At 46.0% G+C, this 144,179-nt stretch overlaps 1 protein-coding gene across 1 annotated transcript; it reads right to left on the bottom strand.

The window, feature by feature from the left end:
* Window positions 1-94,519: 94,519 nt before the first annotated feature.
* KCNJ3 (potassium inwardly rectifying channel subfamily J member 3) lies at window positions 94,520-143,863 on the bottom strand. The gene is made up of 3 exons (XM_065637725.1): window positions 143,186-143,863; window positions 137,203-137,419; window positions 94,520-95,103 (listed from the first exon to the last, which is right to left on the bottom strand). Exons 1-3 carry the CDS (start codon window positions 143,861-143,863, stop codon window positions 94,520-94,522), a joined length of 1,479 nt encoding a protein of 492 aa, XP_065493797.1.
* Between the last annotated feature and the right edge of the window lie 316 nt (window positions 143,864-144,179).

The following is a 144,179-nucleotide window of genomic DNA, read 5'->3' as shown; positions in this document are numbered from 1 at the left end:
TTGAGGAAATTCCCAAATACGTTCCTTACAGCTGCATGCGATGGGACAAACTACCAGGGGGCGAAGCTGTGCTGGGGAGACCTGGGAGCATGTGTGTGACAGGGAGGCTGAGACACTTGCATTTTCCCCTTACCCTGGAAAAAAAACTACATTAAATCTGTCTTGTAATATGTGTGGTGTGGATGCTATTACACTCGAAGATACTGGGGGAAAAAAAAAAAAGAAAAAAAAAAATAAAAAAGAAAAAAAAAATAAAAAACCCACCAAACCCTCTTGCACACACGGCTGTGAGAATGTGCATGAGCATTAATAAATCCCGCGGTGGCCTCGGGGCTGCAAGTCGCTCAGCAGAAAGCTCGTGTCAGCTGTGAGAGCTGGTCGGAAGGAGAGGAGTTACAAAGTGGGAGTGAAAGCAAATACCATGCGTTAGAATTACAGCGAGCACAGAAATAGGTACCTGTTATGCACTTTATGAAGATGCAACATGGTTTATTCTTCAGGGAATGGCATAATAATTAGAATTAATAAGATTTTAATGGTGATAGCCTAAGTGCCAAATCTTCACAGTAGGAGGTTTTAGTGCTATATGCCACAGGAACATTTTCTACTGTGAACAAGCACTATAGTTAAAATTACCCTATTACTACAAAATGGAAACAGATACAAGGGTTGACTACCTTCAACTAGTTGAGACCGAGCACATCAGACTGAGCCAGCCAGTGAATTCTGCAAGAATTCGTGGAGTTTATGGCAAAGAGAATTAGTTCCTAGAAGCACGCTTCTAATAAATATTTTGTAGGTACCCAACTTCCACGGATTTTTTTTTTCCTGAGATGTGCTTTAATAGAAACTGCATTCAATTTGTGGCACTGCAAGGGACTGAAATAATTCAGGATTTTCAATTTATTTCACTATAAACACTCTTAGTATGGCTAAGCCCTTCCATAATGCTTTTATTAAAAAGTACTTCACAAAAGAGAGCAAGTAGCATTATTCCCACTTTCTTTTCTATGTCCACGTTCATTGTAGGTGGCTTGTACCTCATGGGCTTTTGAAAAGTCAAATTTACATGGCATAAGCTTTCCTTGTGTGTTATGTATTTCTTCTCATGTGTCCAAACAAAAATTTTCCTTGAAGCAGCTGATAGTTTTAGCTTTCAAAATAGCTAAAATATTTTGAAATATTTTGATGTTTGAATTAGAAATCACAAGAATAGCAGAACTTGATTTAAAATCTTATTTCTTTTGGGGGGTGAATTCTAATGATGATCATCCAGGTCAGAAAGTGCGTGTAGTTTTTTTAATCCATCCAGTGGGAAAATGAACCTAAACTTGGACATGCAGAAAAGTCCTAGAGTATCAGGAATCCTCTCTGGTGCTTTGCAGCTCTGGATCTGGGTATAGTGGAGTCAAAACCCTCTGAGGCTACAGAAAATATCATTTAGTGGAAAGAGAGCTGAAATTAGTGATGTATATACCTGTGTAACCCCTACCCTGCTGCTCGGTGGTATCTCGGGTACCAGCAGGTGGATGCTTGGGTACCTCGGGTCGGCACACTCAGCATCCCTTCTTGGCCAACCCAGAGCAGCATCTTTTCAATGAACCTCTTAAGTCTTGAGAAGGCTGGCCAATGCAAACATACCCGGTTGTGTTAGTAGATGAAACCAGTACAAAAAAACTTTGCCTTTTCACTAATTTAGAGGAAAACTACTCTGGAACATCACCTAGTGCTGCCGGGATGCACGGCCAGGCCAGCCCTGCCCCACACAGCGGCCTGGGCTGGAGAGCCATGGTACGTGGACATGGACATGGGTGGGTTGTCACCTGCTCCAACAGCCAGCAGGCCCGGGTTTGGGGTTTCTGGAGACAATAATGCCGTTAGAAATTCCTTCGAAAACCCCAGGAGCTAGTGAGCTGGCAAAATGCAGAAGAATAGTGGGAAGGTGTAATAGTCTCCCAAGCTGCTTCATGCGTCATCTGGTTTAGGAAAAAAAGATCTTTTCTATACCTGGAGCAACTGGAGGAGTAATTCATATTCCTTGAAGTGTTATGTCCATAAAATGCCTATATAGCCTCTATAGAGTCCTTGTGTAACTGACATCATTCCTGTTCTGGAAACCTGGATAGGGTGATGGATTGATTTTTATTACGTTTCCATTTGAAAATCTTCAAAAATTTGAGATAGTTGCATGCAAGTACCTCACTGAAAGGCAATAGTGCAGGAGGTGATTCTATAGGTGACTATTTCTATAGCTGCCAGCTATGGAAGCAGCAGGTGCCAGTCCCACTGCTGAGAGGCAAAAAACCCCGACCCAGTCCCTCCAGCCCACAGCGCTGAGCATCGCACACGTGGTAACGCAACCGAGATCCTACACAAACTCAGATGTGTTTTGTCTTCCCAACACAGTGAATTACTGAGAGGTACGTGGAGCCATCATTTTTCAGAGAGCAAAACTTAAGTGTATATGTATTTGTAAATAATCAAACAAGAAAGAGATTTTTGTAAAGTCCAACAGGCGCAGTTCTGCCTCTGCACTTTGTGGTGGCCTTTGTGGTGGCCTGTGATGGGATTCTCAACCTTCAGTTCAAGCAGCAGGTGGCCACCACAGTGATGGTGGCTGCTGCCTGCCTGTGCTCAGGTCACACCAAGCTTCGTGCTGCAAAAGGCCAGACCTCAGTGTGGAGAATGAGCTGGAGGAGAAACACGGCTCCTTCTCCTGCGTTGCTGCCACTCGGGTAATTAAAATATTTCACTGGGTATAAAGTGTCTGGTCACGAGCAAGAAACTTTGACACTGAGAGCCTGGCCCAGGTTGGCCAGAGAGGTGGTGGCTGAACCATCCCTGGAGACATCCCAGGCCAGGCTGGACGGGGCTCTGAGCAACCTGAGCTGGTGCAGATGTCCCTGCCCATGGCAGGGGTTGGATTAGATGAGCTTTGACGGGCCCTCCAACCCAAACTATGCTATTGTTCTATGATGATCCTGGTAGTCCTGATCCAGGTCAGGGAGGGTGGGATGTTGTCCCGGTCCCCAGGCATGCTCAAACCGCAGTGGAGAAAGGTCTTGGACATCAGTACACAGGCACTTACCTTGTTGCCGCATGGTCTTTTTAAGAACTAATGGGAAAAGGTAAATTGATGATGAAACAAAAGAAGGCTTAAAATCCAAAGATTTGGCATTTCAGGCTGAAGAAAGAATGAAATCTTATTATTGTAAAAATGCTTATGTTTTCAACAAAATCATTCCAATAGTGAAAAAACCTACCACCCTTCATGATTTTGCAACCCACTCATCTCTTGAGAAATTGTTGGTTGCTTTTGTGTAATGTTGCCCTTCTCCCTTTAAGCCTTTCTTCTCATTAGGAAAATTTAAAGGATATCCATTTCCCATAGAAAGAAAAGGTATTTATGTGGCAGGAAAGAGCTTGGACCCCTACAAAGAAAATGTCCAGCACTGACCAGTTGTCTTAGTTTCTTAAACTGATCACACGCATCACTGGTGATTGATGGTGGAGAGGCTGGACGGCGGTAGCGATACAAACAGCTTGCAAGGACGAGGAGGTCGCTGCGAACATAATTCTATGGAGTTAGGAATTCCTTTTTGGAGGGGCAGGAGGGAACCAGCCTCCGTGCTCCTTCCTGAGCAGCAGCTGGAACCCGGAGAAAACATCTGCCAAGAAGCTTTTGCGTAATTAATCTTGTTATATTTTTGGTGCAATGATTATTAAGAATTTCTCACCACTGAGATATGTAAAGTTGACATTAATGTCAATGCCAATAATATCAATATCATTAGAACAATCCTGCAGGTACAGTGTCTAAATGTTTTCCCAGTGGAGCAATAGAAATTAGATTGCAAAGCAATAATATTGAGTGTTGCACTGAGGTACTAGAAGGATGTGTCATTGTGCTTTTCCAAAAAATATGGTACTCTCTATACTATTTTTCTTTTTACTAGTTCTTTATATTTGAAAAGCAGCAATGAATCCTGCCATTCAACAGGATTTAAATGCTATCTTCCTGGTATTTCTTTCCCATGTATCTTATCTGCAATATCTGTGATGAAGATAAGGCCCAATTGCAATAAGTCATTGCAAAGAAGAAAAGCGGGACCTCACCTGCAGGAGCTGTTTGCAGCCTGGAGTGAGCTGGGGCGGCAGTGGGGCGGCTGCCTTCATCCCCATCATCCCCATCATCCCCATCATCTCCATCATCTCCATCATCCCCATCATCTCCATCATCTCCATCATCTCCATCATCCCCATCTTCTCCATCATCTCCATCATCCCCATCATCTCCATCATCCCCATCATCTCCATCATCTCCATCATCCCCATTATCTCCATCATCCCCATCAGCATCACCTCTCCGTGCAAACCTGCTCTGAGAATCAGCCAAGGACCCCTGGCCACATCACTGCTTGAACAACAGGTTGAAGTCTCCTTGAACCCCTCAAAAAAGGTGATGGGAGAACTAGACATGGAGTTGGGGAGTTTTCCACCTGGTGGGAAGACTTGCCGGTGTCTGGGTTAACATGTGCTGCCAAGTTGCTTAATTAGAAAGCCGGGCTGGGCCTGGGGGAACAGGATGTCTACGGGAGCATTGTCTGGTGAGGACTTGAAGGAGATTGCCTCTAATGGGAGTATGACATAAACTGCAGAGAAATAACAGAGGCTTTTGGAAAAGCAGGTCCCAGAGACAAGTGGGGAATTGCAGGAGCAGAAGAAAAGCCTCGTGCTGAAGGAGGAGCATGATGGGGTACCCTGCGGAAGTCTGTGCTGAAAGGTAAATAAGCTCCTGTCCAGACCACAGGCACAAAGAAAATGGAAAGTTGCATATCGAAGATGCTCAAAATTCGTATTTTATGGAAAGGCAGGAAACCTCTGTGAAGTGCACGTTTGCTCCTTAGGGTGGATGTTGTGCTGGACGCTACAGCTCAGGTTGAAAAGTGGAGCAATTCAGAGCTGACATAATTAAACTGATGAGTATAATTAATCCCTCCCTATGATTACCCTGAAGGAGAAGCATTAGTAGATGTAAATACGATGAATTCCAAATGCAAGCGGATCAAGCGAGAGGCCGGGCCCGTTGCAGGAGGATTTCTGTGGTGCGATGAAGAGGCGCAGGAGCAGTCGGACTGCGCTGGCCCCGCACAGCTGTCGGGCGAGAGCTCAGCTTTGCACCACTCTGCATGCTTTAGGGTAAGTCTGGGTTTTTGGGGTAAGTGTATTTTTGCAGTAAGTGTATCTAGGTTTGAAAACAGCTTTAAAGTTCCAGCATCTTGCATTTGAATTTAAGACTATTTACCCAGGAAAAACTCTTCCTTGGGTCTGTTAAGTGATGCCACGTAGTAATGTTCTGCTTCCAGCTATACTGTAAGAAGAGTTAGGTGACATTAGCATCTCCTACGTTTCAAATTCTAGCCCAGAAAAAAGCAATTTAAAAAAGTATATTAAGTTCTTACACATGAGTATTGTTATGAGAGAGCACCCATTGTACTCAGTGGTTTTTCTTCCGGCATGAGTAGCTGTTCAGATTCAAATTATATCCTCAGTGTTCGCGATACTCTGCTCAGCGCTCTCTCATTCATGCGATGTCGTTTGCGGTTTCTAAAGCCGGTCTGTTCTATCGTGTGGACGCATCCCACCAGCACGAACCGGAGCAGCAGCCCAGCTGCTGGAGGAACATCCCCCAAATCGTCACCCACTTCCAAGGAATTCTGCTGGTTACGGTCGCTGTGGGCAGCCTGCTCGGAAACGGAGGGAGGGAGAAAACACCTATTCATAATGAAAACATGTCAATATTAATAAGGTGTGCACGTGTCTCTGTGTGATTTTAACACATGATGTCTGGAGGAATGCCAGCTGCTTATACATCAAGTTGTGTGGCGTGCGCAGAACAGGCCTCCTTGTCCCTAAATGTAAGATTTGCGAATATCAGATGGCAAAAACCGTAAACAAAGGAGCACAAAATATACTGATAGCTAATTCGGCTAGTTATATTCTTTATTATGCTGTCTTTCTTAATGTAATGTGTCTCAGCTGCCATCGGGCAGGAATCCATTGTGAATAAGCTGTCAAGTTTAATTGGGCTATACTGTGAAAATACATAAATAAATCTCTTCGAGGCAAAAGCCAGTGGAACGTGCACACTCGGAAACCAAGTCCACTAAAAAAAAAAAAAAAAGTTAAAAAAAAATCTGCCAGGAAGTATTTTGGAGGAAAATGCAAGAAATGTAGTGGTTTATGTAATTTATGATACCGGCTTTGGGATGCAGCCTTGTATGAGGTTTCTGGGTCTCCTGTTGCAGACATGGTTATTATTACCGGTGCTCTGGGACGTTTCTGCAGCGCGTCCACGCCTGCACCGCCGCTCGGTGCGGGGGGCTGGAGGCTGATTTCATTGATATCGCTATGAAATCATGAGAAGATCTAGACTTTAAAAATGAGGGGGTGTTTTTTTGAAAGCTATTACTATTATTTCATCAATTAGAAACGTTATCCCTGCAAAACATGACCCTTCTGCCGCATTTCAGCTCAGCGGTGGATAAATGATGGTTTGTATGCCCTGGTCTGTGCTCCAAGAGCTGTGTTGGCTCTGCGCAGCCAGGGCCAGCCCAGGAGAAATGCCCTGTGGGTTCTGCAAAACCACCGGCTACTTATTGCTCTTTTCTGTGTCTTACCCACAGAGTCAACGAGAAGTTGCACCTTCTACAAGGCCATCTCCATGTGACACGACGTCTTCCTCATGGAAAACCTCAAACTTACCTGCATCGCTCTTCTCAATCACGTAATTTTCAGGAGGCAGAAGCCCTGCAGCGAAACTTTCAATGCATTATTGAAAAGTGCTGAGAAGTAATTTGTGCAGGTAAAAAGCAAAATGAGGACCATGTAAGTCTGAGCTACTAACATAAGTGCAAAATAAAGTCCATGCAGAGGTATTTTGTACAAATAATTGTTTCCTTGCTTTAACAAAGTCAGATAAAATAGAGAGAGAGAAACTTTCTGATGTGCTTCAGTTCACGTCGTGCATTCGCGAACATGATGCACTTGTCAATAGGTCTGTAAATAAACTTTTAATAGCACACTGAGGGGATCAGGAAGAAATCTGTGGTGACCATAATCACCATAAACAAGATTTGATGAAGATAGAGGAGAGATCGAAACAAAAAATTATGGGCTGGTTGGGGTGAAATGGGACTGAGTTGTGTTTGAGCTAAAGGTGGAAGAAAGGCAAAGAAAGTGAGACTGTGACTAGTTTGGGAAAAAGGAAAGAGAAATAAAGGCTGATTTTCCTGGGTAATATTGAAATCTGCTGGTGAAACCAGCTCCAGGGATGGTGACTACACCAGCTCATGGTAACTGGTAGCAATAATGTCTGCATGAACTAGGAAATTAAGATGAACTCTTTAACTATGTGTTTACAGTCTTTCATAAATTGGAGCAATGACAAAGTTGTAAGTGAGCAAATTCCAAGATGTGGTGGGAAGAGAAACGAAGAAAACTGTTTCTGAATTTAAGGATTTGGGCACAGGGATTGCTGGGAAATGAGTAAGTGCTGCAGCGGGGAGATATCCTTTGACATCTTTTTTTCTCCCTTGACCTACTGCATTATCCCTGAGCATGTACTGTATCTACAGTTCGAAGACGTTAGACACCCTTTTTACTACATTATTATGTAGAGGACTTTTTTTCTTACTTCATTTCTTGCTTTGGAGCCTGTGCATTTTTCCGTACGGAAATCTAACTTTTTGCTATTACTTATTAGTGGTTTTGTTTGTTTTTCTAATGATCAGCACCACCAACCTGGTATTTCTGGGCTGCCTCAGTGCACTTGGGCAATGTGATCTGGTTTACCTTGAAAACCAGTCGGCTTTGCACATCTACCTCCTCAGTGTTTGCCATTTCACCTTTAAACTAACCTGGATTTTTTTTTTTTGACTGTGGAAATTGCATGCATATGTGCATCTTTATCTAATGTGTCATTGAAACACGATTCATTTAAGCTTTAACTCTGTTCGCTGACGTTTTAACCCCTTTTTGCAGAACTGAAACGGCCGTCATGGTTTCTACAAGGACACTGAATTTGTGCTTTGTCACTGTTTGCTTTTTCTAAGTGAATGTGGCTTTGGGTACCCGTGAGAAAGTCGCTGCCTAGACCAGTGCAACCAGTGCTCTTGCTGCTGGAGTCAGAACTCGCCTTCCCCTTGGCGGCGCTGGGTTAATCACCGGTCACCCAGCCCACACGGGAACACAAACACTCACCCAGCATCTGAAACCTTCCCTCTCCTCCTCCTCTCAAATAGCCCTGTGTTCTCTTTGAATTCTCTGTGGGGGGGAAATCAAAGCGCAGAACAAACACCGTTTTGATATGGCTTTGAAGATGATAACAGCATCTAACAGAGGAAGAGAAGGCTTTGGGTCTGCAAAAAAAAGCGGTGGTTCACGTGACACACAGCCCAAGAGAAGTTTACCTCCTAACGAGCAGCAGAAACCTCCCTGAGACCGTTTTGCAGGACCGAAACTTGCCCGTCCTCTCGTGCATTCCCCCCTCTTCAAAGCAAAACCATCTTTTGAGGCAAATGAGCACCTGTTTGGATCAAGATCCCGACATGAGGGATCTCTGTTTCCTGAAGGCTTGGATTTTGTTCGCCCTTGCACGGAGCTTTCCAGGAAGCTGCTGTGATGCTCAGCTCAAGGGGCAGAGCCTGTCTGGGTGCCCAGGGAAGTGGTCCAGGAGGGATGGAGTCAGGAACAGCCCTCTGCTTCGGCAGGGGCTGCCGTCCAGGTAAAAGCTCAGGAAGAGCTTTCGGATGCACAGGAGATGTTGTGTTGATGGGGTAATGGACTGACTTTAAATGTAGGACCAGGCAGGGAGATGAGATCATCAGGGGCTGGAACAGCTCTGCTGTGGGACAGGCTGAGGGAGCTGGGGTGTTCAGCTGGAGAAGAGAAGCTCCGGGGAGACCTGACTGTGGCCTTTCTGTGCTTAGAAGGGGCTGATAAGAAAGATGGGGACAGACTTTTGAGCAGGGCCCGTTGCAACAGGACAAGGGGTGATGGTTTTAAAATAAAGAAGGGGAGACTGAGGCTGGACATGAGGAAGGAATTGTTGCCCTGAGGGTGGTGAGAGCCTGGCCCAGGTTGGCCAGAGAGGTGGTGGCTGAACCATCCCTGGAGACATCCCAGGCCAGGCTGGACGGGGCTCTGAGCAACCTGAGCTGGTGCAGATGTCCCTGCCCATGGCAGGGGGGCACTGGGGAGCTGGGGAGGGCCCTCCAACACAAACCATCCTGTGATTCAACGATTCTATCTCCTTTATCTCTCTACTAACTCTGCACCATCTCTACTCCTCAGCTACTCATACTTTCCTCCTGATGGCTCATGTGAGGATTGATCCGTGTTTGTGAAGTAAGCATGAAAAATGGGCACGCCACAGTATTCAAATTTTCAATGGTAGAGACAACACACTGGAAAAAAAAAAAAAGATCCCTGGTCTGAAATACATGGTCCATCTTGCTGCTATCGGGCTGCCCTTGTCCGAAATGTTTTTCTAGACCCTTCGACTGAAAATGCATCATCCTTACATGCTGCGACGTGGTTTGTTCACGTGTAAGGGCACCCCAGCTCTTTGTAGACTGTTAGGCCACCCGTGGAATCCCAGCAGGTCTCGGTGGGATGGGCAGGGGGCTGTGTCTCCTGGGGTCACCCACCGCCAGCCCTGCTGCTGCCCGACAGCACCGCGGAGCAGCAAGTCCATTTGCTATTGCAGCAAAACACACAGGTAGGTTTATAATGATGTTTTGAAACCGAAGCCTTCGTTAAACATCTCTCCTGCTGTCTGCAGCAGCTTCTCGCGCCTCTGATGAGGTGTCAGAGATGCTGCAAATTTCCTCTCCAGTGTTCCTCACACCGACAACAGCTGAGGATGAGCAAATATTTGTAAGTACCAGCTCAGTTGTGTCTTTTTTTCTCCATTTATATCCTGGAAATGAAAGTAGCAGCACTGGGGGTTTGCTGCCGAGTGCTGCTTCCAGTGTGCAAGTCAATTTTGCACTCCCAGTATTTCCTTCTATTGCCCCAGTCCCCTCAGCTCGCGGACCGAGGGGGGTCAATGTGCATCTACATTTGGCACCGAGCGGGGAGCACAATGGGAACAGGCACAACCGGATAATTTTTTGGTTGCCTATCACAGGCTTCTGTCTTTCTTCAGCCATCTTCTTCCCTACAAATTTATCTGGTTGTGCTATGGGAAAATCTAACCTCACTTTTTCAGCCCCAATCATGTTGGACAAATTTCAGGAAAAATAAATCCAGGTTCAGTTTTCTGAACATACAGCAGTTTTACCAAACATCTTCCATTACATATTATGAATTTTACCTTCTAAATTTATTGAAATAGCCACTTTTGAGAGTTTCAAAGAAATAGTTCTGACTTTTAAATTGCATTTTAAACTATAACTCATACCATCCTTATTAAAGTACTTAAAATAGCAACACACTATTTAAACTTTGTGAAACAACCCAAAATTTCCTTCTCTGGTCTATAGGCTTCATGCTTTGGTTCTTCACATCATGATGAAGCCCTGCCAGATCCAGGATGGCTTTTTAATGTGTGGATACAGTTAGAAATCTGAAATTGTTTCCTCTCGCTGTTCGTTTGTTTGCTTGTTTGTAAAATAAGACAGCAATACACAGAGTCTGAGATAAGAAACTTCTTTTTTAGTTCTTTCGAAAGAAAAAAATCAACAACATTTAAAATACTTTTGGCTGTTCTAAAATCTAATAAAAACATTTTTCTTTTTTTTTTTTTCTTTCATTTATACACTGAACTATCCACCCCTAGTGATTTGTCAGATTTGGCTCTTTCGTCTGTTCACAAACTATCAATAAAATTGATCATTCTTGATAATTGTTTGAGTGCTTTGCATGGCCGTACCTGAAGCAACAGAGGCTGTGCAATCCCGTTTAATGAACATGGCAATGCACGTGTGGTGTTCCAAACTATTAATATACAGTTTTGATTGGTGTGAATGGTCACCCAAGTGACAATGCACCAACTGTCTTTAATTTTAGAGCTGAGACACTGGTCCAAGCAGGTGGGGGAGCATTTGTACATCCTGGGGAGAGAGGAAGGAAGGACCATGTGTGCAGCACAAACTCGAATTTTGGTCACAAAATGAGCACTGGATATTACTGGGTATCAACAAAGGTATGGTATTCCTTCAAGGAGAGGGTATCGTAGCAGTAAAAGTCAAAGATTCTAAAAGTATCAGTGTCATTCCTATATGCATTTCACTTGCTGGTTTTAATGATAACCAGCCCCGTTTAGTGTGAAGCAGAGGAAATATGTGTTTTCATGCACTATGGAAAAAAAGAATTATATGATGCAATGAGAAAGGGCAAGGAACCTGGGAAAATGAAAGAAAAGAAGGAAAAAAGTAGAATGGGAGAGAGGAACAAACCTTGAGTAAAATGGAGAGCTGTGAATATCTTACTAAAGGGAAAAAGAAAAGGAGATAAAACTGAAGGGCCCGGGAAACAACAAAACCCCAGAGAACATCAGAAATAGCTCCAGCTCTATCTATTCACCATGTTCTTGGTTGGAGGCAGTGATCTGTGGACCAGAAAAAGAGCTTTTGCAAATATTAATATTTGACATTTCTTTTGCCGTGGTACCCAAACTCCAGTGAGACAAAATAAATGAGAAAAATCCAGGTTCTCTCTACAGATCTTCATCTGTTCAGCTCTTCTCCACGTGTAGGACTGGATGTTGTCACCTTTGCCCCCAGAATTCTGCTCTCTAATCTGCATCATAATTGCTCCTCCATAACGGACTTTTCCTGGATCCTTGCAGGTGTGCACAGGTTGGCGAGAGAAGGATCAAGTAATGTGGCAAAGCCGTTACTACTAAGAAGAGGTGCTAACTCGTAATGTTCCCTATGCCTGGAGAAGTTGTCCAAAGGCAACCAAAAGTGTCCAGATGAGAAATGAAAGGCTTCTGGCATGGTTGGACATCTTTGTGGACATCTTACCACGGCCAAGTTTCCATCCTCCTTTGGAGGAGCAGAAAATCTCCCACATATGGACGTTCTTGCAGGAAATTACCTTCTCAAAGGGGTTCTCTCTCCCCCGGGCAATGCTCTGCGGCCGCAGTTTCTGAGGGCTTCAGCTCTTTTCCCTCCTGTGTTGGACACTCCAGCACACACGCGGTTTAATTTTGCTTTCTCTCTTTTCCTTGTGCAATCCTCCTCCCCACAGTCTGGGCATGGCATCTATGTCAGGAGGTGAAAGACAGGAGCCATAATTTAAACTGATGTCTTCTGTTTGATAGTGTAAGCCACTAAAGCAGATGCTGATAATCAAGATAATCAAATCAAGATACTAAGATCTGAGGGTTTCAGACATGCAGACACACTGAACTAGATGAGCAACCCTGGCATTTACTTTGCTAACTTACAACCTTTTCCAGACAATTTCTTTTGGGGCTGGGGAAAAAATTGCTGTGAATAGTAAGGCTGATCCTTAACAGGGGTCTATGCTACTCCTGAGCTGGTGAATCTTCTCTGGTCTGGCTCAGTGGGGGTGAAGATTCATTTCAGCATCTTCCTCATAAGTGCTGGGGAAGAACAGGGAAGAAAAAAAAAAAAAAAAAAAAAAGATGCTCATCACAGAGGCTGAAAGTACAAGGTCCAGTGGTGTCCCCGGAGTGTCCTGCCCAGGATGCTGCCATCTAAAAGACTTTGCATTATGAACTGGCAACTTCGGGGAACTTTTTTCTTTTTTTAATTTTTTTTTTCCTTTTTTTCTTTTTGGTCTGTTTTCGTTTTTCCTTTTTCCTCTTTTCCTCTTTCTCTTTTTAATTTTTTTTTCCCTTTTTCTTTTCCTTTCTCTTTTTCACACCCAGAACACTGTAGCTGCTGAGCAGGACACGCAGAGTCTGCTGTCTCAAGGTGAATGCAAAATCGCTCAAGTCCCCAGTGACCCCCAGCCAGGAGCTGAGCAGGTCTCGGGGTGGTCATGGCCATCACTCCCAGCCCTGGGATGCAGAGATGCTGCCTTTGGGAAGCTCAGCGGCACAACCAGTGCTTGTACCTATCAGAAATATTTCTTTGTGATGATGAAGTTCACTGCCATGGACCTGCTGAAGTACAGGGTGGTGTGTCTCTGCATCCAAAGCAACACTGCACACTACATTTTGAGACCAAGATTTCAGCCAAAAAAAGTTAATATCGTGAGTCCAGCAACCTTTATTCCTTGGCTCCCTTCTTGTACGTGTGCACACACAACAAGGTTTGGGATGAAATGAAATCTCGAGTCAGGCCAAAGTCTTGAGTCACATTTTCCTTCAGGTGAATCTCCAAGACTTTTTCATCAGTAGTATAATCTCATAATTTCATGGTTTGTAAATTATATGTTGGAAATAACGAGTAAGTGAGCAAAGTCTGCCTTGTTCACTTGTTTGTGGCACAGGTATCCCGGAGAGTCTGTCCAACTGGGGAAGAATGTGTAGCACATGGGAAACGTCCAGGAACACGGCAAACGGCAGGAAGGACAGATGCTCTGCTCACACAGGTTCAAGTCTTTCCACGGCCTGCAGCAATTCAGCTGAAACCAGCCCAAAAACTGACTACAGGTCTGGTTTACGCTTTACCTCTTTTACATTTTATGTGCAAATTCAGAGAGCTTTCAGGCTCTACTGGGTGGAGTCCCTTCTCCTGACAGGGATTGACAGTGTTGTCATCTTAGTTGCATGACATGTCAAATGGAGAGGAAGTCATTAACTTGGGATCCTAAAGCTTGAAAAAGACCAAACCAAAACAACAGAGGAAAAAAAAAAAAAAAAGGCATTGCCTATATCCTTCTTAGAGCTGTTTTTGTTTGGTTGGGTTTTGTTTGTCGGTTTGGTTTTGTTTATTTGGTTTTTTAAAGTATAAGACACGTTTAGGAAAGTCTGTCATACATGAACTTCATGCCTGGACCTATAAAACAAGACATTCTGTGTCTATAAAGAATCACAACCAATGAGAAATAAAATAAAAGCAATCAACAGTCTTCAGCTGCTGGTTTCCCCCCCCAGGTTTCCCGGGAGGGTGAGCAGACGGGCAACGAGATGCACCTGCCCATTGCTGATCTGGGGAAAGACCGATGGAGGGGAACCACCCAGCTCCCTGCTTTGCCATCTGATGGGCTGCCGGCTGCACCGTCAATGTGAGAGACCCAATATCCTGGGTAGTTTGAGCAAGATTTGTTTTTCTGGCATCTGTCCTAGCGCTGGATGCAAGGTACTGCCTTGGGTTTTTTTCCTGTGGTGGTTGTGGGTGGCCAGGAATGACCTGACCTCTACCATATGAGCTTTTTAATATTTCCAGATTGGAAATTTTATGTAAATCCTGCCTTTGCTGTTTAATAGCACTTTTCTGTGCTGGTTCAAAAGCAGAAAACAGAATGACTGGGATGACTTGAAAGCTGTGGTTTCTGAGCCTCGATCTTACTTTGGCAAGATGTTGGGTTTTAGTGGTAGTTGTGTCTTGAGACTTTCCACTCAAGAGGGAGTTGAAATGGTCTCAGAGGTGTTACCGCTGAAGCCTGCAGAGATTCAGGAGCTTGTTTCTCCCAGGTGGGCCCATAATTTTGGTGTGGCTTGTGGGTTTTTCTTCCCACAGACACACTCCCAGATGATGAGCAATGAAAGCTCTGCACAGGAGTAACCTCAAGCAGCCCATCACTCTTCTATTGAATGTAGAAAAGTGGGACATATAAGATATTTGACAATTTTCTAGTCTTGGCTGTAACCCAAGATAAACATGTGTAATGGTTTTCAAGAGGAATATCTGACATGCTAGGCCAAATCAAAGCATGATACTTCATTTCTTTTAAGTAACATGCTGCTTTTTTTGTATCTCTGATATTATGTACTGTCTGAAGGTAACCAGGACATTTAACTCTTTAAACTTGAGTGAAGTTTATGATGGTTTGTCTCAAAAGCACCAAACAAGTGTACCTGTACGGTTGTACCCTGGGGACAGACGTTCTGTGTACTGATGTCTGCCTGGAGCCCCCCTTTGGTGCTCTAGGCTTGGTGTTCCAAGAGGCTAGATCATATTTTGTGATATTAGTTTAATATTGCTTAAAGTAAATCAACAGAATCAAGGTAACCAAGTAGCGAAAAATCCCACTTTTTTACAAAGGTAGATAAATAGGGGTTTCTTTTTTTTAATTATTTTTAAAATTTTTTTAATTTGATCTTTATAATCTTTCCTTGAATTGTGGTTGAACTTGAAGTGACGAGCATAAACCAGCAGTAGCTTTCACCAGGCTGCAGGTCACTTCTCTTCAGCTGCGACACTGAAGTCAAACTGTGGCTGTTTCTTTTATCTTCAGTACTTCTGAAACAAGGCTCACAAACTTGGCATAAGTTGGCAGGCGTGGCTTATTTAAAATAAATAAATCATCCTCTTACCTGTGGAGAGGGTGGACCTTGACCTGAAGTTTGCTGGGAAGCAGCGAATGGGAGATGATGAGATTTTACTTTACTTTTTTACTGTTCTTTAGACAAGAGGCTGAAATTTAACGGGAACAAATCTTATACGGTGGCTTGGAAATTCTATAAATGCCTTTAAATTAGTATTCGTTGGTCAGAGCACTGAAGTGCGTGAGCTGGATGTTGACCTTCTGTCCATGCAGCTGGGGTGGTGTTGGTAGTGATGAGAAAAATGAGCTTGAAGCACCTTTGGCTGGTGGGATCTGCCGGGAGAGGTGCAGGGGGAGCATGGGGATGTCCCCCGTGGCATTTATGTGTCGGGGACAATGGGCTCCCACGGCATTTATCGTCATGTGCCTTCCACCCCTTTCTGAAAACAAGTTGAACCTGTTGTGCTAAAGCTGGTGTGAAAACCTGTCCTGACTTCCCAGACTCGAATTGGGACATTCTCATGCTCTGAAGTGAATCGGTAAGCCAAGAAGATCTATAACCGCGCAGACTGACAACCTTAAAGGTTGTATATTCAGAACTTGCGAGTTCATAAATATTTACACATTTGCATGATCATTGCTGGCAGCAGTTTGCCTTTGCTGGCTTGGGAGAGGCCGAGACAGCTCCATGGCTGGGGCTGAGCAGATCAGCAGGGCTGCGAGCGATGAGATTGCTCCCGCTCCTCACCTACTCCTTGTCTCGTTAGCCTGGGGATGCTTTAGTGTGTTTTACGGAGAGTCGCGTTGCCTGAGGCAGGTGGGCACGTTCAAGGGTGATGCCCATGGCTATGCTGAGCCTCTGGCAGGGAGGTGGTTACTCTATTAATTGGATAAAGGCATTTAGGTTTTGGTTTTTTTTAACCAAAGAATAAAGAACTAGCTTGCTAACAATCACAGCTCTTTGAGTGTCTAGGACCACCCTTCTGTGTAGCTACACATCTGTAGGCTTTGAAAATGGGCGTTCCGCCTGCAGTGCCTGTTTCCAGATGTGCAGATCTGCTGATCCATACCTGCATGGCTCATGGCCTTAGCCAGGCTGGGTGTCTGGGACCGGATAAAGACAAGACAGGCTGGATGATATACCTAAAGGAAAGGGAGAAGCTAATGTTTTTAATAAAAGCACCTTCCGAGTGATCCAGCCAAGCAAGGTGGAGGCTTCGCTGTGCATTGCTCCCCCCGGGTCCTCGGTCGCCATCCAGAGTGCCGGCCACGTGCAGGTTCTGGGAAGCGTTTCAGTGCGTAGGAGGAAACCCACATCTTGTCAAAATTTGCATTATGTCATTTTACATGTGGTTATGTCTTGTGCCTAGTGATGCAACGTAACCCAGCGTAACCCCACTTGACTTTTCGCAACAGGAGAGTCTCTTGTACCGCTCGCTGTGGAAGGAGGCGGTTGGAGCTCAGACATGGTTCCTTAATGGGGGATTTTGGAGTAGGTACCTGCTATGCTTACTCTAATTTTTTTAAAGGCATTTTGACTTATGGCATGATTTTTTTTAATTTATATACAGGGTTCTTAAATCGTGGGGTTTTTTTAAATTAAGATATTCACTGTGTAGAATAAACTAGATTTTGTGCCTTATCTCCGTATTTTATTTGTGTCTGGTGACAGAAAATGTGGTCATTCTCTAATGTAAGTGTGCTGGTACCATTAACAAATATTACAGAAAAAAATATCTAATAATAAGACAGTCCTTTCATAATTTTTTGTCTTGTAATTTTTGAGTGTCTGGTGTCATTAGTGACCGATGCCATTAGAGTACCTGATGATAACAGCAAACACAGGCAGTGGGGAAGGAAAGCTCACGCTAGCCTTGCGTTTCCCCCACCATATGCACCCTTCAGATGTAAGGGAAAATGCTGTCACGAACTCACGTGTCACCCTGCTGCAGCCCCCAGTGTGTAATTGATAGTGTGTAATTTTTTTGTTTGTTTTTTTTTAAAAAGCGTTACTGGCTTCAGAGCATCCCCGTCCCCCACCAAGCATCACCCCGTGCTTGCATCACAGGCTCCTTCTCCCTCTCCTGGGAATAACGCCCATGGGGTGCGTGGTTGGGTGGGCACCCCGAGTCGGGGCTGCCTTTGGCCCGGGGTGTGGGTGCTCCTCTTCCTCCTCCTCCTCCTCCTCGCTGTGGGCTTTCCCCACCACCTTTCCCTGCGAAAGGTCGCGGTGCCGCGGTGGGAACCGCGGCCGCGCTGCACCCAGCACCAGAGACACGTACAAATAAATAAATAAAAAAATAGAATCGCTTCTGATTATAAGGGACAACTCCATGTGAATCTTAATTACTGTAATTGGTTCTCAGTTACTATGGTGATTGGTGGGCGCTCCAGAGATGCCTTTGATGGGTGATAGATGTTTACTCGCACGTGAGTCGTCACTGTTCGAGTGCAGCAGCCCCATCAGAAAATCAACATCTACCCGTAACTTGTACCTGGTGCTGAAAGATACACCGCATGTTGACAACTGCTGTAAATAAGCAAATATTCCAGCTGCTCTTTATTGTTCCAGGTAAACCTCTCTGGCTCGGTGGGTGCAGCATCCCCTCGCTGAGGGTGGCCGGTGCTCGAGCAGGTGGATGCCGGGGTGATGCTGCTGTTAACCGGCATCAGCAGGAGCAATTAACCAGCTGACTGAGAGGAGAGATTTTATTTTGTTTTGCCTGAGGAGCGAGCCCTGATCCCTGCTCGTGACGTGGGGAAGGCCGGGTGGCCGCGGGCTCGGCTGGGACGGGAGCTGCAGCCCTCGGGGCGGGTTTCAGAGGAACCAGCTCAGGTCCTCTTGCTGGGGGGCCGGGGTGGCCTTTCGGCACCTCAGGCTCTCTGGTATACGTTCAGACGAGTATTCTGGGCTGCGTGGGGAAGTTCTCAAGCCACAGAAACTAGAAATGTTAGTTTGCATAAGGGTTCTTGTGCATAATCTCTCATTCCCTCGCTTCTTTCTTCTAAGGCAGAGGACGAACTCACGATATTACTTTTAAGCACAAATTTCCTAATGAAAAGCAAATAGAAAGCTAGAGTGGTACTTCTACAGTTAAAATAATTCCCTACGTGGTTCAACAGCAGATAAGTCCATATGTGGCTTCTATTTCTCTGCAGCCCATGATAAACCTTTAAGTAAAAATAAACATCTTTGGCATGCCTGAACCAAACTTGGGTTATCCTGAGCTAAACTGCAATTAATAAAGTGACACAAAATGATGTTGCGCCTCCGAATGCTGCGACGCAAACTTTGATTTGCAGCATTTAACAGAGGAAGTGCCCCCAGCCTCCAGGAGCTGCGGCTGGTTTCACTTGCAGTGTCGGAGCTGATTAATCTGTGCTGTGGCCATGAGAAGCCATAAATAAATAACGTGCAGAATCTTCTCTTGATTTCCAGAATTCAGGGCCTGGATGGGGGCTGTTACTAAACCCTTCCCCTCATTGTCGCGGCTCCAAGCCCTGCAGAGCTGCACTTCCAAGCCTTCGATTGCTGCACTTTAGAACTGTTCTTTTATTATTTTTTTCTCAAGCTTTTAAGGCTGAAATTAAAGAGTAGAGTGTGGGAGCAAAAGATCAGGATGATTTTAAAGGCAAGCTGTAGGTTTATTTTTTTTTCTGCAGAGAGAATGACAACGGTGTTAGCGAAAAGGAAGAAGTTCTAACTAAAGCTTATAGTATAATCTTTTAAAACAAAAAGCAGGAATCGCAACCACACAAGTGCACTGCTGGATCACAAGTTTTTATCTAAATAAAATGGGGTATTGATGGCAGTGAGTTATGGTGAGCAAAGACTTTTTTTATGATTCATAGATAAATCCAGCTGTGCACGTCGCTGGTATCGGGCAGCCACCTTGTTTCTATTTTTGTTTGCAAACCACATGAAGGAAGCCCGACAATTCCAAACCACGTGGTTTTCTGTGATTCTTGCGTTGAGTATTATAAACAAAGATTAAAAGAAGGGATGTAGCAATGCATTTCATTTTGAAAGCTGCTTCACCTTGCTGAGCTCCGCAGGGATCTGCCACGCCGTGTTGGGACTGGCACAAACCGTCTGCTGAAAATCCACTGGAACAAGGGCCTTTATTTCTTCTAGCAACTGAAATTATTAGAAACGTGGGAGTCTTTTTTTTTTTTTTTTTTTTAAGATCTTTTGCTTTCTAACAGTGATAATAAATCTCAGGTTTTAGGGTTTTTTTTTCCTTTTCAGACCCATATAATCCCACCTAAAGCTGGTCTGGATCTGCTCCCCGGGGCAGCACTTGGGTGCTGGTGAAGGGAACCCGTGTTTGCCTTCACGGGAGGAGCCTTGACAAGAAATATCTCTCTCTCCAACACATGCTTCATCATTTAAAAGTTTATTCCAAAGGCTTAACTCCATAATTGCCCCCTCCCTGCAGCACCCCCGCCACTCCCCTGGTTTGGCAGCCAAAGGGGTTGACGCAAACCAGCTGCTCGGAGCCGGGAAGGGCTGCGGCATCGCGGGGGTTAACGCCGCAAATCACAGACCGCAACACGAAAGATATTAAGGGGATGGGAGGGGGGTAAAAATAAAGGGAAGAAGAAAAAAGAAAAAAGAAAAAAAAGAGAAAAAAACCCCAGCCCCAATAAAGCAGAAAGGCAGGAGCTGGGCACCGGGGCTGCGCTGCTCCGTGGGTGCCAAAGCAACTTGCTTTGCAAAGCCGGCGAACACAAGAACCGCGGTGGGGAGGGATTTGCAGTTATTGTCGGTATCGCTGCCACCTGTGCGTGTTTCTGTACATCCCAGGCGTGTGTGTACACATATTTGTGTGTTTGCCATATGTACGTATCGCAGAAGGAGGCATTGCTGTTGATATTGCTGAAATTCTGCTTTTAACCAGCTATCGAATTAGAGCGATGCTCACCCACAATTGAAACTGAATTGTGAAGTCATTCAAATTTCATCGTGACTTTTGTTTTGTTTTCTTGAATGGAATAATTGAATTTAGTCCCCAATTATTACTATAGGGCAGGAAAAGGGTGATTATAGAGGCAGCACCAGAAACAAAGCTGCCGTTACGCGTTTAATCCACTCAAGAAAAAGGGTTCTCGGACTTACTGAACTGGTCTTGTTGCTCTTTTAAAAGGACTCATTTTTATCTTTTGAAATAGAAATGCCAGTTAATTTGATGTATAATCTGGAGCATTAATGGAACAGGATCATAAAGCGCCGTGCTCCGAGTGCAGGCAGTGCTGCTGCTGCACCGCGGCGCCTTCTCTTTAATTAGCGTCCAACTGCCGAACAATTGTAAGCACTAACAACCTCTGCTAAAAATCAAACGCACTTTGTCCTGCATAGCATTAGCATCTAAACAAAAGTTTTTCCTTAAGATGGTCACTGATACACAGAAAGAAAAGAACCCTCTGCTTTTTCATTTCCCACCCCCCCCCTTAATTTTATTTCCAGAACAACGACTGCCAGAATATAGCAAGCAATGTTTTAAGGGGGAAAAAAATCCTGGCTGTAAATGTGCACAATATTCCACATTATATACATGTCATTTCTGAGCACTGTTGGAACGATGCAGTGTCAAATCTGTATGACAGATTGAGGTGAAAGCTGGGAAGAGAGAGCCTGTGAAGAAACGGCCCTGACTCAGTCAGGCACCCTATAGAATTTATCCTGCGGGCTATAAGTAACCGGTTTCATCACATAAAAGGAGGAGTGGAAGAGGGATAATTGTCTACTAATTTGGGTCTGGGCAACGCGCTGGTGTAACGATGCCATCTAGTGCTGCGGGACCCAGGGGACCCTGGGGACACCCGAAAACCCAGGCTGGGCAATGGCATCCTGCAGAAAACACCCCAAACAAAACCAAACATGAAAAACACCAAAACAAAACAAAACAAGAAAAAACTTTCCGAAGAACTCTTTACTGGTTTTTTGGGATGATTCCCACTCTGAAGCAGCATATAGTAACAGTTCGTATTGATATGTTCTGCCTTTCTGGGTCAGTAGGTACCCTAAGCGGTTCTCTACAATTAGGAGGCTCAGCAGGCAGCAAACCAAAGGTTGAAGTGTCATTTGGGTGGGTGCTCGTTCTTCTCCCCGTGTGTGCAGCACTCGCACAGGAGCACAACTGCCAGTTGTCAGACGGATTTGGGGCTGAAAGCGAGGAATTGCCGGTGGGAATAAGGCAGAGAAGGGCACTAAAGCAACTGCAGAGGAGCTGCAGGGCAGCGTGCAACTTTATCCTTTTCATTTAAAATTGCTTACATTTTCTGAATTCACCCCCAAGTGTGTTTTCTGTTTATTTTTTGGTTTTGTGGTTCATGGGAGTTTTTGTTTGGTTTTGTGGTTTGGTTTTGGTTTTCTTTCTCCCACTCAGTAGTAACAATTCTGGGGAAAAATGTCCAGGCTTCCGAGACCTGGAAAGCAGCTCCTGTGTGACATCCTTTGGGAGATGGAGAAGCTGCCGGTCCCTCCAGCGAGCAGGAGCGGTGGCACCCACCCCTGCAGTCCCGGCAGGGCTCGGCTCGTCCTGGCCCCAGAACGTGCCCAGGCGTGGCCTTTTTTTGGAATAAATTCTGAAAAGTTGAGCATATAGCATCATGGGGGTGGTTTTGTTGTTGGTTGGTTGTGGGATGTTTTGTTGTTGTTGGTTTGGTTTGGGGTGGTGGTGTGGTTTTCTGTTTGGTTGGTTGTGGGGTTTTGGAGGTTTTTTTGTTTGTTGTTTTGGGTTTTTGGGGGGTTTGTTTGTTTGCGGGTTTGGTTTGTGGTTTTTTGTTGTTGTTTCTGTTTTGGTTTGATTTCGTTTTGTTTTGTTGGGGTTTTTTTGCATTGGGTTTGTTTTGGTTTGTTTTTGCCTAAACCCGCAGTGTCTGAAGCGATCATCCTGGCAAGGCTGAAATACGTCTTTCATCTCAGGAAGGCTTTTACATCCAAACACTTTTCCACATGGAGCAAACAAAGGAAGTTACTTGGGCTGGGCTTTCTCGTTGGTTTTTGGGGCTTTGTTTGGTTCTGGGTTTTGGGTTTTTTGCTATTTTCTTTGGTGCCAGGGCCTCTCACAAGCACCACCCAGTGCCACAGGGCCGGGTGTTTCGGGCTCCACCACGGCCACACGTGCAGGGGCTGGGAAACGCGGAGGAGCCGGGGGCTGCAGGGGACCCAGCAGGGCGACTCGGGGGCTCCCCGCGAAATCTGCCCGGGTTTTGTCAGAAAGAGGCAACAAAAACCAGCAGGTCCCTACCAGACAGCTTGATCTCATCCAGATGGTATTTTCCTATTGGAAAAATATTCCATTAAAAAAAAATAATAATTTGATTAGTCCTATAAATACTAACAGTTGCCAAGCTCCATCCAAATTCCTGCCGCTCGTGCGTGTCCGTGCTCTGCTGACGAGCTCTTCCAGTGAATATCGTGCAAATCATCTTTACAGAAGTGATGTGAATGCATCAAAACCTTCTCCGGCGCGCTCTTCTGCAGAGCGGCACCAGCTGAGTGCGTGGCAGTGTTATGTAAAAGAATATTCTTGGAAGGAATAAATCAGAGGCTCTATTAATCCACACCGAGGTCAGGGCGAGGACGCAGCCAGAGCCGCGTTTGTGGGGGCTATGGCAACTTCTTTTAGCTGTCTTAGAGGAGCTGGAAACAGCCGAGAGTTCATATTGCTATTATTTATTATTTTACTAAGAACTCCAGAGGTACTGCTTCCTCAGAGTGGTGGATGGATAAAATGATGCTTAGAAGTGCCCTTAGATTAATTAATGTAGCTATAACAACTTTATTACAGAAACAGCAAGTAAAAGGCTGATATGTACCATTGCTTATCACGGAACACTTAAGCTACAGCTGTAATTGTTTATGTGAGCATCAATCTTTCCTACAGGTTTGGACTTGGTTCAATTCTGCAGCTGTTTTACAAACAAGAACCCTGTGGTTTTTTGTCGGTTTATTTATCTATTTATTTATTTATTTTTATTCCTACCATTACCTAACCCAGAGAAGGCTGACAAAGGCGAACAGGTCTTCCCTCTTGCCAAATGCGGTAGAGCAGCCTGTGGATCACAGATGTGTGGGCAGGTAGGGGTGAGCCTGCCCCCTAACCAACCCCAGACAAGCCGTTTTTATTCGTCTGCTGTGTTCGGCACAAACCAGTTGTCATCCTTCAAGCCGACTGTCGGCAGGGCGGGTACAGGATGCGATTTCATAGAAAATAATTTATCACTTGCAAGAAAAATCACGTTGATTAATTTTGACGTTTGTGTAGATGAACTTGAATAGGTGAAGAAAGCAAAGATGTTAAATACAGTGCTAGGATTGTAGGCACCAGGCCAATAAAAACAACTATTGTATACGGCGGATATATCCACTTGGAGGTTACAGAGACCTTACCACACGTGATGAAAACTGTGGCTGAGATGGGCTGAACACCCACTAGAACCTGGCAGAAAAACAGAAGTGAATAGACATGGTAATATCTTTGATCAAAACCCATTTTATTAATAAATTAATATTTATGATCAATAAGCGGCACTCGCATTTCCTCTTTGCCAGTTCTCACCCTGCTGCAGCCACATGTCATTATTAATTTACTGATATCTGCATATTTTTAGAGCCTTAGTTTTTCTACCCATCTCACGCTTCGTGTTGGAGATCAACCGATCGATCCGCCTGTCTGGCGTCACCGATTAGTGAGGTGGCACCGCGCTATTGTCACGGGCTGCAGCCCCTGGCTCTGGGGAATTGCGTGTGCACGGTGCTCGGAGAGTCCAGTCTTTAATGGCTTGGTTTGCGAGCTGAGCGATCACCAGCACGGGGTTCACATGCACAATACCCGTCAGAGTTGGGGTGCGCGCTGCTGCGCGTCGCTGGTGGGACGGGTGCTGGAGCGGGCAGCATCGCCCACCCAGCGCTGCCTTATCCCAGGGCGCTGCCATCTGCGGAGCCGCCTCCTCGGCACCCTGAGAACAGCTCCTGGTGGTCCTGTGCTTCCTGCTCTTCTGGCTTGGCCACCACATTTGGTGGTATCTCCATGACCTCCCTGTCCCAGCCTTCCTGGCCAGACCCGTTCCCTCGGCAGTGTCCGTGGTCACTGGGAAGCCTGACGGACCAGCAGGGCCGAGTTTTCCTTAGGCGTTGGCTGCTTTTTCCTCACCGCGTTTTCACATCTAGTGGTTTAACCACTTCTCAGGGTACTTCGGTGACCGTGCTCATGGGCTTATGGCCAGCTGTGCACCCAGTGGCTCACCCTCAGCTTTGTGTCCCCCTCCCCGCTGTCAGGCCCGGTTTTGAGGCGGGTGGGGCGGGACTGTGCATTGCACAGGACAGGGACCATCCCTTGTCAAGCAGCGCCCAGGCATCGAAGAAAAAGCGTTATTTAACTTTCCATCCCAGCCAGCGCTTTTGCCCTATAATGATATTTCTTCATTGCCTCCATTTATTTTCATCAAAACAGCCCAGAAGGACGGGGCGGGGGGGATGCTGTGCCCCGCAGCCCCCGCGGCCGCATTCCTGGTGCTGCAGCTCCATCTAGACACCGGCCGCGGAAACTGCGCGGGGGCCGGCCGGGATGCGGGCGCGGGGACCGGCCGGGATGCGGGCGCGGGGACCGGCCGGGATGCGGGCGCGGGGGCCGGCCGGGATGCGGGCGCGGGGACCGGCCGGGATGCGGGCGCGGGGGCCGGCCGGGATGCGGGCGCGGGGGCCGGCCGGGATGCGGGCGCGGGGGCCGGCCGGGATGCGGGCGCGGGGGCCGGCCGGGATGCGGGCGCGGGGACCGGCGCATCCCCCGCGCGGGGCTCACCACCTGCTCCTGCCTGCCCCAAAACTGCTGTAAGCACCCCATATCTTTCTCTTTTATTTTTTTTTTTTTAATCTTTTAAAAAAATTTAATTTCCTTTTCCAAGTCTGCGGAAGTTTTCTGGAAATACCAAGCCGTGAGAAAGCCGTGCTGTATCGCAGGCTCGGGTAGGCACAGGAACAAGCTGCTGGGCTTTTTTATCCCCCTAATGTTACAGATTTTTTTTAGACAGAGTTTCTGCCAGACTGCGAAGACAGAAATTAAAAAGCCCTTCTCATCTGCGTCAGAAATGCACAGGCACCGAGCGTTGGCAGAGGCTGCACAAGTCGTTACCACCGATCACTTTTTCGTAGCAATGTAATTAGCGTGTTTAGCAGTTCACTGCAACTTTTAAATTCAGATATGTCTTATGCAAAACTGTCTTGGGTGCTGCAACTCTACAGAAGCAGAACAGTTTAACCCCCTCACCGTGTTTTCCACCATCGGCTCCCACCTGCTGCATCTTGCTCTGAAGTTCTTCTGCTCATTGGAATAAACATATAAACAATCTGCTCTGTGAGACACTGTGAAACTTTCTATACATTAAATAATGTAATTCAGTTTAAATATCAGTTCATTATCTGCTGCTTGCTAATATCTTTATCACTGGCAACTGATGGGAGCTGATTACGATGAGTTGCAGCTCAGCCTTATTAATTGCAGTTGATTAACGTAGTTTAATATTACAGATACCCTTTCTCTGCTGCGAGATTTCGCTGGTTTTCAGCGGCTCTGAATCCAAGGTACATGGGGAAATACCTCCCTCTAGTGCTCATGTCCCTATTTCTTTGTGGAATCAAATATACTGTATTTGATAGCACACTGATATTTTATTAAGTCTGATTTGGAAAATGCTAAGGTTGTTTTTGATGCTGTTTTCTCCAGCTTGGATCTCATGGCTCTTCCCGCAAGGGTTAATGCTACTTTGAAGTAAAATATCACGTACTTGAAAGGCCAAGGGCAACGAAGGGAATAGAGGTGCATAAAGGGAGACACAAGATGAACATTGCATAGCAAGCTATGAGAAATATAGGGTGCCAAAGGAGATACCGAGGGAGAAAATTGGAGTTCTGCTTCAGGTGATCTGCCTCACAACGTAGTTTTCAGAAACTAGTGACTCTAGGAACTTGAGGAACTGGTCGGGGGGAGACACAAGATTTATCCCAGTCTCAGCAGGGAGCTGGTGGGACTGGTGGGTGCTGGCACCTCAACCCATGAAACCACAGGGGCAGGTCCGTCCGGTCCCACCGCAGACCAGCAGCCTTGCCTGGGCAGGAGGTTCCTGCCCTGGGCTTCCTCCAATCTGTTATTTTATCATTTTAAAAATTTTTATTATTTTATAATTTATTATTTTTATTTGTCTCTTCCAACCCAAATGATTCTATGATCTCACCAGCTGGTTTGGGTTTACAAAAACCCTGCGATGAGAACTGTAGATGCTGTGTGTCTTACACTTGAAATTGCTTACAAACTTTTGGTACATTCATTCAAAATGTTCCAATATATGTGGAAGTTAGAAAAAAAGAATGGGGGGGGGATGGTTGTAGATGACTGTCGAGTGACTGTTTCCTGCCATTAATTTCCAAAGTTGTTTCTTATACAGTATGAAAATGTTTGCTATGTTAGCACTCTAAGTTAAGTGTCTCAAATGTGCATTTAATTTGGATTTAATAACACCATTTTTCCTTATGAAAACTCAGTCAATTATTGAAAGCAATTTTTGAGGTTTAGCAATTATTTAAGAGGTGCATTTACAGTAAAGTAATTAACTCAAATGGCATGTTCATGGAAATAGTATATTTAAAACAAATTTAAATATTTGTTAGCAGAAGAAAATATTTTATACTACAGTAATTTGATAATCCTCACATTCATTGTCTCTGAAACTTTGTAGTATCATTTAGCAACTTGATGGAGAATTTTCAAGAGCCTTGGGAAAAAGGCTCGTGGGGATATAATAACAATAAGTGCTTTTAAATGTGATACAAGTAATACAGAATTAGGAAAAAAAAAAGTGACTGGCTCCAACTATAACCAGCTGTCCCTGGCTTCTTTCTAAACTGTTGTTTGGGGGTTTTTTAATAGAAAAAAAAAAATCTAGATGCCAGAGCATCTGGGCTTGCCTGGTGGGCAGTGCGAAGGGCTACCCTGATTGCATGCAGGAAGACAATATTGTAAAAAATATTGCGTTTATTAAATAATAGTAAGTAATACATAGAACCCTTTGCAAAAGGCCAGGGAGGGAGGCAGGGGGGCGGCTGCTGCAGTAAAGCAGCCATGAAATGACCTATTAGGGAGATTAAAATAAACCCACTTCAGCACAATGGGTGTAGTTACATCATTACATTTATTGGGCTTTACGTTTATTATTAACATAGATATTTCTCATGACTGCCTGCAGACCTAAATTAATTTCTCTCCTTTATCCTTTTAATTCTGTTGTGCTCCTCCTTATGGTGGCTTCTGCTTGTTTAAAATGAAGAAACTCTTGCTGACAAAATTAAAATAGATGTCTCAGAAATTGCCCCAGAACTCCCTCCATCGGCATGGGGTGGGATGCCGAGTTCCCAGTGTAAGTTTTAAGTACCAAGCTGCGGCTGGAACCGGTCCGGCGGTGGGACCGGTGCTGGAGTTCAGACGTGCACATGGGATGGGCAGAGGAGGAACCTCAGCGCTGCCTTCAGCAGGAGGTTGGGAGGTCACAGATGGCAGGAGGCGACTTAAAAGGACGAAGCGTCTGTGAAAACCCATTCCCAGGAGCTGTGAGACACAGCGAGCCCCGGCACGAGGGGGCTGCTAGTACAAAGGGATTTAAATCCATCGGGGCTGGTGGTAAATGCAGACAAGCTGCGGTGCAGCCCGGCAGCGGGAACCTCACGGGGGGAGCAGATGGGGCTTGGGTTCTGAAGAGGAGGGATATTAATAAAATTTGCTTTTCTTCACTATTCATTTCTAACAGCTGTGTTGCAGGATACCTCGCTCAACACACATAAACCATTCTGGTGCTGTCCTGAGCACTGAGGCTCACACCGAGTCGACCAGAGGGATCAGCACACGGCTCAGCATCTTGGTGCTGCTGCTCAGACTTTTTTTTCTGCACTTGTTTTATAGAAAGAATCATGTTTGGGGGATTATTACTGCTAGGTAGTTCATTATTTGTTCAAATGTGCAGTGACTAACTGCAGAAGCAGCACAAGCAGGGTCCAGATGAGTTCCCTACCGCATTTGAGGTTTCATTGGAAAACGCTGAATTACTCATCCCAGGTTGGGATGGCACTTGTAATACCCAGAAACTCGATCCCAAAAGGCGTTTTCCTTACGCCACATACTTGAACGATGTTTTGTGCGGATGTGAGCTTGATTCCGCCCGTTTGCAAAGCTGCTTTACTGCGGACCCAGCCCTGCTCTTGGCCTGGGGAGCATCTCCTGGCCGTCCAGCTGCCCCCCAAAGAGATGACAGATGACTTTCAGTGATTGTTTGCAACACAGATTTTAAGAAAATTTTTTTTTTTTTTTTGGTGAATCTTGTGTATGGGTTTGCTCGGGATGAGCTGCGCAGGAAATTTCTGCCTGGAGCTGGGCAATGCGATAAGTTTTCTGGGAATGGGATAGGTGTCATAAATGTCCTATGTGGTGGCTCCAGAGCCCTCCGGGGCTGGTGACAGCCCCAAATCTCTGCTGCAGCCCCTGTGAGATGGACTTTCTGAGCTGCTCGCTGCCCGTTGCGTGGCCCCACCAGCACCTCTGCTGCCTTCACAGCTGGACGGGAAGGTGCTCGGCCAGGGCGAGGACTCCCGAGCGCCCTTGTAGGGATGTTCCAGCAGCCCTGGTGCCACCAGCAGCCCTGGTGTCACCGTCCCCAGGTCACCCCGCTCGCCCTGGTGCGGGCAGGGGCCAGGAGACCTTCCCAGGGGACTGTCTGTCTGTCCCTCCCTGCTGATGGGGACAGTGATTCCAGAGTGTCCCCCAGCGCAGCCCACTGAGTGGAGCTCTAACCACAGCCATAAACCGCCAGCTTGGGAAGGGAAAATTTTTTTCGGTGGAAATATTCCATACATTTTGATGTATGTTTTACTCTTTGGGAGACTGTCTAAACTATGTGTGTATCTGTAGAGATAATGAAAAAAAATAGGTTATGGTTTTTGTTTTGATTTGTTTTCCCCCTCTATTTTGGTGTAAGATTTAAAGGCTATGCTCTTCTGGAGTTTTAATTTGCCGCTTTATTGTCCAGATAAAATTTATGTTGCCGATCCTGTCTGGGGCTCTCTGGAGCAGAGATAATGTACATGTCAAGTAGATTTCCTTAGGATTATTTAGGCTATAACCCTGCAAACGTGACCTCTGTGCCGTTCTCCATCTCGGGGCTGGCTGTGCCAGCACAGCACAGGGACGGGCTCCTGGTGACGCTGCCAAAGGGCTCCCCAGGGTCACCTTCTCCTGCAAGCATCATCATAGAGCTCCAAACAAGAGTGTGCGTCACGGGCAGGGGTCACAAAGTTCTTTACTTCTGGTTTGGAGGTTTGGTTAAAGTGAAATGCTTGTTTGCATTTACTAAGCATGGTATCTGAGACAAAATGCAGCTCAGTGTCTGGTATTAGAAAAGTAAACCGGTTCGACGACTTCCTATATGGTTTTAAGGTGACACTGAAAACTTTTCCAACGTATTTAAAGTGTGTGTAGGGAGAAATGGAGCGAAGTCTGACTGTTCAGAAACTCTGACCATGAAGTGTTTACAAAACACCATTCTTCCCTCAATGGGTAATTAGAGCTCTCAATGTGTATGGAAACATTTTTTAAAGGGTTCAGGTTTTGAAACCGGTTAAGGGTGGCCAGTCTAGTGCGTGAGCTGCTTGGAGACAAAACACGGTGCTTTAGGCCTTTCATTTTTGCATATTCGCAGAGAGCAATTTGGAAGCCGTGTGGGTTTTATACTGGTGTCGCACTGGGAATTGTTCAGAGGACGCTTCCCCGCAGCTCTGCTCCGCGCAGCTCGGCAGCCCCAGCCCCTGGGGGCACAGGACCTGGCTCCCGGCATCTCCTGCTGCTTCCGTGGTACCTCCTGGGGAGCAAAGGACCCCAGTGATCTGTTGCTGTATTTTCTCTGCTCCAGCCGCAGCTGGATGCTTGGCCCCGCTGGCCAGGAGCGATGCGGTGCCGGCTCGTACCGGGAACTGTTTAGCTTGATGTCTGAGAGGAGGAAATCTTGATTAACATCAATGGAGAGCACAAACCTGACCTGACTTTTCCTGAACATCATTTTCTGACGTGTTTTAATTAAACGCTGCATCCCAGCATCCTGCAGCAGAGCCCGGGCAGGTGCAGCCTGTGCATTCGTTAGCAGCGCAATGAGACGAGCCAGTGTGAGTTTTGCAGACCCTACATGCGGCACATGTTCACGTGGGCTTTGAACTGACTTTCACCATCATGTGTGTAAATCTTTGTTGTCAGTGCTTGTACCGGTTTGTAAAAACGCTTGTTACGTTGCTGCCTGGGAAGGCTCGTCTCATATGTAGCTTGGTGGGCACCAACGCCGGCACGGCAAAGTCTGTCCTGCCAAAGTCTGTCCTGCTAAAGAGCTCCTGAGGTTGGGAAGGGAGAGAAACAAAACATCATACTAACCAAAACATCAAAATTCCCTTTGATGCAACTGCTTGTCCTGAAGCAAAGGTGCGAGCTCATCATAGGTAGCTGCAAAAGCTGCAGAAGCGAAGAGCAAGGTCACCCTTTCACAGCAGCGAGGAGAGGAGAAAACCAGGGTGACCGCTGGGGATGCACGAGGCTCAGCCTCCGAGCCCACCCCTGGCTGGAACTGAAGTGCATCCCTGGTTATCTTCATCTAGTATTTAAATAATTAGCAGACAAATGTGTGTGTTGTTGCTAAAGAGAGATTAAGGGGATGATATTGCTGTTAGTGCCGAGCCCTGGGGTTGCTTGCCTGGATCTTTGCTGGTAACCAAGCAGAGGATTAACCTGTAATAACACAGGCGGGCTCTCAGGATGGTAATTTACGGATTTGCTCTGAATGTTAGCAATTTCAGTAGCCTGTAAATTTACAGAACTTAATGTGTTCAGGAAAGGTTTTACAAAATGGTTGGAAAAGATAACTACGGAAAGTACATAAGTGAGGATTAACAAGGCATGTCAAGAGAGCACGGCTTCAGAGCTGTCCCCTGGCTGGCGTTCGGCAGCACGTCCTTGGGGAATGACATCTGCTGCTCACGAGGCTGCCACGACCGCCAGCACCCCCGCACCCAGCTGGATGCTAAAGTGAACTGGGAACATGTGCAATAAATAGCAAATACTGAGTCTCCCTGGGTTACGCTGCAGGTTTCGGGCTCCATGGCAGCCCAGGGCAGCCTACACACATTTCTGTATATAGACATACAGATAAACATAAAGGAAAGGATATCAAGGGTGCAGAATAAACCAGAGTAGATTAAGAAATGCCACGCTAAAGTTATCTGTACAAGCCCTTGTACTTGGCACGGTCTGTAGTTCCAGCTCTCGGGTTATCTGTGTGTCTGCAGCATCAGTTGCTGTTTGCTGGTCAGCACAAAGTGGCCCCAAGATCGGTGGCCAGGTCCTTCACATGGGGACATCCGGGGACATCCCTCACCCGGGCCAGCATCAGGTGAGCCCTCGTGGAAGAAGGAAAAAATAAATCCTGTTTCTTGTGGGAACCCCCTGGTTCCTGCAGCCCGTGCAGAGGGGCCAGTGCAGGCAGGGCACATACTGCGAAACTGTGCTATTGGTTTACAATGTCATATTTCATAAAAAGCAAGAAAAGTTTCTGTTCTTCGAGGAACAAATTTTACTCTCAGTTTTCCTTGGCTCCAGCTAGACTGGGCCAAAACAAGGGCGCCTCTTCTCACCAGGACTGGTCTAAGGGGTAGAAGTCACGTCCAAACGCTTACCTTACTCCAGGTAATACCTTTATTTTAGGGCTAATTTTTAATTTCAAGTCTCCATTTTAAACTCGAAGGTGGTTGTCCTCTTCAGTCTGGAGTGCTTCATCATCTGTCAACTAAAATGAAGCTCAGTACAGCAGGAACAGCTGGGTCTGTGCCCCATTGCGGGAGTACCACGTTGCCAGGTCAAAGGGAAAGCAGTGCGGGCAAAACCCATCATCCTGGACTACAAATTTTCCACTTGAAGTGCCTTGTTTCTAAGGATATGGTTTGGCTCTGGAGTACTTGGATTACCCCATGTTGGGTTTTATTTCATTAATTTTGATGAGAATTGCACCAGGCTCTGCAGAAGTCGGAGTTGCCCTCTTGCATCTTCTGCATTTTCCAGTAACTCGCTTGTAATTAAGCTTTATCTAAACTGCTCAAGAGCAGTTTCAGAATTATTTGCAGGGCATCACGTGCTTCCTTACGGGCTATTTTTGTTGCTGTTATCTGTGTACAAGCAGTTTTTTGCTCCATGCGTGGTCCGTAGCCGGGGTGGCAGCAGATGGGCGGCAGGCACCCCGAGGCCACCGCAAACCTGGCTGGGGACAGGGACACGGCAGCGGCGCCGAGGGGACAGGGCTGGGGGGTTCAATGTGGAGCCCGGGACACTCCTCAAGGGCCTGGCAGGAGCGGTGCCAGCTGGGCTGTAACCAGGGCAGCACCCACAGCAGGGCCAAACATTGAGATTTTAGGTCTTTGTGGCCATTTCTACAACTACCTGAAAGGAGCTGTGGAAATGGGGAGTGTTGGTCTCATCTCCCCAGGAACAAGCGCCAGGAGCAGAGGAAACGGCCTCAAGTTGCGCCAGGGGAGGTTGAGGTTGGATCTGGGGAACAATTTCTTCCCCAAAGGGCTGTGGGGCATTGGAACAGGCTGCCCAGGGCAGTGCTGGAGTCACCATCCCTGGAGGGGCTGGACAGACGGACATGAGGTTCTCAGGACACGGGGCAGTGCCAGGGCTGGGTTATGGTTGGACTCGATGACATTGAGGTTCTCTTCCAACCAAAATTATTCTGTGATTCAATTATTTCTTCCACCCAGGAGCTGTGTCCAAGACCTGGTATCGGAAAAGCCATGTGAAAGCAGTGAACCCCCACCATGGCTGCGCTTCCCCTAATCCAGTCGTGACCTTTCAAGTGACTTTTGCAGAGCAATTTTGCAGTGAATAGGGTCTCTGCCTCTTCTGTCCCCAAGCGCAGCCTGGCGGAGGGGCTGCTCTGGCTCCTGGTCCCCTTCCCCGGGAACCTGCAGGGGCCGGTGCTGGGGGGACACCACGGTTCCCTCGCCCACCCTCCTACACACATCGGCTCCGTCACCCCCAGACACCAGGCTTCCCCTCAGACAGCTGGTCTTGTCTCGGGGGTTATATTGATGTTGCTTCACTTGTTGAAAACTACTTTTAATTGAAGTGTTGATCTATAATAAGAAAAACGCTCTGAAGACAGTTGCCCAGCTAATCGTATGACTCTGTCCAGACTCGCCTATCCAAGGGCATGTCCCCATCTTGCTGCAATTCAGAGCATTTCATGGTGGAAAAATGGCAGGAGTTGGCTTACAAGGACATCTGCAGTGCTTTGGGACGTGGAACTGGGACCAGCAGGTGGAGCGAGGCCCCACCAGTCAGTGGGAAAGACCAATGGGCCACCCCTGTCCCCAGAGCCAGCAGCTCAGCCCGGACCTGCCCACCAGCGCTTCGTCACCAAAACGCTGGGATTCAAGTCTGTTTTGCAGTGTTGTAATTTGCCAAATATACTTTTTCTATAGTGAGTGATATTGATGAATTCCATCTGACTGCACTTAAAATAACATTTCAAATGTGCTATGTATAGACTTTTTATTTTAGTTACTAGCTGGAGCAGTGATTTCACAGGGGGCTGGTGGAAGGGTGCTGGAGCTTTCAGACCCCAGCCACAAACTCCCAGTTGGGGCCCATGTCAACATGTTCACCAAAGGTACATCCCAATGGAGCACACCTGGCCAAGCACTGTGATACCATGGCCACATAGCATCATAGAAACGTAGAATCATAGAATTGTTTTGGTTGGAAAAGACCTTTAAAATCATTGACTCCAACCATTAACGCAACACTGCCAAGTCCACCTCTAACCCATGTCCCTGAGAACCTCACCTGTGATGGCCAAGGTGTTGGGAAAGGCTCTGACCAGCTTTGGGCTGAGTTTATCCGAGGGCACAAGCCAGATTATCTGGTGGGATGGTCATGGCAGGGTGCAGGGGCTGGGCTTCAGCCACTGCAGGAAGACCGTTTAAATAATAACTTTTCTGGGAAGGACAAAAGAAGCGGCAGTGCTTCATCTGTATTTATGGTGCCACAAACGCGTGGCAGATGGCACCGCTTTTGTGCCTTCACACTTTCCGTGCTGTTTAATTACAGGCCTATAAATAGCTGAGTTTATGACTTACGGTCAGATGCTCTTTCATCATGGTGGGAAAATAAGTAATAACAAGAAAGCAGCTGCTTTTTTTTTTTTTTTTTCCCTTCAGGCAAGCGCCCCTGTAATCGTGGTGGATGATTTTCAGAGACAGGGGTTTCTGCTGGATTTCTGCTGCGCTCTGCTCTTCTCCAGCCACTCAGAGGATTTCATTACAGAAGGTTTGTACACTAACCAGAGCATTTATGACACAGGAAAATTCTGGATTTCATAAGATAATAGTTGAGCCCATGCACCCTTGAGGTCTTACCTGAAAATAATCCGGGTGGCAAAACGAGAACAGGCTGGATATAAATCTCAGTGTTTCATTTGTAAAATGCTATGAAAGAGTTTATTACGGGTCTGCCTGCCCTCTCTAAAAGCACAGATATATTCCTTATCGCCCGACCCCGCTCAGGCTCATTCAGATGGAACCAGTCCCAACAGCCCGGCTTTTCTATGTGAAAATTGCAGCCTCCTCTACTATAATATGATTTTGAGGGAAAATCATAATTGATAGCTTCCACATGCTTATAGTTCATGTGGGAAATGTTTTTCCTCAGAGGAAAAAGCTTGGGCCAGGGAAAAGCAAGAGGGGGAAAGGAGATTTCCAGGCTAAGGAGCAGGCAGAGGCGACCAGCCCCAGAACATCCTGTGCTTCGCTTTTACTCCTCCTGCCTTAACTGCTCTGCCAGGTGAAGATCAAAAACTGTAATTAGGGGAAATAACAGTCAAAGCAGTGTCTTCTCTGGAGATGCCGCAGCTTGTCAAAAATAATGTTTGCGCTTCATGGGGAGGCTGAGTTCAGCAGCAAACGGGATGGTGCTGGGAGAGTGCGGGGGGAGCGCAGGGTTGCGGGTGAAACCAGCAGTTCTTGCACAAGGTGTTTCATGAGAAAATGAGCTGGCAGGATAAAAGCGATGTAGCACTTGGTTTTGAAAAAGTGTGGAGAAAGAAACTGAAATTCAAGTTAAACGGGAAGCCAAATATAAAAGTAATTTAGAGTCAACATTTAAGCTTTTCAAGCTGCTTATTTCTCACTGAGGTGTAAATGTGAACGTTGCGTAAGACACTTGTAAAATCATCTGTTCTGCTCTGGTGGCCACAGATCGTACCAAGGACGTGATGTGTTGGCACAGCCAACATCTGGTTGAACCAGGGGATGGAGGATCATCTCAGAAGTGACACTTTGGCATCGCATGTCCCTTGTTCTCACCCAGACAGGAGCCCAATGGGCAACGCGTTCTGAGAGCAGGAACGGGTAACCGCAGGGAGGGAGATTTGCCGTTAATGGAAATGTCCTCTGAACCGTGAACTACAACACGTAATTTTTGAGCTTATGTGTGTGAGTTTGCCCCTATTTATTAAAGTATCAAAATCCGAAATAGAAATAATTGCCTTACAGTGACAGGAGCAGGAGGCAGGACCAGGCTGATGGGAGCGCACGACTTTCTGCTGTGCTGCACAGAACGGGCAGTTTCCCGTTGAGCTCCAACCTGAAGTTCTGCTTGTCCATAGGCAAATATCGCCATGTGGCCTCTTCCCAGCTCCTCTGGTTTACTGTCTGTAATATTGGGAATAACTCAGCTCATGGTGGGGATAAGTGCATTAATGCTTGGCAGCGTTCAGGTTCTCAGTGATGTGTTTGTGGGAAGGACCACAGGAAAATGAATTCTTGTACCACCTTGTGGTGACACCCAGTAAATAAGGCAGGGACCACAAGGAGGGTGATGTACCTACGACGTGCAACGTCTCGTGTGACACCGTGTAAGGTGGATGGGACGTAAGGAGGTCTCTGACCACGTCTTCTAAACAGCTATTGCAAACAGGTAGGATAAAGTGTGAGATCATGGGTCCTGCTAATTGCTTAGCAAAGCACAAGATATCGGCTTAATTTGTTGGTCAGACCTAGCCAATACTTGACTTGTAGATATTGACTGTAGAATAATTATGCTAAATCTTTGTCAGAAGGAGGATACTGTAATAGGAGGCTGCAATTAAAAATTGTTGGTAGCTGGATCCATCCTTAGGGAGCCCCATCAATGCAAGAAGGATAATTTCTTGCCCTACTCATCTGGTCTCATTCCTGCAGTGGCCAGGACTGCAGATCCATCTGAGCATCTTTATGATATCAACTCATTTCTATTATTTTGGATTTCTTTTTTTCATAAATCTCTTGGATTTATTTTGTTTTCTCTTTTTTTTTATTTTAAATGTAGCTTTTTTACTGTCAATTATCACCTAGCAGCTGGTGCTTAACTAACTTTGTGACCATAATTCTCTGTGCTTAGATAATTAAGTTACTCCTCTTCCAGCAAGAATCCACTTCACTTTAGGTCTAGTACAGAGATAGTGTGTTTATTCGAATATTGTAAGAAATCATATTAATTACTCCACAGGGAGGAAGAGAGAAAAATTCAAATATTATATTTAGTGAAAGTCTGGCTTGAATAGCAACCTGCTGTATATCCTAAATTTGCGCTGGTAAATGTTATATCTTTGTGTGATGGACCTCGGCCACCCCTGGCAAGCTCTTGCCTGTGCTTCCACACCTATTGCTTCATGAGCAGTTATTTAGCCAGTGCCCAGCAGCGTTCTATCATGTCTTGGGTTTTTAGTGAATACGCACTAAAAAGTGACCGCTATTGTGCTAAAATAAAACCCTTTTAAATGCCAGTGTCCTGCTCTGTGCCACTTTTGGGTACCCAGCCCCTGATAACACAGGAACAATGAGGAAGGATAGATTTTGACTGCCACCGGTATGAATTGCAAACCAGATTTCTTCCATTTAGTTTATAGTGGAGCAGCAGAGCCCATCAGAAAGGTCATGTTTGAGGATGAGCTTCAGCAGAAAACCACAGCTCACAAATAACATTCTCTCTACAAAGAAACAGAAATTGCTGAAAATGCTCGAAAGGTAGGAGAGTGAACATCAATATTTGACTTGTACCTTGATGAAATATATTTCTTTACAGGAGACTGGTACACATAAAAGCTAACCAGAAGTTCATCTGGTTCCCCAATATTAAACAACAATGACGAAAAAAGCCTTTTATATAGTTATTTTGCCCACCTTTTAATTCTTGCCTTGGTCTGCAACAGATCTAGCATGGTTTGCGACCTTGGCTTTGGAAACTGCTGTTCATACCCCATCAGCACCTGCGCTGCTATTTTAGGCAGCTCAGAGTGAATATTCATCTTGTGTCGGTGTAGGACAGATTGAAACCAGAACAACCTTAGTGAACAAGTACATGGATGCTGCTTGATACTCGACAAAGTGGGTGTTCGTCTGAATTGGCTGCGTAGAACAGCCGGGAGCCTGGAACAAAGCAAACACTTTAAAAATCTCTGTGGTGATTAAAGTGACTTTGAAATCCTCGAGTAGTCTCCTATTAATTACAGGAGGCCACTAATTGCATTGGCCTCCGAACCTGTAATTCAGAGAGAGAAAGCACTGCAGGGTGCGTGCAAGGTGGTAGGAACTAGAGTATAGTGTTTACGACAAAGGAAACTGAAATAGAGAGGTAATAAACATAAATAAAAAATACACACAAATATGCAGTAACCCCACAAAGCCTGAAACCCCAAACACACCTGCCAAAACAATAATACCTGCTCCCAAAGCCTAGCAATTCCTAACAAATGAAACTACAAGCTTTCTAAAAAAGATAAAAGCTTTGTGAGTAACATATACTTGAGATACTAAAGAGTAAGACTACATGAATTGGTTTTAGGCTGTTTTTTACATGTATTTTCCCTGTGCTGAGGTATCGGTGTCTCATTGCCTGGGAATCACGCTGCTCTGACACCTGGTGTTTTTTTAGACCCAACCTTCATCAAGTACAACGCTTTACAAAGCAGAGAGAGAACAGTAATGACATGGAACTGAAATTCCAAGGTCAGGAGAACCTCAAGTTCAATGGGATAGAGGTGGGTTTTAAAAGTGACAGAGACTGAATGAAAAAAAAAAGTCAAATAAACAAACTCAGCATTAATAGAATAAGTCAATGTTAAACTCAATTAAAAATAAATTTTAAAAGAAAATATGGGGATTTTTTAACTTGCCATTTTAAGAGTCAGTCTCTGCTGTGCCATGGAGGGGACACAACAGATTTTACCTGCTCTGTACTTCTCTGCAGGTTTTGTCACAGCTCAGTATTACCTCGCAGAGTTGAGCACAAAGCAAGTTAGAGGAGAAATTTCTGGCTGTTTGACAACATAAATTAATGTGCCAGCCATGAATCGACTTAGGAAAAAAAATTATTTTGATACCAGATTGCACATTGAATTGACATACCAGATAAGTATTTGACAAATAATTGCAATAGATAGCTGTTGCTGGTTAAGTCGACAGTATAACTTGTCAATAGCTGGATTATTTGTAGATAATTGTGATAACCATGTGCAGGGTGGTGAAAACCCCAGGGCTGGGTGGCCGAGGTTGGGAGCACAGCACACTGAGCAACGTCATGCTCCAGAAAAATGCCGGTACCTAAAACCAGAGGGTTTGTCATTGGGAATAAAATTAAATTAATAAATTAATTAATTAAATTAATTAAATGAAAGGGGTGGGAGGAGGTCTGCAGGACCACACTCAGTGATGGGTGGGCTTGTTATCAGTGTGTGTGGGGGGAGCCGGGCTGGACAACGTGTGGTGATGTGAGATAAATAACCACAGGTCCATCCTCACCTACAAGATGGGTTGATGGTATTTTGAGGTGACATCTTGCTATCACTCCGTGTGCCAAGACATCCCCGTCATCATCTTCAGACTCTACCCATCCTCCGCTTCTTCATTTCTTTCCGATGAAAAAAGCACTGTAGTCCAATACATTTAATACAAAGCTATTCAATCTAAAAATTAAAGAAAAAATTCTTACGCAGCAGAGCAATCTCTTTTTGATTGCAATTTGATTGGTTAGTGCTTTCACTTTGATAAATTTTATTAATCACCTTGTTAAAATGCGAATTGGTGATGTTTTCCTATTTTGAAAGCACGGCCCAAACCCACGTCTCTTGCTGTCACTGCCCAGAAACTGATCTTTCTGCCTTGGCAGCACTTCAGGGCCAGGGTGTTTTGGTTAAAGAAAAACAGCCTGGGTCTTTTTTTTTTTTTCCTACAAAAATCAGACTTCTAATTGCTCTCAAAACTAATTACTACGCTGGGTTTATCAGCGCGGCCAGTTGACATTTTAGCTACGGCGTTGGCTCTCTGGCTTTGACATTAATGACATCTCATGAAAATGCTAATGCGTTCGTAAGAGATGATCCTGCTTATTAAATATATTTCACTGATTTGCAGAGTATGTTGTTGCAAACACGTATTCTCCCAATCAAAGATAAATATATTTTATGTGCTCCATATGACTCTGCTGCTAATCAAAATTAATCAAGGCCAGACATTTTGATTAGATTTTTTACTGTTGTGGATAAAATTAGGCTAAAGAAAACACCCCAGTCTTTAAGGTATGTATATTCATTTTGTATGGGCTTTGGGAGGGTGACTTTTAAGTGTATATGGCTGGATTTTCCATTGTTTATTTTAGCAATGGATTTGGTAGATGTGTCGCCAAAAACGTGCAGGATGAGAACTGGAAATGTGCATCTGACCCAGTGGCGATGATGTGCAACCACTTCACAGGCACCAGTGCCTCAGACATAAGTGCAGTTGTGTGAATCCCTACAGCGTCATTAAAGGATTTGGGTTGCAACTGAGAGCAGGACGTTATTTTACGATTATTAGCTTAGCGGAAAATATACAACATGTCCAAAAAGGCGAGTGTTGCCATCAAACTTAGAAGGATGCAAATCCCAGATGATGGCACCTACCATGTGATACGTTATGATGGTGCATACTATCAAATGTAACTATAGAATGGGACGTATTTGTTAATGAAACAAATTATACAGGTGGTGTTTTTTCTCTGTAAACTTGAAAGTTCTCAGCAGCAATGAACCGTGAAGTGGGTTATCCGCTGGCGGCTTTGTCCAGGTTCACCTGCCCACTGATGCCCTGATGGGAATGCAGAGCTGCTTGGTGCGGGGGCACCTCACCAGGAAAGCAAAGGATGGACACGCACACCTGTCTCAGGTATTGGGGGGTTCCTTAACATGGAGGAACATTGTCCCTCCTGGAGAGTGGGGAGGGAACATCTACGTTCAGGTCTCCCCTTGGAGATCCCGTGGGACAATGCGGTCAGCAGGGCAGGTACGCAGCAGGAGGTGGTGAGGAGGAGTGGATGGGGCTCTTCCATCTGGAGGCACTCCCCGAGCACCCTGCAGTCCTGGAGGATGTCTGCTTAACCGCGAGGGGCTTTCTGGAGCATCTCCTCGGGTGAAAACAGTGACCTCTGGTTGGGCGTGATGCTCCAGCGCCGTACAAGCCGAGTGCGGGCTGGAAGCCCAGGCACGGCCAGGACCGTGTATGTGCACGCGGAAGGGGGAGCCCACCCAAATTCCTGCTTCCAAACACGCACTCCTCAGAAAAAACCCTCTTCTGTCTTCTGGATGGTGAGCAGTTACGTTCAGGTACTCATTGCCTTCTGCAGAAGGGAAAGAAGGTTTAAGAGGCAGAGTGAAATAAAATAAGAGGTCCACAGGAGCCATCTTCTTTCCTCTTGGAAAGGGCATTTGAGATTTGGAGCAAATGGGGCACAGGAAAGCCCAAGGATCTGGTACGCTGGGGGTTTGTTCTATTTGCAAAACCAGGGCAGTGCTCAGCCGCTGAAACCAGGGGAGTGGTTTCACTGGTGTGAGGGCACAGGGATCCCTGATGCTGAGGGCTGAAGCATCACCTTACGCAGCCTCCCTGGTGCAGAATCACGCTGTAGCTCCCATTTCTGGGAAGCTTTACAAGGCTGCGACATCCCCAGCAGTTCCTGGCAGGATGATGCTCCACACAGGACGTTCCTCTCCTACGGACCGGGAGCTGGGACCTGTCAGGGTCCTGGATTCAGGACTAACACGCCTTGGAAAGGTCCAAGGGTAACAAAGAAGTGATATATGGCTGGTGTCAAGAGTTTAATTATAGAGGGAATGATGCAAAGTCCCTCAGATCATTTAAACAGTAACTCAAGGGGGTCTTCTCTTATAATAGGTAATTACCAAAACATTTCCTTTGTATAGTCCAAAGGAAAAAAATGAGTGTACTCATCTATCACCTGGTTAATACTGAGGTTTGTAATAAATATGAACAAGCCATTATCAGGGTGAAATATGGTTGCTATCTTCTTGACTCTTTAGTCGTAAAAACAAGTCTTTCAAAAATCAATCTCGTTAGGTGTTTCAAAGCAGAAATATTTTAAAATGTTAATTACTGCACACCAGCATGAAAATATTTGTGTAGTAAAACTAAGAAAAAACCAGCAGAGCACTGGTTAGCCAGGATTGCTCCCCCTGCTCCAAGCTGATGCAAACATACATACTGGATTTAAAAGAGATAAAATGCATTTTTTTAAACATAGACTTCGCTTACACAGTGACTAGTGATTTGCAATGTGTCCTTCAGTTCCTAAAAAACAGAGAACAGGTAAGAACCTGGGGAATCTGGTCACAAAGCTAATGAGTTCAAGCCCTTTCTACTTCGTTGCAAACAAACCCAAGGCAGGTTCGGGGGGGTCGTACACGGGATGTCCTTGCAGCTAGCATTTGATGGTCCCACTTACTCAACAGAGCAGCTCATTGTTTAAATTAAGGCATATTTAATATAAATTTAAGTAGAAGTGCATAAATGCTTTGCATTGCCCACAGTGAAGAATTGCACACACAGTTATTTTGCCAAACAATTGTACCTGAACCTTATTTTCCGTGTCCAGTTAAAAAAGGTGGCTATAGGAAAAATATGGAAGGCCTTAAATGTGAACCTCCTGCTTGTATTGCATAATAGTAATATTAGTAGTATAGTAATATTTTGTATACATTATATATGTGCTGAGCTGTGGAGGGCTCAGTGCCGCGGGACAGAGCCCTGGCAGGAGTGGGCACAAAGCCGAAACTCCTCATGGGACTCCATCAGTTTAACTATAAAGATGTTCAAAATATTGATGGCCTTCTTTGGGTTTGGATATGCCACGCAGTGCTATTGCTATCCATGTTGTTTAATATTTATCCACATTATCAGTCTGTGGTTTCTCAGGAAAACAGCTGCAGATCTCTTATTTAAATATGCTGGTTTTACCACTTTATTTAACTTACATACACATTTGCAAACTATACCCATTCATTATGTACCTGCAGCCTCGGCTGTGCTCTGTTTTGTTTGCTAACGTCGTGTTTTACTGCCGCTTTTTAAGCTGTTGCAACACAGGTTGGCACAGCTCAGAGTGAATTTTGCAAATACTGGGGAAATGGAGCATTGATCTCTTCTGGGGATGCTTGCTGCTTCCCTTCTTTATTACCGTTATGATTAAATGCTTTAAGAGGTCTATTTTTCCTATTACTCTCTTAACAGAAACCATAAAATCTATTTTAAATTATACTATTATCTACTTATTTTACCCTTGTCAGGAGAACAAATGCTTTCATGTCACAGATGTAAATTAAAAAATTCACCGAGGCTTCCCAAACTCTGTCTGATTTCTGTTTCCAGCCTCTTTAGTGCTCAGCGCTGGATCCTCACTCGTGTTTAGCTCACCTCCTCCATGTTGTTATTGCCCAGGGAGGTTCATCTCTGGCATCTGTGTCACGAATCCTCAGAGATGCTGCTGGAAAAGGAAAATTTGACTGTGCATCGCTACTGCGGGGGCCCCCTTGGCAAAGCCGAGCTCAGAGCTGAGCCAGCATCCTTCGGGTTCATTGCTCAGCCACAGCAACGCCTCCATTCCACCATTTCTCCTTCCTAGCAGAATTCTCTATGTGAGTAGCTTCAATCAGCTGAACCTTCATTTTATGTTGTTTTTCTCCCAGTTTTGCTGCAGAGGAAGCCTAATTAAAGTTGGTTTCAGCTCTGGCTGGATGGCAGTGGAGATCGGGGTGGATGCTCTGGACCTTGCTGGTCCCTAGCTCTCTGTGCTGCCACAGGACCAGTTGTCCCCTGTCCCCAAGGTCCTGTGGTGACATGCGCCCCAGCAAGAGCTGCTGCCATGCCAGGTGACACAGCAGCGTCCTCGCTGGGCACGTGCAAGCTTAGAAATGTCCCTTCTAGCATCTGCAAACTGGGAATCCGTGCATCATCAATTTAATCACAGAATCATTTTGATTGGAAAAGACCCTCAAGACCATCGAGTCCAACCATAACCCACCCCTGGCACTGCCCCGTGTCCTGAGAACCTCATGTCCGTCTGTCCAACCCCTCCAGGGATGGTGACTCCAGCACTGCCCTGGGCAGCCTGTTCCAATGCCCCACAGCCCTTTGGGGAAGGAATTGTTCCCCACATCCAACCTCAACCTCCCCATATCATACAGCTATTCCCCAGGTGACCTTAAGAGAAGCGATATATTGCACTTCTGGCTGGAAGAACCAGCATCCAGCATGGGAATAAACACGGCAGCGGTGGGGCAGAGGGGAGCGGGGTCTGCCACGGGGAAGCTGGAGCTGAGCCCCAGGTCTGCGATGCCTTGGTGGGCATCCCATCCCTTTGCCCCCATGTGTGAAAACATTTCCATACATACCGCCCTTGCCAAATGTGGGGTTTTTAGCTGGCAGCTGAAGCATAACGAATGAAACAAGGTTATATTTAGAGCAATGAATTATTCTGCATTATGAATGAAAGAACATGTCATGAGAGACGCGCGCAGAAAGGCACTCGGTGTGCAAGGACTTTTCTCCATTTGGGTGTTGGGTTTCCTTTGGGAAACAGGATTATTATTCATTTTTGCATGACTCATCCATATGCAATAAACCTCTATAAAGGTAAAAACCTCTTATTCTCATACATAGATAATAAGCAAAAATTTTATCAATATCTAATGATATTTAGATATTTAATATATTCATGGCTTAGAACTTCTTAGATCTTGAATTTCTTCCTTTCAGTCCTACCTCAGTTTGTTTTCCCTGGAGTATAGAGACTATACTTGGAAAGCATGAATGTACTTAATTAATAAGATGTCAGTGAAAAAATATCGCTCAGGATTCCTGGGGAGGGTTGTTTAATTTGTGTATCAAAACTAAAGAATTGAGAAGAGAAGTATGATGACTTAACAGCTAATTCACTCAAAAATATTTTATGTAATAGAATTAAGTTATGGCCCATCAGGAGAAAGATGTCAGAAAATATTACAAAACACTTGTCTGTAATTCATAAATTGTCTTCCCATGATAGAAAATGTATTTCAGGATTTCTCTTAGCTATAAAACTGTAGGAATGGTATAATAAATCAAGCCACAGATTCCTGGACTCTGACTTGCAGCGATGGGTTCACACCGTGATAATTTGTTCTAGAAAACATCAAGTGCAAATGATGTTCCTGTGTTGCCCGTGCAGACCTTGCACCCTGCCCCTCCTGAGCCCCTGCACACGGGACCTTTCAGCCTTGAGTGCTGGTGTCTGATTTCTCTTAGGGAAAACGTAAAGCTCCAAGGAATCTCTGCCCATGCCCATTTTTCTGGGTTTCGCCACTCACACTGAGGATGTTCCCATGCACGGCACAGGCAGGACAGCACCGTCCTGCTCTGCACATCAGGGGCCACCACAGCTCCAGCCATCGGCATCTCCAGCTCATCTACTGCTGCTGCAGGACACCTGGTCTGGAACATCTGAAACATCTCCCTGTTCACCTTCCATTTCAGATCAACTCAATGCATTTTCCACCTGTTTGGATGGAAGATGCAGGTGCCAGGCTCCCCACACACCTGCCCTCTGGGGCAGCATCCTGGCTGGTTTGGGTACAGAAGGTAAACGGTACCGAGGAAAGGCACAGCTGGATGTTGTGAGAACTGCCTGGGGAGGTAACGTCAGAGCTGCAGCATTCACCCTCGCAGCATTGCTAGTGTAGGACAGAGCCTGCAGCAAGAATCATAGAGTCATTTTGGTTGGAAAAGCCCCTCAAGATCATCGAGTCCAACCGTTCCCCACCCCTGGCACTGCCCCATGTCCTGAGAACCTCATGTCCGTCTGTCCAGCCCCTCCAGGATGGTGACTCCAGCACTGCCCTGGGCAGCCTGTTCCAATGCCCCACAGCCCTTTGGGGAAGAAATCGTTCCCCAATTTCCAACCTAAACATCCCCTGCAAGAGCAGATGCCCAAGCTCCAGCTGCCTGCTGCAAACTCCTGGGAGGCCATGAAAGGGTTACTGCTAATTAATTAGCCCAAATGCTAATTAGGAGCACACGCCTCAGTTTAAAATCAGGCCCAGGTGTGGGGGCTGCCCTGGAAAGGCCAGTCTGGGACAGCTTCGTCCAGGCGCAGTCCTTGCTGCCGGTGTGGGGAACAGGTGGGTGTGCGGTGCCGCTGGGGTGTGGGGAGGTGGTAAAGGGCTTTTGGGAAGGGGTCTGGGTCGCTGGAGGTGGGGTCAGTTCTGCCTGAGGTTGGTGGTGGTGGTTGCCGGTGGCCTCCTTGCAGCTAGCCCGGTCAGGTGAAGGGACAGCAGGGTTCTCGAGCCTGAGTAGAAGTTCACCTTGGTTGGGGTCCGTGCTCCTCGAAGGTCTGGTTTGCCTGAGTGATGGCGAAGGTGCTGCAAGCCTCAAATCCGTGCGAGGAGGTGATCCTCCCTGTATGAAGAGTCCTATGTGCATGCTGTTCACTTCTGGATCTAAAGCTCTGCTTTTGTGGATTTTCTAGCTTGTCTAATGCTTGAGATTAAATCCTTTTAATGACTTTCTGTTACTAGAAAAAAAAGCTGTGTGCCTCACTGGTACTTGGAAGCACTCATAAAAGCCAAAGCTTTAGTACTGAGTTTGCAGACCTACTTCACAACCCTGTTAAATGTGGGGGTTATTTTGTAGTGATTTGTATTGTCATGACTGTAGTTGGAGTTTTGCTGCGACCTGAGTTAACTCGGCTAAAGATGCTCTGCTGTGGCGGAGGAGGTGGCAGGAGGATGGGGAGACGAGGTGGGAGATGAGGTCTGAGCAATATGGGTGGCTGCTGGAGGTACAAGATGAGACCAAACAACTTCTTGACTTGTGGTGACATCCCGTAGCTCTGGTCGCCTGGATGGGAGGGTTGAGGGGGCGTCCAGCCTGTGCCACACGCTGGAGCGTTTGCACTGCTCTTAGGTCAGTAGTTGCTACGAGTCTGAGCAAAGTGATAGTGGAAGGAAAGCCTGAGGGAGTGGAAGCTGCTACCAACACAGTTGATCTGCTTGTGTCATGAAACACATGATTGAACTTCTCAGCTTTGTGAGAGTGTAGGTGTTTTGGTTTTTGTATTTAAAAATAAAAGGGAAGATTGTAAATGTTTTTTCTTAATGTATTCAAGTAACTGTATACCTCAGGTTACACCAGCCTTATAAGAGCTTAAATGCACATAGCTTCCTTTTCTCCCAAACCATGTCCAACACTTTGCTCTCCCCAGAAACTCTCAATTTTAAGGCAAGCAGGCTGAGAGGCAGGAGCAGCAGGGCTGTGGGTGCTGCTCTGCTTTTGCAGCTCAAGGGACCCCCCTGGAGCACAAGCTCCATTGTCCTTCTGCAAACGACTGAATCACCACCGAGGTATTCGAGCAGGCTCACAAGAAGCACTGCTTTCTCAATAAACCTTCGTGGCATTAAGGATATTTTCATGCATACAGCTCCTAAAAAAAAAAAAAAGAAAAAAATTTTTTAAAAAACCCACAAAAACCTCCTTATTTTGTAGCATATGGAATCATTCCAATCAAAAATAGCTTGTCTAGAATATTTGCTGAAATTTCCAGGTATAAGTGGAAAACATAATTACTAGCTTCATGTGAAAAATGAAAACAGTGTTTAGGCTAGAGGAGATTCAATCTGTTGAAGTACATTTCAATCTCCATCTGATGCTAAATAGCTATCTGCATTGCAGATAAAGCTATATTTGCATGCAGACCTGGGTGTTGTCATCTCTCTTTCGGCAATTGTTTTGATTTGGAGTCTCTTGTACAGACTCATTAGCTGCCTGGAATATCTTAGTCTATAAGTATCTCTTTGGAGGCAACATTCAAGATCTCTGGAGGACCTCTGATTATTTTACACAAGTGTTTTTCCTGCACTGATGGAGTTTGCTGAGTTGGTCACCTTGATTAAGTCTAAAATGAATGCAGTCAGTGTAACTTAACCGGGAGGGGCGAGAAGGGGATGGATGGTAGGCTTAATGGTCAGGCGATGCAAATACAGTTGAATATACCCCAGGAGTCTGGATGAAAGTATTTTGGACAGTTTAGAGCCTTTAAAAACAACCAGAAGAAACTCCCTCCTTCATCTCTGTGGAAAATCATCAGCTTTCCATCCTGCGGGCTTCATTATTTATTACTTCTAAGAGTCCAGTATCTACTTTGACTGTAATTACTTTAGTCCAGAAGGACTTCAACCCTTTGCCGTCAAGGCAGGCTGAAATCTATGTGTATAAGGATTTTTCTGAATAGTAAAATGGGAATTATGGAGTGATTTTTCTGTTTTTGTGTCAGTAATTGGTATTTGGTTACTTGGTCTTCCACTTAAAAGAACAACAGAGAGTTTGGTTTTGGATAAACCTCCACTTCTAAAATTGATGTCTGCAGGTTTATTCCCTGTAATTCATGGCGGATTTATTCCACTTTTCCCACTATTTGGACATACATGCTGACGTGATTTTTAAAAAAGCTATGCAGGCTGGCTATTGTGGGGTTTTGTGGGTTTGTGGGGTTTTGTTGGTTAGCACAACAGTTAAGAAAATTATTGAGATAGTAATTAAAATAGTTAACTAACAGTTAAAATAGTTAACTAACAGTTAAAATACTTAACTATCCCAGTGTTGAGTGATCCACGTGCTTTCATGTTTGTCAATGTAATTTATTTCCACGGCCTGGGCTACTCAGAGTAACAAAATGGGGAGAACATTAATTTAGCCAGTGTTGAGGTTTGTTTGCAACACTGGATAACCTATACTTGGACATCTCTTGGGTCTTAAAATGCTCTGCAAATGGCTTTAAAATGTCTATTTTTAAATGCAAACCTATATATATTCTCCTTTTTGGGTTAAGTGCTCTTCATGCCAATTATAGCAATAAATATAAGATGGGTGATATTTTTCTGTGCTTCTAGTGACTGTTTGGTGTGAGGACCCTCTGTCTTGTCTGGTCTTCTCTGGTGACCAAGAGAGGAGCAGTTTGGCGGCCTCTCCCTTGCCATGTGCTCCAGGTATCAATGTTGTAAGGAGATAAGAAGAATAAGAATACGCTCTTCATGTTCAAATCCCCTGTAAGCAGCTTCTGCAATGAGAGTTTTCCCCTAGTCTTCCGCAGTGATTAACTCTAGACCGTAAATGTTGTGTACAAATACTCAGAGCACCAGCTCGGCTCCTGGGTTTTGTACCGAACTGTGGCATATTGCAAATTGCTAACGAAGGCACATAGTGGTTGCTGCAGAGCATCAGTAATCAGATTAGCCTGGAAAATGCAGGAAGGGCCCGTGTTCATGAGCATGTAGCTCTTCAGCAGAGTAATTAGAGTCTGTTTGTTAGAATAACCCTTTGATTCAGAGGGTGACGATTCCCAGTGAACATCTCCTGTACAAATGGGAGTAGTGCTGGAGCAAACTGGATAGCTCGTTAGTACCAGAAGGGATTAAAGCAAGTGTTGGGGTTAATTGCAGTAAACCCTTTTGTGATGAGCTTCACTGCTAGTGAGAGCACATGGGGACTGAGGATTCCCAGGGAGCCCTGGGACTGATTTCAAGGGAGCTGCCTCTGTAACCCAAACCTGAAATTAGTTGTGCCCACGTCTCCTTTTTTAATGCTCAGGATGATATGTGGATTGATGTCTAGTCACTTAAACAGGCTGATATGCCTTTTATGTTAATGGATTTTTCTGGCTTATTATGTATGTATTCATGTGAAAAATGTTGGTTTATGATGTTTTGTCATGCACAGGTCTGAGCAGGAGCTGCAGATCTTGGAAGCTTCTTTAGTCTTGAGCAGGTGGCTGACTTTGCCAGTAAAAATCAGCTCATTAACTGTTCGAATAAAAATAAAATGCAACCAACTAAAAAAAAATTAAAAAAAAAAAAAAAAATCACTTGTTTTGGGCAGGACCCCTGTGATGGTTAACTCAACCTGCCTCTCGAGGCCGGACCAGCAGGACCAGACTCTCAGCACCTTCTCCCCTCTCCAAGGATGGACATTTTGCACCCTCTCTCCTGGCATTTGGTCACCCTCTTGGCAAGAGGGTTTCTTTCCCTGATATCCCATCAATCTCCCATACCCTGGTTTTCCTGCTGCACCTCAGGAGGGGTCTGGCCCCGTGTTTCCCTGCCCTCCCCTCTGGCAGCAGGGGACACGGTGAAGCCATGAAACCATCCCAGTGGGGATGGGCTGCTGAAGAAATGCTGCTGGATGTTGGAGCAGAGTCCCTAAACACAATCTACAGATGTACATGTAGATATTCATCCCTCCATCTTGATGTCTTTGGAAACCTCTTGCCTGGAGTCCGTCTCTTCTCCCCAGGAACAAGCACCAGGACCAGAGGAAACAGCCTCGAGTTGCGCCAGGGGAGGTTGAGGTTGGATTTAGGAACAATTTCTTCCCCCAAGGGCTGTGGGGCATTGGAACAGGCTGCCCAGGGCAGTGCTGGAGTCACCATCCCTGGAGGGGCTGGACAGACGGACATGAGGTTCTTGGGGATTTGGTTTAGAGGTGGACTTGGCAGTGCTGGGTTAATGGTTGGACTTTATGATTTTAAATTTCTTTTCCAACCTAAAGAAATCAATGATTCTATAATCCCACTTTGATTAAAAAAAAAAATCGACAAACCTGAAATAATTGTTCAATAGATAGTATAGTTCGAGTCTTGGAAAAGTTGTGCCAATGCAGGATGTTTTATTTCAAGTTTGGAGAAAAACATTCCAGCTCCAGAGCCATGGGCGTGTAAGAGCAGCAGAAAACCTTGGGCCCTGGACTATGCACTTTGCTAAAAAACTGATGTAAACGAGATACAGCGTAACTGAAGCAAATGCTGTGCAACATTTCTAATTTCCCCGTTTCCTCCTCCGTGCTGATGCTGTATTTTCCTTGCGGTTGAAGGCAACATCTGAGCGCTGCGCTGCTTTTATTTGGTACTGAGCAGAAGGAGCTGGGTACCAAAGTCACGAGCATGGGAAGCTCAACACACCTTGGCATGTGTCTTCAGAAGAACTCAGTTAAAATACCAAGAAAATTAATGTAGTCTGCTACTATTTACTCTGTTTATGGTCAATTTGCCACCTACAAAATGAAGGTAATGGAGTAGTAGTTATTGGCTGAACTAATAGACTTTATAGAGGAAATTGTAATTTTTTTGCAGGAGGTAAAGGGATATTATCCTTTAAATTAAGACCACCTAGTTGCAACTAATGAACTATATCCACATAACGTGCAAGATGAACTCTTATTACCGCTATATAGAGAGCTTTGGTTAATCTTCTAATTATTAAATGAATAAAATTATTCCTAATAACATGTAATTTTGTGGTCAAGCAGATAATTTTCTTTCTTGCATAAAACAGTAAAAATCTTCTTTGCTGTAAATCATCATGTGCAGTTATTGACTTCAGGTCTGGATTGCAACTCATTTGTCCCTGTCCTCGCTTAACCCTGAACCAAAGCTCAGTGGCTCAATGGACTGGGTTTCTCCATGGCTGCTGGTGCTCATAGTTATCTTGTCTGACCAGCCTCATATCTGTCTTTCATTTATAATTTTCCTGATGGTCTCAAACCTCCTTTTTCCTCTGTTTATTATTTTCTAAGCAGCCATTATCTCCTAGACATCAATTCTTAAAATATGTGGTTATTACGGTCTTTAATATAAGCTGTGGTAATAGCTCTTTCCTTACAAACTCCATCTGCAGAAGTTGCTCCTTGTAGGAGCTCTGACATGTAGATACCACTGAATTGTGCTTAGACGCCTAAAGATTCCAAGTGTTAAGGAAAAGCTTGAAAGCACTACTGAAATATAGACTAGACTCTGGATCTTTATGAGCGAGGAGGAGGTGGGGCAGGGGAGAGACCAGGCAAACAAACTAAAACCAGCACCAGCAAGTTCTGAGACCAAGAACTCGGTCTTGTTTTGGCCTTGTTTGACCTTATTGGTTTAGTTTCACTTGGGCAACTGCTGACTTCATCCTCCTTAAAATTTTATGCGGCTTATAAATAAGAAATGAGTTTCTAATAATAGCCACTTTCTTCGCTTAATTAAGGTATTTTCATCTAATGACTGCTGAGTGCTTTTTCTGTTCCTGGTTTGTTTTTTAACACCTCGTCTTAATTACATAGTTGGAGGGATTGCACTCAGGAGGAGGAAGAACTTTCCTGTACCAATTAGGGAGGATCTCAGGAGAGGCGCCATGAGGAGCGACACATTAGGTGTTACCCAGGGCTGCTCTCACTAATGAGTTGCAGATGCGCTCAAGGAGTTCAGGGAACACGCTGGAAAAGGTAGGCAAGAAAATTAAGGCAGATGATTACAATAAATATTATTTCCTAGGGCAGCTCAGCAAACACTCTAGCAAAGGACAGAGCTGCTGCTTTTATGACTAAATCAAAGGGAGGGAGAACCAAAGAAGGAAAACTGGCACCTTAAACTGAGGAACTTCAGCAGTGAAACACTGTAGAGTATTTTTTTCATCAGTTTTTAAGGGATTTAAAACATTTTTAACAGCACTTCTCACGAGCAGCAAGCACACCATTGCATGGGTCTGTCGTGTTTTTCATTTCATTCCCTTTTGAAAAGTTGTTTTAAAAATGAAGCTGCTTTAGAACTAGAGACAAGTTTAAGGTGACACTCTTGTAAATCTCTCAATATAAACACTGGGAAAAATATGGCATGATTTTAAAAAAAATGCTATAAAACCTGGAAGTGCAGCAGTTATTTTCCTGTGGCCAGGAGTGTGCAGCATCTCCCATGGAACCTGCTGTGGTGGCCGTTCATTTGAGGAATGCTAATTGTACTGTTATTTCCACAATCTCTGTTCCTGCTGGAGAAACATTGTGGAGACTGTGAATAATTCTGTCTTGTCTTCGTATTTCCAAAAATCTTATTATGGTGTTAACGTGACCTCAAATAACATCTGGTTAGTTTCTGTTAGGTGTGTAGTGGGAAAACTGTTATAAAATGTATAAGGAGAAAGGTTGTTTGCTTACTTCTCTCTCCCTGAATGTATAAAAACATAAATTGAGTGTTTAATTGCTCTGGTGCTCAGCCAGGTCACAGCCCATGTGCTGTGGATGGAGTCACTGCTGTCCGAAGCTGCTCGTTTGGGGGTTAATTTAATACTCTTAAAGGATGGGGAGCCAGAGTCAAGCTCCTGAGCTAAGAGTTAAGAGTGATTTTTCATAACTTTTCACTAACCGCTGTTTATCCTCAGGGTGGTGGCAGCCAAGTCCGAAAGTGACAATCTCTGGGGCTCTCATGGCAGAGGTGAACTTTCTTACCTGTCCTCGGGATTGAAGAAAGTTTTGGGGTTTGGATTGGTTGGTTTTGTTTGTTTGAAACAAAAGAAATAAATCCAATATTTTAAACTGAGGAATAGCCACAGGAGGTTACCAGCCTGCAAATTCCAGAGCAGTTTTCCCTTAGCAGCATCACTCCTGCAGTAGAGCTTCAGCTGCGCCTGCCCTTATCCTGCCTCTTGAATAAGGCGGTACTTGGTCACATTAGGATAATATAGTGTATAATGTGGAATCATACCTAGCATTGTAGGTTTGACAAAAAAAGTTTCTCACAAAAAAAGACAACTTATCATTTTTCCATAAGAGTTCAAGGCTTCAGATGGTTTGAAGGAAATACAAATACATTGTGTCTTGCTTTTCTGCCTTTCAGATGCAAAAGTGTTGGTTGAACCAAAATTACACCTACAGCAAGGTTTTAGCTCATGAATTCTGCCTCCCTAAATCTCCGTACTTCCCGAATACTGACAAAGTTTCTGTTTTTTCATAAATACGAAATAAATATGTCTGTCACCAAGTGCCATCTGTCCAAAGCCGATCTAGGTGGGGCATCTGGTCACTTTCTCCCCCATGGATTTTAGCTGAAATAAGATGCAACCCGATGTGATGTTACCTCGTCTTGAGAAACAACTGTGTCTAAGCCAGGTGAATTTGAAGGAAATAACTAATTTGGGGAGCAGGGGTGCCCGGGAGGTCCCTGGCTGCAGCAGGACGGGGGTGCAACCTCAGATATTTCTCCCATGATGGCAAGAGCCGTTCCCGTCTCCCAACAATAGTCCTACTGCCAAACTTTTGACGTTTTGCCTGACAAAGGCTGGTGATTAGCGGACTTGTTTGGGAGAGCTGGCTCCTTTCGGATGCCTCGAATTGCACCAGGGAAGCAACTGTGATGACCAAAATACCTCCTCCCCAGCCTGAGAACGCTGCTGGGCACTCGCTCTCCGAAGGAGAAGTGACTCATCTCTGCGCTGTAAGAATAGATTTTTGACTGTTTTCTATTTTTCAGTTGCCAACACTGATGTAACTTTTATAGAAATGTGCTATTAAGAATTACCGAATGTAAGGATACTTTTCCCAGAAAATACAAACACCTGGATGCTTCCTGTAGGGAAGATGATCATCTGCTAAAAGTCTTTCCTTGGTTTTTGAGCTGACTGGAGAGCATACTTAGTTGTGTGTGAGCATACAGCTTGTGTGTATTCCCCTCTTCAATTCATTTTCTGACTCTTAAAAGTTTACTGAATTATTTGCGTTATGCTGCTATTTTCTATATTAAAAGAATACTGCAAATACTGAAGACGGGTGTGAGTGGAGCCCAACCCAGGATAACATGCGATGCTGCAGCCCTCCCGCTTTGCTCTTGGTGGGTGTTCACCCTTGTGCTGCACGAGGAGCCTGGGGACGCTGAGAGCAAACGCTTTCTGCCCCTGCGCCGGGACCCAGAGCCCTATGGATGAATAACCCCTTTCTGGCCTTTTCCCCCTATTTTCTTTCTTTTTTTTTCCCCCTATTTTCTTTCTTTTTTTCCCCCCCCTATTGTCTTTCTTTTTTTCCCCCCCCATTGTCTGTCTTTTTTTTCCCCCCCCATTGTCTGTCTTTTTTTTCCCCCCCCATTGTCTGTCTTTTTTTTCCCCCCCCTATTGTCTTTCTTTTTTTTCCCCCCCCTATTGTCTTTCTTTTTTTTCCCCCCCTATTGTCTTTCTTTTTTTCCCCCCCTATTTTCTTTCTTTTTTTTTTTTTTTACCCCTATTTTCTTTTTTTCCTCCCCCCAAGTTTCTCTTTTCCCTATGTTGGGTTCTCCCCCCCCAGTTTCTCTTTTGGGTTTCCCCCCCCCAGTTTCTCTTTTTCCTCTTTTTTTTTTTATATTCTATTTTTTTCCCCACCTGCTTCACAGCATGGGACTTTGCGAACAAAAGACTGTTAATTAAACATTCCCGCATGCATCAGGCCCAGCGGCTCTGGGGGATGTGGAGGGGGGCTGGTGGGGCTCAGGACCCTCATGTAGCCACAGACCCACAGCAGGTGCTGCCAGACCTGTTCGGGGCCGGGCAGGGGGTGACCAGCAACAGGGGACGAGAGCAGAGCCACCACCTGCTTTAAAGCCACATTTGTAAATGGGGAGTAATACGGGCTATGCAGCGAGTGTGCAGCACTCCTGTCTGATAGCGCTTCCAGCATCATATGGAAGGACAATCATGTTTTTTGATTCTTGAGCTTATTTAATTTTGTGTTCCTGAGCTGTTTTGGGTGCATTTGCTTTATTTGATCTCTGCTCTTCAGGATTTATAGCCAGTTCCAACTGTGGAAAGTCCTGTGGGACCAAACAGTCCCCAAAACTGCACCGTGAGCTGCTCGTGACCCTGCTTTGAATTTCTGGTCCTTTCTTTGCTGTGTACTTTGCACTTAGTGTTTGAGAATTATCCCATAGATTTGAGTGAGTTATTTGCTTTTGAGTGTAAGAAAAAAGCTTTTTTTAGAGAACGTATCATCAGCAACTTTATTTTCTTATTGCAAGATTCTTACAAAATTATTGTGTTTAATGAGATTGCAGATTCTGAATTTTAGTACAGATAGGGAAACTTTGTATTTAAAAAGCGGGTAAGATTTAGCTGGAGTATTTTGCTAACAAAATACATAAATCCGAAGTGGTCACATGGAGCCATTTTTCAGAGTGCAAAGGTTATTTTCAATACTCCTCAAGGTATCTCAGCCCACTCTCACGGGCCATGCCCACTTCCAGGGACCGACTATATGTCCGCCCTGTAAATTATTGTTTAGTTACTGCTGCATTTGCGATTTTCACCTTCTGTGCATTTACTTCTTTAGGATTATTAAGTGTTTACGTTCTCATAGAAGGGATTCTGACTACCCGCTGCTGATCCTGAACTTTATGCACAAATACCCTGATGCAAAACAAAGCCCCCAGGAAGATAAAGCAGCAGTTCTCAGACTTCTTAAAATTGATGTAATTTAGTGTGTAGAATGGGAGTAGTACTTCTAAAGGAAAACAAATATTATCATTACAGAGTAAGGATTACATATTTCAGTTTTGAAAATACAATAATTACAGTAATCATGTAAATAATAAAATGAATTAAGAAATTGTCCCCAATCCCAAGGTCCCCAGAAATGCAGCTATAAAACATGGTGCTGCGGCAGGTGCGGTTTGATATTAGCAGGTAACTCCAGCTAAGCCTAGCCTAGCAAAGCTTGCTTTCCACCTCCTTTGGTTTGTTTTTCAAGGTGAAGTGTGTAGCCAGACCGTAACCCTGATCTAGGAAAGCAGGGGTTGTGTTTGGGGAAGGGGGCTTGGAGGCATTTGAGGAACACACCCGCACGATGACACTTACCCGCGTGCCCCGTCGTCGCCCCTCGGTCAGCGGGTTGCCGAGGGGAAAGTCCCACTGAAACCGCTTCACATTTACTTAATGCCCTTTTCTGTCTCACTGCTGCTGGGGTTACCCAAAGGATCAGGACAATGAAGGTACAGATCGCAACGTGGCCTCCACGTTGACTGCTGGCTGACAGACGTCATCCTCAAGCTGCTACAGATAGCTTGATCCACTGTGCCCACTATCACAATAATTCAAAAGAGCAATAGAGTATTTCTTTGTCCTGTCTCTTCCTAATAGGTAAATTGAAGGCGTATTTGTATTTTTAGTGTTATTCTGACACCCTTTCCCCTTATCCAGCCTCTAAAAGACTATAGGAGTGATAATTGCTGTCATTTTTCTCTCATTTGTTAGAGTATGGAGTGATTTCTACAGGGAAAAGTAAGTAGACTATGCTGCTTCAGTTGAGAAAATGACAGAAAAGACACCTGAATTGAGTGAGTAGGGTATATAAAATGGTCGGTGTCATGCAGAAGGCAATAATGCAAGAAACGGGAGACACAAAACTCATAAGAAGCCCGAGAGAACACGCGGGGAAAGAATAGGTTCTTCTATACTCTATAATGAAGTGGTGAAACTCCTTGCACCAGCAAATTTTTTGAAAGCCAAATTTTATAAATTATTTAAATAAATAAAAAGCAGCCAAAACAGGGTTGCTCAGCCGCAGTATTTGAGGTCCTTGTGAAGCTCTCAGGACAGTGGTAGGAAAACAAGAAGGTCGATATTTGGGAAGGGCTGATGCAAAATAAAACCTTAGTTGACTTGATGTACAGACAGGAAGAAAAACTGTGGCATTTGACATGATTCTAGTTTTTCATTGACTTTCTCAAAGGCCAAACTCGGGTTGGAAATAAGACCCAGGATTGGAACAGTTTTTCAGCAAACACAAGTATTAATAAATAACCTGTAAACAGAGCATGGAGAAACTCTCTAGGACAACACGATGGAGTTGGTGCCACTCGAAGTGATGCTGGAGACCTCGAGGGGCCCTTGGGGACCCCTCCGCTATGACGGGGGATGGCATGAGGGGAAACGGGCAAGTATTGCAGTGTCCTTGCAGCAATGACGCAAGGAGCTCACTTCGTGGTTTATACACGTGCCAGACATACCCTTCACGCTTGGGACTTTCCTCTTGGGAAGGCCCTGCTGATGTTACACCGTACTCATAACTAAAAAGAAAAAAACTACTCATGTTTTTGGGAAAAACATGCATGTCAGTTGAGGTTGTAATTGAGAGCATTATTCATTAAGCAAATTTTAACTGTTGACAAAAAAAATATCAAAATGTTGCATTAATACATACATGGCCCAGCAGAAAATGCAACGTGAACGTTGAAGGAGTGCAAGGAGACCTACTGAGCTACCTGTGCAAGACCTCTGGGATACAGAGTTATACTTGGGTCTCTCAGGTTTTCCTTCACTAGCAAACCTTAGCACCTCCAACACGTGGCCTGCATCTTGAATAAGAGGTATTATTGCTGATAATTCCAGTATTTGTAGAGTTGTTCTTCCTTTCTCCTGGCCCAGTGCTGCGTGTTTTCATGCGTGTGGTCTCTTCCCAAAGATGGTGTGGTGGTGCTGGTGGTCCCCAAACCCTCTGGCCCCCAAGGATTGCCCGTTGCTATGACCTGCGTGGCTGCAGAAGGTTGAGGAGCACTTTGCTTTTACTAAATATTTTGACTATGCAAACTTGACCATTAATTTTTATACTGATATCCCAGCTCTGCCTTGTTTTACTGCATAGTGCCCAGGTTTGCTGCAGCGATGGGCCAGAGGGAGCAGAAATCCCTGTAGTATAAATGTCATTGCAGACTGTGCGGTATGAAGAATAGCTTTCCAAATGCTAATCCAGAATCTAGTGAAGTGCACAAATGCGGGAATTACATCACATGCAAAATTTGCCCCTTCATAAATGAGCAGAATTCACTACGGTACTTCCCATCGATGGAATGTTAAGCATTGTCCTTTTGAAGCAAGGTTGTTTCCATGGTAACTGGACACGGATGCTGGGACCAAGCATGTCTGCTCTGTGCGCTGGTGGTGGGAATTCTCTTCTGTTCCTTTTCCCATTTAAACAGGCAGTGTGCCGCAGTGGGTGCAAGGGATGGTGATCATCCTGGAGCTCCAAACCTTTCCTCTGACACGCTCTGTCCACTTGCTCACAAGAGAATTGCATGATTTTTGGATGTAAAACTTGCAGTCCCATCAGCAGTCAATGATTCATTGTGTGTTTGAGGTTTCTGTTGTATCTTGTTCAGCCTGGAGAAGAGAAGCTCCAGGGAGACCTTATTGTGGCCTTTCCAGACTTAAAAGGGGCCAATAAGAAAGATGGGGACAGTCTTTTCAGCAGGGTTGGTTGCGATAGGACAAGGGGTGATGGTTTGAAACTAAAGGAGGGAGATTCAGGCTGGACATGAGGAAGGAATTGTTGCCCTGCGGGTGGTGAGAGCCTGGCCCAGGTTGGCCAGAGAGGTGGTGGCTGAACCATCCCTGGAGACATCCCAGGCCAGGCTGGACGGGGCTCTGAGCAACCTGAGCTGGTGCAGATGTCCCTGCTCATGGCAGGGGGGCACTGGGGGAGCTGGGGAGGTCTTTTCAACCCAAACTATTCTATGGTTCTATGATCCATCTGTCCAGAAAGCCCCAGTCCCTCCTGCTGCAGCCCTCAAGCCCTCTGCCCATCACTGCCAATGCTGCCCTTCAAGATGCCCTAAAATCATTTAAATAAAACAGGACCAAAATGTTTGCAGTTTCCCGGTGTGTTCCCCTCTGTTTGCCATGCTTTTGTTTCCAAGTCTGAGTGGTTCAAATTAGCTTGAAAACGTCCATAGACTGCAGGTGATAGTGCTGGACTTGAAAGTCCGATTTCAAAAGGGAAAAGTCAAAATGCTTATTAAACAGTGAAGTCCTGATGATTAGACTGAACTAATGAGTGAGTGCAGTATCCATGATGGGCAATAAGTACAAAGCTCTATCATTTTATTGTCTATTACAGAAAGAGTATTTAATGAGGTGTTGGAGGTGTAACACTGCCACAATGACACCAACTGCTGTTCCAAGTGCATTGTGCCTCTTCATCACTCTTTTGACAATAATGATATGGAATATGGATACAACTACTCTTCCTTTTAAAAACTTAGCAACAGAAAAAAAACCAACTCTTCCCTGTTTTCTGTAGCTTTTGAAATATACTTTAATCAGAATTACTGAAGTACTGCATATAAAATACAGCATATCTGTAACAAGAAATTATAGATGTGGAGCAATGCTTTGATAAATCACTGCTCCCTTTCTCAAAGGGCTGAAGAATACGCGTGGTGTGTAACTATAACCAATTTTCCCTACCGTGGATACTTTATGGTCTTGAAATGGGATATGAATTACCTGCAAATATCTAATGAGCCTCAGCCCATGACCTGAAAAAAACAGGGCAAATAAATCTTTCCCAAATAGCTTGATTTAAGTGCCTCCTGGCGCAGGGAGCCTTCACACAGCTGGCAAAGTTTGAAGTGTATTCATATATATTAATATCTCAGCTTCTGTGCCAGTTTTTAGCTCAAATTATTCAAGTTAACTGCAGTGTGGCTTGAGTGCCAAAGGTGGAACTTGTCTTTGGGTGTTGGTTTTTTTTTTCCTCTTTAATACCAGATGTAAAGACTTTATGGGTGCTCTGGGTTTTTTGGGTTTTTTGGGTGGTTTGGTTATTCGATTTTTTTTTTTTTTTTTTTTTTTTTTTTGGGTAAACGCATTTCCATTAGTGGTCGCTGCTCTCCAGCTGAATTAAGCCTCCTCCATCCCTTGGCTGTAACGATGGTGAAGCTGCTCCTTGGTCACCATGTGAGACAAGAGGAGCAGCAGGAGGGGGGACACGGGACACGGTGTCCTGTTCCACCTGGAGATGTGGGAGTCCTATGGCAAAGCCATTAGGTTGTGCCTTCTCTTTACAAATAGTTATTCACTAACTAGACTCATCTTTAAACCCAAAATCTCAGCGGATTACAATTATCCAACATATTTAATGCTGCCCGTTGACCTGATGCTTTAGCATTTTTTTCTTTTTATGGGCCTTTTACTGAATCAAGACAGGCTTGTCTCTATAGAAACAGATCCTGGGGTTTTCTGCAGTCATTTCTGAAGTGCTTCATTGAATAAATGTTCTGAAATTTAAAGGCAAGGGGAAAGTATAATGAAGAATAGGAAATAATCAGTCATGGATATCTCAAATCTATGAAATAAGGGAATGTTTTACCTTAATGGAGGGGTGAAAGGGGAAGAAAAAATGGGGTGCATTACATATATTTCATCAAAATTTTAATATACATGAAAGAATGGCAGTATTTAAATAATATAAATGTACATTTCTTTGGTTGAAGTTCCCAGGAAATTATTCAAAAGGGTGAGTTGACTACATCTTGGTTTGGATTTGTCTTTTTCTTTAGGGCATACTTCTAGCAAACAATAGAAATTCTAATAAATGCTTGTACAGTCTATACTTTCAAAATACCCCGGAAAAATAAAATGATGCACTGTTCCAGCTACAGCATCAGCAGGTACTGTGTGGGCAGTTGTTTTGCAGAAGCAGTAGCCATCTCTTTAACAGCATGATGAAAAATGAAATAAAAAAAATGACATTTTTACTGCTGCAAATGAATAATTTTTTTAAAATACATGCTGCATTGTCTTCTGCAGAAAACAAGGTCTTCTTGACAGAAGAGTTTGTTATTGACAATAATGTCTAAAATAAACCAGGTGGTAAATATTTAAAGTATTCATTTAAAGTTCAGTCTAGAAAGTAATTTCACCTTGAAGTTATGCTGTATGGTCTGTTTTATTTGGAGTAATGCAGGTGCCTTGTTCTTGCTGAGTTCTTCAGTAAGCTTTTGGGGAGGTGGAATTCTGTGTATTTATTGATAAGAAAGGAAACTGGGCAATACAAATATTCCAATTAAAACAAACAAAAAACCCCACAAAAACAAAACACCCCAAACAAACATACAACCTATTGCTTCGGAGTCTTTTTTTTTTTTTCTTTTTATAAATGTCTAGAAAAGTTTAAGGGCAGTTCAGCAAATAGCAAACCAGGGAACTCCGAAGCTCAGCTTTGTAGAGCTCCGAGTGGCACGTACCAGCAGCCTGGAAGCGCCTGCTCTGAGCGATTGCTCAAACTACTGTTGGCGTTCCTGGGATGGGAGTTGACGACGTGGCCATCAAAGGCTGTTTTGGGGGGGCTGAAGGGCCAGGTCTCCATCCCACTTCTGCCACTTCACTCCTTCCCTCCGGGAAGCCATAATTTCTCTCTGAGTATGTGAGCTCCTGGAGAATGTATTGTACTTTAAGTTTTGACATGAAATTTTTTCTCTTAGAAAATATATGCATTGATCAGAATAATTTACTAAGAGAAAATTACCTTTGCTATCAAACTTGCATCTGTATTTTAGTCCTGAAATTATCTCGCTTGTAGCCATTGCATCGCCTTGCTCTTGTCTGCAGAACAGAGGAGCCTTTGTCCTTTCTCATCCCTTGGGTGAGAACTGGGAGGTTTTCACAACCAAGGCAATTTTTCTAAGCTTAGAAATCATTCTGGTAGCTTCCTTCTGGCACCACTTTATATGCATCATCTCTTGCTATAAGCCATAAAAATCTCCAAACTGTTTCACTTCAAAAATCTGACCTCATTCTGTATTCATGAGTGCTACAATCCTGGTTTTCTTTGTAACCTCTTTGAGACTTGCTTAGACATCGTGGTGCGAACCTGCCAAGGCACAGCCCGTAATTGCTTCTGTCTGGTTTTGAAGTCTTTGGGCTTTTTAAATTTTGCATACTTTGGTTTTATATTTTAACATAACAGTAGTTGCTAATGGTTAAAACTCCCAGTTTTTGTCTGGCTGGCAAGATCCACGGGATGAGACCCACCACCAGTGCCATGGTTGAGCTGGTCTCATCTCCACGACAGCCCCAGCTCGGCAGCTCAGTAACAAATCCTCAGTACAAGAGCATCTTCCCTCTTGAATGGCTGAACATTTGTAAAGCTGAAGGAGTTTTTATTCACAGATGATGGCACTATCAGTGTACGAGCTCCTCGCTGCACGTGATGGGATTGCATCGGCCAAATCGCATCCCTTCCCAGAAACCCATTTAGTGCCCAGAGGTTCTCACCTTCTGTTTGGACACCCCCAGGCTGGGAAGCCCCCGCCTCTGAAATGGGTGGTGAACGTTGCCCAGATGTCCTCTCCTATCACCTCTGCTATTTGTGGAGGTCTCCAGAATTAGCTCCTGTGCTGATTATCTAATGGCTAGCCAGAAATCAGTGTCCAAGTGAATGCAGTATTAACCACGTTGGTTATTAGAGAACTCTAATTTTTTTTTTAATTCTGTGGTACTTTTTTTTTTTTTTTACCCACTAAAAAAAAAGGCATTTCCATAATAAACTGATTTCTTATTGGCCAATTGTTTTCTTGGCTTTCACAGCCAATATTAACACCTCTTTAGAATTTTTTTGTTCTCTGGAGGACATATTTTTGTAATGGGCTCTGTGCACTTTATTACATGTGCTGGGATTTTGTTCACAAGCCCTATAAAATTTCTCCAGAGGTGTTGGTGGTGACAATATAATTCAAGGATAACATAATGTAGTTTGTTAAACTGTCTTCAGTTTGCTATGGGATGAAGAGACTGAGTTTTTCAAAGTAACTTCCAAAAGACCGGTCTTTGGACTAAAGTCCCATTCTGGAGGTCCACCATGTGGCATCTCCTTCCAATTTGGGCAGTTCCAGCCTGAAATGACTCTGGGCAGGTGCTTCTGCCTTTGGAAGCTGAGACAGCGCCACTCAGGTATTTTGCTTCCTCTTAAACACTCCAGTGTGTTGCCATCCCCAGGGAATTAGATTTGCTTCTCCTGACATTCCAGTCTATTTTGGGGCAGATACTGCTCTTCAGTTGCCATCTCCTTTATACGGTCCGATTTAAAAAAAATTCTGGCTGCTCCGAGGTCGCACACCAGCTGTCTGACCACAAAGATAATCAAGGGAAACACTGGGAGAGTTGCAGGTGGTTAGTTTTGTATTCCAGTTACTGTCCTCTCTGCCGGTTTTCTCCATAATCCTTACGATGGCTGTTGTTTCCATTGATGAGCATCCTGCAGATTTTCCTGTATCTTCTGTTTCAAGCAAACCTTCAACAAAAATTTCCAAGTCTGCCTTAGCCAGAGCTGCGCTCATCTCTCCTCTTGTGGCATAAGAGTCTAACAATAAACATATGGTCAGCTCATTGTAGTAAAAGCCAGATTTTTTTTTCCCTTTTTAAAAAGAAAACTTTCTCTAAATGTGCAATCCACAGAGAAAACGAGGATGGTCATGGGGTTTCTTTTGTGTCCGTCTCAGTGGTTGAGAGAGTTTCTCCTGAGTAATTTGTGCCTGTTTTTCACATCTAGAATGTAATGACTTCAGACATGGATGAAGTTCTCTCTACATCTCTCATGGAAGCCAAAGCTTTCCTTTCTGAATTAAATTCTCAAATATGAATTTTGAAAGGAAACACTCAATTTTAGTTTGACATGTGCAGGCTCTGTTAGAATTTGCAAATGAATGTTGTCTTCCTTGGAAGAAACAAATTTTGTTTGTATGCTTCTAATAGAGCTTGAAATGACAAGTAAATAGGCTTTGGCCTCATATACATTAGCACCTTTTAATACTCCAGACATTGCCGTATAATAGCTTCATAAAATTCTTTCAATTAGATGTAATTTGTGCAACCAGAGCAGGCAGAGTAGACCAATAAACCAGAAGATTTGAGATCATCCTTCGTAATGACGGATCTCGTGGAGTTGAGATCTTCAATGATCCATTATTCGTAGAAGGAAAAAAATGAGTGGTTAACGTCAGCTTTATTCCTCATGGCTACTTAGAGAAAAGGAAACAGGAAAAGGAAAAAAATGAAGTCATTATTATTTCTACCAAAATGTATAGACCCTCCCTGAAAATTTGGATTCTATTGTATCCCATAGAGGATAATATATATTAATGTGCCCTGTAAATGAAGGAAAATAAAATTCACACTAGAGATCTTTGCAGCTGGTAGTGAGAAGTCCAAAACACACATCACGGTTTAAATATTTATTGCAGATGAGAGTCAGGGCACCAGCAATGACAAATATCCCACCGTTTGGGTTCCCAACGGAGGCTGTAACAGGCCACACGCAGAAAACTCCAGCTCATAAAGTATCTATGACAAAATATTAAGTCTCGAACTTTCTATGTAACAGACCTACTTTTGGCCATAAAACTCCTTTAAATTTGTTTTTACTGAGGAATTGTACTTGAGTTCCTTTGTGACATGCGGCCATGGTGGGGTCAGCGATGAGCCTGATGCTTTTTCTGCCCTGAGAACTGAAGTCATTAAGATGTCCTGAGGAAATGGCAGAGAGAAACCTTTTAACTAGAAAAAGTGCATGTATTTTAACAAATATGCTCTATTCTGGCCAAGAGGATCTATTCCCATTTATACCTCCACACTCCAAATACGACTCACATAAAAACCACAATTAACTCCTTATTCTGCCCAAACCTTGTGCTCCTGCCCCAGGTCAAAAGCTGTTAAATCGAGAAGGAAATCTCTGATGGCGATGCCTGACGGACGCGCGCAGAACAGCGGGGAAGCGAGCGAGAGCCTGCCAGGTTTATAATGGCTCCCTCAAGGTCAAGCCTGTGCTTCTGGTGGGTGAGAAATAAATCCTCGAGAAGCCTCGTTAAACTAAAAGTTTAAAGAATAAGCTCTTTGGCTCTCTGCCTGTTGTATTCTGCGCTGCTGGCTGCTCAAAGCCTGGGCGTGGGTAGAGGAAAGAGGTTCAGGAGATGTGGAAATTGGGGGTGCTGAGCACTTGAGACAACAGATGTGAGGTCATAGGATCACAGGATGGTTTGAGTTTGAAAGGACCATCCCAGGTCCCCCAGTGCCCCCCTGCCATGAGCAGGGACATCTGCACCAGCTCAGGTTGCTCAGAGCCCCGTCCAGCCTGGCCTGGGATGTCTCCAGGGATGGTTCAGCCACCACCTCTCTGGCCAACCTGGGCCAGGCTCTCACCACCCTCAGGGCAACAATTCCTTCCCCATGTCCAACCTGAAGACAACCAGTGAGGAGCCTTCCTCAACACCTGCCATCCTGGTTAAACCAGAAGTTATCGAGGTATCTCTGGCACAGCTGCAAAGTGGCCATCAGACAGTCTGCACGGGGCTGGACGTTAGGAAACATTTCTTCATGGAAAAGGTTGTCAGGCGTTGGAACAGGCTGCTCAGTGGCAGAGTCACCATCCCTGGAGATGTTTAAAAGACACAAAGATGAGGTTATTAGGGATATGGTTTAGTGCTAGATTTGGGTTACAGTTGGACTCGATGACCTTGAGGTTCTCTTCCAACCAAAATGATTCTATGATTCTATTACTCTGGCTAAGCTGGCTCTGATGGCTTACTGGCAATACCAAAAATATTTTACTTTCCCTGAGAAATTCCTGTTCTGTGTTTGCAACCTTATTGAAAACTGATGAGAACATGGGAGGGGAGCTGCTGCCGTTTTTGAAGTGCACCTTATTTCCACCGAAGTAACTTGTATTCTTAAGACCAGTGAAAGTTTTTCTGTGATACTAATTCTTAAATACTTTAGTTGCTCACAAACGCACGTGTTGTATCGGAAATGTTGTTATAACATTTAACTCGAGAGAAAAGAGGAATGTCCCAGCGTGGTCTCCTCCTGCCCGACAACACCTAAGCCCTTTGCATTTGCTACTAGAGTAAAACCAAGGCTCCGTGCAAAGTTAAAATTTGCATCTACATGTGAATTTACACTTTCCTGGGCTGGGAACTCTGTGGATTTGGGATTTAGGGCTGGGCTCTGCCCAGACATCCAGTGCCATGGCTGAACCTCCCCTGGGGAAAACACCGCGGGGGCAGAGCCCAAGGGAGCTCTGCAGGAGCCCCAGGGGGTGGAAGGTGGTACAGGCAGTAAAGTCATTTCTTGTGCTGAATGGATTTGCAGAAGCAGACGTCTGAATTGCATATCTAACGACAATGGGAAGAAAAAGTCTTTTTAGCATAAATATGGCTTCTTCCTTCCCGTGCTCAGCGCTGGGTGCAATCTGTTCTGATCAATGCTGGGTATGCATTGTAATATTCAGAGATTTCAGTTAAATAGTTTGTTACAGCTGGACCATGTATTCCAGTTCATTAGGTGACACTGAGGACCCTTTATCAGGAAATACTTTGCCCTGATACGTTTGTGCCTGCAGATATATACGTTTCCTCACAATGCAGGACTGCAACCTGGGAATGGACTTTATGCCCTTCAGATCCCGTACAGGAAATAAACAGCAAAACCACGTTTTCACTACTTAACCAATGTACCAAATGAAGTCAGGATCTCGTTATAGCCGCTGGCCAGCGCGTTCCCTGGCAACCAGCCTCAACCTCTTCCCCAGCGACATTTCTCACGGTTGGTTTTGAGGAGCAGAGGGATGCTGGCGTGGTGGGCGCCGGGGACGGGGCTCTGCTGCCTCCTGCTCATCCTTTTCCATGGCTTCAGACCTGGCTCTGTGTGCTTAGCACAAGATATAACTCAATTAAGCAATACGGGGTATTTATCACTCGGCGTGATTAAGATGTGGATCTGCAAAGAATGCAATTAAAACCTGGGGGTGAGTGGAAGGGCCCTTGTCTGTTTTCTGGGCTGGGTTCTGTCTCTCGGTGCAAAAGCAGCGTTTGCTGTCGGGCGCTGAACTCCTGCCCCGAGCACCACGCGGTCCGGCCGTGTCCCAGACGGGGCGCTCTCCACCATGCAAAGGGCTGGTCACGATTCGGGGGGGCACTGGTGTTTGGGGGAACAGGGTGGAGAATGCTGAAAAGCGGTTCACAGCCAGGAAGGATGCTCAGGCATGAGCAGCAGTGCGAGCCGTGTCTGCGCTGTGCCCCGAGGCTGTGCTGTACGGCGGCTGCTCCCTCAGTAATGGGTACAATAATCTGCATTTTCCACTAATTCTTTTCAAGAGCTGTCAACCAAGGCAGTAAGGAAGCCTGTCTGTGTTATGCCTGCGCCTGCACTCAACATTGAAACCCTGGTACTGTCTCTGTGCTCTTGGCACTTTCCTCATTCGCGTCCGTGCCCCTCAAGGACACGTCCCTGGTTTCTGCAGTAGGTCCAGAGAGGTTCTCCTTCCCCTCTACTCTGCCCTGGTGAGACCTCATCTGGAATATTGTGTCCAGTTCTGGGCCCCTCAGTTCCAGCAGGACAGGGAACTGCTGGAGAGAGTCCAGCGCAGGGCCACAAAGATGCTGAAGGGAGTGGAGCATCTCCCGTGTGAGGAAAGGCTGAGGAGCTGGGGCTCTTTAGCTTGGAGAAGAGGAGACTGAGGGGTGACCTCATCCATGTTTATAAATATATAAAGGGTGGGTGTCACGAGGATGGAGCCAGGCTCTTCTGGGTGACAACCAACAGTAAGACAAGGGGTAATGGGTTCAAGCTGTAACACAAGAGGTTCCACTTAAATGTGAGAAGAAACTTCTTCTCAGTGAGGGTGACGGAACACTGGAACAGGCTGCCCAGGGGGGTTGTGGATTCTCCTTCTCTGGAGACATTCAAACCCGCCTGGACGCCTCCTGTGTAACCTCACCTGGGTGTTCCTGCCCTGGCGGGGGATTGGGCTGGATGAGCTTTCGAGGTCCCTTCCAATCCCTGACATTCTGTGATTCTGTGATTCTGTGTGCACACCAGGCACATCCAGCCATAGTCCCTGTGCCACACCAGCTGTTTGCTCTCCTCTAAACCGCTCATCCTCACCACACAACCTCCTCAGCGGAAGCCTGCGCTAACCTCTCCTCTTTTCCCACTGCTCTCACTCCTAATTGACCAGCACGAATTTTTAAATTGCCGTTTTTTTCTGTCTCCTGCTGCCTGAGCAGCATCTGCGCGGGCGCAGACGGTCCAACCCGGCTCCTTGGCCCCACTTGGGTCTTTTCAAGTCAGGTTGAAATTTCTAAGGAGTTTATGGTAGCAAACTTCATAAAGAATGAAAATGTCCAAATTCGGCATTTTGCTTGCATGCTTCCAGAATTTGAGTCCTCATTAAAACAGAGCTTATGTACTTAGAGGGAAAGCAGACATCAAAATTTCAGTTTATACTGTAAGAATTATTATCAATGAATAACAGTAACTCAGCTGTTTGGGGTAGATTTGGGGATTGCCTTTGATTTTTATCGTAAAGTTTAAAAAAACAACAACAAAAAAAGGCAATGTCCACATAGTCCTCAAGCGTCAGCATGAAGAATCCTTCTTTACATGGAGAAATTCAACACGGAGCTGGTGGAAAGTCTGGTGGTGGGGCTGGTGGGGTTTTCTGTGGCTCCATCCCATACCTGCGGCTCGAGATTTTATTGTAAATAAATGTAAATCAGGCCAGTGCAATGTCAGCCCTGAGCTAGGCTTGTAAAACAGTTTTAGTCTTTTTTTTTTTTTGTCTTTAATCCCTGTGAAATGACAGAAAACAATGATAGAAAAGAGTTCTGTAAAAAGTGCTTCACACTTCTCAAAAATCAAATATTGCCAGTGCAGTAAATGGGCTGTAATTTTACGTGGCCTCTCGTTTGTTTTCTGCTCCCTGCAGTAACCAGAAAGTGGTGGTTTAGTGTTCTGCTTCGCTAATGACTTTTGCTGAGAGGAAAACCGCGGGTTGATCCGTCCGTCTCCTGTATCCCACCCTCCCCTGACGCAGGCTGCTGAATCTGCTTTAATGTGAGGCGTTTTGCGTGGCAGACTGAGCCAAAAGAGAGAAAATTCCCGTGGAAATTTTATGCTTCAGGAGTGGCTTCATTATTTTTGACCTTTATCGCAGTAAATGTGGGAGGAGGAAAATAAAACAATAAAATTATATGCATTTCGAATTCTTGATTGTGCTATTTCAGGAGGAAGGTAGGTGCTGGCTGTTGGAAATGGCACAGTCAAAAAAGGAAAATAAAGTACAGAGAGAAAACCATCGTCACCAGAGGCGCGATATAAGGGCTGTGGTGTTCTGGGGAAATTCCTTTTTTCCCTTTTCTCCTCAGTCCATTATCAGCTGAATCCTTCGCCCGTTTGTTTTGCCTTGGTCTCGCTCATGCAGCTCATTATCCTGAACACGGCTGTACAATAGCAATAGTCTACCTGCCTGGGATTTAATGTGAAATAACACGCAGGCCGGTATCTCGCTTTAACCTTAAACTCTTTGATCGGAGTTAAATACAGGACTACGATTTAATGAGGTTCAGTATATTCCACGTCCCTTTTTGTTTCAGTAAACAACAGATTGCAGAGTGTATATTGCCAGCAGATGTAAGACCCCATCAGTCCACACAAGTTTCTTTAAGCTAATGTGATTTTTTTGTCCAAGTGAGGACTTCAGTTTTCATCTATAAACATCGGGCTCCATGTTCTGTTCATTTTCCAGATAATGACATTGTGTGGCAAGAACAGGAGCCATCTGCATTGCAATAAGCTAACAAAACAATGTGCATTTTTAAAAATACCAGCAAACGTTCCTGTTATTCGGTGGTGTTGCAGGTTTTCAGCAGCTGCAGCGAGGGGACCAGCAGGAACTCCTTGTAAATCCAAGATGAGCCTGGATTGCTTGTGGCGCACTCTGAGGAAGTAGATTATATATATTTTTTTATCTGTCAGTGCAGTTCAGGATGCTGAGGGTCAGGGCAATGATACTGCTAGGGAGAAAAAGGAAAGAAAAGGAAAGAAAAGGAAGAAAACCCAAGCCCAGAGCTGATCAGCGCAGGGAAGGGCTCCCGCGATGCTGTGGGAATGTGATTTTTAGAGATCATCTGTGTTCCTGCGTTTTCGTGTGACTGGGTGCTTGCAGACGCCGATGGTATGGTTACCTTCAGCACAACGTTTGTATGTCGAACAAATGCAATAAAGGTTTATTTAGAATAGCGCTTCTGTCCAAACAGATCAATTTAATGGTTATTTAGCAGAAATAAATTCAATCTGGCACAACGGAAACAGCAACAGGAGAATCTAAATATAGCAGCAGCAGCAGCAGACGCTGCTGTATTATTTTTTTCCACCTGCCGTCTTGTTTTTCAGTAGGGAGAGGGATGCTGTGAGTGCTGGAGGGAGCTGGATCATTCCCACAGCGGCTCTGCTGCTCTCGGTGTGTTCGGGGGCATAAAGATGGACAGAGCTGGTAAGAAAATGGTAAATAATGGCTGTGTTAGAGAGACAACGTGTCCTGGGGGAGCTGATCAATCTAGTGTCTATAGGGGATATAGGAAGCAGCCTGGATATATATGGGGGATAAAGGAAACCTTCACAAAATGAAATGATCAATTAGTTGAATGCAAGATAGAACAACATTCTTATATGTTAGGGGGTTTTAGTACTTTATTTGCTGCAACTACACTAACTTAGGGATAGTTTAGGTAAGCAAAGCAAATTCCCAAATTAACCAGGGCTGTGAGGAGCGGGTACCTGTGTCTGGGGGATGCTGGGGGCGGTGGAGCTGGCCATGCTGGGGCTGTTCCCGCTCCTGCCCCGGCTCCGCTCTCGCCTCCCGGGTGACGGGTGGCTCTTCGTGTAGGACACATCTGCAGTCATGGGACACCCGGACATGGGGAAGGAATTGTTGCCCTGAGGGTGGTGAGAGCCTGGCCCAGGTTGGCCAGAGAGGTGGCGGCTGAACCATCCCTGGAGACATCCCAGGCCAGGCTGGACGGGGCTCTGAGCAACCTGAGCTGGTGCAAATGTCCCTGCTCGTGGCAGGGGGGGCACTGGGGGAGATGGGGAGGGCCCTCCAACCCAAACCATTCTATGATTCGATGATTCTATTTTCCTGCATTTCTCCTTTGCAAGGGATGCTCTGCACACACAGATCCAGGGAGCTGGATGGTGCTGGGGGGACTGCGCCATCTCCTGCCTTGGGTCCTTGGTTCAGTGCACTCAAAGTTCTTTCTGTAAAATGCTTAAACCATCTTGAATGCTCCAAATACAGCCAGGAACAAACCGCCGGCTGCGTCACCTCCGGGCTCGCTGGCGAGGTGGTGCCGAGGGACACGAGCCGTCAGCGGTTTTCTCGGCAGTTTGGGCAATTAACGTTGATCGGATTTGTTCCCGTCTGAGAGCACAGATCCTTCTGTGCTCCCCGCTCTGCCCCCGGCCCCCCGCGAGCCCAGGTCAGCAAGGGAAAACCAGCTGCAAGAATAAAACCCACCATTTCTTTCCTTCTGAGCAGCCCAATCCGCTCATGGACGGACCCAGAAGCACTTGTTCCAGCAGAGCCCTAAACCAGCAGCAGTTCCAGACCATTAAGCTAAATTAATTTTGTGTTATCATTACTAAGTTACCTGTTGGAAGAAGAATTCTCCCATCTTTGTGAGGGACAGATTTTTTATTTCTGCTGAAACATTTGCAGCTCAATGAACAGAATTAATCTATGATTTGGCAGTTAATGTCTCCGCAAGCTCTCATGAAAGAAAAAAAAAACTTATTAAACTTAATCGGGTTTTAGGTTTTCATTATTTCTGCTCTAATAAACCCAGGAAAGCACACTGCAGGAATGCAAAGGCTGAGCGGGCTTTCAAGGGGGGCTGCGGGACACCCCAAATGAGGGGCGGTCCCTGCCCTGCTGGGGTGGCCTCCCCAGTAACCTCTGGATACTGGGTTACTGGAGTCGGCTCGGCACAAGCCCTTCCCTTCCTGCTGTGCACATACGCACACATGCACAAACACATATATGTACATTTTTCTATTTAAAAAAAATATGCTTGACATCATTGTGCTAGTAAACAGAACACATTTTTATATGTTATATAAAACTATAATGTTAATATATAAATTTTATATATATAGAGAGAGAGATGATGATGCTGTTTACTGACATTGCTCCTTTCCCAAGCAGCTGTTGATATTCAGGACCTTGCTAATTAGTTTCACAGTCAGAGCTGAAATTAATGACGCAGAGTCAGATATTTTGAATTCTTTCTGCATGGTTTTTTTTCCGCCTCCCAGGCGTCTGCTCCGTTGCTCTGAGATGTGAGGGACTGTGCCGGGCTCATTCTTTTCCTGGGTGCTGGGGTGATGGGCAGCACTGAGACCTGGTGGGTTTTCACTTGCTGAATAAATTGTTAGCGAACATCTCGCTCCAGATTGTTCCTCGTCTCGTGCAGCTCGTACCCCTTTGATAAAAGATGAAACAACAGCAATAACAACAGGCCGCTTTTGTGCCATGCATGAAATCATTATTTAAGTGCCAAGCAGGATTCTTAAAGAATTTGGCTCATACATGTGAATTACTGGTGGAAAATGCATGTAATAAATGCTTTCAGAAATCCATATGGGAATTTGAAGCTAGTATCTGCAGACAATAAACAAAAACAAAGCTACCAGGATGCTGAGGAAAACAAAAGACAGTGGGAACATGTGAACATATTTAGTTATAGTGAAAAGTTATAATTACATTTAAAAATGACTTTTCATACTTGAATGCTTTTGACAGAGCTTTGGTTTCTTTAAATCCAGAACATGGGGCTGGATGTTTGAATTGCCATGGTTACTCTGCTCTTGATCGTTGACTGCTTTCCAAGCATCTTGTATAGCATCAGCCCGAGGTATTGTGAATATCTGCTCCACGTAATGACCATGATGGTCTCAAATTCTGGTCAGTATGGACGTGAGGTGGGACGTGCTGTATTGCCAAAACACTGGGGTGTTTTGTGGCAGTAGAGTCGTTCGCTGGTGGTTTGTATTCTACCTGATGTTGCTCAGCTGGGAATACCTTTAATAGCAGTGGATGAATCTGGGTTGGAAGAAGATAATATGTTCTAGAGTTTATTATGAACAAAATAATTAAAATCAGTATTTCCAAATAATTATTTAGACTCGTCTGTTGGCAGCATGATACTAAAGTATCGTTTTATCCTGGAGAACAGGAGCTGAGGGGAGACCTCCTGGTCTCTGACCTGCCTGAAAGGAGCTTGAAGCCGGGGGGGTCGGGCTCTGCTCCCCAGGAACAAGCGCCAGGACCAGAGGAAACGGCCTCAAGTTGCGCCAGGGGAGGCTGAGGTTGGATCTGGGGAACAATTTCTTCCCCCAAGGGCTGTGGGGCATTGGAACAGGCTGCCCAGGGCAGTGCTGGAGTCACCATCCCTGGAGGGGCTGGACAGACGGACATGAGGTTCTCAGGACATGGGGTAGAGGTGAACGTGACGCTGGCAGGAACCAGAAAATGCCACTTTCTGTTTTGTGTCTTGCAGCAGGTGCAGCTTTCCTGCTTTTAACCCTTGGAGTTAAGAGTTTTATAATGAGTTGCCTTCATGTTTTACTGCAAACTCCTCCTTCGGCATCGCCTTACGGACCATCCGTGGTCAGGCTTGGGTACCGAATCTAGCAGCGTATTTACCAGCTGTTTTAATTTCTACACTTGTGACAAATGTTTCCTCATTTAATCCCCTTCCTACTAACAAAAGGCACAGGGAATATGTGTTAGCCCTGTGCTTTTTGGAGATAATTCACTGAGGGACATTAGGCAGCTGCGAGTGGTACTAAGGGCTTCCTCTGGCAGAGAAATAAAGATGTTCCTGTACAGTGATTGCCAAGTATTGCAGGAATGGTAATAGATTTGTGATAGACCTGCAATTTTCTTGAAGCATTTTTTCATCAGATGCTACTCTGAAATTACTGTGCATTTGAAAAAAAATATTAACAAACAACTTTTTTGGTTCAGCCATGCATTAACGGCTGAATACGCCTTTCAGGTGACGGGTAAGGAGGCAGCCTTGCAGGAGCTGAGATGCCCTTTGCTGCCTGACCTTTGCTGGTTTGGTCCAGCAGTAACCAGGAAAAGTTAATTTTATTAATTTCTCTATGGGAGAAGCAGGCAAACCTGGGGAAATCTGAAGCTTTTTCCCATGAGTGCCTCTTTGGTGATTCTGAGGATTCAGGATGTCATGTATATGCCCAAACTGCCCTGCGCATCCTCAGCAGAAGCCGTACGCAGCAGTATTATTTAAGAAATAATCAAAGAATACCATTATTTTTATTATGGTTTGCAAAGGCCTCTGTTCTGCACGCCGTTGCTGTATCATCGAGATTCTGCTTGGTCTTCCTTTGCCTGTTGCAGTGGGAATTTTGTATGCACAAGGAAAGGCAATTCAGCCACTAGATGCTGTTTTATTGGACATGTCACTCAGTGAATGTTTTTAACTAAAAGGAAAATAAATTGGTTGAATTAAGATTTTTTTTTAAGTTTTTTTTTTAGAAAAAGCATTTACAGTGCAAGTACTAAGCCTGACACTTTTGCAGATCCCAACACTAAAAATGATTTGTTCTCCCAGGAGTTTTAATTAGGTGAAACATATAGAGAAATGGTGAAATATGGTTGTGAGGAAAAGCCTTTTGTGCAGAGAAATGTGTGAGATTTGGCTCTCCCAGTCGTCCTCAGGGCTCCTCTCCAGACATCCAGCAGAACTGCCTTCCATCGGGAGACACAATGTTCACTATTAAATCCTTCAGAAAAAAAGAAAAAAAGACTTGAAAACTGCTCCAAAAAGCAGAACAGTTCGAGTGCTGCACGTTCTCCATATTCTTTGTGTACATACACTGAAATTTCGGACAGTTATACAGCTTTTCTGTGATGTCGACGGGGTGTAGAATCGCTCTGCAGTTATCACAGGCTCCAGCCGACGCTGCAGAACGTGACCGAGACCAGACTGGTCCAGGGTGCAACGTGTCCCCCCAGCTCCCCCAAAACGCCCAGGGATGCTGCAGCTTGTGTTTGCCTGCATCCCTGCGGTTCAGATATTTTCTGCAACCATTTTATTTTTTTTATTGTTTTCTCATGATATTTATGGTATTTGCATATTAGATTTGCCCGGAAGAGTTATCATCTATAGCAGCTTGGTGGTTTCATAAATATATATATATATATATGTAAAATGTGCTCGTCCTTCTCTGTCTCCCTTGGCTGCAGATGGAGCCCAGGGAAATTAAACTCTTTCCTGTTTTTTTTTTAATCTCCATCTGAATTTGTCCATGGATACTCTGTAACTTAAATGTATTCTTTCTGCTGAATGTGAAAATTTGCCATATTGCATAAACTCAAATGAAAATATTTTGGGGTGAAATATATCCAGGGATACCACCGTACCTTGTTTTATATTTAGTTTTACTTTAATTTTCAGAATATTCTTTTTTAAAAAAATAAATGCTGTTAAGTGACTAAAAGATTCAGGCGGGCAGGCATCAGTTGGGGAAGAAGCAAGACTTGGGCACGTCCTTACAGAAGGGCTGGGAATTCAGAGTGCTGCTGTGCTGGGGCATCTCCAGGTGTCTTAGAACTTGGGGGAAAAATCAAAAAAAAAATCACCAGTGGACAAAAGCCTGTGTGGGCAGGTATGGCGTGAAGCTTTTCTGCTGCTTGTAACCCAAATTAATGCCAGGCAGGGGGATTTTTGTTTGAGCCTCTCCCCGCGTCCATGACCTCCCGTGGTTTGTGTCTGTCCCTGTGATGGAGTTAATTACGGGGGGCTGGAGGGATGCAGCATCGTCAGGGAACTGCTGAGAAACCAGACCTGTCCGCCTCCTACCTGTGACACTTTGCTCTCCCAGCTAATTAAAAAAGGTGTTTTCATTTTGGCGGTGACATATGGGTGAATGTGGCACATAGACTTTCATAATTCCTGTGGGTTTTGTTGCTGTTGTGGGGTGTTTTGTTTTGGTTTTGGGGGGAGATGCTGTTTTGTTTTATCTTTTGTTTTGGTTTTTTTGGTGGGTTTTTTTGGTGTTTTTGGTTTTTTTTTTCTGGGCAACTGTAGGAGGGTCTTTCAAAAAAGCAAAGATGTTTCCCAGACCACCTCCTCTCCCACCTCCTATTTTATTTCTCCTTTCCTGAAATTATCTTCCTCTCTCCCAAGCTGCTGGGCTGCTGGACGCAGCCAGGCTTGGGGACACAGCAGGACCAGCACTTCGTGTTTGCTGGAGCCAAAATAGTGTCCCCGTGTCAGTCCAGATGTGTGGAAATCTGAGGGCGACAGGGAAGGATGTGCCACTTGGGGTAGTGCTTGCAAAAGAAAAAAGGACGAATTTACTGTTAGTATTATTCAGTATTTATTTATTTAGAATTATGAGATTCAGAGCCAAGAAAAAGTTGTTGTAATCCTGCTCCCGGACCTCAGTTCCAAGAGGAAAAGTTGGAAGCCGGACAGACTCAAACAGGCTGGATTCGGCTTAGAAGCGTGTGGGGTTTAAGAGAAAATCGCATCCAAAATGACGCTGCAGGTTCCCGGCGTTGCTGCTGGAGCTCTCCCCGGATCCCGCTGCTCTCCGTGCCAGCAGCTGCCATCGGAAACTCAAAATCGATGTGGACATGACGGAAGCATCGATACATCCCGAAGCTCCAGCCGACGAACCCAACGCCATCCCCACCGCCGCTGGCTGCTCCTCCGAGTTACACATCAACCGCACCAATACACCCCCGCGGCAAATGTTAAAATAGTTTTGTAGTGAAAAAAGAAAAAAAGCACCTGGTAGTGTAACAGTGGAGAGATGGCGCAGGAACCAGGATAAAACTGTATTTTGGGGAGTTATTTCAGTGATATGCTTTTCCGGTAGAACCAGCCGTTTCACACCAAAATCCTATGTGCTTATGTACCTGATCCCCTGGATTTACGCTGGTAGATTATTCTTAATCGCATGTATATAAATATGTATATAAATACAGGTATGTATATAAGTATATATACGTATATAAAAGCATATAGATGTATTTATATATATGAAAGTATGTATTTTATATCTAAAGGCTTGCTAATCTCAATGCGCCTCCCAGCACTTTATTCTTTTGTGCAGGAGGCTGTATTTTCATTTCTGTGTCTTGCCCTGAGATACATGGAATTCACTAACACTATTTAGCAGGGACTGATGGAGAGAGAGGTCGTTAAGTGTAAGGTTAGTGCTGTTCCAAGTTACAGGAATTCAGACGCTATCAGCGCTGTGGTTGCGATCCAAACATGAACAAATCCCTTCACGTAGGCTGATTATTACTGCAATTGATACTATTTTGCAATTTGTTTCCCATAAATAAAAATGTGATTAAAAATAGTGTTACAGGAGGGTGTAGCTCATTAAGTCTGGAAAGATCACTCCATCTAGTCCAAATCTGTCTCAAATGGGACAAATTTTGGATGTTATCGCAAAGTATAAACAAAAGCTCGCTGTCCTCTACTTCTGTTTATTTGAAAGGTATAAATAATTGGGATTAAGCCTAAGAGGTTGCCAAAGAAACAATCAAACTTTGGTGATAAGTAACTGGTGCAATAAAACATCCTATAGGCAGGGCAGATACCACACAAATTTGGGTGCCTGGGCTGAAAGCTGCTCCTCCTTAACATCATAGAATCATAGCATTTATTATCATCGTATTTATTATCTTTGGTTATCCCAGTGATTACATTGCATGAAGTCAAAGCCTGAGACATTTTAATTTGAAATCTTTTCGCTATTAACTCCTGAAACAAGTGGGATTTCTGTGTGTAACCACCTGTGAAATTCAAACTCGTGGTGCTCGCATCTCCTGGGGAGATGCCGAAGGTCCCCGGGGCTGCACCGTGCTGTAGGAATGCCACAAATAGTCACCAGGATAGGTACAAACAGTCACTAGAAATCCCATTTAAATTACTGCCTTTCTCAGCCTGAACTGAAAGTGCCGTGCCTGCAGCAGATACAGAGCTCTGGAGGCAGTTTACACAGCTCTTGATGCAATTTAAGAATGTAAAATTGGAGGTGCTGCTTCTTCGTAAAATCTCATAGGAATTACAGTGATGCCTAAAAAAAAGCATTTTGTTTATTGCTCTTGGTTACATAATCTGTCTGGAATACAGCATTTGCCTGTTATAGATATCCTGACTTCTAAACTGGTGAGAAAAAGAGAATTTCATAGATTATGGTCTTAATCGGTGATTGACCCTGGTGAGCTTCCCACAGAATATTTTTTTCCTTTTTTTTTTCTTCCCTAATTGCTCAGTGTCTGAATGCTCCCATGAAATGAATATCACCAAAGCAAACAAATGCATCTCCCACATCCCTCATTGCTGAAGATGGATGTAGCACCGAACCCTTGGTTTCTGCAGGCAACTCAAGTCCGCCGATCATTTTTTTATGGTTTTCAGCTATTCCCTTATTAACCCCGAGTCCTCGAAGCCAGGTCAGCAGCCTGGGGGGTGTGTGGGGCTGGGGGCTCCTGGCCCCGCTCTGCTGTCCCCCCGCACACCTGCAGTGACACGACACTCAATACGGCCCATTCCCAGTGAAATCAGGGGTGACGCTCTTCCAAGTCACATTTAACATGTAGAACAATGACTAACGCTTTAGAAACCACTTTATTTTCAGTGCTCCTACCTACAGCATTATTTTGCACAGCGAAGTGTAACAGTCAAAATAATTATTCTGAACCTGGGAAGATAATCAATGATTTTTTTTCCTTTTAGCCCCTAGGAAAGGAAAATTCCCATAGCACGTGTAGGACGGCTCTTTGGCTGAGTCAGTGTGAGTATAGTCTCAGAGAGACCATATATAATTCATTCCTGTGCTAACTTCTGACTCTACGGAACAGGAATGATATTTAAAAGGGAGGAATAGCAGCAAAGCTGCGGGTTCCCTCTGTCCTTTCCTTGGTTCTCTAAGGTCAGTTGTCACGCAACACTTACCAGAAAGAGTTTTCTCTTAAATATAAATTTTAAATATAATTGTCTTAAATATAGCCCAATGAATGTTTTTAAATGTAGCAGTATTAATGAGGTTTTGCTCTCTTTCTATGCACATAGCTATAAATATAAATTGATAGGCACACAACGCCCACTTAGTATGTGCAGATAAAATATAAACACATGTAAATATATTTCAGAACCTATCTGGTTCTTCCTAAGGAAATGTAAGCCACCTTTAAGATGGAGGGCTTTGTGCTCTTTAAATTTGTACAGCTGCTTTTACCTCTTTTAATTTATAGATTAAAATGTAAGGTGATTAATAACACCAAATAGTCTTAGATTAACACAGGTTATTTTAAAATCTTTAAAAATGCATCTTACGAAGCAATTAACGCTGTTTTCATGTACGCATTACAATTATGCAAACTTTCCCTAATTGTATAACGCACGTTTCTTGACAGGATTCCCAGCCAGGGTTTGTAAGAGCAGGGTTCCCTAAACTGCCCAGCGTGTCATTTATGAATATACAAGAACATCCTCGCTCCTTGGACAGGTTTGCATGATGGTAAATTAAATTAATCTCTCTCCAACCAATCTTTTTTTTTTAAAATTTTACTTTTGATTCAGCAAAGTTGTGCTGATGCATCCCTGCATCAATTTGCTACCGCTCCAGGGGCAAACTGGTGGACTGAAAACCAGTGAGATTTCGGTAGAAGAATATTGGTTGAAAGATGTTTCAAGGTTCTGTTGATAGTTCTGACAGACACACAAAATGAATACTGAATAAAGCAGCCAGGTTCCAAACTTACAAAATAGCAGCACAGCTGAAGTTTTCCAGTCCTTTAAAAAATTAAATTAAAAAAATCAACAGGGACACTTTTTATAAAGCCCATGTTTTATATAATTTCATCTCTCAATACTTCTCAAAAGATATAGTATATATGCTACGTACAACACATATAGTGTATCTTGTACCGCCCAAATCATTTCAGTAAATAAATTTGAAGTGACTTTCATGTTACCACATTTTTTAAAAACTGCCATTTTTGAGGATGGGTTAAGGAATGGAAAAATAAGAGAATAAAGAAAAGCCAGGAAAAAAAAAAAACCTCCTACCCAGCCTGAACACTGTTTGCACATCCCAAAAGCTACACTGGTGCCCGGCAGCGATGGGGACGGTTCCTGAGGATGCAAAAGCACAAAATAATCTCCAGCGTGACAGAGAGGTGGGAGTCGGGGCGGCCGCGCTGCAGCGATGCTGCTGGTGCTGCAGATCCTGCCCCGCACCCCTGGACCTGCAAATCCCGTCCCCAAAGGCAGCCGCCCACATTGCAGAGATGCTCAGGTGTGCCGAGAAAACAAATACAGGCCGATGGTTTTTTACAGCTATAGCAAATCCTTAATAAAATGTGTGTTCTTACAAAACCCTCTCGATTCACAGGGCAATGGGGATGATTGGAATGGTCACAGAAAAACCATTCCCTAATCCTGATCTCCCCTGGAAACCCAAGAAGCTCTTTCTTCCCAGATACCTGTGGGACCAGGGCGGGTAATCTCCTTTTTGTTCCTGCTCTACACTCAATAATTAATTTCAAAACGCCAAGTGGAAAACACCAGGGATAAAAAAGGGGAGCGGTTACCGTGGCACTGCAGGACAGGCTGGCTCCATCCTTCCCTGTGCATGCCGGGGTGCTCGGCTCCGTGCTGGGATGCTCGGCTCTATGTTGGGATGCTCAGCTCTATGTTGGGATGCTCAGCTCCATGCCGGGATGCTCAGCTCTATGTTGGGATGCTCAGCTCTATGTTGGGATGCTCGGCTCTATGTTGGGATGCTCAGCTCCGTGCTGGGATGCTCGGCTCTATGTTGGGATGCTCGGCTCCGTGCCGGGATGCTCGGCTCTATGTTGGGATGCTCAGCTCCGTGCCGGGACGCTCAGCTCCGTGCCGGGATGCTCAGCTCTATGTTGGGATGCTCAGCTCTGTGCCGGGATGCTCGGCTCCGTGCCGGGATGCTCGGCTCTATGTTGGGATGCTCAGCTCCGTGCCGGGATGCTCGGCTCCGTGCTGGGATGCTCGGTTCTACGTTGGGATGCTCGGCTCCGTGCCAGGATGCTCGGCTCCGTGCCAGGATGCTCGGCAGTGGCAGGAGGCTGGGAACCAACTGAAGGGTCCAGGAGGATGAAGGACCCTCTACGGAGCATGATGTGCCCAGATCCCATGGCTGGGACATGTCCCCCAACCCCAAGGCTGGGACACGTCCCCAGACCCCTTGGGGTACCCGGGGATGGCTGGATGGTGGGATGCAACTCTAGCCGGTGCTTCACAGCAAGTGGGAGATGCAATGCAGCCCGCTCCTGGTTACACGGCTCAGAAAAATCTGAAATTCAGCCTTAAAAGCTGCTGCGGTGTCTGAGATGTGGGTTGCTCTTCTCTCCCTCCAGCTTTGCCCCCGTCGGAGGCCGGTGCCTCGTGGCTGCGCGTCGCGCTGCAGCGTGCGCCGTGTCAAGGGCAGGACGCCAGGATAAATCCACATCCATAAATAAGGGCACTAAACTCCTCTGCTATTAATAAAGAACATTATACTGGTCCCTTCAATGCTGTAGCGCGTAGGTCGTACATACATAACTAACAAATTGTACTCCTGCTTTTCCATAAGCATAAGCACTGTGCTCATTGCTCCTCCACGGTGCCTTTTAACAAACCCATCTGGTATATTAGCATTTCTTCTAATTAATGTCAACTCGAATCACAACCACCTACATAAAAACACAGTTCTACACAAAATACCGGGAAAAGCTCTTTTACAAATAGCGACAACATTTCAAATAGGCCTGGCTGTGCATAGCAATGCACCCCGCAGAAGGGTTTGTTGAGAGCAGAAAAAAAATGGAAAGTACCCGTAATACTTTATCAGACCTGAAATACTTGCTCCCGCTTTCCCTGGCATACAGGCGAGGATGAAAATAAGAAAAATTAAACGGGGTTTTAGGAAGTCTAATAAGGGTTCATTAATGTTTATCACATATTGATCCCTTTTACCAGGCGTGTCCTACGTTCTTGCCCTGAATACTTAATTTATAACAAGATAATGTTACCTTCAAAGATTTTAGTGAAATATTTGCGAGCAATACCTACGTAGGACTGAAAAATGTGCACCTGTAGATTTGAAGATCTCGGCGATCAGCTGCCTCTGGCTGAGCACACGCCAAGGTGCTGCTGCTCTTCGGAAGCCTGAATTTTAAATTCTTTGGTCAAATCCTCAGGAATATCTGCAGATAAGGGTTACTCGCGCTGTTACACCAGAACAGACACAAATAGGCTGTCAAAAAAAAAAAAAGGTAAGGCAGAAAAAGGTCTGATCAAAACAAGTAAGGTTGTTATTTGGTCAGAATAAAGATATTTTTTTTCCCATTCCCCAAGTTTGGATTATACAGGTGTGTGCACGTGTGCCTATATTCTGCTTCCATAAACGATGATGTTATACATATGAATGCATACCAGCCATTTCTCATTTCAGCTGCTTGTTGCTTATTTGCAGTTGTTATTGACATCAAAACTTTCCAAAGCAAAGCGCTGCACTGAAACAGTTAAACGTTAAACTCTAGACATTAAACAACTAGCTGCTTCACATCCCGAGAAACCTGTACCTGGCACCTGCCGTATGTGGGATCTTCCACAAGTGTAACCTCGACAAGAAACCCCCTGTTTGAAGGGGAGATGTTCCTGCAGCACCTGCTTTGCTTTGGCTTTTGGCTTTAATGGATGGAGTTCACCTTTGGAACCACCTCCAGAAAAGCACCAAAATAGTCAATTCTCCTGCTCCACAAAAACCGTAGTTTTCCAGTCACTCTGTGACTATAGTTCTTGGAGGACTGAGTCATCATGCAATTCACTTTTCTATTATTTATTTCTTATTTCTACAGACGAGGCGAGCAGTAAGCTTGCGTTTGGCAGCATAGCACATTTAAATATTGCAGTTCTACCTCAATCCAAAGGGCAATTCTCCCGAGTGCTGAGGTTTCTCCTATCAGGAAAGTGGTCTCTAAATATGCATTTGAAATGTTAAAAATTTAGGAGAAGCACGATGATACCCGCCCTGGCTGCCAGTTGCGATGTGAATCCTAAGAGGACAGGAGGATAATGAGTTGGTTTTTACTTCAGCAAAACTTGTATCCCAGGATTTGCAGATAACATTAAGAACAACTTCAGTTCCCAGGAGTGTTCACGGGTGTATAAGGATTTGATAATATTTCCATTTGAAAATCTACGGACTCCACGAATGCTGTGGTGGGTGCACAGCTCCCGGGGCAGCGCTGGCCCTTGCACAGTGATGTGGGACCCAAATTCAGAAACAGCAGATTCCAGATCTAAGGATGGAAGGGGAATCTTTTAGAAAATAAATGGCTTTTTTTTTTCATTAACTCCCCCCAAAATAAATCTATAGCTTTAAAAATTCATATCTGAATCTGCCTCCTTTTTTATTACTATGTAGGGCATCTATGGATTTTCCAGTTTCTGATCTGTCTGTGACAATAGGGTATTTCCAGCCCTACAAGACCAAAATTGAAAAAATATCCCTTTTTTTTTTTTTCCTCCCTTATAGCAATTCCTACATCTCCAGCATCGGGATGGCAGTGATTATTAACTACACCGCTACAGCCAGTTTTGCCACAGTGATTTTTCACGGGCTAAAGCTTGTGATCTCATCCATAAGTCTCTGCGGGGAATTAGATGCTGTATTTTTACTGTCGATAACAGAGACCTTGCAGAAAAGAGGCAGCTGAAGGCAGCCAGGACCAGCACACACTTATTCCGATCTATCACCATAGAAACAGATAATCCACAAATGGTCCATTTCTACAAACCCGGTTTATGAGGTGGAGCGGGACACGGGCTGTCTCATTAAACAGCACTTTGTGCTCCCCGTTGAATGCACCTCAGGGAAAAAAAATCTGGAAAAAGGTGTTTACACATATAACTCACCCCAACACCTCCACATGGGTGACACAGGGTGCACAGCCCTGTGACAAACCAGGTGGATTTTACTTGCAATAGTCGTCTGCTGGTGACAACAGGGACAAAGAAAATCCCACGAGGATCCCGTGTCTGAATTTCTATGTACAAGACCCAAGAAACTCTGGGAGGAGAGCGGCTGTGGCAGCCCAGGGATGGTTCAGGTCCCGGTCCGGGTGTTCTCCTCGGAGCTGGAAAGCTTTACTCACATTTTACACAAGGCATCCTTCAGGAGAAGAGTTTGTGGGAAGGGAGGAAGGGACCTCTGCCTCCTGCTCTGTCTGCGTTGATCTGTAATACAGCCACTTGCAACCTTTTAAAAAGAAAAAAAAAAAAAAAGGCAAGTCTACAGCAGGAAGAGTCGTCATAAATTGAGTTACAAAATCTTTTCCTCTGCTTTAGAGGAATATTTTGCAGACAATAAGTAAGGTGGTAGAAAGGATAGGAAGGATGCTCTGCAGGAGCACCAGGGGTTCGCAGGACCCCTGTCCACAGCCCCTGTTGGGTGGTTTGGGGCTAATGGGGTTTGGGAACGAGTGCTTTTAATGTGCTTTTTCCACACTAAACCAGCTGTGGAACCTCACAGCTGGAATGGAAATCTGCCGGTGCGTCAGTCCCGGGCTGTCAGAGGGAACGGGGTGGAAAACACCGTCCCTCTCCCTCTCCAGCCTGAAGGACAGGGATTTCTCCAATGATTTTTAATGTGCTAGCTCCGAAAAATTTGGAAAGGAAGTTCAGCTCTCATTAAAAGTATCCCGTCTGTGTTACTCCTATGTCCCGGTGCTTCAGCAGCAGTCTGTGTGTGCTAAACCACTGAAAAGGCGCTGGAGCAGAGAGCTGGAAATGTCATTCAAGTTTCACCTCTTAAATCCCTTCCACTTTAACAGGAAAATCAGGTATACATGGCAGGAGCAACCCGCCTCCTGCAGCAGCTGACCTCACCAGAATAACTGAACTTTGTACCATTGCAAAAACGATGTCAGTATTGGTTTATTTATCTAAAGGGAAGGGGCTTCAGCAGCGATGCCCACGCAGACACGTCCTACCCATCACTGCTGGTCTCCTTCCCTCCTCCAGACCCCGCACAAACTTTTTTTTCCTTTTGTTGTAACAAAGGGTCTAATGAAATCAGAACTATTTTGCGCTCTGCAGCCTGCCTGGGATTGCTCACCTGCAATACAAGGACAAACAGGACGGAAAGCTGGACCGCCCCGTTGGGACACGCTGACCTGGGGCACCGGCGGGTCCCTGGGCCCAGCTCCGCACCCGCCAACGCAGGTGACAAGGAAAATGTAAAAAGATATTATTTTTTTTTTTCCACTTCTTAAGGAATAGGAGAAATATTCATTCCCAGAGCAAGTTTGACGGGAAAAAAAAAAACCAAAACCAAAACCAAAACTAAACAAAACCCACTCCACCCCCCAACAAACAAACAAAAAGCACAAACAAACAAAACCCAGACAATCAAAAAAACCCAAACTAACAAAACCACAAAACCCAAACAACCAAAAAACCACAACCAAACCAAACCGCCAAATCGACCAAACAAACCAATCCAAAACAAAACAAACAAGAAACCGAAAAATGAACCCAGAACCCAACCAAACCAACAGCAAAAAAACCAAACCCACACCACCAACGAAAGCCAAAGGGATCTCAATCAGCAGATGGCTCAGGCTTCAAACCAGGGAAGTATTTTCAGTGGAAGGCTCTAAGGCGTGGGCGGATGCTGCAGCCTCCACCCTGGGCTTGCTCCCTGCCGTTGCCCCAGGCCTCTCCATTCTTCTTTTTTTAAGAAAAAAAATTCACATATACCTATTTGACTCCAAGTTCATTAACAGACTCATTTAAATAGTTTTTTTTTTTTAACCATGCAATACTGCTGAGGTTCCCGAGGCGGAAGGGAACAAACGTTCCAGCATCTTGGGTTTCCAGCCCCGGGCAGGACGATGCTCAACGCTCAGACACTGCTGGGATGGAAAAGGCAGCGAGCGGAACGAGGACAGGGACCGGCAGCGAAATCAGCTCTTTTTTTTTTGCACATCCACTTGTTAAGAGGTTAAGATTTCAATATCTGGATTTACGGAGACAATAAGTTGTCTTCACAACACCCAGACCTACAAGCACTTAAAAACATTCCCCCACTGTTGTCTTTCTGCTCCATTAACTTTGGTACTGAAGTATCAGAGCAATAGCTGACATTTCTTACAGTGTCTCCTTAGCAGAGATTTCCTGAGGGCTGAGCAAATGAAGTGTGTATGCACAAGGAAAAATAGAATATAAAAGACATAAATTATGCAGTAGTGTTAAGGTATCTGTATGGAGGACTTGTGGTCTAGTCGAATATTGTGTGTACAGAATTGGAAATGACTGCTTATAAAGTATTTGCACTGCGCAGAACCTGCGGTGGAGCTGATACACAACAACCTAACTTTATAAAATATGCTTTAGGAATACTACATAAAAATTAAGAATAGGTCTTGTCAAAGAAACTGTTGTTTCTTGCCTTTTTTAATATTAGATTCTAAATTATGCATCAGGAAGAGGCCATTGAAGTTTTTTGAATGTTTATGGCTAGCACATATTTTAAATCGTGTTAAATATTTAAATTGTATTTCGTGTCCTCAGCTCCGTCAGGTGAGACCCCATCGCTCTGCGGGCAGGAGGACAGGTCTCCTTCCCAAGAAGGAGGAGAAGGGACCTTTCCTTGGAGAATACAGCCCTGCGGCATCATTAAATATCGGCCATTAAGGCAATACGACCGGTGGCATTAGGGCACTTTTGCTGAAGCAGAAGTAAAAAGTGCTTGAGCTGTGGGGAAATTAAAATAGGAGGAAATGTGGTATATGGACACAGAGGTGGCAGCATGTCCTAGGGGGTATTTGTGATGGTTTTATCTGTGATGTTGCAACACTGGATATACTGAGCAGCTCCTTGAAAAATGAGAAGAATTGCATTTATATTGTAATAGTGAATGAAACAGGCATTTTTGTGGGCTGCGGTTTTGCAGACGCCTGTGCTCGTGTGTACATGGGGGGTACGCCTGAGCCGGGCGTCCATACGCTGCGTGGCCCATCGCAGTGTCCCCCAGCCCTTGTTAGAGCTTTTTCCACTTCCATTCTCAACTCTTGCAAACCAAAAGTGCTGCCCTATCTCTAGCTCCTCGCATCAGGCAGCTCACGTGCCACCCAGCTGCAGCCCAGCATTAAAAGAATTCCTATCATCTGGAGCTTTAGCTCCTGCTTTTCCATTCTCAGAAGGGGGAAAACCACATGAATTTGAAGTTCCAGCAGAACATTGCTGCCGCGTCTCCCGGTGTTTAAGCGCTGCCCCACATGCGCAGCCTGCCCGGCTCTCCCCTCCTTGCACACCAGCAAAAGTCAAAGAGAAATCAATTATCTTCACTTAGAGCTTTTCATTCACTTAAGCCACAGTGAATGGCTGAAGCAGAATAAATGACTATATTCCTACAAACGTCAGTGGGAAATTATATTTATGCGCTCTTTGGATGCACATTTGTATTTTAGGCTTTGATAATCTCATTACTGCGACTGTAAGACTGAACAACTTGGGTGGAAAGATGGAAGAGACAGACGAGTTTAGGAGATCTTTTAGTTTCTGAACTTGTCTCTTGCGATGCTTTGCACCCAGTACCGCTGCTGTGACGCTTTGTGTCACATTGGTGCCGTTTTTACCCGTGTCCCGCGGAGGCGGCAGAAGCTTTGCATTGCTTTGTATCGCCTTCCCTTGCAAACACCTTGATTAGAGGCTGATTTCTGCAGCAAAAATTGCATTTACACAGCACTCTATTAAAGCAACGTGCTTCATCTAAAGGCACGGTTAAACTGCAATGATAGCCAGAAAAACCATTCCTGTGTTGGCTTGCCAGCACGCCACATTTACTTTCAGATTGTTTCAATGTACAAGCGTTGCCATTTTTTCTTATTAGCAAGGAGAATTAGGTGGCTAAAGGAACAAGGTATTACCAAATAAAATATTTGGGGAAATATGTTGACAGTTTTCCCCAATTTTCATGAAATGCAATATTTAAATTTGTAATGTACAAATTAGAATAAGAACAAAATGCTACGTTTTATGGTCTCAAAGGGGTGCTTTGCTAATTTATTTTTAAAAAATTAATTTTGCTATTAAGTGTGGATTTCTCAATACTGCCAATCAGTATAGGACATTTTGTATAATTGCTTCTTGGAGCAGGGCGTAGGGTCATGTTTATATTTATCCTGAGCATCACACCAGCATAGGACTTAATTTTGTCCCTGTGCTGGGACATGCACTAATTTGTTTTTTCTTTTCTTTGTTACTGACGGAGGCTCCAAGAACACTTAAGGAAACAATGCCTGGAGCCTTCCCAGGGAAAGTCTGGCGGATGCCAAGAGAAAAGTCTCCCCAGGTTATTGCGAGGGCGAGCGATGCTGCCGTGCCCGCGCTCTCCCCCGCTTTTCCCTCCCATCACACGCAGTTGCTGTGGAACGAGTCCAAAGACCCGATTCCCAAGGCAGCGCCCAAAAAGCTTATCTAAACCCACAAACGTTTCAGATAGAAATGGGTTTAAAAGTCTGGGGAATGCAAACGGGGAATAAAGCAAAGAGCTAGCTTGACTGCTGTTACCTATAGTATTATGGATACACAGACATAACAGATGACGTACTTTCCTATGAATGTATAGGTAATTATTATTTTCTTACCTGTGGATTGCCTAACCCGTGTACCTGGAAATGCAGAAGCAGCTCTGCTGAGCCCACGGCGTTTGTAGTCGCCAGCACATCTCATCCCCGTGTCACGCTCATGCTGTTCCTCAAACCTTCACCATCTCAGCAGAGCCTGTGACCAGGGTGCCCAGAGATGGGCGCCCAGATGCCAGTGGCCGCGTGGGGCCGTGGTGGTGACGGTGGGTGCTCATGGACCTCCTGGCATGGGCTGGCAGGTGGTGTCAGGGACTAATTGCACAAGGTGTGTGTTCTCCTCGCTCCTCATTAGCATCGCCCACCCGATGGGAGGAAGGTGATGGCAAGCTCGGTGGTTTCACTGGGTTGCCCAGTTGTCACAACCATAAACTGGGCTTAGTAGTCAGAAAACAGGGTGTTGGGCTTATCTCCATTCATTGCTTGGTGATGCCCGCTGTCCATAAGCATTACACACAGACCCACTAGCATGGGGGGGACTCCACAAGGTGACAATCACAGAATCACAGAATAGTTTGGTCGGAAGGGAACTTCAAAGCTCATCCAGTGCCCCCCTGCCATGAGCAGGGACATCTGCACCAGCTCAGGTTGCTCAGAGCCCCGTCCAGCCTGGCCTGGGATGTCTCCAGGGATGGTTCAGCCACCACCTCTCTGGCCAACCTGGGCCAGGCTCTCACCGCCCTCAGGGCAACAATTCCTTCCCCATGTCCAGCCAGAGTCTCCCCTCTTCTAGTTTAAAACCCTCGCCCCTTGTCCTATTGCAACAGGCCCTGCTAAAATTTGGGGTAAGAGATCCTTTACCCCTGGGAGACGCACATGCGGTTGTCCGGTGGATGAAACACCCAGAGGAGTCTCAGCCAGCAGATAATTAACGTCTGGAGTGAAAGCATCTCTAGCTGCGGGGTTGGGGGTCATACCCAACGCAGCAGTGAGCACCCGCCAGCCTTGCTGGGTGATGCACAGATGTTTGTCTGGGCAATAATAATTCAAGTGCATTTTTGCAGCAATCAGCGAGTGCTTGGAAGTGGCTTAAACAGATTAACAAAACCAGCACCGCACTCACGCTAAATAGTACCATAGGAAAATTAGGCTGAGTTCGCTCGCTCTCTGTCCCTCTCTTTCTCTTCCCTTCCTTTTTTTTTTTTACCTTATTTGTAAAGTGGACACGCCATCTAATATTTTTTTAAAAATATATATATATGTATGTAGGTGCCTTCAGTGGTGACCTGATATCCATAAATCCTGCCCGTGCTGGGGTTCATAGTTCAAACTGCTGGCTGGGTTTGACAATATATCAAGGTATTTAAAACCTACCCGCAGTTTCATCTTCACATCTCTAAGTAAGCACTGCAAATTCACTTTGTTTCAACCACGGCTGAAGGAAATATTAATAAATCCAAATGTATTCTGCGTCTGGTGAGCCTGATACAGCCCGGTGTTGTCGTGTCTGTCCTGCCACAGGCACTAATTCAATTTTCCGAGCGCAGCACCGACACCTCAGTTTGGGCTGTTCCCGACCCGGCTCCTGGAAAAACAAACTATGGTTATGCTCTAGTAACCCTCGTTCAGCAGCCTCTGGAGGGGAAGGAGTTAAAAAGTCAGCTATAGTCACACAGATTTAGTCATTCCTTTATTATTTTTGTTTTCTTAGCACGGAACGTATTTTGCCCACCCCAAGTGGTGACACCCAGCTGCTAAAAGGGTAATTTATAGCAAAAACCAAAGAGGAAGGTCTACTGTAATGGGGAGAGACCTGACGGCCTCCATCGATTTCTGGAGCTTTAATTCCTGGGGCTGGATGGGGGAGATAGCCATAAAAGTTCCTACTTTTCTCTGCAAAGGGACAGAGAGCTCCCCGGTCTCTGTGCTAGAGAGGAAAATGGCATTTCAGAAATTAACGTAAAGTTCAAAAATTCAGCAGGACATTGACATATCGGGGCTGCCTGGATTATAAAGCCCATCGGTTTTTAGCACGTACCTCAGCTCTGCTCTTCGCCGTCCTTAGGAAGGAGCCTGTGGGCTCAGCTCAGCCGCCTCCAAAGAGCCTGCAAAGTGCAGCTCAATTAAACTCAGGTTTTATTTTTGCTGCTTTCAAGAGGAATGGAGAGATTAGCCTTTTGTACACACCAAATGTGAAATCAGAAGCCCTTCGACGGCTTGAATACGTAGTCATTTATTAAAGTAATAAAAAGTGGACGGGCTAAAAGAACAAACACATTTAAACCGAACAATATTTGAAAGTTTAATATAGCTTTAGATAAAACTGAGCTTGCAGTATTAATGAATACAAGAGTGTGTTATTTTGTACAATTCAAATCAACTTGTACATTTATACAGGTATAGACTGCATGCCAGAAAATGCATTTAGTTTATTCTAATTTGAATATATACAATTTACAATAGAATTCAAGCATAAATTCAGCAGTAGAGAACACAGACCAGCTGTGCAATCAAACAGTTACTTTTTCTTAGTGTAAGCATCAGGGCTGGGCTAAAATGTTAATCAGGAAAAAAAAAGTGGCCACACCAATAAAAACGAAATATTAGCCAGAAATCAGTCCCTAAAATGAATAACTAAAGAAAGTTATAATCTATGTTTGTACTTTCACTCGTATTAATGGAAGATGCGTATGTTGCAATACAAACCACAAGCCTCAAAATCTTGCGTCCAGCAAGGACAGGTACATATTTTGATCAAAAAGAAATCGAACTTTTCAGTTAATCATAACTTGATAATTTCTACAGCATTAATGTAATAAAAGTGAGGATACTTTCCCAGTGTTTCACATACTTGCAGATCTTTTTTGCACAGGCTGCCGAGGAAGCTGCAGTCACTCACATTGGCAGTGTATTTTACAGCTACGGCACTTCTCCCCATCACCTATTTTAAGTTCAGTTTGTAGGACACATCCACGCTGCTCCTACTTAATTCAATAATCTCATGCACAGACTCAACCCAAAGTTGCCCAAAGCAAAACACCCCTTGGCTATCCCAAAGGCATGGGATGCTGGGCACCTCCCCATGGATTTTGGGAGGGAGGATGCTGGTGGCCCCAGGGCATGGCTGGTGACACACCATCGCTCTTAGTCTAGGGACAAGTCACATGTACTTTTCCATGAAGAAAAGTCAGCCAGACCATGAGCCACACATGAGGTGGTGGGAGATCCAGGCCAAGATGAGCAACCCCCAGGTGGGACCCTGATGTCCCAGGGAGGGAAACCCCACCCTGGAGAAACCAAAGGAGGTTTTGCGGAGAGGACAAGCTGCTGGAGACCCTTATGAAACCAGACGGATCTGCTCAAGGCTGCTGGCAAGACTCATCACTCGGCCATGCCACCAGCCGGGCGTCTATCATACCATTTAATACCCATGGACTTGGTGGTGTTCCTACTGTTGACACCTGGCGGTTGCACATGGCTATTTTTGCTGTCAGTCAAGGACTGGTAGAAGAGTTAGGTGTGGTACAAAAATCAGCAGTATTTTACAAGACAACCTGAGGAAGTGTTGGCAAATGGGGGAAAAGAAGTCCAGATTTTTCCCTTGCCATATCGGCAATCTGCTCAGCGGTGTGCGGAGCACGGGGTCAGCGCACGGGGAGCGAGGCACACGCTGCCCTTCAACAACTACGTGCAGAGAATCGCAGCATAGCCAAAGGTGTAAAAAACATGCAGTGCCACTCAAAAATCTCGATACACGATGAAAAGAAACTTTGGAAGTTAGTATAAAGTCCTTGGGTGTACAACAGATGGGTCATAAATTGCAACTTCCCAGGAAAGCAGAGCCGCAGTGGTGCGGGAGCCGACCCTCCAGCAGCACCAAGTCTCTGGGTTCTCATTCCACGTCAACATTTGTAACAAAAACAAACAATTTTTTTCCCCCAAACTGGCAGATCTGCTGCTGTTAGTTGTGTAGCAAGTGTCAGCATTGGTGCAGGATGGTCCAGAGTCCTCGAGTCAGAACTGCCCACCCACATCTCCACCTCCTGACCCATGCGTGTCCATCCCTGGGACCACCTGGCCATGGTCTCCAGGGTGGTCCATACAGACCATGGCACACGAAGTCCTTTTCCTGGCCGTTAGTGGTGGTGGCTTTTGTACCCAGCTCCCTGACGGTGCCACACATCACTCCATGTCACCCAGACCTCCTCCTCCAAGAATGTCCCCTGGAAGCCATCGTTACCTGGTCCCAAACGCGGACCACAGGTCACAGAATCATAGAGTTGGAAAGGACCCACAAGGACCATCGAATCCAACTCATGTCCCTGCGTAGGACAACCCCAAAATTCACACCAGGAATGGGTGTCCCTGGGCACCCAACAGCTGATCTCCAGCGTTCTGGGCAGGGTTTGAGGTGACACGGGGTGCCACGATGACAGGGACACCCACACAATGCCCAGCCCTCCCGGCTCGACCCCGCCGGAGCAAAACAAGACGGATAAAGGAAACCCGAACACGAGCACGGAAGGATATCAAACCAAACATTTATACAAAGTATTACTCATTGCGAAACCCACAGGGTCAACTTCAGTTAAGAACATGTTTAAACATTATTTTCACCATAGAGAAAGCAGTAAGGAGCGACGTCGCCGGCAGCGCGGCAGCGAGACGGCGGCTCTGGCAACCAGCACCTGCATTGGTACCGGCCCAACGGGGCCACCAAAGCAAGAGAGAGCAAAATCCAGGTGCTGCGGAATTAGGGGGAATTGTGACTCTGCCCTTGGAGTGCAGTTCATCCAGAAAAAATGCTCGTTTGGCTTCATGGAGACATTCAGCCTTTTTCATGTTTAGCTGTTCTATTAACATGAGAAATCAAGCATGTCTGGCTTATTTAAAATGCTTTCCTTGCACATATAAATCACAAAGGTTTTAAAAAATTTTTACTAATTGTATCTAAAGTGGGAATTTTATCCATTTATTTATTGTTTTCCCTAGGCTTATTAATACACGTTTCTTCTCTAAACAATGCTTTATGAAATACATTTCAAATTTTTTCAGTAGCCTAGATGCAGGAAAAGAAACCCCAAGAAAATGCTAAAGCAAAATAGAAACCAGCAGTTAAGTTAAGGCTAGCAGATTTGGTGTTAGGAATTAACTACTACACCTTTTTTTGAGAAAAAAGACATGCACCGTAACTACTTTGTTGAACAAAACATCACAATCCACATCTGAAAAAAAAAATAAATAAACCTTTTCAAATCAAATTATAACTTAACCCTGAAAGTTACCCACTCGCATGTTTTACCTACTACTTACTCTTAAGAAATACAGGGGAAAGGAACGCCCCTTTCCATATCTTTTTTCAGAATATACAGTATAAATATAGTAGGAGTCATGCCATAAAACTATATGCAAAAATTGCACACTATTATTGCATGCGTGTGGTGATACTACATGCCGACCCAGTGTCCCGTGTTGGTTACTCACGGATGCTCCTGCCCCCCGGGGCCACGACCGAGCGCCCGGGGGCTGCGGAGGGGCCGCTCCTGCCCTCGCCGCCCGCAGTTCCAGCTCCGCACGACGACCCCGAGTCCCGTCGGGTTATGTGAACCGGTCCGAATTCATTTTCCGCAGTTTGGGCGGCAGGTTGCCTTCCATCCTGCCGCCCCCCGACAGCTTCTGCAGCTTGGGCGGGAGGTCGGCCACCGACTGGCTCATCGGATCCGACATCATCTTGGTGGTTTTAGACACCAGTTTCTCCTCCGAGTTGCCAGGGACCGAGCTGATCCGCTGGAGTTTCATGGGTAAATCCCCCATGCTGTAGGCCTTCTCGGAGGTGGTGGAACTCATCCTGAGGAGTTTTTTGGGGAAGTCTTCCCTCCCAGTTATTTTCTGCAGTTTTGAAGGTAGTTTTGTGCCAACTTCGTCGAGCCCATCCAGGCACTCCACCGAGTTGTTCCTTTCCTTGCTGTTGCTCACAGCGGGTGCGATCAAGGGGGAGGACATGAGCAGCATCTCCTCCTGCTCCTTCACGCTGTACGGTGGGGTGGGGACCTCAAACGTCGCATGGAACTGGGAGTAATCGACTTTGAAGAAGCCTTCTTCCAAGGAGATAACCGGGAAGAACCGGTGACCCCAGAGCACCTCGTCCTCGGTGTAGGATGTCCTGGCTTGGCACGTCATCCCTGCAACGAGCAAGGGAGAAAAACCCTCACCAGCTACGGACAACTGTGGATGCACGTAAATCTTGGGGGCTTTTTGAACATTTCAGTGAAACATATTTTGTGTTTTTAAATGTGAAAAAAGGAAAGGCGTTGGCATGCCTACCATTTACATACAATGGCTGTTAAATTGTCAGCCTCGAGGTGAAAGGAGCCAACAACAGAGGAAGGAAAGTAACTGAATAATTCACGTCTACCATTCTGGCCACTTCTGAAGCTGCTGCTGACAAAGGGAAATACAAGGTTACCTGATAAACCCAGTACTAAATTAGCAAGAGCTGCTAATTGTCATGTAAAGTTGGACTTGTCAGGATCTTAAAGCATGACTAAGTTATTCCATATTTTCACCACATTGACGGATGCGTACGGAACCAGACCCCACGCTTTATGCATCATACGCACAGACCCAGCCGGCGTCAGCGCATTCCAACCCACCAGCGAGCAGCAGGCACGTCCTACCAAATACATCTATTCCTCTTTAAGGGCTTCACCAGCAATTTGCTCACAGATCCATCGGTGCCAGGCTGAGATGCAAGCTCCAAAAAATTAGCAGGGAAGAAGAAATATGACTAAGAGGCACAACGTGGCCCTTTCCCTTCCTCCACCACCTCCCTCCTCCGGAGCACCCAGACTTGGACATCCCAGTGACCCATCTGGCCTCGGAAATCAGAGGGAAACCATGGCCATGGAAAGCTGGAGGCTTCTGGAAGAAACGCTGCTGCTTTGTTTTTTTTTTTTTTACTGGTATCTGTAGCAATCTGTAAATAGAACTACTGTGCAATTTTATCCTACTATAGCAAATGGGAAAGATGACATTTTGTTTTCGAGAAGTTAAATCTACCTCTGCAAACACATCCTCTGCTTAGCTGGCAAGAATGCCTTTGAGGCAGGAGCAAATAAAAGGAAACTTTGGAAGGCACAAGAAAAATGATAGTGAGGGGGAGCAGGGGATGGATATGCGCCTGGTGACATACAGCCAGAAAAATAACATTTTATTGCACTTTATGTTCTTGCTAATGGAATCAAAGTTTTACTTTTGCATAGCGATTTCTACCGCAAATACATCTGAGTATATCACAAGACATAAACCTCACAGATTTATGGTTTATCTCTTAGGAGAAAAATATGAAGCCAGGGTTTTTTTGCACCGAACGCTGCTCTGCCGCCCGTGAAGGTTCCTCACCTGAGCTCACCCACCTGCGGGATCATACCCCAGACCCAGCAATCCTGCCCCCTTCCCCCAGCCCCCTACACGACAGATTTTATACTTTATGATGTATTTTCACCCGGTCACCATGTGTTTCAGTTCTGTTTACTAAGTGAAGTGGAAGCAATCACATACCTAATGGCTTTAGAAGAAAACCCTGCAATTTTTAGAAAAAATGGTAATTACAGTGAGTACTTCTTCCATCTGTGTCCTCCACTCTGCAGCTGTTCATCAGCCGAACCTTCGCCATGAGCGCCCGGACCTTTCCCCCTCTGCTTCTTCAGACCTGATTTCCGAGGGAGACCTCATTAGCAAACAAACATGTCTAATAACGCATGCAAACGGCCGGAGCACGTTTGGAATTGGCTCTATGGTGCCCGTGAAGCAGATGGCTGGTTAACTCCAGTGACCTACGCTTTAAATAACAAATTGCTTAAAATGCAAATCTCTCTGTACAGAAAAGTTGATAATTGTTGACCTCGCTGTGCCACAGGCTTTGCTGAGGAGGCTGGAGCTGCACCCCCAGCATGATCCCACAGTCCAGGGACATTGCCAGGGTGGCCATCCCCGCCACAGCAACGCTACCCGCAGAGAGCTGCTTGGTGGGTGGAAACCCCTTGCATGGCTTTTTCTTTGTGTTGGCAACACCAAAAAACCAAAGAATTAAGCTTTATGGTAAAAGGTGTGCTATCAAAATGCCATGGGGAGTGTAACAAGGAGGGGCGGAGGGAACGGGTGGGTCAGCAATGCTGCCAAGGATTGGGGAAGGGACCAGCGCACAGGATTGGCTGGCACCTGCATCTGCATCCCCATCTGCATCCCCATCCCTATCTGCATCCCCATCCCTATCTGCATCCCCATCCCCATCCGCATCCCCCATCCGCATCTGCATCCCCCATCCGCATCTGCATCCCCCATCCGCATCTCCATCCTCACCGCTTCCCCATCTGCATCCTCATCCCCACTCACATCCCCATCCCTATCTGTATCCCCATCCTCACCCCTTCCCCATCTGCATCCTCATCCCCACTCACATCCCCATCCTCACCCCATCCCCATCTGCATCCTCATCCCCACTCACATCCCCATCCTCACCCCATCCCCACCCCTATCTGTATCCCCATCCTCACCCCATCCCCACTCACATCCCTCATCCCCACTCACATCCCTCATTCCCACCCCATCTCCAGCCCCATCCCTGAGAGGCCCCCCGGCCAGTGCTGCCCACCCAGGGCGATGCCGGGCCGCGGGACCCGCTCCTGCCAGGTAAGGCTCTCCCATCCCCGCTGTGCTGTGGGACTCTTTCTACCTCCTGCTCCATCGTCCTGCCGTCTCCCAAACCTGCTGCTGCCACAGGGCTTTCAACAGAGGGATTTTATACCTGCTCCCTATCAAAACATGTATTTGCTGAATCTCAGGAAAGTCAGCTTCACATTTTGTTCCACCCTTTGTAAGCTCACTAGAGAGATAAATATTTGCAGGTATATAATTTTTTCTTTAAAATCAATTTATCTTATTCACTAACAAACCCGAGGGTGCGAATTATTTAATAGCCTCTCGGGATGAACAGCAGCGACTAATACGCTTGTCATTATAGGGAATACCTGTCACACTAAGCAGACGATGCTAAGAGGTGCTAAATGTGCTCTGATAAGCCCTTGGACAAGAAATCAATTCTCAGGTTTTCTTCTAGTTCTGCTGCATTTCCCGGCTCTTCCTGCCCTTTCCATTTCCTCAGCAAAGCCTCAGACTCCCAGCTACGAGCTCTGCAATGCTGTTCTGCTATTACACACTTGGATCTGCCAGCTCACGACAGCCCCGCTGTAACCATCTCCTTTGTGTTGCTACAGCAATAACAACGGAGTTGCATAAGGCACTCGGTGACCGGGGCCATTATCCACGTCCTTGCACAGAATAAGCTGCAGCTCTTTGCAAGTGTCCTAACGCACGGGCCAGGCTCCTTCCCCAGGGGAATTAAGGTTGGGAATGGTGCTGGGGAGAGTCACGGTCCCTGAACGGTGTGAACGTCTCACGCTGGGAGAACCTCGTCTTGCTCAGGGCATCCCAAAACTATCACACTGCAGGGGTAAAACTACAGCCAGGCTGGCGCGCTGTGGTGCAGGAAGCGCACTGCCCGCGGCTGGGCTCTGCCCTCCCTTGCACCACGAGCTGCAGCTTCGACAGACCTGCTGGACCTGCTGGAGAGGGGCCAGGAGGCCACCAAGACGTCCCGAGGCTGGAACAGCTCTGCTGTGGGACAGGCTGAGGGAGCTGGGGTGTTCAGCTGGAGAGGAGAAGCTCCGGGGAGACCTGACTGTGGCCTTTTTGTGCTTAAAAAGGGCCGATGAGAAGGATGGGGACAGACTTTTGAGCAGGACCTGTTGCAATAGGACAAGGGGTGATGGGTTTAAACTAAAGGAGGGAGATTGAGGCTGGACACGAGGAAGGAATTGTTGCCCTGAGGGAGGTGAGAGCCTGGCCCGGGTTGGCCAGAGAGGTGGTGGCTGAACCATCCCTGGAGACATCCCAGGCCAGGCTGGACGGGGCTCTGAGCAACCTGAGCTGGTGCAGATGTCCCTGCCCATGGCAGGGGGGCACTGGGGAGCTGGGATGGTCCTTTCCAACCCAAACCATCCTGTGATTCTGTGATCACCTGGACAGGAAAGCACCAAACTGAACATCAGCCGGTGTTTCCACTCCTTCCCACAGCAAAAGCAGGAGCACCTGGATGTGACCCAACACAACTCATCCTGGTAACTGCCTCAGGATTATTTTCCATTATGTGATGCTCGGATTAATACAGGCCTTTTATTTTAATGCAGATGTAGTTTCTTTCTGCCCTTTACAAAATAAGATGCATAAAGCAGCAGGGGCCGGCAGCCGTGCTGGGCCAAGGCGCGGGGTCCGGCTGCTGACGGACACCTGCTAATACACCTTCCTCTTCTTCTGTTGGTACAAAAGGCTTTTGGATTTTTCATGCTTTTTTTTTTTTCCTTAAGAAGTTATTAATCAGCAGGGTACACAGCTAGCGGATCCTTCTACACCTTCATCACGTTAATGGGGCTGTTAAAATTTTACCAAGTTGTCTATATTATTAATATTCATTTGTAATATACATTTTAAAGTCTCGTTTGAAAGCAAACATGCTGTATGCAGTGCATATAATTAAAAAGCCATCCATTTGTCAAACTAAAAGGTTTTGATGCATTTTGTTCATCACTCCTAAGGCACATTTCCATCACAAAGTTCTCTGCAGATAGCAAAGCTCTGGCTGCATACAAATTGCAACAACCCACCTGAAAAATGGGCACATTTATGCACATATTCCAGCATAAAACCAAATGAAGTGTCCAATAAAACCCCCCTCTATTATTTCAAAAAGAGAGGCTGCAAAACCACTGCTCGCTACATCCCAGGGAAGAGATTTCCATCCAGAAGTCCTGTTGCTAACGAGGGTATTTTGTCTGAATATCCCGTATTTTACAAACCATCCCTACCCAGGTTCTCTCTCGCTGTTTCCAGGAATTATATTCCTTCCACAGAAATCAAGAGCTGACTCTATTTGCAACCTTGTAAGAATAATGAGCTTAAAGGAAGGAAAGAGTGAAGTTTTGGGACTCTGCTCCTCACAGACAGAGGCTGAAATGGTGCTAGAGAGCACGTTAGACATGATTAGAAATTTTGCTACTGATTAAATTCAGCCATTTACACCCATCTGTACTGATCCGGCATCCCTCTGCAGAGTCCAGCACATAACGCCACAGTCAATAACACAGGAAAACTCCAGCCACGCATACTTAGGAAAAATTTCCATTAACTTCCTTAAATAAAGTGCAGCAGGGCAGCTCTGGAGGATGAGCACAGGTTACGCCAATGTACTTCTTTCCTCAAGTTTGATATGAAAGGAACTTTTACTTTTTTTTTTAATAGTCATGCCTTCTCCTTTGCTGTATCTGAAGCAAGTGCTGTCCCTGGAGAATAACACATCTCTCTATATTATAAGTTATTAATTAGAAGTTGTTATTTCTAATGAGGTAGAACTCTTGGTTGTAGAGCCCTTAGCCGAGCTGGAAAAGTGGATGCAGTTCTCTCACCCTCAGCCAAGCAGCAGACCACTTAAGCTTTTATTTTTCTCTGTCTCTGGCTACAGCAGGTTTAGACTCAATATTCCATTTCCAAGAAACACCACCGCGAATCCGGCTGCGCAAACGCGGACAGGGACCAGCACTCCCAGCGTCCTCACTCAATAAAGGTGTAACACAGAGGAGGTTTGGTGCCCCTGGGACGATGTTGGGGTCAGAATTCCCCAGCATCCTAAACCCTAATAATTCAGTTAATGATCCTGACTGCTTCAGCCTCCCTATGGGATAAGGCCAGTTCACAGGAAGGCAAAGGCATCCCAAAGGACAACGGTTGTTGCCACCAAAAAAAATCATCATCCTGCATCACCCGAAGTACTGTCCTATCTGTGTTGGCCATTATGTCCCCATCACCGCAGGTGACAGACTCAGCTGGACTTGGACAACCCCTCCCTTGTCACCACCACACTTGCCTTCCGTCCCCACAGTGAGCTCTGCAAGCCCGAGCCCAAATACAGTCATTAACATGGTTATGTTGTCTTTAGACAGATTCGACTTGTCCTAAAGTACCCAGAGAACAGCAAAAACACAAACCATCCAACACCAGCACCACTGAGAGCTGCCCCACCAAACTCAGAACGGGGCAGATGGAGGACAAAGCGATCTGCAAATAAGTGCTTTGACTAATTCTATCCTATAATAACCCTCAAATTATCTCTAAATTTCTAAAGAACCCAGAAGGAGCTGGCTGTATTCAGGCAATTTCTGGAACTCATAATATACTTGAAAAAAAATCACAGGGGCACTGTTATTTATGTGGCCTTCTTACGTTTCATTATAGAAGTTGGCTGATAGTTGGCAAATCATAGACCACTAATAAGCTTTTAACAGCCCCCCGTGAAAGTCTTCAGAAGTAATTCAGGTGTACAAAGGTTACGTGGCTCTTTTCTCTCTCCAAGGTAATGCCAGAAATTTGCCCTTAAATCTTTTGGTGTTTCTGGGCTGCAATTTGCTGGCCAAGGGCTGGGCGCAGAGACAGCAGGAGTTGTTCTTTCTAATATGGAAATGTGGAAAAGTTAATCTTAGCCAGTTGTTGGAAGAGAGAATTATTTTTGCATTACGACGACTCAACAGCGCATCGTCCCAATGGCACCAAAAAGAGCATCTTGGCATCCCAGGACAGGAGTGGAGAGAAACTCTCCAGCAGAAGTTACTGGCAAAAATGCACAAATATGCTTACATTTTGTCATATTTTTTTCTTTTTTTCCTTATGAAGAGCTAGAGCCCTGCACGTTAAAATGCGAGGACATGAGCTGAGTGATTCTTCCCTTCACATGCATTACTTGGCAGGGGGGTCTTTACTTCCCTTAAACCCACAGTTTACCTGTAAAGCCCCAAAAATATTCAACAATGTTAAAAATTAATCAGCCAGCAACATCAAACCAATTACTATGAATTAAACTAAATTACAATGTCAATCTAAGGCCATGAGGGCAAGAGTCACACTTGACGTGAGACCTGACATAACAATATAGCACCTGCATCCTTATGGGGCTGAGGGAAGATTTACAGCTGCAGAAAAAAAGGAGTTGCATCAATTGCAGCAATCTCTGCTCTTCCAGGGATGTAGATAAAATACGGGGAAAAGAAGCTGGTTTTATCACATTTAGCAAAGTAACAGTCTGATACCCAGCTGTTAACATCTGGCCACTCGGCACCCTGTAGCTGAAATGCCGATAGATGTCTGAATTCTGCGATAAGCCAGGAAACGGGAGCCCACAATGGGAGGTCAGACCCAAAGCCCGGAGTGAAGGATCCTCTCAAGCTTCACCTCTCCATGTTCATTGCCAGGTTATTTTTTGATGGAAGTTAAAAGGATAAGCTGTACCACGCACGGCTGGGAAATGCACAGCCTGTCGGAAGGGTTTCTCAGCAGACGGAAAGCTCTAACGCTTCCCATCTATTTGGAAAGAACAGCTATTTTTAGCATTAACATTTCCCCATCATCATCATTTCAGGGGGTATTTTTTTTTATTAGACCGATGATAGTTTGAAGTGCAATACAACTTTCTGTCAATTTGCGGTTGCCGCTGGCTGCTCTCAATGTCTGTCCCAATGCAGCCTGAAGGGAGATGCGCACTCCCCTGGCCATCTCTGCATTTAATGCTTCTGATCACCTTTAAAATAATGTTTTAATTAAAAACAAAACAAAAGAAAACAAAACAAACCATTTTGTTAAAGGGAAAAAAAAAAGGCATTTCCTGAAATGCAAGAAGCAAACTCTGTCTTGAAGGTAAAACTGCAAAAAAGGTGCTGTGTGAATTCACGAAAATATAATATATGAAGTCCAAGCCCTGCCCAAGGCTGCTGGGGACGCTGAGGGTATCATTTATTACCAAAATATAGAAACTGCCCCAACAAAAGGAGGTCAGAGATTAACCAAACTAAGCATGTGTGCATAAAGGGAGCAGAGCAACTCATGCATTCCCACAAGAGTCAGAGCTCAGTCTCATGCTAAATATTTTAATTTCTCCTCAAACTGAACAGCAAACCCAGGCTTCTGCGCTGCTCCTCAATTTAGACACGTTGTTTATGCTCCGGCACTATAAATACCTCCCTGGTTTATTCAGGCTGTGCTGTTCCCCAGGAGCTATCTTGACACTTAAAAAAATAGTGCTGACAGCCAAGGTATTTTTCTTATCAGCCGGTCCTCTTCTCAGGGCAATTTTTAATCACTCGTACCCACATAGTTTCCTGACAGCTCGCAGACAGCTCATCTTGATGCTCGCCAGGGCCACAGCTACCCATCATTAGCACATATTAGAGCAGGTTTCCAAAATGTCGTAAAACCTGCACAGAAAAGCAAGGTACCACTGTGCATATATATATATATTCCATATAAAGGAGTGCAACAGGCTACTGTCAGGTGAGCTAACCTCTCATCTTTTGTATTAGCCATGTACCAAAAGAAAAGGGGAAAAAAATAAACGCTCAGCAGCCTTCAGCGCTGCCCTCCTGTGCTCAGCCTGCAGACGGCTGCAGCATTTTCCATTCTTTTGGAAAACAAGGGCCAGAATCTCCATTATCTGAACAAAACTGTCTAACGCACATTTAATGCAGCGACAGAAATTTATAATACTATCTGAAAATCTGGCCTGGTATTTTTCCTGTGTCTTTTTTTTTTTTTTTAACCAAAACCCCCGTATTATTCTGAGAGACTCTGCTCCATCCCCTTCCACCTCAGTGCAGGAGTGCATCAGAGCTGATTTCACCCCCTTCAGCTCCTTTCTTTGAGCAGATTTTTTTTTTTTTTTTGCAGAGCCATCTGCCACATTCCCCTTTTTTGCATCATTTCCCTCCTACCGGGATGTTATTGAAGCAGCAGCCACAGCACGGAAATGGGAGTGATTTAATTCCCTGCTCCAGGCTGCGGGCAGGAGGGAGAGAAGGGGATGGAGGGAGAGAAGGGGATGGAGGGAGAAGAGGGGATGGAGGGAGAAGAGGGGATGGAGGGAGAAGAGGGGATGGAGGGAGAAGAGGGGATGGAGGGAGAAGAGGGGATGGAGGGAGAAGAGGGGATGGTGCTGGGGAGAGGCAATGCACCCGTTCTCACGGGACAGGGATATTTGCAGGATGCTCCCACGCAGAGCTGGCAATAAAGCAATATTCTGACACAAGATGTAGTTGTCCGTCCATGCCATGACAAAGCTCAGTGGATGCCCTCCAGAGCTCACCTCCAGCCTCAAGGATTCCCTAATTTTTACCGATAACGCAGTTCTATGATAACTTGCCTCATGCTAATAGCTGATAATATTTTCAAAACCTCAGAGCAGCCAGAGAAGGTCCAGCAGAGCCCTCCTGCCCTGGGGACACGGTGGCAGTGCTGGGGCAGCGGGGACATCCTTGTCCACCTCCCCAGCCCTGGCCTGGGCACCGCATATCCCATAAACCACTGAAATTCTGCACAGCTTGGACACCTTGCAACCGGCAAGGGGACATCTCCAGTAACCCAGTAACTCCTTCCAGATCCGGGCTGCTCAAATTATTGCAAAGTAAAAGTGTTTTGTTTAACATTGCATGCATAACTTCTATCATATACATGCATAACTTCTATGCATATAACTATGCATAACATGCATAACTTCTATCACAGAATCATATAGGATGATAGAACAGAATCACAGAAGGGTTTGGGTTGGAAAGGACCTTAAAGGTCACTTATTTCCAGCCCCCTGCCATGAGCAGGGACATCTGCACCAGCTCAGGTTGCTCAGAGCCCCGTCCAGCCCGGCCTGGGATGTCTCCAGGGATGGGGCATCCTCCACCTCTCTGGGCAACAGCCCTCAGGGGCGATAATTTCTTCCTCATTTCTAGGAGAAATAATTTCTAAAACCAAAGATGAGCACTTACAATAAAACGCACGTTTCCATATAACGCAATGCTGGAACCTCCCAACCGCGATGAGGATTTTCCTGGGCCACAAGGATGGGCTGTCCCAACAGGACCCGCTCGGTCTGGGTGAAGATGTCCCTGCTCAGGGCAGGGGTTGGACTGGATGAGCTTTGAAGGTCCCTCCAACCCAAAACCTTCCGTGATTCTATGGTTCTATTTTAAAAGCAAGAATTTCTCAGTTATCCTTAATTAATGTCAGAATAACTTTATTCCCTTGTTAGTGATGTCCTCGAACTCCCTGAACCACCTCCTCTCCTCCACTGCTTAAAGAAAAGCCCAGGGTAGCTGCCTCTGTGCTGGGTTTCTCTTCAAATTGCAAGTGCAATTTTCCACTAAGAATTAAAAAGCTGTGTTCTGCAATTAATGGAGTTCTGGATCCAAACTGCAGCCAAAACTGCCGTGTTTTTATTTGTAGCACAATGTTAACTGTCCATTGGGGATGCTGGGGAAAAGACATGGGGAAAAAAAGGATTGTTTTGTTAAATTGGAAGAAAATTGTTTGTGGTCAGAGGATGCCCCAGGAACATACGGCTAGAGCGAAACGTGAGAGAAGTGCCAGGCAGTTAGAAAAGGAAAAGAAAAAAAAAAAATATTTAAAATAAATTATCCTCTTTGAATGAGAACATTTTAATTGTTAGGCAAGAAACCCAAACCCCAACCCTTCCCTTTGAAAACACGATTTCTTCAGCGGTCCTACGCTTCTCCAAACACCCACCCAGCCATATGCCCCTGAGCACCAAAATAGAGCACTTTAATCTTCAGGGCTTTGGCATGCCTAAAAAAAAAAATCTGAAGAAATATTTCACATTAGAGACTGCCTTCCTGGGATGGAAAAACTATTTCTCTTCATACTGAAAAGCATCATTTGCTGGTGCAAATATACCATACATCATATACCATAAACCCGGCAGCCAATTTCTAAGCTGAAAATAATATGCCATTTGGTATGAACTGCATCAATAAAAGGACGAAATAACAACACAGAGCTGTGTTCAGAAATAAACTTGCCTTATTTAGTGTTGTCAGTCTAACGGATGTATTAATTTGTTGAATATCTTTGCAACGCTAAACATCTCGTGGCAATCGATTCATCCCCAGAACCGCCGGTACCAGTGCGACACCTGCTCCTCAGCTGGCAACCCCAAAACCCCAGACCACCACCTGCTGCTTCCAGGGAATATCCTGTTCTTTCTGCCACGCAGATAAATTCTGACATTGTGTTTAAACCGGCTTTTCGAGCTGCAGCTCCTTCACCCGCACCTCTCGCAGAGAGCCTGTCTTGCACTTGAAACATTCATCGCTCGGCTCCATCACCAGCATCTCCCAGCCTGGTACAGCTTCTGTCACGTATTTAAAATTAATGCACGGTGCTTAACACAAGATCCCTTGAACTAAACATAGCATTTCCAGCACAGCCTTCGCTTTCAGCTGACAAACATTTCTTGCAAACACGTCGGGTGTGCAGAATTTCCCCAGGAAGAGACGCATCGGTTTTGTCAGCGCGGGGGGAAACGACTGTCAGGCTGGACGTGACAATGTCTGGGGCTGTTAAAGTCTCTTCAGGAAACCAGACACACCTTGCTGCACCACATACATACACATATATATATATATATGTATTTATAAAGCAAGTTATGCCTCCTTGGCAGCAGTGTGGCCTCACAGGTTGCTACAGGCACCCAAGCACCAGCATCAATTATCTGTACCATTCCATTATGTCAAGAATTACACTTAAATTACAGCAAAGCCGCCAGAACAATAGTATTTGTACGGCTTCTCATAAGCAAAATGTGAGAAGAGCAAAGGTTGAGAGAAATGGGATGGATGTTTTGCTGGGAGAAGCCAATGCCCAGCCAGGTGCCCACCCAAAATATGCAGTTTTAAATAGTGCTCTTAGTCCCAGCGGTGCCCACAGAAAATAAACACGGCTGCATGAAGACAAGTGGAAAACCAGGCAGTATGTCCTTGCAAACACACGGTCATTCATTAGGCAGCACTTCCTGGCAGCAATTTCAGGTTTTCGAGACAATTGTATATCTGTATAGGTCCAGAAAAGCCTCTGAAGTGTTAAAATAATCACGAACTTCAGAAAAGAGAACACCTTAAAGTCAGGATTTTCTCATCTTTATGCAGTAATTTTTCCTGGTGCTGCAGGTGAGCGTATCGATCTAACCCAACATCTATATTATAGATCCAACACAATTACTACAACTTCCTACAATATTCACAATTTGGGAGGCATGAACATTGGTTCCAGGTTTCCCTCGCTGCCTGCTGCGCTGCTCCCGCTGCACCACGGGCTCGGTACGAAGCTCAGACACATCTGCTGTGCTCCCTTTGATCAGGACATCTCGATTCTCCGTTTAAGTCAGATGTTACATCTCACAGCAAGGAGACAAAACGATGTTCTCGTTTGTACTTTCAGCTCAAAAAGCTCTACCCAGGCACGAGTCCCAAACACCAGCGCACACCAGTGCTGCCCCTTCCCACCAGCTCTGCAGGCTCCGCAATATTTTTTAAGGATTTTTTTTTTTAGCATTAATTAACAGGAATGCAACTGCTTTAATCTTCCTAAGAGCCACGACTGAGCCCCAAGCACCTGGTGGGACATAACTGGGTTTTATTCTTCCCATCTGAGCAGCCCCTGGCCACAAAGAGCAGGAAATAAGTTGCCCATGATCTGGAGTTTTCAGCCTTTGAAGACAGGGCTGGCTCAGAACACCACCACGCTGGTCCCTGCCCAAGGACAGACCCTACGCCCTGGCCTGATGACTGATTGTTATCTCGAAGGCAGAAGACGGAAGACAAAAGATGTTTCTCCTGGAAGAACCACAGGACCAGTTGACTCTTGCTCTTCAGAAGAAACTGTGCAGAGCTTCACAGCCGCCATCACGTAGAGGCTGGTGACATGAACCCACACAACGTGCTTTCTTAATAACAAAAACAGTTTTAAAACCGACAGCACAGCAAGATTCATGCTGTCTTGTCTCTGATGCCCGTGGAGCAGCTTCGGCAGCCTCAGGTGAGAGCCCTGGAGAAGAGCTGGGGTGGGCAACGATGGGCTGAGCACCCTGAGTGGTGGCACCCATTGCCTTTCTCCCACACGGAGTCCTCTGCAACTTCAGTCCTGACTCCTCCTGACAGACAAGGGACGCCCCTACCGTACCCAAGGATGCGGTGGTGGGACTGCCAACCCATCTCCATCCTCCTGGAGAAGCTGCGGTAGAAGTTGGCTGGTGTTGGGGTGAAGGACCTGAAGGGATAAAGGGAGCACCTGGCAGCTGCTTTCTTCTCTTTGAATTAACACACGGGGTCAACGTCTCAATGGTAGATGTAAAGAAGATGTAAAGCAGCCTTACCACTTGGAACCACAAAAACTGGGTCTTTCCACAAATTTGAGATGTGAAAAATCAGCCTGCCCAAATCTAAGGTCTCCTTATGCGGTGAGCAGAGAAGGCTTCCCGTTACCTCCCCAACTTACTGAGCTCTTGCTCTGCTAAACTCAGGCTTCCCTCTGGACAAACTTCTAAAAAAGCATCTTCACGCATTCAGTAATTTTGTGTTGTTTTTTTTTTTTTTTTTTCCCTCTTGGCAATATATTGGACTGCTCTCCGCAGATTACACAGGTGCATTCATATCACCAGGTGCACGACATTTCAGAGCTGCTCCTTCATTTGCAGCGTCATCAAACCTCTCCAGTATTAAAATAAAATTCCCCAAAATAAAACAGGACCAACATTTCCTGGTGCAAAGGCAGGAAAGGCAGATAAGGCTCCAAGTTATTGAACGCTGCTTTCTTCATATGGCCCCATCTTACATTATGGGTTATATAGAAAGCATCGAGAAGATAATATAGCAGAAAATAATTTCCTGCGGCGTGCACAGGAGTGAGACTATTACAGCAGTCGGTGAAGGTTAATTAGTGACTATATATATTGCAATGTGATGTCATGCAGCGTACTTTTTATTTCCATGTGCACCCCAGGAGAATAAATAAGCCGCAACTCAAAGCTGCACTGTACAAATAACCATATGCCTATAAGAAGTTTCTAATTTTATATACAAACCCTTTTCCTTACATTTAAATTGCACTGATATTAACTCACACCGGGCTAGTTTAAAATCCTCTAAGTCAGGGCCATTTTCGACATTTTGGGGAAAATCATGACTTTTCTTTCTGAATATTTGAAAAGCGAGCCGGTTTTTCTGACATTTCCTTGTGAATTTTGTACAGTATTCTTTTTCACTTCCAATCCTAAATGTCAGCATGCTGCTTTTGTTCTGGGGAAAAGACCGGTTGGGCTGCGGTGGTGCCTCCGCGCCGGCATACGGGACAAGGCTGAATGAGTTAACGTGATGGGCTTTGAGCTGTTCAGAAGGCAATCACCACCAAAGACCTCTTCAAACTGAAGAGCAGTGCTCACCAGTGTCCATCACTTCTTCAGTTTCAGGCTAAATGTGAAAAATAAAAATCCAAGAATGTATTGAGAAAGCCTTTGATGAGCAGATAAAATCTAGCAAGTGTTTCGGAGCTAAACAGTTTTCCCGGTTCAAAGATTTGCTAATAACTTTCCAAAGTGTGCTGGTGGGACTGGTTGAACCCTCAGGGCTGGGCACGGCTGAAGGAAAGACCTGCATGGGGAGGGCAAGATGGAGAGATGGAGGAGGATGGACACAAGAGATGGAGGAGGAGGAGGGCGAGAGATGGAAGAGGATGGACGGCGAGAGATGGAGGAGGATGGACGGCGAGAGATGGAGGAGGATGAGGGCGAGAGATGGAGGAGGATGAGGGCGAGAGATGGAGGAGGATGGACACGAGAGATGGAGGAGGATGGACACAAGAGATGGAGGAGGATGGACGGCGAGAGATGGAGGAGGATGGACGGCGAGAGATGGAGGAGGATGGACGGCGAGAGATGGAGGAGGATGGACGGCGAGAGATGGAGGAGGATGGACGGCGAGAGATGGAGGAGGATGGACGGCGAGAGATGGAGGAGGATGGACGGCGAGAGATGGAGGAGGATGGACGGCGAGAGATGGAGGAGGATGGACGGCGAGAGATGGAGGAGGATGGACGGCGAGAGATGGAGGAGGAGGAGAGGTTGCTGCAAAGCACTCAGTTCACCAACAAATACTCTGAAGAAACACCATCACCATGAAGCGCTCCATGGAAAAAACACTCCTCTTTTACCTCCACCCCAAATTTTCTCTTTTGTGATACCCTTGTACTCAGAAATTCAACACAGCCGGCACAAACGCTGCCAGGACTGTGTGAATTACCGATCTTTGCTACGGGAAAGTCATTTAAAGGCGGTGCAGCTTTTTCTTTCGAGAAAAACAGCTTTTTAACCTACTGATGGACACAACTCCATGCTGAATTATAAACACTCCACTTCCACATCCCAACAGGGCCCCCACCCTCGTGCCAGACTGTGGCACCTGATGATCCTTCTCCCCTTTCCTCAGCAATATTGAGTGCTTCCCGCAGCTGCGATCTTTCACCAGAGCCCCTTTGCTGCGGGCAGTTTTGCAGGGCATTGATTAACCCCCCATCCATCGCTTTTCCATGTGGCAGCAGAAACACTACGCTGAAATGAATTAGATTTCCAATGGAGACATTACAATAAAGGATGATGTAAATGTGCTGAATTCTAGGTAAAATAAAACCAAAAAAACAAGCCTCTCTTCTCCTACTTTAAACCGCACATACCAGAGACAGTGAAATGGGTATTTCACTTCATTTTTGAAGGTCGGGGACCTGCTGCTAAGATCTTTACAGCTGATCCCTGGTGCACAGGAGCAGGGCAGGACCCACACCCATCTCCTTTCCTTAGCAAGGAAAAGGACACAGCATTTTTACGGCAAAATTCAGCTATTCTTGTAAAAAGCAAGAGCAGAAAGAAATAAAACCATGCCATAAATACACCATTTATCAGAGTAATTTAAAGCTAAGTGGACCAACAAAAAGGTTGCTGCTTTGCTAGCCTGGCACCACACACATACAAGACTGCGATTGCCCTTTTGGGTAAATGCCAGAGCCAGGAAACACGGCATCAGCCTCTGGCCAGAAAAGCTGAATCTATAACCCCAGACTGAGTTACAGTAAGGACATTTTTCTAGTGACCCCCTCAGTTCAGGAGGTGTCGGGAGGAGGGAGGGAAGGAGAAAGACGCACGCACGTCCCCAGGGCCAGCGGCTCCCGACCTGGCACCGCGCGGGGACGACCCATCAAGACCTCATGAAAAGATAAATCCGTATCTACCTATACTTTAGCATTTCTGCTTGGTAGCCAGAGGCTGATGTGGAGAAAACCTTACTCTGTAAATAAACACTGCGAATAATTCTGCTCTTGACACAATTCTCCCCCCATCCCTCCAAAGACAAACAATCCATTGCCAGGCGGGTGGGCTGCTAGAGCAGCTGAGGCATTGCCCTTAGCAGATCAGTTTACTTCTTCAAAGACCAGTTGGCAGCTATGTTATTGTTACGAAAACATAACTTTCCAGGTTTAATAGAAAATACACATTTTAATGAATAATCAGTGTCTGAGAGATAATGCAGCAAGTCGTATCTGCAGATCCTATTCCCACTTTTCATCGTTTCCTTTTCCCTACTGGCATTTTTTCCTGCATTAAAAGACCTGCAGACAGGAATTTTTTAAAACACAAATTATAGCCAATAGAGGGAAGAAGTCTATTATTTCCCAGGACAAATACACAGACTAAGACACACTCGCTGGTGAATTGCTGAGGACAAACCTCACACTCCCATCTCAGAGGGTCTTTAAGGAACCCAAGGAAGCAAGAGGGGCTTGGGGAAGACGTGAGGGAGTCTGAAGAGCCTGAAGATGAGAACTCCATCCTTACTCCTCCCATCCGTACTCCTCTGAGCATCCCTCCTTGCCGTTCTGCTGCCGGATCCTTCTCGCAGACCAGCGGCCACAAATTTGGCCCAGATTAATAGCTTTGCATCAGATAGCATCTTTCCCTTGGGGATTCTGACTCCTAACGACTGAGATACTCCATGATAGGCTTGCCTTGCAAATGCACTGAAAAAAAAAAAATAAACCCAAAAGCATTTTGGCAAGCAGCAAACAGCCCGCTGCCCCCCGAGCATCCTCCGGCCCAGCCTACCAACATGTCCGTCAGCACGCCGAGAGTCAATACATGATTTAATGCAGCCGGGGTACAGCCAACTATACTTTTAGCATTAAAAATAATTTTTAAAATACTAAAAAATAACCCTAGGAAAATGATCCCCAGTGAAATGCAGGGGCCGCATTAACTGCAGGTACTGACCCCGACACAGGTGTTTATTCCTCATGGGGATTAAGCAGCGCGGTGTGGCAAAGAGCAAGGAGAAGTGACAACTTCATTTGGTGGAGAATACATTAAATGGAGAAAAAAATAACACAAAAGAGTTTACGAGCTCCTGCACGCACAGCTTTGCACATGTTGTGTTATAAAGGCAAGGTCCTTTGCAGTTTTTCTCCACAAACTCCACATCCCAGCTTCTCAAATATGAAAAGCTCTCAATAAAAATGCCATTGGCCAAAGTTCCCGCAGTTTTATGTAGTAACGTCACACTTAATATACTCAACTTCGTAATAATTGAATACCGTTGCGTGGAGACAACTTATAGGGCTTATAGTCTTTTCCATTTTCTTCCGCAGGTGCCTCTGAGCATTCAAAGCTGGGGCTGCACATCACAGTAGGACAAGAGCTTGCTAGTCACCATGCATTTGCTTGCAAAGTAGTAGCAATAATACTAATTAATAATAATAATAATAATGCAAATACACATTTTATTAGAGTTATTATTTATTGCATTATTATTATTGCCAACACAGCTCCTGTCTGCAGCTTGGAGAGGGCAAACCCTGCTCAGTAAGTGCAAAGCCAGAGCAAATAAAAAGCTGAGCCCAAGCTGCAGACTGGACCAGCAGCAAGGCTGGAGCGGAGGTTTAGCTGCTGCTCAGCTGATGTTCCCTGCCAGCACTCCCCAGGGCTCAGTGGTTTGTGCTGCACCATAGGCAGGGGAAAAAAACCTTCATTTTTCCACTCAAAATCAGCAGAGGTGACTCTTTCTCTTGGAAGGGATTCAAGGCTGCCCTTTCCCGGCTGCCAGCGCCCGTTGCTAGGATCCGCGGTTCTTTTTTTCTCTCTCCCCTGAAGGACTTTTCATCTGCAGTGTCAGGCTTCCCACGTGCATTTCAAAAAACAGTTAAGTTTGCACAAATGCAAAGCAAAGTTATTAACTTTAATCACTTTCTAAGACAAGTCCAGCTACATCTCAAAAATCCTGGCTTCTGGCAGGAGCCATGCACTGGTGTGACCAGGTGCTCTCCAGAGCCTATTTATTCTCCTTTCCATCTGCAAAAAAATTAATAGTCCTTTCCTCCCCACCACCTGGTTTTTTTGTCTGTTACTCATTTCTCTGTGCACTGAAGAATGAGAAAATATTTTTTGCATTTTCAAGCTTTTATCCTTCTCTCTCTGAAAGATGCAATGCTCCTGAGAACAAACAGAGAGACGGGCTCTGCTGCTGCTGGGTGGCTGCTGCTTTTCCATCGCATCCCCTCTTGTAAAACCCGATGTACCGCTGCACTTCATGGACAGCAAACAGCACTGAAGACAAACATGATCATCATTTCACGTAGCAAAGTTCTGCTTCATCCCCGTGCTGGGCTCACCACCTCAGTCTCCTACCCTCCATTCATTATCACCAGCAAAGTATCTCATATTTGTATTTTTTTAGGACTTTTCAGAGTGTCCATCAGCTCGGCCCCTTCCACAAACCCCAGGGACATTACCTTTTTCAGTAGCACACCTGGAATCCCCAAAATCTGGTCGTTCCAGTCCCCCCTCGCTGTTCACAAGGAGTCGAACAGCATCTCACACTACCTGAAAGTCATTAATTACTGTGTTTGTGTTTACTCATGTTCTCAGGTTGATCTGTTCAATGCTAATGAGCCGTTTACTCTCAATTAGAAGCCTCTCTCAGAACAGAGCTCTAATTCCAGGGAGTTCTGCTGATGAATTAATTGCATCGTGAGCTCAGCCTTCTGCAGGAGCATCTCCTCCCCTTGGAACGAGGTCCCCTGGGCCACGGCACCCAGAAAACAATATTTACCTTAATGCTACTGCTAGTGACACATTCACAGGGGTAATATATATCCACAAACAGAGTGGAAAGATGGGATGGATTCACAGACGTCATGGATCAAGCAACATCTTGAGGTTTGTTTGTCAGGCAGTTTTTAAAGTCCCAAGCTCTTCCAGGAAAAAAAAAAAAAAAAAAAAAAAAAAAAAAAAAAAATCAATCAAATTTTTGTTATGTATGAGGCATTTAGTACAAGGCATTATGTGAATTTCCCACAGCTTTAAAAACCCGCCCAGGTCTGGCTGCCGAGCGGTGCCGTGAGAAACAGCCACAAGCAGGGAAATCTTGCACCACGCTGCCCGCTTGAAGAGAAATATTAAATAGAAATCCGCGCTGTTTCATCACGCAACATTAAGTCAGCAATGTTCCGCTGTGGGAAATTTCATCCCCATTACCGAGTACCGCACGAATTTAAAGCATCTGCAGCATAATGAGGAAGAGGAGAGGAGCTGGAGCGAATGTGCTTAGCAGCACGCTTTGCGTCCCGTTAGATGATTGCGGCTAATGTATGTGAAGTGTCGCGCTACGAAGCAAAAAGGCAAAAGAAGAACGAATAATTAATAGGGCTCAGAAGGGCAGTTGGGAAGAGTTATTGAGAGAGGGGCCCTGGGGTCTGCTCTCTGTCCGGTGCTCGGAGTCTGGACCCGCGGGTGCTGCAGATGGAGCCGAACCCCGCGCAAAATGCTTTACAATGGTTTTACAACAGCGGTACAACTCCGTGTAAAACCAACTTTCAATAAGATAGTGCCAAAGATATTCTTCAGGGGATGAGGTGTGTACAAGCCGCAATCATAGAATCACAGAATCATTTTGGTTGGAAGAGACGCTCAAGATCACCAATTCCAACCATACCCCAGCCCTGGCACTGCCCCGTGTCCTGAGAACCTCATGTCCGTCTGTCCAACCCCTCCAGGGATGGTGACTCCAGCACTGCCCTGGGCAGCCTGTTCCAATGTCCCACAGCCCTTTGGGGGAGAAATTGTTCCTAAATCCAACCCCAGCTCAGGTTGCTCAGAGCCCCGTCCAGCCTGGCCTGGGATGTCTCCAGGGATGGTTCAGCCACCACCTCTCTGGCCAACCTGGGCCAGGCTCTCACCACCCGCAGGGCAACAATTCCTTCCTCATGTCCAGCCTGAATCTCCCCTCCTTTAGTTTAAAAACATCACTCCTTGTCTGAAAACATGCCATGAAAATATCCCTGGAATATTCCAGCTTTAAATTTTAAGACGCAGATCAACGTGTTTGGAGACCAGCACCATCTCAGGTACCAAAAGGCTGTTTCTATATTGCCCTGATAAGGGGCTCGTACGAAGCAACAGGGGGTTTCAGCTTTGCTTGAGCAAAGTCTCTCTGTGTTGGGCTCCTGAAAACACAGGAGGTGAAGAGAAAACGTGTGTTTTCAGAGGTGAACTAGAGCAAAGGCAGGCTGTCACGAGAACAGAAAATGCATGTCCAAATGACATCAATCGTACCACTTGGAAACATAATTTCCCATTAGATGCAATAGTAACAATATGATTTGAACACTAAATCTTAACGCCAGAGCAAGCCGCTTTAGAAACACAGCAATCTGTGTGCTCTTCGAGCAGAAAAATCAGGCTCATTTATGTTAAGAAAAATAATTTTGTAATTTAGTTTATGTATTATTCCACTCTCCACACTCCCTTTGGTTTTAAATATTCTTCTAATTATTTTCTCTCTTTTTCTTATGCCATTTCCTTCCTTTGCTAGCAAAACACTTTTTGGCACGTCCAAGCCCCAGTCTGGCAGCAGAACTCCAGGAGAGTAATTCAGAGGATGACGCCAGCTACCGAACAATTAACTACTCCATGGCCCCAGGCCACCCTCACATCAACTACTCCTTTGGATATTCTTTGCCTAAAGACACAGCAGGAACTGGGGAGAATTCAGTGGGACACCCACCCCTCAATCACATCTTAAAAAATCAGAATATTTGAAATTAAAGGCTTCTCTGTCATATTCTTTGCCATAAGATTAACAAAACACAAAGCAAAAATAGTTTACTTTTCACAAAATTTTCGAATGTATCTTGTTATTTCTCAGTAACTACTGAAATTTGTACCGAGTTTTGTGTGGTTCTCTATTACTTTGATAACTCACGAATACTTATTTTCTCTCGGGCTCACCACGGCCGCACACGGACTTTACAGCTGGGTCACCGCTGGACCAATTTTGGCCTCTTTACTGCATGTTATCCAGGGTAACGGTTCCTAATTGAGACATCTTGCACTTTCTGTGCTGTAACAGCATCCATCGCTGCAGCCATGAACTTGGGGAAAATGTGGGTTTTAATGTGGGAACTGACATGACAGCGAAGGTGGAAGGGAGGTGATCAGGAGAAAGAGCCTGATGGGCTGAAACACGGGTCTGCAGCTCTCCACGTGGAAAGGGAACCAAATTCAGCGCCAAAAAAAAGCACATTATTAAATCACAGCTCCATCCAGGCGTCATCTTTATTACCCTTGCACCCTCCTGTACGCTGAGGTTGTAATTTTAATGTTTAAGTTGTTCCAACTTTTAGTTATCCCAGCCCCAGCAGCCGAACCCAGCCAGGAACCCCCATCCACCCAATGTTAAAAACACCACGGAAGGGAGGAAAAGCATCGTGTTTTTGCCGGAGAAGTCCCTTTACAACACAAAATCGCAAAATGTCCATTGGCAGAAGGACGACTGAAAGACCTGAACACAACGCAGCCTCACTGGACACGGCGGCGAACACGTGTCGTTAGTCACATACAATTATTCACGCTGGGTCCCTGGTTGTTTCTGTAGGAGACGAGAGCGCTCGGCTCTGTCCTGAATTATCCCACCGCAGACACTGACCGATATCTTAACGAGGAGCGGAGGAAATCTCGTTAGAAAAACTGTTGCTCCAAGAGGACACCACATTTTTGCTATATTTCCTTCTGCGTTTCTGTGTTATCTTTACTCGGACCTGCTCAAATTAAGCACGTGGCCGTTCCCAATGGGACCGGGGCGCCCGACTCGCAGCCGTGGGACCCCGCGGCACCTCAGAGCCATCGCTCCCACCAATACTCCATAAAATCCATTTTCTGCCCATGGGAAGGATGCAGACAGCACTTCCCACAACAGCAGTGACAAAATCATCCCAAAGTCATTCCTCATCCCAAAAAAGCGAATCCCTGCTCCCCAACGCTCACCCCTCCCAGACACCCTGACCATTTTTCAGGTATTTTTACAGCCCCCACTGCCGTCCGCCTGGATTATTTTCCCTCCAGCCCAGCGCTCCTTCTGCAGTTCAAAGCGCCACCTCATCGCCAAAATTACCTGTTTCAGATGGTGCTTGTGCTGGGAAACGATTTAAGGAGGTGATTACTTTTTTAAACTACTGCCTTTTTAACGGGTAAGCAGGCTTTTTACATCACTTGCTCAACCATAGGTCATTATTTTTTTTTTTAAGCAAGCAGAAGCCCTGCTTGTTCCACAGGGGCAGAGCCAGCTGCGGGCAACTCATATTAAAAAAAAATAAATAAAAAATTTGCTAATCAGCATCCCCTGCTAGCCCTCAGTGTATTTAGGTGTATTTCTGTTGCATTCCTGAGCTGTGTCCCACGAGCAGGGACCGCGCGGGTGCTGCCGAGGAGGGACAGCGGTGGCCTGAGGACCTTACACGGGGCTGCAAAAATCTCAGTACGCGCCACACCTCACTAATGTCCTGTCCTCAACACATGCATTCTTGTAATTGCTGGTGATATTTAATGCATATCATGTTCATTTTTTTTTTTAAGTCTTAACTACGCCAAGGAGTTGACTTTCTGTCACTCTACAAATTTTGCAAGCACATTTGGTGCTGGCAGAACAAAACAAAAACACCCCAAAAAAACAAGCAATTCTGCCACCAGACAGGGAAATAGCCTATGAAGTCTATTTACCCAGAGATGTATTGATTGTGCAATTCGAGCTGGTTCAGCGTGTTATCTGTGGGAGACGGTGCCAGACACGCTGCAGTCCTGGGCTGGAAATTATCCGCTCTTTATTCAGTTTCTACATTTCCTTTATGCATCTGTCCTACCCACTGCATTAAAATTCTTCCTCGCGTTAGAGATTTATTTCTTTTCTTTCCTAGAAGGATTCCTTGAGCTCGGTTTTTGTCAAAAAATAATAAAGATTCAAGGAACCATTGTATGACAAAGACGGTAAGACCTTGGCCACGAATGTTGTGTGTTTACATGACTGTAGCGTTCCCCAATACACAAAACACTAATAAAGTGTCTGGTTATCCTGTGTCCAAGCACGGATAGTGGTAGTTTAAGCGTTAAGTCCAGGCACCTCTTGCAAAGAAAAGCTCAGCAGCATCAGTCCCAAGGTTTGCAGGGATATGGTTTACTGACAGTTCCAACTAAATGATTCTATGATTCACAATACAGAGCTGGCTGAGGAGTTCTGGACAGTGACATTTGTGAGGGCTGATAAAAAAAGATAAAGGCAATTGGTACATACTTGAAAGGATTTGTTGAGGAAAACCCAAAATGCTGACTTTTTCTCTGTTTTGCAGTATTTTAGTGTCAAACCACCGTGCTGGAGACACGTCCATTCCAGCAGAGAGCCAGGGTGTGTAGTCAGACCATCTCCCGCTGCTATGAGGGAGAAAATAACCCCCATGGCTATTCCGTAAAATTTTTGCAATGAGGGTGGTGAGACCCTGGCCCAGCCAAAGATGCAAAGAAGATGATCAGATCCAAACCAAATTCCCAAATTCCCCGATAAAGCACGACTGTTGACTTTTGCTAATAAACGCCAGGAGCAATTTAATACCTTTGTGATAAACCATCCCTGAGCAGCACGGGGGCTGCTCCCTCCTCCCCTCGATGCTGCGGACAATTGCTGTAGTTAGCTGGAAAAAATCAGAGCAGAGACCTAACGGCACATCGATTACCCGATTACTGTATTTATTGATGGGTTTGAACGCAGAACTTACAGCACAATGATCAAAGACCACTCTGAAGCCCCGACAATCATGCATCACTTGGGCAATGGCTTGGTACACTGCACATTTATCTCCCCAGAATCAATATATTGCATAAAGCCCCTCAATAAATAACTGGCCGGCAGCAACACGCGCTGTCACCTGAGCAGAGCACACAACGGTGCCACATTATATTTCATTTACATAAGTAATTCAAACCAATAATTCCTATCAAAAGGCATTGACACTTGGGACACTGAATATCAAACAACAGGCAAGGCTGTTCTTCACACATAGATGTCAGACAATTTTTTTTTAAGGAAATTGAAACTTTCTGGGACTCCTGAGGTAAATGCCATGAGCTCCTAAACATCTTTCCACAGAAATACGTCGGAAATTGTGCTTCGTGGTATGAGATGCCCCGCAGTATGTAGGGATCGTCAGACAACTAAGAAACTCTTAAACAAGTCATACATGACAGGAGATTGAAATCAGGTCAGATCAAGGAAAAAAAAAATCTTTTATCAATGTTAATTCTCCCTCTTCTGCTGCATTTCTGCTCCCCGCCTGCCACGAGAGCCGTCTGTACCGGCCGGGAACGTGCAGCTGTGTACCAGGAATGCATAAGCCCCAAAATGCAAATATTTTTTGTATCTACCAACTTGCCAAAATATATTTTCCTCCAAGCAAAGACCAAGCATGACAAATTCCAGTCTTAGAAGTTAATTGACTGGAAAGTAATAAATAACTGGAAGCAGAGAACTGTGGACACAATATCAGATGCCCGTTTTTCACCTTCCTTTCCCTTCAACTTTTTTTTTAATCAACTTTTCCTGCAGCCGTAGGTTGCCATTTATCAGTAATGCATTAACATTTTAACCCCATCACATTTGCTAATGGATTTATTTTGGACTTCAAGATTCATTCAGTATAACAAGCCAAGACAATTATCTTTATTGGATGCCTCCAACGCCAGATCAGTGCTAAATAACTCAGTCAAACCGTGTCCCTGTAAGGTCGGATGGCTCCGGCGTGCGGAGAGCCAGCGGGTGGGCTGGAGCAGGGGCTACATCCCAGCAGCCCCAGGAGCATCGTGCCTGCGGGGACGCAGGGATGGGATGCAGGGATGAAAAGATGAAGGGATGGGATGAAGGGATGCAGGGATTAAAAGATGAAAAGATGAAGGGATGCAGGGATGCGGGGATGGGATGAAGGGGTGAAGGGATGTGGGGATGGGAGGAAGCGATGAGGGGGTGAAGGGATGTGGGGATGGGAGGAAGGGATGGAGGGATGGATGGAAGGAGGGGTGGAGTGATAGAGGGATGAAAAGACAAAGGGAATGAATGAAAGGATGGGATGAAGGGATGCAAGGGTTAAAAGACGAAGGGATGCAGGGATGAAGGGATGGGATGAAGGGATGCGGGGATGATGGTATGCAGGGATGATGGGATGTGGGGGTGATGGGATGCGGGGGTGATGGGATGTGGGGGTGATGGTATGCAGGGATGATGGGATGTGGGGGTGATGGGATGCAGGGATGATGGGATGTGGGGGTGATGGGATACGGGGATGATGGGATGCAGGGGTGATGGGATGCGGCGATGATGGGATGCGGGGATGATGGGGATGCAGGGGATGCAGCCTGCCCCTTCCTGGGGACACACAGGATGTCCCCCATCATGGCTTGCTTCCTTAGCTGCACCCTCACAAAGCCAACATGAATGGGCAGGAAAAGGAGACAGGAGGAGCAGCCCCCAGAAGGTGTAACAGCCCCCACAAGGCCAGCGCCCGGGGCTGCTCCCCACACCCCAAGCCCAGACCTGCGCTGGAAGGGCCTCTGGGGTGTTTCAGCCCAAACACGTTTCCTCTCCATAACATTCAGGAGCTCCTAACAATATTTTGGATGACTTTCTCCCCAGCGCTCTCCTGAAACATCACAGCATTTCACCCACAATGGGCTTTTTCCACTTTTTCCTGCCAAACAATTTCATTGTCATTTAGTCAGTTAAAAGTAGCACTTAGTGAAGGTTTTGTTTTGTTAACATACACAGTTAAAACAGCTGCCTCTTTAGCCTAAATCTCACCACCTTGGCTTGGCAGAAAAAAGAAAAAAAAAAGAGGCAGACACATAACAGGGCTTTAAAGAGAAACCAAAACTGTTGTATTTTGCCCATAAAACTGCAAGTCCTGTGGCTGGTACCAAGCAGCAGCAGTGGGCTGCAAATTATCCCTTGTGAATGAAAGAACAAACCCTTGTTGAGCTTCTTCCTCCGTCAATGAACCCCCAAGTTTTGTAACCGAGTTACAGGTTGCTGGAAGGTGTTGGACACGGGTTATTTGCTGGATTCGCTATGGGATGTAAGTGATGCTCTGCACAGCTGCTCCGAAAACTTCCCAAAGGCAGGAGAAACAGCGAAGTCAACCACGAGGAAGGAGAGAGGATCACTTGCCAAGGAAGCCTTTTGCAGAAACATCCATCAAGCGCCGCAGCTCCACGATTACACTAATTGCACGGCGAAAGGCATTTAAGCTGTTTGGAAATGCAATGCTGGCGTCCAAGCAGTTTTCCACCCCGCGAACGGCTCGTGCCACCTGCGAGCTTGCCGAGGGCTCCCCAGCAGAGAGGTTTTGGGGCAGAAACTGTCAACTACGGTCTCTCCAAATCAGCACATTGAGCGCGGCAGCGAGATGCTGAGGCACCGCATCCCTCCCCGCGCGGACGCTCACACGGAACCAGGGCTCCGCCGCGCTTTGTGCAACTGTGAAACTTCATCTAAACACGCTGTTCGCTCGACAATTACGAGTTTGGGCTTGACAAACAAACTCTTCACCCACGACAAATCCAGCATGCATGTTTCTGATGGGGAGAGCTTTGCCATAAATAGGATTTCTAGTTGCAAGCAGAAAAAGCCCTTTGCGTCCCACCGCCCAGACGGGCTCTTCCCCAAGCAATATGTGTCTCAGCCGCATCCCAGCCCATCAAAACAGCCCAGTAAATCACATTATTTCAGAGCAAGCAAACCCCAGAAAAATATGTGTTCTTCAGCACTCTGAACACAGAAATGATATTAGAAGGGGCCTCTTCTCAGGCTTGCAGAACACTGATGGGAGAGGTTTCAGCGGTATTTAATTTTTTTTTTTTTCTTGGATTGCAACTTATGATCCCTCAGGAGAGTAAGTGCATGAGAAACCACCCAGGAGGGAGTTGCTGTGAGCTGGGGTACGAGTCAAACCCTCCCATTGTGTCGTGCTCTAAATAAAGAACACTGAGCACAAAGGTATCCAGGACGAGGAACAGGTATCCATGGAGAGGCCAGCTGGGCATTTCTTCCAGGCTTGATGCAGACAGAACATCTGCCAGAGGCAGGTACCCTGATGAATATTATTTAAACAATAAATAAATAATACTTAAGAGGTATCGATTGGCTGCTGACAAAAAATACTGACAATATCATTAATAATTTCTTGAGGATAACCATCCAGGGAAAGTCTGCATTGGCAGTTGATCTGATGTGTTCACAAAGGAGGGGAAATAAGCTGCTACATAAAAATAAGGGCTAAGACTTCAATGCAACAGACAAAATACTCTCGTCAAAGCAGAGCAGCCGCAGCCCCATCGCTGCTGTGCGGGACGGGCCCGTCTGAGCCTGGGAGACATCGGCCACTGCCACAGAGGCGCTTCCTCATCGTGCAAAGCTGCTCCCTCCTCGTTACTGCGATGGAGTGGAGGAAAAAACATTTCTGACCCCACCCCGCCATGCAAAAATCAAGAACACTGTATATTAAACTGTAAAACAAAGAAAAGGAAAAAAAAAAAAAGAGACAAAAACTGTAAACCAAAAAAAATGTCTGCCTCTCACCAGCTATGTAAAAATCAAGAACAGCATATATTAAACTGCAAAAGGAAAGGCCATGTGGGTATTTATCAATGGAAAGGACATAATGGTTACTGAGCTTTCCGTACGAGCAAGGGCTCTGTCTCAGGCAGGCACAATCCCCATGGGGACCTCCCTTTCCAAACATCCAGTGGGCTGCATCCCCCAAAACTGAAGATACTTCTTTTTATTTTTTTTTCCTCACCAAGGCTTGGCAAGAAACAGAAAAAAACGTGCACCACTCGCTGCCATGAGGACACTGCCAGGTCTTCTGCTGCCAAACGCACAGGTTTATAAAAGAAAGCAGATAAGGCATCTTTTGCATACTCAGAGTGAGACGCCAAAGCCAGGAGGACAGGGAATGTTCACGGTCATTTCCAGAAAACGTTGCTCTTGGACAGGAGCCTTTGTGCAGGTCCTGGTGCAGAACCACGGCTGGGACATGAGGACCTGCCCAGGGCAGTGCTGGAGTCCCCATCCCTGGAGGGGCTGGACGGACGGACATGAGGTTCTCAGGGACAGGGGGCAGTGCCGGGGCGGGTAACAGCTGGACACGATGATCTTGAGGGGCTTTTCCAACCAAAACGATTCTGTGATTCTATGACCAGCACTCAACACCCTCTGCCCAGTGTGAGGACTCCAACAGAATCACGCAGCCCCATCACCACCTGGGACAGTCACAGAAACCACCCGGAACACGGGGCACGGGGACTGCGCCCGATCCTGGGACAGGCAGAGATAATTAGGGTGTTATTGCTAATGACCACAGCTGACCCTGCTTCCAACACAGGAGGGAGAGCGGCTCCAAAACTTGGGCTTTTGGAGAGTTGTTCTCCAAGCAGAAGCCACTCCAGGAGATCAAGTTCTGGAGTTGTTTTGTTTTGTTTTTTCCACACCAAGCAAGCAAGCAAGGAAGGGAATACTAAACCATAACTCAAGGTAAGTGCAACTGCGATGCATCAAATGACGTGTACATGATGCTGGATGCAAAACATTAAAATAGGTTTAATAATGAAGTTCACTACATGCAGTATTCTTAACGAGTATCTAAAACGATGAGGAAATGCTTCACAGCAACGTTAAAATACTCAGCAACGTGCAGACAGTGGCCTCAGCCCTAGTCCCAAACACCCACTTGGCTTATGATGTTCTTCCGATCCCACCGAGCATCTGTGACAACCAGGCGATTGCCCGGCCCAGACCGACCCAAACGGGCTCTTACCGGCCTGCAGTCAAAAAACCCAGAATTAAGTGCTGAGAAACAATGCAAATTGTGAACGCAAGTCCGACATGCTAACCTGGCAGACGAATCGCAAACCGTTTCAAAACAGTCGCCTAAAGGTGTGTTATTAAAACAGAAAACTGCATGTTATTTCAATGAACAATGATTTAGTCATTCTGCTAAAAAAATTAATTCTCAAGGGTTTTTTTATTACTTCTATTTCACATAAAGGCATAAAATGAATATTCTATAAAGTAACTGTCACGTTTTTGTCTTTTAATTACTGCATTTACATTGAGTTCATTTTTTTTTGAGCACAGCCTCAATTTGCTCTTGCTCCCCAGCCCCCTGCAGATTCCACAGGTTGAAAAACCTCAGCAAACTGTGCTCAGTTGGGATGATTTTAAAAAAAGGGCAAGATGCACATGAGAACCTCCTCTCGCCAGGCCGACCAGCATCTCAGCACTGCTGCAAAAGGAGCCGCGACCATGGCCCGAGGGTGCACATCTGGTGAAACGCGCTCGGATGCTGCTCTGCATCCCGGGAAGCCACCCAGATGTGCAAGTACGGGATGCACAACGCCCTGCCCGTGGCACCGGGAAATGCACGCCAGCATCTCCCACAACAGCATTTCCATGCCATGAGCGTATTTTCAGAAGAAGGAGGGTTTGCTGGTTTTCCCCTCCTGTGGGGCACGTCAGCTTTTGAGTGTCCCTGCGCTCACGTTCACAGGGCGCAGAAAAATATTCTTAACATCAGATTCTTAAAACAAGGACATTTGTGCAACAAGGTGAAACGTCTCCTCTCCTTGACTCACTGTGCGAGCTGGTATCTCAGACAACAGAGAATTGTGGGGAAAGTTAGCACAATACTGCTGATTCTATATTAAGATAAAAATAAAAATATTAAAAATATAAAATAGATAAAAAATATAACCCCCAAATTATATAAACATATAAAAATATACTAATATAAAAAGATAAAAAGATAAAAAATATTAAGCTAAACCACGCTTAGCAGAAGGTGGATGCTCTGGGATACATCTTAAAGGGAACCGAACCAGCAGGTGTATAAATACGAACCGCAAACCTTCTCTTTCCCACAAGCACAACAAATCTCTCTTCTTGGAGCCGGTACTTAATGATGAAGAGCAACATTGTGCATTAAACCAGAAAAACCACACACGTGCTGGGTACAACAGCGCTCGGTGCTGCTCATGCTGAGTTCTGGCTTTTCTGGAGACTGGAGGGAAACCTGCCTTGTCCAACCAGGCTTTGGAAATTTTACAAATGGCCCGGGAAGATTGTCAAATATACAAAAATAATTGCAACCTCAACCTAAGAGACGGAATTTTTGAGACAAAGTTCTCGTTTTCCAAGACAGCACGGTAAATCTCTCCTCATTTCGCAGCAGTGATCAGGAAATGCTCAGTACTTTTCTTTTCCAGATGCGTATCTCAAAGAGGTAATTTTTCTCCTCTGTGAGCCCATGGTTTCCTACACTGAAATAGTTTCCACATTGAATTCCAACATCAATACAGGACGTGCAGGATGCAGATTTTATTTCTCGCTTGCAGGTGACGCCTTCCTTCCCGAGGAGAAGCACCTTCTTTTTCTAACAGGGCAGTTCTTGGGACTCATTTCACTCTGAACAGACACAAACGGGCCACGGGACCCAATCTGGTTGATGGTGTCACCCAGGGGATGGCCCAGACCCCGCTGTCCTCCCGGGATGCTACAGCTCAAGGGAAAGGCTGCGCTGGACCTTGTTCTCCAGAACAATGAAGACAAGCACATCCATGATTAATAAAACACAACCCAACAAGAAACAGAGTCAGCAGACAATTCTTTACCTTAACTAAGTTTAAGGAGTTTAATTTCATTGTCCGAGCCTGCCCTTCGTCCCCTCCTCCCTCATCCCACAGGACTCATTCCTCCATCCTTCCCACCGGCCAGGACACAGCCTTATATATTTATATTTCATTTAATATCCCAAGTTGGGAGGAGCTCACATTAAGTTCTAAAAGAGTAAAGTGCAGCTGCTTATTTCAGGTTTTTTTCCCCAGAATGAAACAAACCTTAGATATTGGCCATTTATTTTCCCACCAAATAACCTCTCTCTACCTAAAGCAGAACACAAGATACATACACAGAATCTACCACTGAATGCTTTATGCAAGGTACATTATCAATATGTTTGGAGACATCTTTATTAACAATCTGCTACACAATTGGCTTTTATTGGTACCACGAATGTTTTTCCTGCTTGTCCTGGAAGCTGAATTCTCACTGGTACTCAAATGAGTTATTTGAAAGCAATAAAGTCTTGGGACTTTATTTGATGCCTTTCCAACTGCAACAAGACATGACACCAGTGGTGAGAATATGGGTCGCTGGGTGGTCCTTCAGAAAAACTTGGTAACTTCAGGTATCTCAGGGGACTCTGAGGTTTTGATTGTCAGTGACATGATGAGAAATGCCAGGGATGCTGGGGTGTGAGCAGCACCCAGATATCCAGCAGTCCCTGTCCTGGCAAACACAAACACCTCCCACGCATCCTGGTGATGGATGTGGACAGGACTGGCGTATATGCAACATTTGAAACCATACAGGGGAAAAAAAAGAAAAAAACCCCTCATTTTCACTATGAGAAAAAACGTGAAACAGAATGAGTTTTAAGGGACTTGGCTGCAGCGATGGAAATTAAGAAAGAAAATGCATTTCTGTACCTAAGGAAAGAATTACATCTTCACAAGAGCTTCCACCATGGTGGTTCAGATCTTTAACAGCACGGCTTTTCTCTGCACTCCACATTTCAACCCGCAGCCCTGACATAAATAAAAAGCATCTTTTTCGCGAAAGGTCACACAGGTCTGCTCCACCTGCTCTACAGGACTGAATTTACTAAACTTATGTACTTACACCTATATTACTTATACATACTCACATGCTATATTTATTATACTACACTATCAACCTATGGTCTGGTCCAGTACCAGTCAATAAACATGACCTGATAAGCATAAAAAAGCAGCGAGAGACTCTCTGAGAGTCAAATCTCATCCTAGTGCCTTTGTGTCATCAACAGCCTTGGGAGGGACTGTGAAATATTGTCACTTCAGTAATTTCTATAGAATAAATTGTGTAACAAGTTTTAAAAGTTCACATAAGTGATTATGCACAAGTTAAAGAGAAAGGAAAGTCCCAGTTAATGACCGCTTATTTTCTTCTTGGGAACACATGCAAACCTTTGGCAGTTCAGATGCACCCTGGAAACTCCTACAGAGTATTTTTGAAGTTTCTCATTAATATCCAAATGCAATTGCTGGCACTTTGCAGCCCACGCCTGCAGCAGCCCCTTGCTCCTACGGACAGTCCTCGCAGCCACCAGAAAGGTGGGATAACAACAGTTTTGTGCTTATTTCTGTGAGTGGGTTAGGATTTGATTAGTAGGTCTAGCTAGAGAGCACTCAGTAATGAGCACATTGTGCATTTGGAGTTGAATTCTCAGATGAAAGAATAAAAACCTTTGGGTTTGTAACAAGAAAGATTTAATAGAAAGAAAAAAAAAAATCCCATCTGGAGAGCAAAGAATGCTGATGCTCAGCAGGGACTCCTCAGAATTTCCAAGTAACGAAAAGGTACGAGGAATTTTAATATTGAAAATATGAAAAATTCTGATTATGTGGAAGAAATGAACACAGCAAAGTACAAACTGCTCTAACCCCTGGGTTTGCACCAATGCGATGCTAATTAAGCCTGGCTTACAAACTCAAGTCAAGCTAGAAGGGCTTCCTAGAGCTGGGTACCAGCTGCAAGCCCTCCCCAGGAGCTCTCGGTATTTCCAGCTTTGCTTTTCACCCCTCAGGATCACTAAACCTTGTTGCTGATTTGTCCCCCCATTGCTCCCCTGCTGCCTCGGAATCTGATGGTGCCCAACACACCCACCACCCTTCATTTGCACGGAGGGATGGCAGCGACCAAGGGCAAAAAAATGCATTTGTCAGAGCAAATCAGGTCAAATAGACTTAATTTCCTTTTACGGTACAGGAATGGGGCTGCTGAATAGGAGAGAACGGGACCGTCTGCAAGAATACGATTCTAAAAATCTATTTTACGATAATATTAACAAACTAGAGGAAAATATGAGAAAGATGCAATATATGAAGAAATGGCTAAAAAGCACAGCTCTTGGAAGTAGGGATATATTTGCTGCAGCAATATAGAATGAAATATTTTCCATTTAATTCCCATTAAACTCCATTTAAGACGACGGCCTTGCTGCCAACCCCAGCCCTGTGTCCGGGGTGGTCCCTGCTGCAAGAACACCTCCATCCTTAATCCTGACCACATCTGGGATTTTGGGGTGGCTGGGAGCAAAGGGGCAGGGGTTTAAAAACGGGGTTTAACCCCCCAGCACTGGGATTTCCCGCTGTTGCTCGGATTTGCTGCTTCTGCACAAACGCAGCAACAGGAACAGGCAACTCAGCCAAAGCAGGTTTATTAATAAATTAGACTGATCTTAGCAAGGGTCGCTTTTGAGGGCTGCACTCAGGCCAGGGTTAAACGATGAAGTCATTCAATGCAAATGGAGATTTGGGGGCAATCCCAGGTAGGACTAGCACAGAAAGAGCTATCATAGAAAACAGAGACATGGCAAAACCAGCCATTCAAAATGCATCAGCAGTTAAAAGGCTTCCTGGATTAAGACAAAATTAGCCATCCTCGGATGAGTGCTTTCCTTCTTCGTCCAAACTATTTTGCAGGAATCTTATTTAGGATGCCCTACTTCCAGATCTGGGTAAACAAACTGTCCCTTGGATTCATGGGGCTCAAATTCAGACCCTGGCACAAGCCACACATGCACGTGAGTTGAACGGCTCTTCCAGCCCATCTTGCAGATCAACAACATCCTTGTGACTCCAGTACCAGGGCTACTGTAGGCAACGCTTTTTTTTTCTGTCCAGAAATACGAAAAGTCACTAAATCATTTATGGAACTCGGCAGGAGAGGCAGCGATGGTAAGAGGACAAGAATTAACTGAAGACCTCCAATGTACGCTTATTAACTGAAAAAGCCATAGGAGAGAAACAGCACAGTTTGAGCACTGCAGAGCTTTCTCATTCGTTCATGAATTTCCCAGAGAGGAGCGATTCGGGTCTATATTTAAGACTCAGCATCCCCACATCCCTGCCGGCTGCTGGGTTCACAGGAGCGAATCATTCCCGCCCGGCACCGCAGCACGAGAAAGCAAACACCCCCTGCGACCGCATCGCGCTTGCTCCCTTAAAAATTCAACCCCTTTTTGCTTTCTACACATTTCCAACCAGCTCTCTGACCTGCCAAGGCTCAGCGTGTCCCAGCACCATCCTCCAGCCCCCCCAGGTGAGTCCTGCCCCTCAATATCCCCAAACCAAACCCATGTGGCTCCAGCTGCAGAAGGGACGGAGCCCGTATGCTCACAGAGAACCAGATATTTGTATTTTTCTCCTTATATACATTCAATTTCCTGGAGGCACGGTGCAGATTTATATCAGAGATCAAGTTTTAGTGCTCCGGAGTTTTCTGGATGATTGCACATGTCACCCCCCCAGAGACTACCAGCTCATGCTTTGCCCTCCCGATACTTATTCACGGAAAAAATTGAACGAGATGCGTAGACTGATGGAACAAGGTCCGTCAGCGCCAGCAAACGCAGCACCAGATCAGCACAAGAAGGCTTGTTCAAGGGGAATGTATTCTGTTTGATTAAGCGTGAACAAGTATTTTTTGCAAAGACATGACTTCTGATGAATCACCAGTTATTCAGATTATATATGGTGAAAGGAAAGCTCCTGCAGAGCTCCAGATTAAAACCACTATCGTTTTTCTCTTCTGTATCTCCAAAGGGATCTAAGTGGGGGAAAAAAAAAGGGAGAAAGAGCCACAAAGGCTTTATGCAGTGAAATTCGGCCCGCTGGAGAATTGCTGCCTGAGGCAGGAGGAGGGATGCGTTATCCAAAATACAACACCGAGAGTTACGTAAGGGCTGCAGCGACCAAACCCGTTCTCTCCCCGTTGTGCCTCCTCAGAACGAGCACGCAAACCCAGGTGCTTTTGCTAAATTTTCCCAGAACCTTAAACCTTTCCATTAGCATTTAAAAAAAGCTTTATTCACCCTTTTTTTGGTCCAGCCGAGCCCTTTGGCTGCGCTGCACCTGAGCGGCAGCGGCAGCAGGGGCAGAGGGACACCGGGCACCGAAGGTCCCGATTTCAGCACATCCTCGCTCTGACAGTGACAAACGTCTGTGCCTGCACATCCAACAAATATTGGCTTATCCACTAACAGATTTTATAGAATGGCAGCGCCGGAAAAAGGTTTTGCTGAACTGCTAAGACCACAAGATTTTTAAATGACTATTTTATCATGTTTAGGTTATGCTTAAAAAAAAAAAAAAAGAAAAAAAAAAAGGCACTTCCATTATGTAGGACTGCTGAATTGTTCTTTTGCTGTCGCCTTACCATCTAACACACCTTACTGATGTCTCAGCATCAAAATAGCATTGGATTTTCTCACCTTGGGGATATTAAAAAGCCGTCTGGACATGGTCCCGGGCAGCCGGGTCTAAGTGGTGCTGCTTGAGCAGGTCGGACCCGACGACCTCCAGAGGTCCCTTCTGACCTCAACCCTTTGTGACTCTGATATTTTGCAGAGAAGTGGTTCAGAGGATGGTTTCTAAGCACATTCAGCCACCGAGTTACCCCTGGTGAAAGCTGCCTGGGGCTCCCCAAGACCCCTGTCCCCTCCCACCGACGCAGAGGTGAGGACCCCCCTACACCCCTGCCAAGGACCATGACCAACAGGTCCAGGACACGTGCGCAGGTCCATATGCCACCAAACCCAAGGTACCAAAGGCTTCGTGCCATCCTCGTGCAGATGGGCGACCCCAGAGCGAACAAGGTGTGAATTCTGGAGTTAGACTTGACGATTCTTGTGGGTCCCATCCAGCTCAGGACATCACAGAATCACAGAATCACAGACATCCTATGATGTCCATCCGGGACATCCTATGATTCTAGGGACCCATCCATGGTGGAACAATGCCGGTGTGCACAGCGCTGCCAAGAGCCTGCTTGGACCCTGAGCTCCTCGTCCTACCTCTCCATCCGAATTTCTGCCCTGTCGACACAAGGAGATTGGTGATACCTTGTGGACACCAAGATCTGGTCACAGAATCTACCATAAGACAGTGGAGGAGAGAGAGAGGATGAACAAGGTCTAATTTATGAGGTCTACCAACTACCAAGTGATGCAATGTTTTGATTCTCGTTAGCTCCTCCATTAACTCCTGAGTTTTTTCCTCTCTTCTGTCCTCTGCCCACAATACCTTACCCACATCTGCACAAAAAAACCAAAAAACAAAAACCAAACCAACGAAAAAAAAAAATCAAAACCAAAAACACACCAAAAAACCCAAAACCAACCAAACAAAAAACCCCCCCGAAATCTGAATGATAAGAGAAAAACAGAACAAATATATTTTATGCTCCACCTTTTAAATTGCTGAATTTGTATTGGGGTTTCTTTAAAGCAGAGCAACCTAAAGAATAACGCATAGGAAAAACATTTCTAAATTACCTAAATCATATTAGTTTTCAGATCTGTACTACAATTCTTCGTTCACTCAAGTTGTTTCGGCTCTGAAATGATTCCCATGTATCTGTTTCTCAGAGAAACCTTCCTGTGGAGACCCACAGTTTCACAATTCAAGCTATTCATGTTTTTGAAAGTAAAACGAGTGGAATATGCCTTTGATTCCATCTCTATTTATTTAATTAAAAAGCCTGGCAGGCTGCTTGGTTTCTTTAATCAGAAAATGATGTTAAAAGGTTTCCGAAATAACATTTAATGAGGTTTTGAAAATGGATGCATGTACCATTCCTGCCAGGTTTCTGTACATTTCAGGTGCTTATTAACTGTTCATTTTTTTTAGCCATTTCAGCAGCTTATTGGTAAGTCCCAGGATAATACAGCAATTGGAGAAGGCTGGTAAATGCAGGCAGAGGAGAAGCCCCAGAAGAAGAATCCAGCCTAAGAGTCAAAACTTGTTCTCCCCATGAACACCACCAGGAAGGTTTGCTGACAACGGAGCTTCACATTCTCCATCACAATAATGTGAAATTAGGACAACAGGTTTTGAAAAATAAACGCTTTGAGTGTTCTTCAAAATTATATGTTATCATAATAATGGAGGGGTTGAATATATATCAAAAATAATCCTAAGTGATTAGCAATTACCCTTATGAATCACAACCATCTTTGGATCTTGAAAAGCCATTTGAACGTCTCAGCTGGGAAACTCTCCCACTGCTGACTGACACTCCAAAAAATGGAGATAAACCGAAGGCCAGGGCCAGCACGGAGCATCGTCCAATAATGGGGATAAACCGAAGGCCAGGGCCAGTGCAGAGCATCCTCCATAAATGAGATAAACCGAAGGCCAGGGCCAGTGCGGAGCATCCTCCAAAAATGAGATAAACCGAAGGCCGGGGCCAGTGTGGAGCATCCTCCAAAAATGAGATAAACCGAAGGCCAGGGCCAGTGTGGAGCATCCTCCAAAAATGAGATAAACCGAAGGCCAGGGCCAGTGTGGAGCATCCTCCAGCATTCCCAGGGAAAACTCCGGGGTCCGGAATCGGTTCGACCCCAGAGCCCTCCCCACGGGTGAGGTTTGGTCTGTGGGTCACAGGGGGTGAGAGGAGGGTCCAGAGCCACCCACGGTCACCTAAAGCGTCCGTGGCCATGACCTCCTAAACAAAAACAAATAACAAAGCGCCTGTCTGCTGAGATATTTTGCCGCTGTGTCCTAAGAGCAAGGGCTGGTTAGGAAGTGGAGACGGGTTCTGCTGAGCTCAGCCTTGTTACCCCCGAGGGGGCCTGGGGGGGACAGGACACCCCAGTTCCCTTCCCTCCCTCCCCACTTTCCATGGGGGATCATCCAAACAACCTAACAGCTGTAATTAAGGAGGGTAAGGAAAGCAGAAAGAAATGTTTATACTTCCCAGAAATTAAAATTTCAGTGACGAGGCAGTAAATTAACTTAATCAAGTTGGGAGGCATCTATGAGAAATCATTTTTATATGATTTAATGAGAGAAGGCATCAGAAATGGTGATTTTAATCAGCCAAGTGGGATTTATAAGCAAGAAGATCCTGCTTAAACAACTAATTAGACTTCTCCAAAAAATCTTCACTGTCCCTGCAGACAGTCAAAACAAGATTTATCGTATATATTTACTGATTCTCTAAATCCCTTGGTTACATTGCATATCTAAAGTCAACTGATTAAAGCAGAAAACAAAGTTAAAGAAAAAAAAATCTCTTCATAAGCACCTGCTCGAGAAAACCGAGCGGCTCTAAGTCCCTATCAAAAGACAGAGCTGAATCAAATCAAATGCTATTAGGACTCCTAAATCCCTATTTATTATAAATACAAGGGCTATATTAGAGTGAGAAATACTCAATACATACTAATACTTTTTATGATTTGTATAATAAGACACTTGCACCCTGGCCTGCACCAGACAGTGATAGGAATGGGAAGAAGACGGGAAATGGCAAAGTCAGATGATTTGCCCCAAATCCACCCCACTGATCCTTCCAGTGACTTGAATTCTCTCTTATTTCTCCTTTGTTGAACCAGAAGCCTGCGTTTATTTTTTTTTACAGGTATTTCTGCCTCATTCAGTCCCAAATTAAACACCACTTCTGTCATGTCAGTACAAACAGAAAACATGAAGCGCTAGAGTATACCATGAAATAAACATTTCATTATTTATTATTATGTGCTCGCTGTCTAATTTTTGAGGCCGGGACCAGCAGATCTCTGTAGAACACAGGGGCGGCGTGCAAGGAACTCGGTTCTTTACAAAGGATGCTACAGATCTGAGTGCAATTCCACAGCGCTTTTCAGGCAGACGCAGAGAATAATTTACTTGAAAAAACAAACCAGGATTGTAGGCTGAAAGCACCGGCTCTCCCTCTAAACTCTGCAAGCTGAAGAACTTTGCTGAATATCAAAGCCTTTTCTGTTAAACATGCTACAAATTACCAGCAGCAAAGACTTGGGGTAGGACCCTCCTGAAGCAGTTCGGGTAAAGGACGGGCAGGGGGAGCAAATAGCATGGGTAAGGAAACTATTTATCTTCATGGAATTGATGCTCTTCAAGTCATTTTGCAAAAATTAAAAAAAAAAAAAAAAAGGAAAATAAGACAGCAGCTTTAGAAAATTGGCTGTATTTTAAGTTTGCTTGATGACTGCGTGCAGAAGCCACGCTGTACGTTACGAGCTCCTCTGGAGCGGTTGTCAAGCCAGGGATGTGGCACAGAAGCCAAGCGGCACATCCAGCGCTGGAGGACACGTCCCCACCAGGAATGACGACAGACGAGTGGAATGAACAGTTTGCACAGGGAAACTTGCGAGCTGGAGTCCGACTTTATGCTCAAAATATAGCTGGCAGGCAGGGGCTCCCAGGAGATGCCCCGGCGCAGAGCCCTGCCTGCCCTGCAGCAGCACGGGGACGCAGTGCCACGCGCGTCGCGACATCACGCGCGTCGCGACACCACGCGTCACTACCCGACTTCAGTTTGGCTCCTGGACCTCTCGCCTTCGCAAAGAAACCAAATGCCAAGACTTCATCGTTACACAAATTCACCTATTTTAATTGCGTTCCAGCACTGAAATACAGCCTTCCGAGTTTCAAAATCCAATTCAGTTTAATGATAAAAAAAAACTACGATGACTTTTTTTCACACAGTAATTGATAGGAGGGTAACAGATAGCTGCTACAAAGGCAGCTTTCTAGGCTTGGAAAGGTAGGAAACATCTATTATATTTTACCTCGGGGATGCAAGAGAAACCCATCCTAAGACAGGACTCAGCCTTGTGACACCCCCCAGTGCCACCACTGCTCTCCAGCCACACGCAATCGGCATTCATTGGAAAAGCCTTTTCAAACATACGACATACACACTGACTTTCTGAGACAAGACAAAAAAAAAAAAAAAAAAAGCAAGCAAAGCATCGTTTTCACACCTAACCAGAAATAGCACCCCAGTTTCCAAACAACTGCAAGTTACTTATGTTCTTTCCACGCCAGCAGACATTTAAGACCCGTATCGCAGCTCCGACACGATGTACACAGCACCGCGAGCGCAGGTGATGGCCTACACCCAGGAGGAAGAAAGCACAGACCGAGTCTCCTACCCGCTTTATCTACAAAACATCCAGCAGAGCAAGCTGCAAACTATTTTATAATATTTCTAATAATCCCCTTCAAATCATTGCATGTATTCTAGGGTGGCCGTGGGGTCTCAGATGCAAAGTGTAAGCTGAGATAGCTTAGGTGGAATATTTCTGCAATGTATTATTTCTGCAAAGAGAAGAAACCCATTATTTTGTACCACATGTACTACGCGGGATGAGGTTGTCTCCTGACCTTCAGCCAGCTCAGCTCCAGCGCTCACACCTCTCAGCTTCTCAGAAAACTGCCTCTGAATTAAATCCCTCTTACCTTAGCAGAGCTACACATCCCACATGAAGCTTGCCCATCTTTCTTGCTAAATAACGTACGTTTGTAAGCATGAATCGCACATGTTTGTGCACACAGGTTCCTGTGTGTTCCCAGAGCAAGACCTCTGTCTTGCCAAGTGTGTTTTGGCTTTTAGGTGAATAACAGGGGAGGTAGAAACTGTAATAAACACTCTGCTGGAAGAGCAGAAACTGTAGAACCTGCTGGAAGAGCACCTGGATAGACACATTGATCCTGACTTTCTGCAAGTTTTAGACCTACCAGGCGTCAATCTCTCCTCTCTTAAAGCAAGGGCATCCTTCAGATGAGATTGCCCCTTCCCTCACCTCTGCTCTTGTTTTCCTTACTTGAGCCAGGCTCAGCAAAAACTACCTGCTGGAAACCATCAGTGCTGCAGCTTAGAATAGTTCAGGCTTTTTTTCCCCACTCCCTGCAGCACCTCCGTCTTCGTATTTACCTTCTCTTACCGGTTCTCCCCCAGCCCAGCTCTGTACTCTCCTCCTCTCTCATCTACCCACATTTTTAAAGATTTTTTTTTTTAACTTTAAAACCCTTTCATCCCTCCATGTTTTATCAAGATAGAGCAGAGTTTGCTCTATTTTACCCAATATTCGTCTGATCTTATAAAACTAGGTCACAAAATTTGCAAGCTTATGTGAGTTAGGCTTTCCAGATCCAAAAAATACCACCTTTTTTTTTTTCATTCTGTGTATAATGCCTAAGTCTGAAATATTTACAAAACAACCTCAAAAGTATACAAACACACCAGTTTGTTTTAAAATTCCAATGAGCTATTTACAAAATTCCTTTTCTTCAATCATTTGTGTTTTAAAACAGTTCTACTAGGGGAAAAAAAATTAAAAAGCACAGCCTGGAGTCCTCTGGCTTACATGTCAGCCCTGAAATCCTGACACGAGCCAGCTATACTAATAGTGGGGAGTTTTTCTTGGAATATCAGGGAGTTTTTCTTTGAATATCAGGGAGTTTTTCTTTGAATATCAGGGAGTGTTTCTTGAGCAGCACGGATGATTCACTCACTTCCCTTCCATGAGTACCAGGCTACCAGAACATCACAGCCCGAGGCTCTGGAGGTCACCCCTGCGCAGGGAAAGCCGCCCGGCACAGAAACATGGGGACACCGGCATATGGACCAGAAAAAACCATCACAGATATTGTGAGTATCCCCAGCAGCCTGGGAAGCCAAGCGAGGGAGTCGCGGGCTGCAGGAGCATCTGCCGGGGCTGCAGCATCGCTGCCGGGTGGTGCACAAGGAGCACAGCCCCACCTGCATCCCCACACCGCCCAGCATCCCTGGCGGAGATCTCTTGGCCCCGATGGCACATCACCCTGGTAACAGACACATCGCCAAAAATCACTCCAGCATTTGCACTTTGTTGGAAAATACGACTTGGGCTGCCTCGAAGTATTTGCAAAATTTGACCGTGTCGTTGGATTGAAGGGCAATCGGAAGCACCTGATTTTTCAAAGGTGGGTGGTAAGACCTGCTGGGTGACATCTGCTTTGCAGAACATTCGCTTTCTCTACTCACCCGTCGTTTCCACGATGCCCTCCAGGATGACAACGATCTCAAACTGCTCCGTCTGCATGCTGCGCTGGGACAGGTCGTAGAAGGGGCTCTTGGCATCGATCACGTGGCAGATGGTGAGCGGGGACACGAGGAAGAGCTGGTCGGCCCCTGTGCTGAAGCCCACGTCCAGCTCCAGCTGATCCAGGGGGAGGAACTCACCCTCCGGGGTCTGGCGGGACTGGGAGAGACAGAGAGAGAGAGATGATCGCTGGAGCAGCCATCACTGAGGCATCCCGACAGCACCCCGCACCCCGACAGCACCCCGCACCCCGACAGCACCCCGACAGCACCCCGCACCCCGACAGCACCCCGCACCCCGACAGCACCCCGACAGCACCCCGCACCCCGACAGCACCCCGCATCCCGACAGCACCCCGACAGCACCCCGCACCCCGACAGCACCCCGCACCCCGCATCCCGACAGCACCCCGCATCCCAACAGCACCCCGCACCCCGACAGCACCCCGCACCCCGCACCCCGACAGCATCCCGACAGCACCCTGCATCCCGACAGCACCCCGCACCCTGACAGCATCCCGACAGCACCCCGCACCCCGCATCCCGACAGCACCCCGCACCCCGACAGCACCCCGCATCCCGACAGCACCCCGCACCCCGACAGCACCCCGCACCCTGACAGCATCCCGACAGCACCCCGCACCCCGCATCCCGACAGCACCCCGCACCCCGACAGCACCCCGCATCCCGACAGCACCCCGCACCCCGACAGCATCCCGACAGCACCCCGCACCCCGCATCCCGACAGCACCCCGCACCCCGACAGCACCCCGCATCCCGACAGCACCCCGCACCCCGACAGCATCCTGACAGCACCCCGCAACCCGACAGCACCCCGCACCCCGACAGCACCCCGCAACCCGACAGCACCCCGCAACCCGACAGCATCCCGACAGCACCCCGCAACCCGACAGCACCCCGCAACCCGACAGCATCCCGACAGCACCCCGCACCCTGACAGCACCCCGACAGCACCCCGCACCCCGACAGCACCCCGCACCCCGACAGCACCCCGACAGCACCCCGCAACCCGACAGCACCCCGACAGCACCCCGCACCCCGACAGCACCCCGCATCCCGCCAGCACCCCGCATCCCCGTCAGCACCCCGCAACCCTGACAGTGCTCAGCACCACCCACCACATGAGGAAAACCCTGATCCAGCCACCTGGCCATGAAATGGGTGGAAACCCAGTGCTGGCCACGCAGAATAGGGATGAATTATTTCTAGCACACATCTTACTGAAACGCAGGAGCCCTGGTGGGACATCATCACTGGCATGAAGGATGGCTCTGCCACTGACCCACAGCATCACCCCCCAGGAGGAGGAGATGAATCATAGAATCATTTTGGTTGGAAAAGACTCTCAAGATCATTGAGTCCAACCACAGTTAGTGCCACCCCTGGCACTGTCCCGTGTCCTGAGAACCTCATGTCCGTCTGTCCAGCCCCTCCAGGGACGGTGACTCCAGCACTGCCCTGGGCAGCCTGTTCCAATGCCCCACAGCCCTTTGGGGAAGAAATTGTTCCCCACATCCAACCTCAACCTCCCCTGGCGCAACTTGAGGCTGTTTCCTCTGGTCCTGGCGCTTGTTCCTGGGGAGCAGAGCCCGACCCCCCCTGGCTCCAAGCTCCTTTCAGGCAGTTGCAGAGCATGCACACCCAGTTCTGCACACCCAGCCCTTGCACACCCAGTTCTGCACACCCAGCCCTTGCACACCCAGTTCTGCACACCCAGCCCTTGCACACCCAGCGTGCCCGGAGCCATGTACCCAACCAGGGTCCCTGCTGGGGGCTCAGACAAGGGGACACCTCCCCTCCAGATACCCAAAACCTTGCCAAATCCACACTGTGACACAGCGACTGCAGACAAGGGCTCACAACCACCTCCAGCGTCCCTCCCATGAGGGATTGTCCATTAATTTATTGCACAAAAGTGTTAGCAGTTGCTTTTGCCATAAGAGAGAGTTCCCCAGCGCTGCCTCACAACAACCCAATCAGCCCCAAACCCGCTGAGCACACAGCTCCCTGGGGACGTTTTCACTCTTTTTCCCAAAGCAGCCCAGAGAAGGGGACTCGGTTACTGCTTTAGTTAGAGCCGCCTGCTAAGACACATGAAACCCCAATTTGACAGCTCTATAACAAGTCTGTACAATCACACCCAGAGCCAAAACCTCAAATTCCGTGCTCCTGGCCCCGCTGCAAGCTGTGCTGGGCGCTCCCGGTCCGCGAACACGGCGATCCCTGCCCAAACGCTCACTCCCCAGCTTTAATTCCCATTTTTTATTCCTTCTCCCCATGTGATGAATAGGCAGGAACAACATTATAGCCCTTTCTGGTCATTATTTTTATTATAGAATTTTCCATTATTTACTATTCAGACCTTTAAAAAGAAGATTTGCAAACCGCTGTATCCATCAACCACTACTTGAGATGCATTTCCATCATTCCCTACATTTTGAACCGATGTCAAACTTCCCATATTGAGCAACACTGCTGATTATTTTTTTAATGGGAACACAACTAGGCTTACAGGAAAAAGCGAATTTTTTCCCCTGACTTTTCCTCTGTTTTCATTTTCCTCATTATACGAGGGGTGCAGGTACAGCTAAACCCCCGGCACAGGGGTCGGGAGCGCTTGGGAGCCGAAAAGCAAAAGGCAGCAGACAGAGAAAACCGGATTATGCTCCTCGCTTAGGATTTGGTTTCTATTTTTAAAATTTTCCCTGAAGGGTGGCTGGGTTTGAAGGAGAGCTAATCCCCAAAAAAACAATCATGTGTTTCGCTGCCCTGAAGTTCCGCGCTGAGAAACGCGCTTTAATTTTTCTGTGTGAAAATGCAGATTTATCACACCTGCCTCTGCTACCCCGTCCCAGCACACGCCACGCAGTTTTAGATAAAGACATCAGAGCCGAGAAACATCTAGAGCACATCTGCATAAATCTGCCTGCAGGGTTTTGTTTGTTCTTTCTTTAGAGAGAAGTCTACTTTTCAGTAAAAAAGACAAAAACACAAGCAAAGCACCAAATAACACTCATAAGCGTGGCAAGGGGCAGCTCCAGGGAGGGAACTGCTTCCACCGGGCATCCCATATCCCCAGAATATTGTGACAGCCAGAGGGGAGGCACAGGCTGGCCCATTTCTGGGTGGCTTTGGGACAGAGGAAAACGGTGGCCCCGGGTCAGACCCACCGAAACGCAACGAGGAGTTGTGTGCGGCAGGGTTTGTTACGAACACTAATGGTTCGGGGAATCCTCTGGAGGGCTGCAGGTAAAAACTCTGGCTCCTCTATTCAGGACTTTGGCTGCCACCGCTACAGTCTGAAATGTTCTGGCTTTATGTGGCGCTTCTCCACAGGTACTTTCCAAAAAAGATCCAGGGAACACCCAAAGGTACCCGCCCCAGCATCTCACTCTGAACCAACCAGCCAAAATCCCCCTACAACGCACAGGAGAGTGAACTATTATTTTGCAAAATTTGCTTTATAATGGACACCTTAACAGATGGAATGGTGATGAAAAAGGAGAGTTAAAGACAATGAGATACTTGAGGGACATGAAGTCCAGAGAAAGAGGCATGAATGACAGATGGCAGGAAGGAAATGATGGGGAAAAAGGGTTAAAAACAGGGCAGGGGGGCAGCTGCTGGGGTGCCATGGGCTGTAACCTCGGCTATTTGACTCAATCCATTTGTCCAAAGAAACGACTCTTTTGACTCAACCAAATTTAGGGAGAAAAGTACAGGGCTCCTCCGCTTCACCCAAGTTCTTTACAGTACTGGAGATTCACTTAAATAGGTGAATATTACAGTGATTGGGTCTTTGCACCAACTTGCCACTTCTAAGGCTTTGTATTTGTTTTTCTCTCCGGTATGGTCTAAGATTAACAGGAAAATATATTAAAAACAGTGGACTGGGCTTTCCAATTTTACATAGAATGTGCAAGCAGAACAACCTTTTACGCAAAAAGAATCATTTTAGCTGAAAAATCTGTGAGCAGCCCTACACTTGACTCTGCCCACCCCATTTTGAAATAATCCTGCAATGAAGGTTCTTTGCAAACCAAAGCAGGAAAACTGAAGCAGCATTTCCCTCCTGCTCATGCAAGCTGGGCAGCCTGAAGAGAGATCGCTCGCCCCACTGCAATCCTTTTTTTTTTTTCTTTTTCTTTTTTGCTCTTTTTTCCTTGGCCAAGAGGCCTGGCCATGCCCTGATCCCCCACAGCAGCAAAAGGATGCACCGTGCAGAGACATTTAGTTGGGGATGCACAGAGCCAGCTACAACTGTATCCCCAAAAAAGCCACATTTTAGCCCATTATTGCCATTCTCCAGCTCTCTCCACATTTCTAACTGCCCGAGTACAGAGCCCCTGCAGGCTGGGCAGCGTTGGGCCAGGGGAAAATGGGATTTTCCCAGCCTGGAGGCACGGGGCCCTGCGGGATGTACATTTTGTACACACCTGCAAAACCTTCACCCCTCGACTCCATCCCTGGCGTCACACAAGCAGAACAAACACCAGCGGTGAAGGCGCCCCTTTCACACATTTCAAGTTCGGGAAATTTTGTGCAGCCACACTGAAGCTTTACGCTCCGACTTCTAAAATTCCCCTCGCGGCACCTCTGGATACAAAAAGGGGCCAATTTCAAAATTTGTAATGGAAATGACTCATTTTGATTCTTTAAGGCTATTAAAGAGCTGTGCTAATTGTGACAGTCCGAGCTCCCCCCAGTCAGGGTGCCTTCGTCAGCTGGAGGGGTCACGGCGGTGCCCTCTAAAGATGGGATGGTTACTCACCAGGCTAATTGCACGCCATTCCATGTACCCATCTAAACTCCTGACCCGAGGAAACAACCAGCGATAGCTCACACCGGGGAAAAACCTCACTGGGATTCCAGCTGATTATTCAAAACAGAAGGGGAATAGATGCCTCCCGGTCGGCTGCAGCGGGAGCATCTGCCCCAATGTGGGTCCCCAGCTGCAGCGATCACCCAGGCACGGCGAGAAGGAGAGAAAGGAAATCATGGAGAGTCTTTAAATTCCTCTTCCCGCAGCGTTTAGGGTGAGGTGGGGGTCCTGCAGCCCCCTCCAAACTCAGCAACGATCCTGCCTGCAAAACCCCCGTCGGAACCACGTCTTTGGGCCAAAACACGACAACTCCAGAAGCCTCGGAGCAACGTGCACTTGTGCTTCACCAGATCCCGGCGACACAGACAAGAGATGAGCATCCCTGCGTGGGGACAGCCAGAGGGAAGAAAGCCGGGCAGCCTGATCTCTGGGGTGTCCCCTCAGGTAAAGGGGTCCCCATGTGCCCCTGCGAGCACCCCCAGCCCTGCCAGCCATGGAAACCCGCGGGATGCTCTGCATGCGTCAAGCGTCACCCGAGCCGTCCCCTACCACCCACTCCATTTATTTCATCTCCCCTATGAATATGCAGCCGCTGTAGCAAGTCTCAAACAAATACTCAATTTTCCCTAGACAGACGGGGCTATGAGCACGATTTTTCAATGTCTAACCCGGGGATCCTGCTTTCCATGAAGTTCATGCACCACATAAATAAAGTTCTGCCTGACTGGACTCGCCATTGCACGGAAGCCAAGAAATATGCCAGAAAGGCAAACAGCTTTGTTTTAAAATCCACACCAAGGAATGCGAGCTACCAAGTATTCACTTGTCAGAGAGATCTAGCATTTTATAGAAATACATAAATATGCATGTAAAGCCGGTGATGAATCCTACAAGGCTGCCGGTAAATCACACAGCTGTGAGTAAATCTGGTGCCTGATGGCTGAGCTTGAAGAGCATCACAGCGACACGGAGGGATCGGCAGCCCCAGGGCAGCGCGGAGGTGGGGACGCAGATGGAGACAGTGGGATGTCCCCAAGGGACCGGTGGTGGCCGCGGGACAAGCGTGGAAGGCACCGCACCTACCTTGAGCAGCTTGCAGCGGATCTGCGCCGAGACCATGTGGCTGTTGCGGAGGTTGCCCACCCTGAACATGAGGGTGAGCTTGCCGTCCCGCATGGAGATGGCGGCGTGCTCGCTGAACATCAGCGTCTCGGCCCTCTTCTTGGGCTGGGACATCTTGATGAACATGCAGCCGATGAGGAACGCGTCCACGATGGAGCCCAGGATGGACTGGAAGAGGAAGAGGATGATGCCCTCGGGGCATTTGTCGGTGATGTAGCGGTAGCCGTAGCCGATGGTGGCCTCAGTCTCTATGAAGAAGAGGAAGGCAGATGGGAAGTTGTAGACGTTGGCCACGCAGGGGGTGTAGCTGTCGTCGTGCGCCTTGTTGAGGTCCCCCCGCATGTAGGCGATGACCCACCACATGGAGGCCATGAAGAGCCAGGCCACGGTGTAGGTGAGGATGAAGATGAAGAGGTTCCAGCGCCACTTGAGGTCCACCAGCGTGGTGAAGAGGTCCGAGAGGTACCGGCTGGTCTCTCCGCCCAGGTTCCCGTGCTGCACGTTGCACCGCCCGTTCTTGTCCACGAAGCGCTGCCGCTTCCCCCGCGGGGCGGCCCGGGGCGGGGGCAGCCCCCCCCCGCTGGCCGAGGTGCTCACCACCTGGTACTCGTCCCCCAGCTTCCTCCGCAGCGCCGACATGCTCCGCGCCGCTCCGCGCCGCCCCGCGCAGCGCACAGCCCGGCCCGGCGCCGCCGCTCTGCGGGCGCGGAGCCTCCGCTCTGCGCGGCCGCCACCCACGCGGAGCCGGCGGCAGGGGCGGTGCGGCCCCGGCTAGGGCACCCCCCGCCTCCCGCTCCGCCCCCGCGCAGCGCTCCGCCCCCCCCGCACCGCCCCGCGCACCGCCCCGCGCTCCGCCCTCCGCGCACCCCACCGCGCTCCGCTCTGTCCCCGCGCACCGCCCCGCGCACCGCCCCGCGCTCCGCCCTCCGCGCACCCCGCCGCGCTCCGCTCTGTC

This window comes from Caloenas nicobarica, chromosome 6 (assembly GCF_036013445.1).
Source record: "Caloenas nicobarica isolate bCalNic1 chromosome 6, bCalNic1.hap1, whole genome shotgun sequence".
NCBI lineage: Eukaryota > Metazoa > Chordata > Aves > Columbiformes > Columbidae > Caloenas > Caloenas nicobarica.
The sequence above is the reverse complement of the archived record's forward strand: the minus strand, read 5'-3'. Positions and strand labels throughout refer to the sequence as shown.

What these genes read in the sequence shown, in the direction of transcription:
- KCNJ3 (XM_065637725.1), bottom strand. Translation starts at nt 143,863, where the DNA reads ATGTCGGCGCTGCGGAGGAAGCTGGGGGACGAGTACCAGGTGGTGAGC. An exon ending in TCCGCTGCAAGCTGCTCAAG is followed by an intron (nt 137,420 to 143,185) that starts GTAGGTGCGGTG and finishes TGTCTCTCCCAG; the next exon opens with TCCCGCCAGACCCCGGAGGG. An exon ending in GGGCATCGTGGAAACGACGG is followed by an intron (nt 95,104 to 137,202) that starts GTGAGTAGAGAA and finishes TGCTCGTTGCAG; the next exon opens with GGATGACGTGCCAAGCCAGG.